General features: G+C 44.0%; 4 long non-coding RNA genes and 1 pseudogene across 6 annotated transcripts; 1 reads left to right on the top strand and 4 right to left on the bottom strand.

Annotated features, from left to right (window-relative positions):
* Positions 1–11,936: 11,936 nt before the first annotated feature.
* On the bottom strand, positions 11,937–15,634 carry LOC137769708 (vacuolar protein sorting-associated protein VTA1 homolog pseudogene; annotated as a pseudogene).
* A 34,656-nt stretch (positions 15,635–50,290) lies between these two features.
* Positions 50,291–58,851, bottom strand: LOC137769318 (uncharacterized). Its single transcript, XR_011074943.1, has 3 exons — positions 58,662–58,851; positions 50,740–50,900; positions 50,291–50,636 (listed from the first exon to the last, which is right to left on the bottom strand). It is a non-coding gene; the product is annotated as an uncharacterized lncRNA (long non-coding RNA).
* Positions 58,852–74,422: 15,571 nt separating this feature from the next.
* Positions 74,423–99,210, top strand: LOC137769315 (uncharacterized). 2 transcript variants are annotated; one of them, XR_011074939.1, is made up of 3 exons: positions 74,423–74,533; positions 74,838–74,967; positions 98,804–99,210. It is a non-coding gene; the product is annotated as an uncharacterized lncRNA (long non-coding RNA). The 2 variants fall into 2 exon arrangements; XR_011074938.1 differs by lacking the exon at positions 98,804–99,210 and adding an exon at positions 90,856–91,123.
* Positions 98,314–129,993, bottom strand: LOC137769317 (uncharacterized). The gene is made up of 3 exons (XR_011074942.1): positions 129,890–129,993; positions 105,162–105,249; positions 98,314–98,678 (listed from the first exon to the last, which is right to left on the bottom strand). It is a non-coding gene; the product is annotated as an uncharacterized lncRNA (long non-coding RNA).
* Positions 129,994–131,354: 1,361 nt separating this feature from the next.
* On the bottom strand, positions 131,355–143,019 carry LOC137769316 (uncharacterized). 2 transcript variants are annotated; one of them, XR_011074941.1, is made up of 5 exons: positions 142,949–143,019; positions 142,265–142,447; positions 139,159–139,443; positions 132,682–132,886; positions 131,355–131,460 (listed from the first exon to the last, which is right to left on the bottom strand). It is a non-coding gene; the product is annotated as an uncharacterized lncRNA (long non-coding RNA). The 2 variants fall into 2 exon arrangements; XR_011074940.1 differs by lacking the exon at positions 131,355–131,460 and adding an exon at positions 131,686–132,317.
* Positions 143,020–144,179: the final 1,160 nt, after the last annotated feature.

Below are 144,179 nucleotides of genomic sequence, written 5' to 3'. Positions count from 1 at the left end.
AAGCGCTCTGAGGTTTCATATACACTAATATGTATAAAATGGAAAACTAATAAGAATCTGCTGTATAAAAAAATAAATAAAATAAAACTCAAAAAAAATTGAATATTTCTTACTTAGCCTTTTTACATGTACAATGAGAAGGCCCTTGTTCAACACTCGACTTTTGAAAACCTAATCCTCCCATTAAAAACATCCAGCTTCCCGGCATCTCTGGACTCCAGTCCATGTGTTCATATGAACAGTTCACAGGACATACTCCCAACAATAACCCTGTGCAATCTTTAAAGATTCATTTAAAATTTCTTTCAAAGATACAGAATCTCAGAAGAATAGTATTCATTTTAAACATCTAAATAACTTCAATCCATTGAAAACTCAAATATCAAATCTGATTAGGAAACACTGATCCTCTTCAACCTGTTTCTGAAAGGTCTTATTGAGTTGGCTGTAGGGTTCCATTGACGTGGAAATGCCCTCCCCTGGGGGCTACATGACCTTCTGAGGGACAACAGTAGTCGTCCTTCAGCAAGGCAGCCGATGAAACCTGCTGAAACCGCTCTGATGCAAAGATTGGAGGTGGACATTCATTCCCAAGCTCAAGCCAGCCCACTGTGCAGTATTAAACATACTGGTTTTTCAAATAGCTATTCTCAATCACCGCTCTCTGCACTTCTAGATTTTGGCTGGAATGGGAACTGACATTGCCAAGATGCTGAGAAAAGGGAAAAAGATATGTCTTTTCCTGGCCTAGTTAAAGACAGGAAGGTACAAAACCAGGCTGCAAGAATCTGTTTTCACAAACATCTCAAGAGCTTTATTCAACATACAGTGATAAGCTGTACATAATTAAATGTTACTTTTATTGTCGATGCATTTCTCAAAGCCTTTCCATCGCACCAGCATCCAAGGGCCAGCTTTCATCTTCTTTCACTGTAGGCAAGAAGGACATGTGTTGGGTCACTGGCCGGACACCAGCATTGTAACCCCATCCCCACTGCTTCACAAAGAGAGAGTATTTGGAAACTAACTCATAAAATCAGTTGAAAGCTTTGTTCCATAAACAGAAGGAAAAATACGATTCAATGATCTTAGACTTTATGAATCTTACTATTGTTATGTTTTTAAGATGCTCAAGTGAAGGACAGTCAAATCACTGCATTTGCTTCCATAAAATATTGTGCTGAGAGCAACATTAGGATGTTTCAACATAGACCTCAATAGAAAACTCCTGTCTTCTATGAGTTAGAGAAAAGAAAATAAGAGGGAACATGAAAATAAAAAGCAATTACAAACATCAAAAAAAAAAAGAAAAAGAAATATTGATCTGCAGCTCCAAACTTTCAACCACTGTGGAAACTACAAAGATGGAGAGGGTCCACCTGGGTGAAGCCTGGCTCTTTTCTCCTTCTATTTTATCCTAAATGTGAAATGTACAGTCTGGGAGGGGCATTTGATTTAAAACGTGCTTATTCTTCAAATGTAAACCTTGAGAAACTTCTTAGTCAACCACACCTTTTTGTAAATTAATCTAATCAGATTTTCTTCCTATTTATCAATTTATGATACTGCTATGCTAAAAGTTTTAGAGGGCAAGAAACAGAGGCATACATCGATCCACAGGGCCCTTTGGAGGAGATTGGTAAGAAGGTGTGTTGTTAGAACGAGGATTTGTTCCTCATACCTGAGCCCTGGAGGTTTGCTGCCAGGCTTATCTCGTCTTGCTGACCCACCGTGTGCAGACTTCATTCCCAAATTCGTCTCATGGTCCCAGACAGCTGCTGGCATCCAGAGAACATGTCAGCATAGTTGGCAGGAAGAAGAACAGAGAAGTCAGACCCCGTCTTTAAGCCACACTTTCCAGAAGTTGGCACCATGCTTGCAGGTGTGTCTTATCCATCAGAACCCAGTACGATGGCCAAGAGCTACAAAAGGGGCTGAGAACCGTCACCTTTGCTCTTGGCAGACACTTGGCCCCTGTATGAACTTCCGGTGCTGCTGTAACAAGTGACCACGGACTAGGCAGCTTCAGACAACGCGTATTCATTCTTGTATCGTTCTGGAGGTTGGAAGTCTACAATCAGAGGTACTGGACCAAAACTATGCCCTCCCTCCTGGACTGTGGGAAACCCACCTCCTTCTTCTTCTAACTTCTCAGGCTGCTCGGCTCCAGCCCCTCCCCCTCCCCGCATCCGGCAGCCCAGTGGTCACCCCCCTTCTGCTTCCGTGCCGTCAAACATCCCTCTGCCTCCCTCCTAAGGACACTGCAGGGGCCTTTAGGGCCCATGTGGACGATCCAGGACAATCTCCATCTCAAGACCCTTAACTCAGTTACCTGCAAAGTCTCTTTGCCAAATCAGGAAACAGTCACAGGTTCTGAGGGATTTGAATCTGCACATCTTTGGGGCTGTACTTAGCCTATCACATCTGACAAAATTATCTGGAGACTATATTCCCAAGGAACAGAAGGCATGAACCCTACAGGACCAGGGGCGCTGGCCACAGAGAGGAAGGCGGGCCAGGCCAGGGTCCTTGAATTTCCTTCTAGAGGGAGAGACTTAAGTACGAAGGTCCTGGTGGGTGAGTGAGGGGAATGGAAATGGATCAACATAAACTTTGACTGATTCCCTGTATTTTCTTGAGGGCAAGGCTGTGTCCTACCATCTGCCACATCTTTTCCAAAAGGCCACTGATAAAGATTGATGTTTCATGCATGTGACTGAAGCAGCCGGAATCAGAACAACTCTGCCTGGGCCTCTGGTTCTTCAAAGTGCAGCGAGAGAGACATTTCAGGCCAATGGGAGGCGGCCGCTGGCCAGGCTCTGCTGTCCTTTCATCCGCGTCCATCCCAGCAGGTCCTGCTGAGTGAGCTTCTCTGCGGCCAGGCAGCCCCGAGCATGGCCCCCTCCTCGTGGGAGGTGGAGGCTCCAGAGAACGTGTCCAACAGCCAGAGGCAAGTTCAGTGGGAACAAACATTGGAACGCTTCACAGAGAGAACATGTTCTGACCACTTTCCTCCCGTGGGGCAGAGATGCTGGGCCTTTGGCATCAATCAGCCAGTCGTGCTCCGTTAGCATCTTTAAAGCCAGCTACAACTTCTAACTTCCTGAGGCAGAGACAGCTAAGGGTCTCCCTCTTCCTTCCTAGAAAAACGTAGGGAGCAATCAGCCCAGAGAGTGGAGAGTGAGAGGCAGCTACAGCCTTCATGGTCCTTCTCCTGGGAAAGGACGCGGAGATGACGTATGTCCACTGTGATTGCACCTGCTTTTCAAGAAGAGAAGCATGATCACCTGCTAAGTGTCTGGAGCCTCAGGCCTCATGTGGCGGATCTGATGGAAGCCTTGCTACAAAAAGAGAGTATTTTTTCCAGCTTTATTGAGGTATAAGTGAGAAATAAAACCATGAGATATTTAAAGTGTACAATGTGGTGATTTGATATATGCATACATGTCACAAAATAAGTTAATCCTACTTTGTAAAATGAACATTTCCATTGCACATCACCACTAAAACCCGGTGCCGTCAAAGACGTCACTGATGCCACTAGTACAGACGTGATCCGGGGTTTTCTAGACACTCATCCACTCGTGACTTCCTGGCCTCACGTCCCACCGCTGGTCTGCATGCCCAGCGCCGCGTGGGCCTGAGGGCACCCAGGGACAGACAGACAGACGCGACCCCCGCCGAGCAACGCATCACGGGGCAGAAGCCGCTGGGAAGGAGGACGCAGCAGGTGCTAAGGGGCGCGAATTCCGTTTGCAAAACTAGTCAGACGATGCCTGCGCATAACACTGTGACTCATCCGAGTTCTGACACGGCTGTGACTCAGGGCACCACCGAGATAAACACAGAACAGAGCTGCCGTTCATCAATAATCTGATTTCAGACCTTTAACACAGTTTCAACATGTTCAGCTTCCAAAGGAAGTGAATTCTTAGACTGGGAGCGGCCCCGTGGCTGAATCCCCTCGGGATCCCACGGGCGGCTGCACAGGCCACCACGCGGTCCCTCGGCCCCCTCCCTGCCCACCCTCCCCCCACACCAGCTCTTCTCGGCCTTTGGGTTTCTGAGCCTGCAAAGCAACCACGGCCCATGCAGACTAAAACCACCTCCAGCTCCCTGATCTCCGTGTAAGTGTCATTCCTTCAAAACGAGCAGCCCTCATGCTGCTGCCTGTCGGGCCAAGTCACCCCGATAGCAAACAACCCTTTAGAAACACCCCTGACTTACCTGCATGCCACAGAGCCTTTCACAACAAATGTGTTTACTCCCAATAACTTTCTTGTATAGCATGTGTGTTTCTATAATTTTCTTCTGACTAGAGGGTACAGAACAACATAAGAATAAAAATCCCATGATTGCAGCAAAGCATACCTTACCTACGCAAAAGGTATACAAATAAATTTTGTAAAAAAGAAACACTTTTTATTTGTTTTTCTGGTCTACAAACTCCAGACACATGAATGACAGAGGCTTATGTTCTTTGAAGGCCTAACATCCAGCCCAGCACAGAGCAGCTGCTTCTTGAGTGTGGGCTGCTTCTCGCTCTGGGAAGATGCGTCAAGGTCAGTGCCATCAGAGTCACACGGGGCTAGTTCCATTCTTCCTTCCAAAGTTCCAACTTAGGATCTGGGAGCCTCATTCTGAATCAGATAAACTTCCCTGATAGTTGATTATTTCCTGTGTTATTTGTTTAATCCAAGACACAGAAACAGCTACCCGAATTAAAGCATCCTTCACCACACTGCCTTTAAAAGCAAAAGCAACCTGGGATTGGGTATTTCCAGGATCGTGCAGGAGACGCACAGGACAGAGCTTGCTTCTGAGGGGGGGCGGGCGGGCACAGGTGCAGGAGAGACGCTCCCTTTACAGCCTGTGGAACATTGGAAACCATGTCCCATATCCGAGCATTAGCTGTTTGAAATGAGCACAGTTAAGTGTACCAATAGTAAGTCTATTGTAAGTAAATAATAGGTGTATTGTACATAAAATGGGAAAACGAAGTATAGACCATCCCACACACATCCTTTCTTACCTTTGTAATTGGCGAGTACACCTGTGTGCACCCCAGCCAGTTTCTGCGGACTGTCTCCCAAATCAAGCAGTTCGGCCCTGAAGGAAACAGAAATTGGGTGTCTCAGCCTCCAGGTCACCACAAACACCACGTGTCAGGCCAGCACCCAGCACTTGCGGGGGCACGATTCCTAGGGGGGGCGAAGAGGGGCCAGGCCCTGAGGGAAGGTTGAGCCCGCTGTGCACCCCGTGAGCAAAGCCACGGAGACAGGCCACGCCGAGCAGGACACGCGGGGCTGGGGCCGCCCCCCTCGGGGTGAGGGTGGGGAAGAGGGCCCGACAGTGGGAGCCGGGGTGGGAGCCGTGAGCTGTGTGTCATTTCCAGGTAGGGCTAGGAAAAGCTTTAGAGACCAGTTTACAATTATTGTAAAATTTAGGAGAATGAGATGCAGAAAGATGAGGTAATAGTTCTGTGAGTCAGGGCTACCGTTTTGACACCAGGCTTTGTGATGCCAGCGTGGTGCATGGGTACACATGTGTGTCTGTATGTTCGTACACACGTGTCTGCACCCACGTACCTGCATCATCACACCGCCATGCGTGATCTGTGACTGGACACACCCCCAGCTCCCACCCCGCCTCCGGTGCTGAGAGACATCCAGGTGACATCAAGTGGCAGATGAAGGGCTGCCTCCTGTGCTCCAGCTTGGAGGGAACCACCTCATGACCCAGATGTGGGCAGTGCACGTGGATACGTGGACTTCGGTAATAGGAATTCTCACAGAGAGCACCGTCTTTATGGGACAAGAAAGGACGGACTTCTGTTTCCTCCCAGCAACTTCACTGCGGCTCTTCACCTTGACAGCCCCAGAGGTGACTCGCCTTTTCTAGAAGCTGGATGAGATCCTTCTGTTTTCAAGGTGTTAGTTTCCCCCTCTGGACAGCACTGTTTATTTGATTCAAACAGTGCAAAAGCTGGGTGACGTTTAAACAGCTTCTTCTCACGATTCTCAGATTACTGGGCTGTGATAGAAAAAAGAAAAGAAAATGGGCAAGAGAAGAGCAAAACACACGGATTAAGTGACAATACGACAGAAAGACAGTGCTGCTCATTTTATCAAAGTGGAAGCTGGGGCACTTAATTCACACAATCACAGCTATTTCCTCCAATACCTAAAGTAGAAAACACATACAACTGAACTGGGAGATTGGGGTTGGCATATATACACTAATATGTATAAAATGGATAACTAATAAGAACCTGCTGTATAAAAAACAAATAAAATTCTAAAAACCCAAACAAACAAACAAAAAAAAACAAGTACAACTGAACGGCCAGTGGTGTGATGGGTTTGGATTTTGGAGGCCAAATGAGGATGTGCCTCTAACTACTGGCCTAATAGACTCTGCTGAGTTCCAAAACAATCACAAGAACAGCTAATTCACCACAATCGGCTGTATCCCATTGAATTCCGAGGAGCAGGTACCCGAGGCAGGCGGTGGACTCGGGTCTGAGGGCCATGTGCTGACGAGACAGCCCCTGGGGGCGTCCTTACCCTGGGGACCCATGTTCCCCCCACCCCCGGTTGCTGTCCAGCCCCCAGAGGCCATGCGCGCGGGTCCCCGGGGTCTATCCTCAGCCCCTTCCTCTCCCCACTCCCTGTTCCTCCTACAAAACCTGGTGGATTCCCACGACCTCAGCCTCATTTATGTTCTTCCAGATTCACAGGTCCAGACCCAGACTCTCTTCTGAGCCCCGTGTTTCCAGGCACAAACTAAATGTCCTTAACCAGAGTTTCCTGGTGCCTGGGATTCACCTCAGAAAGACGACACTGTTTCCATCACCCCCAAAGCCCCCTTGCATCTTCTGGGACAGGTTCGGCAGCAGGAGTCTCTCAGGGGGCAGCTCGGACCCCAGAGAGCCTCTGACCCCGACGACCTGTGACCTCGTCCTCCGAGCTCCCCCAAGAGGGTCCCTCGTCCCTCACGCAGATAACGCCTCAATGCTGTTAACGCTTTGCACGGACTGTACACCGAACCCTCACAGCAATCTAAGGACTGAGTGTTATTATTCAAATTTTATAGATAAGAAAACTGAAGTTTCAAGACATTAGCGCAATGACCGAGACCACACAGCTGGGCAGATATAAAACCATTGTCAGGGGCAGATCTGTCTCCCCACAAAGCTCAGACTCTTGAACCAAAGGATTTGCAACCTTGTGTGTGAACCACATGTCACAAACTAGCACTTCAAGGAGAGCCTTGGTCAGCGTCCCAGGTGCCAGGTGACCATGAGTCATGGAGAGCAACTACAGGTGAATGTGAGTAATAAGGATGTCTACAGGTAAAGAGCGGGGGTCAGGATCTGGTGATGGTATCATAATCCTGACTTTTCATGATCTCACATTTTCAAGTCTGCCCCACCCACACTAGAACCAGAATTTACTTATCAATCTAAAACAGATCTCATTCAAAGTAGATCTGCTGTCTTCTGATTCTTTACACCTGGAATGGCTGTTTGCTGGCCAGCAGGTGAACCCCGGCTTTCTTAGGAAGCATTTAGGGATCTGCCACCAGCCAGCATGTCCACCTTTGTCTTCAGTGTTTCAGTGGTACCACTCGGGGGGCACATCCACCAGGATCTCTCTCTCTGTCTGTGTCTTCCATGTGCTATCTATCTCTTCTCTCCAGAGTTCCTGTCCTGTCCCCCAGTCTTATTCACCTATTACCACTTTCTTATCCCTGGAAACTCAGTTCACAGCTAATTCCTCTGGGGTACATCTGCCTGGTCCCAGAGACTGGGGAGAGGGCCCTTCTCGCACTCACTGCCAGGAATGGTGTCCCGGGAATTCTTAGCCGTGTCATGTGTTGGGGTGACCGCTGAAGACTGAGTGCAGCAAGAATGGTGCTGAGAGTATTTGGACTTTGGGGGCAAATGTTTAGACGAGGTGGTGGAAGAACATGCAGAAGTAAGGAAGATGTCCCATCAGTAGGAAACCTGTGACCTGTGCCCCTCACTCACCCCTCGCCTTCCCACTGGTCCTGTGGGCGGCCTGATACTGGGGGTCCCGGGTCCCCATGTCCTGCGTCACCCTCTCACCAGCAGTTGGACCTCTCCTGGGACCAGGTCAGATTTTGAAAGCTCTAAGCCTGGCTCTGATACCATATGATATCACTTATATGTGGAATCTAAAGTATGACACAAATGAACTTATCTACGAAGCAGAAACAAAATCACGGACCTAGAGACCAGACTAGTGTTTGCCAAGAGGGAGGGGCCTGGGGAGGGATGGAGTGGGAGGTTGGGGTCAGCAGATGTAAGCTTCTATATATGGAATGGATAAATAACAAGGTCCTTCTATAGAGTACAGGGAACTATATTCAATATCCTATGGTAAACCATAATGAAAAAGAATATTTAAAAAAAGAATAACTGACTCACTTTGCTGTACAGCAGAAATTAGCACAACATTGTAAATCAACTATACTTCAATAAAAAATATATTGATTAAGAAAAAGAGCCCGACTCTGACTGCTTCCTTTGTTCCACTCGGTTTCATTATGTATTTTTTCTAAATCCTTGCTGTTCGGGCTGTGGGTGGAGATTGAAAGCATGAATTCATGGTGTCATCTTGATTAGGGCTCCTTGACCTTTCACAACCTTTCACTACCTTATTTAAGCCATTTACCCCCAGACGCCTTAATTAAAGTGGCGCTATCCTCAGTCTCCAGAGATCACCTGATGCTCGAAGGCGTCGTCTGCCAGGAGTAGGGCTGGTTGCAGCCCCCCGGCTGGAGTGTATACACAACCCTTCCAGATGTAGACAGCCTTCTCAGAAGCAAAAATAGCCACACCAGGGATTCCCCAGGAGGTGCGGGCTCCACGTGGCTGGGGAGATCTGTCCGTCCTGCCAGGACATCTGTGGCGCTTCCCTGCCCAGTGGTCTTGACCCAGCATGTGATCCAGGGCCTCTCAGGCCGGGGGTGAGAGGGCCGTCCCAGTTGTGCAATCAGCCTTGCAGACATGGCCTCCTCACTGAGGAAATGTGATCACACCTCCCCTTCCAGATGACTCATTCCCAGACTTTCTTCCTGACAGGCAGGGTTGTGCCTGTAGCTGCCTGAAAATATTCTTTCCATTTCATCATAGTTTAATATTCTATAGACTTGGGCTCTTCAACAGATAATTGAAACCATCCCGAGCCTCTCAGGGCAGGAGCCCACTGAGGAAAGTCTAATAAGATGTTTCCGAATATTACACATGGCTATTGTATATGTCAGACCTTTTACATTACTCATTTGACATCCATGTTTGACATTTAAACTTTAAAAGGGGGAGGGGGGTTATTACCAAATGATTAATCAAAACATTCAAAATAAGAGCATTTTACAAACATGACTAAATCATCTGGTTTTAATTTATTCATTGCAAGGTAATAATTAAAATTAGGTGGACTGAATCAGAATCTCAGAACAAAGTATATTATGTGCTCCCATGAATTTCTTACAGTTTAAATAGTTTCTGCATTCATGTCAACACCATTTCTAAGGTGGAGTTTCCTTACATGAAAACAAGAAGAGTTCCACAATTTCAAACATCCTATAAGCATTTGTTTAACACAGATATATTTCAGAGCCACACCGAAATACTCCACAGTATGAACCAATCTTTACTTGAAGAAATAGCATGGACTCAATACACTAATTGTTTACCCATTTCCTTAGATTCCCAATGGTCCTCTCCATGGTGGTTGTTTAAATCTCTCTCTCCTAAACATCACCCCATAGAACCCATACGCAGAAACTGGACTTGATTATTTTAATAAAATATGTTGAAGTACAATTTACATACATTCTTTAAGGGAGAAAGGAATTGATACAGGTCAGAAATTTGGATCTGTCTGAAAAAGGAAGGGCATTGGAGGAAGAATAAATTAAGGTAAAATGAAATCCTTTATTTTTCATATTTTAATTGATCTAAAAGAAGCAGTTTGTTTAAAATAACAGTAGTAACAATGTATTGGGAATCAATAGTATGTGGATAAAGGGAATAAATGACAGGAGGGAGATATTGGGAATAATTTATAATGAGGTGCATACACTATTTGTGAAGTAGGAAAGTGGTATTTGAATGTGGACTTATAGTCACTGAAAATTCATATTGCAAACTCTAAGACAACAACTAAAAATGTTCATTAAAAAAGTATAAATAATATGCTAAGAGAGGAGATAAAATAAAATCATAAAGTGCTCAATTAAAACCAGAGAAGGCAGAAAAGGTAGAAGAAAAAATAGAAACAAAAAACAAGCACAACGAGTAGAAAATAGTTACAAACATGGCAGATATTAATCCAACTATATCAGTTATCACTTTAGATGTGAATGATCTAAATATACCAGTTAAAATACAGAGAATTCAGGAGTGGATGATAAAACAAGACTCAACTGTTATGTTGTCTACAAGAAATCCACTTTAAAAACATAAACTTTCACAGATTAAAAATAAAGGGATGGAGAAAGATACACCCACGGTAACACTATCCAAAAGAAAGCTGGATTAGCTACACAAATTTAAAAGAAAAAAAAAAATTCACAAGAAAAATTGTTGAGGATAAAGAAGGACATTAAATCATGGTAAAAGAGTTAATTTCCAAGAAGACATAACAACGCTTAAAATGTATGCACATAACAATAGAGCAGCAAAATATGTGCAGCAAAAACTGATAGAATTGCGTGGAGAAATAGAGACACTCACTATCATAACTGGAGACTTCAATTCTCCACTTTCAGTAACTAATAGATCAAGAAGACAGAAAATCATAAAGGAGAGGTTTGACCTGACCAAAACTATTAATCAACTTGATCTAATTGGCATTTATAGAGTATTCTATCCAACAATAACAGTAGATACATTCTTCTCAACTCACCTGGAACATTCACCAAAATAAACCACATTTTGGCTCATAAAACACAATTGAATTTTTTTATATATATAAAAGAATCCTTGTTTTTATTTTTACGTTGCACAAATGCAGGTGACACAGTAAGCCCGTAATTCCCATCCTTACATGTAAATTAACAGCTAAAAATCTAAACTCATAATCATCTACACGATTCATAGTCATGCTCTGTGGAATCCACATGGCATAAGAGAAGGACCTAACATAAAAGGCCAAGGTTCCAGGTATTACTATAAATGTCCTCTGGTACATGCAGTCAAACCGCCTACGAAGTAATTCACTTCAAGCTTCAGTGGATAAAAGAAGCAGCTGAGAAACAACACCATTCTTAAGTCTAAACGTGATTCCACCCCTTTGTCTTGTTAAATTTCCTTCCATGAAAGTTTAAACTTTTAATACAATTATATTTTACATGAATATAAATCGAAGTTTGACATAATCTATGTCATATTCACCCTGTAATATGAATAGTCCAACGGCTGGTAAGCTAGAATAGTCCAACAATCTTTATTACAAATTAAATTTAGGATTTTATAGCAAAGTAATAATATGTTCATCCAAACATTATAAATTTGAAAAACTTCTCTTAATGTACGCAAATTAAGGTGCAAAGCTTATTCCCAACATATAATTTGTATGTGCTCTCATTTTTTGAAGTAGGGTGCAGCGGGCGGTTTTAAGACCCAGCTTACAGCAGCCCTACATCCCCAGAGATTATTGGGTCCCCTAATGTCAGTGGAAACTGATCGAAGTTGCATCAACAGAGTCTGCACGCAGATTTCATTGTCGGAGTCAGCAGAAATGACGTCTTCCTTAGAACTGTGCTCCGACCGGCTGAAGATTGAGTAACCGATCGTTGGCTCCGCAGGCCAAAGTTACACGGCTCTGCTGTACAAAGGCTTCACTCTCTGCCTGCAGACAGTAACTTGAGGGCCTCTGAAGGCTCTGCACAGCAGGGCTGAACGTTCACATTGCTGTACACCGCCAGCCAGCACGCCTGCAGTGCCTCTGAGCTCGAGCCACGTCCTCTGGTGTTAGAACAGCATCCCCCCTGTGGAAACTGTGGATAAATGGCCAGAAGAACCCGTGGCCTAGGTAGGACAGTACCCGATTCACCCGTGCTGTCAGGCACTGCTGCCGCTGTATCCGCCAGGGCGTGTGCACAGAGAGGGCTCCGTTCCAGAACAGCTGCCTGGGGGCGTGTTCTCTGAGTCCTCAGTTGAAGATGAAGATGATTCTGATTCAAATGGGTCAAGTGGGTAGAGGGCTGCTCCACCTTCTTGATTTTCTTCAACATCAGTATCTTTCCAATTCTAACAGGTCTTCCTTGAGTCGTCTCCCCATGCTTTAAAAAAGTATGGATATATGTCACCCCACCTTGTATATTTTCTATGTTTCACATTGTCATCAGTGAGTTCTCCAAAGACTGTCATGACAGCTATTAAGGATTTGCAGGATAGATGGACTTGATCTTGTGAAAACAACCGGCGCTATCTTCATTGTCTGCACACAAAAACATTCCAGAGCATAATTCTCCAAATGGACAGAACCAGCTATTTCTTGAGTAACAATTTTATTACCACCCAGCTGTTTCTTAAGAGCTTTGAACTGATCCATTCGTTTTGATAAAAATTCACATTTAGGAGTTTTACTAACAATCTTCATTCCAATGTGCATAACATGTAAATGGCAGTAGTCAGCCCCCCCAGCATCCTGTCTGTCATGCACCCGAGGCACCCTCAGATGACACTGCCTGCCTTACACTGTGGGGGGATGGGGCTCATCACTCCAGGAGCCACTGCTTTCTGCTCCACAGTTGAACAATTTTAAAATAATAAAAAGCATACAAAATATGCTCTCAGACCACAGTGGAATTAAACTAGAAATAAATAACCAAGATACCTGGAAAATCCTCAAATACTTGGGGATTGTACTGGGTTGAGCAGTGCACCACCCACCCCCCAAATTCACGTCTACCTGGAACCTGTGAAATTGACCATATTATTAATTATTCTGTTAGTTATATTGATAGAATATAAAAATGGAATAGAATAGAATAGAACATAATATTTTAAACTGGGTGATAATGAAATTGGTATAAGAAAATTTGTGGGATGTAGCTACTGCTGTGCTAGAAAGTAAATTTATAGTCTGAAAGTTTATTTTAGGAAAAACAACAGAACTCAATGATTTAACTATACAATTGAAGAATTTTATAGAAAAAGAGAACAAACTAAACTTTAAAAAAAACAGCAAAAGAAAGAAGATTTTTTAAATCAGAGCAAATAGTACGAAATGGAAAAGAAAACACACACAAGAGAGTAGCTACAAAATCAGAAACTGTTACTCTGAAAAGACTAAGCAGCACCAACAAAAAAGTAAAGCCCCAGAAACACAGAATGAGAGAAAAAGAAAGAAGGACAAAATTACCTCTACCAGGAAGGAAAAACAACAAATGCCTAAAACACTGTTACAGACAATTTATGGTTTAATAAATTTGAATATTTAGATGAAATGGATAAATTCCTAAAATAACACAGCTGATTAAAACGGACACTTTTCAATGTTTTTGGGTCCATGTGACTCTGTAAATCCCACCCTACATTTTTGGCCTCATAGTAGCTATAGTTTGCTCCATTACTAGTAATAGAATAGTTCTTACCTTACACAGTGTACCTGTAAGTCAGACAATAACAAGGGAGTGAGTGCACACTGTGTCTTATTATTGAGTTTCATCATCCCAGGTGACTGCTTTTATATGTCACTCATTCTCTATTCAACAAATGCTTACTGGGTCTCTGCTGAGTCAGGCCCTGGGGCAGAATCATGAATAAAGCAGACATAATCTTTCTCATTTTTATCATGGAGTTTGAAGTGAGCAATACTGTATTTTTAAAAGTTATATATTTGCTCTGCCTATATATTTATGCTAAACAAATTATAACTCTTAGGACTAAAAACACATGATTAGTTAAATATAGAAAATGTAATTTTGCTGTACACCTGAAACCAACACAACATTGTAAATTAACTGTATCCCAATATAAAATAAAAATTAATTGGGATATTGGGATTGACATATACACACTAATATGTGTAAAATAGACAAGTAATAAGAACCTGTTGTGTAAAAAATAAATAAATAAAATTCAAAAAAATTAAATTAAGAAAAAAGAAGATCTGTGAAAGTTGATGACATGTTTGCAACATGCTTAGTCAGTCTCACAATATGAAACATCCCGTAGATGAAGTCAAATACCTTAATTTCATAAAACATACCCAATCCCACATGAAGGTGACTTAGGAGCAGTCAGGTAGCGCATTGCACTTGAAAGAGAAACGCCCTCATGCTGTTTAAGATTCAGCCATGGGGGTAATGGTAAGTGGCTGTTAAAATGCAATGGATAAAATTGTCTTATCAAGAGAACCTAAGAATTTCTTAATCATACTTGATTAATGAGTTCAATATTGGCGTTCTGTTAAACCTCTGCAATTTGCCTGGGAGAGATTACAGACACACTGCCTTTTTTCATTCTGCAGCCTAGTTCATTCACACGGATAAATACGAGGGAGACTTATTTCTGTAACTTTAGAGCAGGATAAAAATAGTTAGGTTTAGACTGTTTTTGAACACTCTCTGCACGCTGACAGCGGTTTTGATAATGGCGACCCAACAGCAGAACGTCCACAAGAACACTGGTCACATAAATCTGGGCTGAAATGTACACAAGAGCGTGTTTCAGACAAAGTGAGCACTAGTTCTTAACCAAGGCCCTCACCCTCCTTCTACTTCTCTGCTCACTAAGCTGTGGTTTGACATCTGATGTATTTTAAAGAGTTGCTTTTAATAACTCGGATAATAAATTCCAGAACTTATTTTTAAAAAATAAACTTTCTCTACATCTGTGTCTCTATTTCTGCTTTGCAAATCAATTCATCTGCACCATTTTTCTAGATTCCGCATATATGCATTAATATACGATATTTGTTTTTCTCTTTCTGACTTACTTCACTCTGTGTGACAGACTCTAGGTCCATCCACGGCTCTTTGGTGACCTAAATGGGAAGGAAATCCTAAAAAGAGGGAATGTATGTATATGTATAGCTGATTCATTTTGCTGTACAGTAGAAAGTAACAAACACCACATTGTAAAGCAACTATACTCCAACAAAATCAATTTAAAAAAAAGAAAAAAAGAAACTTTCTAGTTTGAACAATTTTAGTTTACAGAAAGAATGGGAGGTGCATACAGGAAGTCCCCATGGACCCCCTCCTGCAGTCCTGTGACTGGTGCTTAGACCTCAACGGCCAGCTGTCTCCGGGGATGGTGACAGCACTGGTCTCAGGGCGGTCTGTGGGTTACGTGCCGTAATAAATTCTCAAATACTCTCTGTGCCTGTCTACAGCTGTTTATGTGTTCGGTCAGCTCAGCCAAGTTCCTTGGCGTCCCTCGCTTAAGGATGTAGGGTTGGGATGTTCATGGTCCCCATTAGAAGTTATTGTCATGCACTCAGACTCCCAGGTACCAGCAAGGCCCCTGTGGGAAGTTCCGGGGTGGGTTCAGGTGTCAGTGTGTCCTGTAATCACTGGATGTGATCACCGGATCGGCCATCTGTGACACTGGTGAGCCACTGAACAACAGACTCTCCAGGTTTGCTTCCATCCCACGTTTTCTTGGTCTCATCTTCAAATCTGAAACAAGGGTCTCAATATTTTATTCTATTCTATTCTATTCTATTCTATTCTATTCTATTCTATTCTATTCTATTCTATTTGAAACATTTGACAAATCAACAAACTGAATTCCAGAACATCAACATCAAAGACCCAAGTCTTCTCAGGCCATTGCTAATTTCACTTTCCGTGCTTAAAGATCAAGCTTTCAAATTATTCAGCTTTATTATAAATACTTTCTACCACATTTTGCCTCAGAGTAGAGCAGGAACATCAAGGAAAAGAGATTAGATTAAAATCTGAGTCTTATTTAAACATGTTTCCTAACGGAAACAGATAGGAGCTATTGAACCCTGTATCTCTCACTATCTGCTTATTTGTTCAACAGGAACAGTATATTTAGCAGTGATGCCAGAAATGGAAAAGGCATGTTCTCAGGTAAAAATCAAAGCAAAGACAGGATGCCTACACTTGCTAAAACCCTTATTAAGTCACATTGAGGATGACTTAATTTTCTGATGAATCATAGAGATATCAACACCAGTTGTGTGTGTGTGTGTGTGTGTGTGTGTATTTATGTATCTACTTTTCTATGTATTTTTAACCAATGCATTATATCTCTCATTTTTAATGTAAAATAATGGTATTATGTTTCAAAAGTCATATAGAAAAAAACAATGATTAAATTTTCATAAATAAGAGATGGCTGGTTTATTTCATTTTCTCTTCTTACAACTTCTAATGCCTAGTAATCAAAACACCTTTTCAATCAGAAATGTGCTGATTTATCAAATAAAAATAGTGCCAAGCACAGCCCTCTTAGAAGACTAGGTATTCTTTTAGAGCAAATAATAGAACATTTATATGAGTATATGTTTACACACACATTCTATTCATTGAAGCAATTGATCCAACAAAACCAAAGTTTGTCATTTTAGTAATTCCTGGAAAGGGGGAGGTATCTGCTGGTAGTATTTGAAATTCTTCTGTAAAAATGATTTGTCCTTTCTCCCTCATTTATTTATTTATAAAAGGTATCACTTTTAAATACCCATTTTTAAAATTTATTTGTATATAGAAATACAATTTATTTTTGAAAAATTATGTTTATATCCAATGTTTGAGTAAGTTCACTTATTAATTCTAGTAGTGTATTTATAGATTATAGACTATTTTGAGTTTTATGTGCACATGATTATGCCATGTGCAAAAATGACAATTTTATTTCCTCTATTCCAGCACCTTCCAGACTCGAGAAGTGGGATAAAATAAATTTCTGTTTTTTAAGGCACCCACTCGGTGGTATTTCATTGCAGAAGCCCTAGGAGGTTAGTACACCTCCCAACCTCTTTATCCTCTTCTTCTGGGATTCTAATTACCATTTGTTAGACTACCTGATATTGGTCCACAGGTCCCAGGCTCTGTTCATTTTTTTAAAATCTCTTCTTTCTCTTTCTTCAGATTGGTCCATTTCAGTTATCTCTAGTCAAGCTCACTCTTTCTTCTGTCACCTCCATTCTGCTAGTGAGATCATTCGGTAATTGTTTTTTCAGATTGTATTTTCAGTTCTAAAATTTCTGTCTGATACATATTTTAAAAGTTACTTCTGCTTATCAACTAATAATTCCTATATTTCCATTCATTTCAAGTGTTTTATTTTTTCTTTTAATTCAAAGAGCACAGTTATAACAGCTGGTTTGCCATCTTCCCTAATTCCAACATCTGAGTCATCTCAGGGTTGGCTTCTTTTAATTGTGTTTTCTCTTGAGACTGGGTCACATTTCTTGTTCTTTGTATATTCAGTAAATTTTGACTGGATGCTGGACATTGTCTCTTGTCACATTTTTTGGCATAGTCTCTTGGTTATACCTTAATCTTCTGGAGACTCTTGTGGGTTTTGTTCTAGCAGGTTGACCACCTGGTTAAATTCAGACTGTAAGTTCTTTCTCACCCATCATGAGCACTTTTTCAAATCAAATTTAATTCTCTAAACCTTTGCTATGCTGAACTGGGTCCGCCCCATACAAACATGCTTCGGAGGTCAGGCTGAGACTGGCATGGACCACACAGAGAATAAACGGCCCCTTTCACAAGTGTCTCCTCTCCTGGATTCCTATCCACAGCGCCACAGGCTCCATTTGTGGGTCCTCCACCAGGAAACCAGGGGCTTCCATTGGAGTTTTAGCGGCCGTGCAGCTTCAATTTTGAGTTTCTGTTGACATGTCTGTAAGTTTTACTGATCTTTTATTCTACAGGTTCAATCTTCTCTTAAGCTCTCTGCTAATTTCAGATACTGTACTTTTTTAGCTCTAGAGTTTCCGTTTGACTCTTTATCACTGTTTCCATTTCTCTACTCAGGTCCCTTCTGTTTACTCAACCTGTACATCTCTACTTTAAATCTATGAGTATGTTTGTAGTAGCTCTTTTAAAGTTTCTTTCCGTCAATCTAACATATGTGTCACTTGGGGGTATGTTTCTATTTACTTTTTTCTATCCTCTTTATAGACCACATTTTCTTGATTCTGTGCCTAACTAGTGATTTTTTAAAACTGTTTATCCATTTGATTCGATTAAGGACATGGTGAATGTTGGTTGTTAAAAGCCTGGGTCATTTTTTCTTCTTTTAAGAGTATTGAGTTCTTCAAAGCCACCACTGATGCACATGTGACATGAGGCACTCACTTTGGGTCGTGAGGTCAGAAGTTACGGATTTCTGAGTCCTGCACCCCCACTTTCTTTACTTCTCTCGGCCCCTGCCCTCCACAAAGCTGAAGCCAAAGCAAAGGCTTGAAAGCCAAGAAAGCAGTGTGGAAAGACATCACAGCCACAGAGAAAAGATTCACTGGTGGACTTCCCTGGTGGCGCAGTGGTTAAGAATCCGCCTGCCAGTGCAGGGGACACGGGTCCGAGCCCTGGTCCGGGAAGACTCCACATGCCATGGAGCAACTAAGCCCGTGCGCCACAACTACTGAGCCTGCGCTCTAGAGCCCGCAAGCCACAACTACTGAGCCTGCATGCCACAACTATTAAAGCCCGCCTGCCTAGAGCCTGTGCTCCACAACAAGAGAAGCCACCGCAATGAGAAGCCCCTGCACTACAATGAAGAGTAGCCCCCGCTCGCCGCAACTAGAGAAAGCCCGCGCACAGCAACAAAGACCCAACGCAGCTAAAAATAAATAAATAAATTAAAAAAAAAAAAAAAAAGATTCACTTGTCACGCACCTTCCAGTAGCCCAAGACACTATAGCCCTGAAAGTGGTCCAAATGCTCTTGGAAGAGGCCCCCAAGGACAAGCTTGGAGAAACGAGCTTGACCACAATGCCTTCCTCAAGGTCACCCTTGACTGTAGAGGTCACAGCCAACAGGCAGGACAAGCAGGATGTGGGAAGGTCTACGGCATTTGTGCGGCCAAGGTCAACAGCCGAGCAGGCCTGACGAGGAGAAGAAGCCGTGTGTGCGACGGGCTCCTGACGACAACGCTTTCATGCTGCCAACAAAAGTCGGATCATCTAAACAGAGCTGGGCTGGCTAGTTCTAAATATAAATTTCTTCACCATTAAAAAAAAGTGTTGAGTTACGTTTTAGCAAGTAGTTGATTAACCGGTTGATGAGTCTGAGGCTGTTGTGGCTCATGTGGGGCTATACTGGAGCCGGTCTACACTAGCTCTCCATCAGATGAGGCATTTCTAGGTCCTGCACTGCATCCCGAGGGCGTCAGTGAGGTCCACCCCTCCTACTATGTGCACCCATCTTTATCAAAATCCCAGAAAAAAGTTTTCAGATTTGGCTACACTACCTTCCAGGTGAGGTAATTTTTATAATTTTATGTATAGTGACTTCTGAAGATATCATTTATAGTTTTCCATCATTTACAATATTTGGGAAGTGAAACTAGATACTGTACAGAGTGTGATCTCAAGAAAAAGGCTTATTTCTAATCATGGCGTATTAACTATGTTTCATCTACTACCTACTCCGCCAACCTGACTCCATCCACATTATCTTGCAGGAAATCTCATCATAGAATTTCATCTGTAAATAGTATAGTATGTATTGCTAAAATACAAGGTCTATTTAAAAAATTAACCAAAATATCATCATACCTTAAAAATTAGCAATCGTTATTTTCAAATATTCTGTCAGTGTTCAAATTTTCAGGCCTCGTGTCACTTTTTAAAATAGTGGTTAAATTAGGATCTGAACAAGATTCACTTACTGTGATCAGCTGATACATCTCTTAAATCTCTTTTATTTCTATAGGCCCCATATCCACCTTTTTCATTTTTTCACCTGGTTGAAGAAACTGGATTGTTTGTCTTTGAGCATTTTTCACAGCCTGACTTTTGGTGATTGTTTACTCTGGTAGCCTTAACAGACTCCCTGGCCTCTTTCCTTCCTGTAAATTGACAGTTGAATATAGAGGCTTGATAAGGTCCTGTTTTGATTCTCTTTACTTTGGGAAAGTTTGCATTATACAAGGTGGATTATTTTTATCCAAAGGAGGCACAAAGTGTCGAGCTACCACTTTTTGTGATGTAAGCAGCCACTGATGGTTAATGTCTAGATTAATTCATTCATTAGTATTTACAAAACAATCATATTTTCCCAATCCTTCTTCATGCATTAGCTAACATACTTCCACAAAAGTAAATCTCCCTGGTCTGTGATGGGTTGACTTATTACAGGAAAGGAAAGATAAATGCCAAGTTCTTTATGTTTTTGTTTTATCATTTTTCAAAATAATGATTTAGTTCATTAGCATCCTCACTGGGCACCAATGCATGGGTCAGGTTGACCTCTGTGATCTTTTGATGCCATCCTAGCTGTCTGGGACAGCTTCTTTGCTACGTACAAGGTCCAATGGTCCAGGCTTATCTTATATGTTTCTTATCCAGGTCTAAATACAGCATTTCTTCAAGAAGCCTGACTCCTTCTGGTGGGAAATAATATATCAGGACCTGAATTTGGACACTAGAGGTGCTCATTACCACTGGTCATTATTTTTAGGCCATTTTAGTGGACAAAATTAGGGGCTCTTTTTTTGAAATATAAAATACATCATGAGTTCATTCTGAGGTAGCCAATTACATTCATAATTCTGGGTTTGTACTAAACCTTTTATATCTTACATCTGTGCTTTCTTTATCCTGTTCCAAGAAACTTGGTTCTAAATAATTCTGTAAATGACAGGATGAAATAATATATAATTACTAATTTTCCTTATCCCACAATACCACACTCAAAATTCTTAGAATAAAAATGTTAACATGCCTATCCTACAATATGATTACAACAAAGAAGTATTAGCTTTTTATGGTTTTTATCCTTAATATATACTTTACAAAGAATGTACAATATCCTGTGTTTCAGAGTCATTTTAATGTTTTTCTCTGTGTGGTTATTTCACCAACTGTATACACATTAAAATTAATTTTTTTCTTTGTGTTTGGATTTTTCAAAACTGAACTTTAAAATTTATTTGCATTCCATGCTTATATACACAATTTTTACGACTCCAGAGTCAAATGTACAAGCAAAGTTATAGTCAAAGAAGCCTGGCTCCTGTTTTAAGATCAAAAATATCATGTATCCAATACCCTATTACCACCTCTCCTATAGTTCAACACTTTTAAAGTTCTCTAGTTTATTATAAAGAGAGATATATGTATTTGTATCCTTTTTTAAAGAAAAAGTGGTATATCATACCCTGTTTTCCATAATGACATTTGACCTCAATGCAAAAAAGCTATGCAATATGCAATCATAATTCAAAGCATGTTATTTAGCTCCCATTTGTAGAAAACTACCTATGTGGAAGTGGAAGAAACTATTATTGAATGATTATTGAATTATTCAATGATGTTATTATATCATTGGCACATATATGTGCCAGATATTTTATACTCTTCATCTCATCTACTCCTCAAGATGATATCATCAAAGGAATGGTTGTCTCCAATATAAAGATGACACAACTGATCCTCAGCGGTAACGTCCTGAACACTGGACACCTAAGAAGCCACCTGTTAATACATAACCCAGATGTGTCTCACCCAACCCGGGCCCTTCTCGCTGTGCTACAGGGTGCATGGTGCCCGGGGTCTACATTCAACTTCTCAAGTTGCCAGTTTACAGTGAAAGACCCCTGGACATTCTTTCTAGCTCCGAGTTGGCCATTTGCTGCTATAATTATTAAAATAAAATTTTAACAATTTTCATTTTTTAACTAAAGGCGTTCCATTTTTGACCATTTAAAGGAATGACTCAACGTTAGACAGTTCTGCTCACTTGGCCAATTTCCGAGAAAGAAAATAAAAAGTTTGAAATAAATGTGTGTCTGTCCTGTGTGAAATGTTCAGGTGATGATCCCAGGATATGTTTCCAGGTGAAATTCTCACCAATGTGCCGTGTTCATCAAAGGGTTTCATCTTCCTATAGGCATCACATTTGAACACAAGCTGAGTAACCAGACTCCGGCAGTTTGAGCAAGGGTTTTGAAAACATTGACAGGAACATTCTGTACAAACTCACTCCCAGTAAAGGAACCCTAGCGTTAGTAACAGACCCTGAAGATTAGTGAATGGCTCCTCATCAAAGAAATCACACTGAGTGACCAGCCATAGATGTTTACTTTGTGTTGCCATAAACATCTTCATATGTTTTACAGATTCTTTATAAAAAAAAAAAAAACAAGGAAAACATTAAAAGTAGAACTAAGAAGATTTCTGTGACTTCTGTGCTGAGGAATTGCTGTTGAGCAGATTCACAAAGCAAAACACAGTAGCTTAGCTCAGGGCTGGGTGAGTAACCGCTGCTTGAGAAACAGAGCAGGGATGGCCATCCTCAGCTGTCTTATGGCCATTGGTTGACCTTTTGTCTTCCAATCACAAATCTTCATATGAAACCTTAATTTCCTATTGATTTATGCTCTTTCAAATCTGGGGGCGATTTCCTAGATTGTAAACTCTTAAAGAGCTTTATCACCTCGGGAAACACGAGAGATGTAGCAGGATGGCCATCCCCTTGATATTCTCAACATAGTGTAGATTCTTTACATTCATGCAAAAGATCTCCCAAGTAAGATATTTTTCAAAAGATAATATTTTAAATGCTAAAATTAAGGACTTGAATTGGTTCCATTCGGGGCTGGGCTAGTGCCAGGTGGTGAAACTGGGATGAAAAAGGCACAGTTTCTGCTCTTCAGAAGCTCATAGGTTAAGTGAAAGGCAGGGAATGATGGCGGCAGGGACCAGGTGCTAAGGAGGAACAAGGCAGGGATGCAGAAGACGTGGGGACCTCATCCTGAGGGCAGGAAGTGCTTCTGAGCGGGAAGACTTTCATTCTTGACACATGCTGAGCTGGGGATCAGTAGAGAATTTGTTTTTCTGAAAACATATATACCGTCCTGCAAAATACTTTGAAACACTAGATGAATTACAACCAAAAATTTTTAAATGCTTAGTTAAGCTCAACGATATTGCACAGGAGATCCCCAGAGGTCAAGAACTAATGCAGAAGAGGTGGAACTGAATTTTTGGCTTCTCTGGGTGCAATTTTCACCCAACCAGAAACCTAAAGCCTTGGGTTTCACTAACTAGTCAGTTGAAAGGAGACAAGCCTTCAGCCAAAGAAAGTGAGGATTTGGAATAAGTCCCCTGGCATATATATAAGTTACATGAAGGACTGAATAGTTCCCCTTCCATGGGGAAAACACACCCTTCGTTTAAGAAGTTGTCACAACAGTACTGCCTGTTGATTTGGGGGTCACATTTATATAAATCTCTGTGAACCAGTACACAACTTTCAAATACAACTTTCTGCAATGATGGAAATATATTTGCCATATGTGATTATTGAGCACTTGACATGTAGCTTGTACAAATGAGAAATTAATTTTATTTTATTAACTTTTAATTAATTTTGATTTAAGTGGCCACGTTTGGCTAGTGGCTACCACATTGGGCAACACAGATGCTATAAACCCCCAGCCAAGAAATTAACTTCAAGTGGCCCCTTGAAGACAGTAATTTTCTCTGGAGGGTCATATACACAATGTAGACCCTTGATTTCCACTAAGATCAGCTGATTAAGAACTTGAGGTCTATAATTACAAAAGACAGGGAAAAAAGCAAAAGTGTGCAGGAAAAAAAATAGCAAAATTAGACACCCAAGGACTGCAGACATTGAAATTATTATATGAAGAATATAAAACAAGTATGTGTAAACTGCTTAAAGAAAAAATGGTAAAATTAAAAATATAAGGAAGAAACTGAGGACAATGCAAAATTAACAGGCAGATTTAGGGAAGAATTAAATAGAACCTCTAAAATGCACACACACATACATATATACACACACATACACATATAAACACATATTTTAAATGAAAAATTCTGTGGGTTATTTTAAATAACATTGTAGACATAGTTCAAAAAAATGCAGTGGGCTAGAAGATACTTCTGTAAATATTACCCAGAAAGGAAACAGAATTATAGATAGAGTTAAAATATGAGAAATAAGTAAAAGGCATGGTAAGCAGGAGGAGAATATCTAACGTACACCTAATGAGAGTCAGAAGAAAATAAAAGTGAAAACAGGAGAGCAAATATATTTAAGGAATAAAGTTTGGAAAATCTGTGTATATTAAGTTCATAGGCAATATCACTACATACCCACCAGTAAGGCTGAAACTAGAGACTGATAGTACCAAGTGTTGAAAATACGTGAGCCACTGAAAGTCTCGAGAACTGCAAGCTGGTCAGTGCCGGTAAAGCTGGACCACCTGCTCCTAAGTACACACCCACGGAGCTACATGCACGTACATGCCAAAGACATGTGCAGGCACGTTCATTGCAGCGCCATTCAGAATCCTAAGTAGAAACAACCCTAGGTTTGGAGAAATAAATTTTAGTCTGTTTATTCAGTAGAATATTATACAGAAATGAAAAATGAACATGCTAAATATAACCTGGGTGAATCTCACTGCACAACAGAGAGAGAGGAAGCCAGACACAAAATACCCCATTTAATCTAAACTTTGTCAGCAGGCAATGCTCCCTGGCCCGCTGGAGGCTCTGGGGACCACCTCATGGGAGAATCCGCGTGGGCAGAGGCTGAGGCGCTGGTCCTCACACTGCCTCCAGTGCAAGCTCACCACACCCCAACCCCAAGGTCTTCACTGGGGTGGGCACCCTCGGCCTCGGCTCTCACCCACCGGCTTGTGTCCTCTGCCTTCTGTCTCAGAGCCCTTATGTTTGGGGTGGGGGGGCGATAAGAGAGAGTCAGTGGCAGGAAATTGTCCTGCTGACCAGTGTGATGGGCATGAGTTCCACAGCCAGCCCTTCTTCTTGCCTCTTTGTCCTGAATGGCCACCATCCCTCCAATTCCTGGTGACTGGTAACAAACACCGGGATGCAGTCAGTGCCAGTCACAGCCTGCGCATGAGGGCAGGTGTGGGGCGAGGACAGGCAGCTCAGCCCCCGAGTCCCTCCCTCCCTTCCAGGGAGACCCCAGGCTGGGGCCCTTCGGAGGAAGAGCCTGGGATTTCCACTGATACCACACAGGAGTTTCCAGGGCCGGGTCCCAGGTCCACAGAAGGGAGAGGATCCTGGGAGCAAGACCATGACTTTAGCGAGGGACCGACCTCCACCCTGTAGCGGGAGGAAGCGGCTCTGCCCAGAGGGGGCTTTCCTCGGGGCTCTGGGAGGGTCGATGCCAACGCTAGAGCCGAGACTCACCCAAGAGCCAGGCCTGGGCTGGTCTCTGGTGCCTCTGGGGCGTTACCCCTCTGGGAGCATCTGTTCCACCCAGAAAGGACTTCCTGCATCCTGCCGAGCTGCTGCCTTTCTGGGACCAGCAGGGGCTCTGCCCTCCTTCCAGCTTGTGGTAAGGCGCTCCCACCAGCCAAGAATTCCTAGGAGATTGACAATGGAGACCCTGCTTCTGTGAGTCTGGCCGGCGCAGGCCCTTCCCCAGGGCCTGGCCAGCTCTGGGTGAACTGATTGAAAGTCCAGGGACCACAAGCCACACGAGGACACTCCGTGCCCCCTCCACACCCAAGCTTCGCCCTGGAAACTCTCTGCTGTGTTAACACAGCAGGATGTAAATAAAGTGTCTCCTTTAGGAAAAGTGCTAGTTGTCAATGAAGTACCAATACTGCTGACTAGGAGAATGCATGGATGTGGGTTATCATACCGCAAAGTACTTCCTTTGTAAAAACATGACATCTGCCTGTCATCAAAGTTCCTAGGGAAATGGTGAAATTGTATTAAAGCTATTTAAAAAAATGAACTGGCTAAAGGTAAGTACCGTGAGCTCAGAAACGTGCAGGTGTGTGTTTGTGAGGGATATGGGAGGACTTACCATGTTCCCCTGATGTCACGGGCCTGACACGGCTCCTTACGTGGAACCACAGAAGAACAACCCGGGACACGCTGATAACCAACCAACAGGGCCGAGGCCGCCGGCTCGGAGATCAGTGGACATTTCTCCAATCAACTGCTATAAATCACGTATGTCATCATTAGTGCAGGAAGTCACTTGACTGTCATGTGGTCCACACACACTCAGACCCCGGAAGGTTCCTGCCCAGGGGAGCTGGTTAGAATTCCAATCGCAGAGCCAGTCCTGGGGAAGCGGGTGGGTTCACCAGCACCCTTTCTTTTTTTTTGTTTTTTTTGATTTTGTTGTTGCTGTTTTCCTAGTTATTTTATTTCTTTATTTTTTATTAATTTTTATTGGAGTGTAGTTGCTTTACAATGTTGTGTTAGCTTCTACTGCACAGCAAAGAGAATCAGCCATACACGTACAGATATCCCCTCCCTTTTGGGTTTCCCTCCCATTTAGGTCAGCACGGTGCATTAAGTAGAGCTCCCTGTGCCATACGGTATGTTCCCCTCAGTTGTCTATTTTATGCACAGTACCCTTTCTTTGCTGGATGCCAGGTTTCTGTTAAACGCATGGTGATGGACATAACCTTAACCCTAACAGTAACTGCAGGTGTGCTCCGTGCCCATTGCCACCTCCCACTGCCCTGACGGCATCCCACCCAAGGGTGCACCTGCGTCTCAACTCTGTCCCGCTTCAGGCCCAGAGGCACAGGGAACTCAAAGGTCCCAGGGAAGCCCTCACTAGTGGGTGACGAGGGCCCGAGGAGGCCTCCCGTCTCTTCTCCGAGCCCCCTGTGGGGCAGCCTCCAACTGGGAAAACACACCTACGTAGCCTCTCCTCCTTCCTTGTCTGACTCTCTCCTTCACTCCTGCCGCCTTTGCCCAAGTTAGACAACCGACTAGCTCAACCCAAGTGTGGGCCAGGCTGTGCTTTCAGAAGACAAGGGCCTCCCAGCCAAGGAGAGTGCAGGATGGAACCCCAGGGGGTCACACGGTGACCTATAGGCAGTGGCCAGGAGAAGTGGTAAATAGGTCTGAGTCGACCAGATGGCCGAGAAGGCTCAGCACTGGGCTTGCAGGCCTGGTTTTATTACAGAGACAAGAAGCCTTTAACTGAAAAGATTGGTCCAGCACCATGGTTCCCAAACTGTGTACCAAGACTCAATAGGCACCCCAGGGAACTCAGGAGGGGTCCCACTGGGTATTTTAAATTGAGTGTTTGTGGAACCTCCAGCTTGAGGTAGTTCACAGCTTCACTGAACCCCTGCATTCCTTCCAATTACGTCGTCTCTGCTGGGTTTGCCCCAGTTGCTGTGATTAAGAGCAAGAACCCTAAGAAAATCAGTGTGGACATGAGGACAGGAGGGTGGCAGTGTCCAGCCTGATTCCAAAGTTTAGGGAGCTGTGCTTCACTCACTGGGACACAGCATATATGACCGTCTTTGGACCTAACTACTTAATAAAAGGAACTGTTGGGTATTTCGTTTGGCCCAGGAGCATCATGAAAAAATTATTGAGACTCTAATGGACCAAGGAACTGGGGGCCTCTGGTCTAGCAGAGAAATCACCTGTTAGTGATTGTTAGAGAAAGGCTCCCAGGAATGAAAAGAAATTATAATGAACTGAGGTTATGCACGGCTGGGCAGGAGCTACTGTGGGAAATTCACAGAAAGTCTAGACAGGGGTGCATTCTTCTATAAGCTTCCACTTCAATAGGGAGAGAAATAAAATTGTAATAACCAGACAGTCTCCATGAATATCCCACACAGCTGTGCAGACTTCCTGGGCAGCCTTCCTCTGAACTTCAGAACCATCCACAGCCTTTTCAAGAGCCTCCACCACGGGTGAGGGAGGGGCCAAAGCCTGTTTCCCCTTCGAGTCTTAGAAAGTGAAGTCGCCCTAAGAAAGTCACAGTCAGGTCACCTGCATCAGAGGCAGAATGTCCTGCTCGACTCAGAGGAAACCCTAAGTCTAATTTTTTTCATTCACTGAGCTCATATTGACTAGAGAAGAACTCTCCAAAATTAAAATTAATAGGTAGATATAACCCTATTTTCCAGACTGCATCTGTTTGTTTCCTCTTTACTGTGTATCCACAGCCAGACATATTCTGCCTTTGTGTAGAAGGAGCATTATGCTCTAGGGTCTTTTAATTGAACCAAATCTATTTTTTTGAGTCAGTTTTGCTGTGATAAGGATGAGGTCCTGAAACTCTTCAGCTGGTGAGAGGGGAGTTGTTTTTGGTCCCTTGATGTGCTCTGGACTGAAGAAGGTAGAGGCTACCTTTTATTTGTCCAGCTGGCAGAAGATTAAGAAAGAGTAAACTGAACGGAAAGCAAGACAGCAACTTATCACCCGTGGGAATTCCCTCCTGAGCCCGCATCCTGCTTTTGGAGGCACAGCCGGGCTGGGGAGGTTGAGGCAAGCCCCCACCGGTGCCAACAGCTGGGAACGCGATTGCACTCACTGCCTGCAGCTTCTGATTTCAGCACGCTGTGAAATATGCTACGACCCATCCAAAAAGTGCTTTTCCCTCCAGCTGCACATATGTGAAGATATAAACTCTTCTTTGCTTCTCCCATTTTTATTAACACAAAGCAATGTGGAAACCAGATTACTGACAGTCAACTCCATTAAGGAGCAAAGAACCTAAAATGAAAGTGTATCGCAAGTTCCCAGGCCCAGCTGCCTTACATTATTGCCAGGATCAGAACCCTCTTTCCTGAAAACCAGGTTCCTTCCTGTCGGGGGTGAGAGGTTTGCTAGAAACGGCATCCATAAAGGTAAACATTCTTCCCAGAAGAAAGTCAACGCCTGGGGGCAGGAACTCACTGACCCGATGCCCAGAAGAGGACTGGCCTCTAACAGATGCCCCCGGAGAACAAGGCAGGAGTGGGTCTAAGTATTTTTCTAGTAACTTACAAAATTATGACTAAGGAAAATAAGAACAAACTTAAAAAGCAATCGAAATTTAGTTGCCAATTTGCAATCTCTTTTACATAAAGAAAGAAAGGGAGAGAGAAGAAGAAGAAGGAGAAGAAGGAGAAGAAGACGAGGAGGAGGAGGAAGAGGAGAAGATGGAGAAAAGGAAGGAAGGAAGGAAGGAAGGAAGGAAGGAAGGAAGGAAAATTCCAGAAGCTTAATCCGAGAATCTGAGATAGGCTGGCAGGGTTGCTGATGAATCCCTCAGCTCCTGGGTGGAAACACTTGCTAAAATGTATATTATTATTAAAATATTAAATAAATCCATTCTAGGCTAAAGTATTAGGTCGATATTACATCTCTGGCTGCTCCTGATGATGGCTCAGGCTAAAGCCGAGCTGAGGTGGTACAAAGGGAGCATCTTGCTGGCTTGGCAGTTTGAACTCTCACTGCAAAACATTGCCTGTTTATCACAAGCAGTAGATGAAAACTGTCTGTGTTTAAGACATATGTGATCTGGTTTATACACTCTTCTTTTATTGGTCTTATTTCCAGTGATTTATCCTTCCCTAGATATCTGAGAAGACAATATTTCCCCTTGTTCTGATGAAAGGAATGGGATCCCAGGTCAATGGTGATGTCTAGAAACCAGCCTGGAGGAAGGAGTCTAAACCCTTGCACGACCCTGGACTGGATCGAGTGGGTGTGTCCTGGTTCTTCAGTCTCAGGTTTGAAGACTAAAGGTCAGAGGTGCCAGGAGGGAGGATCTTCAGGATGGCGGAGGAGTAAGACCTGGAGATCACCTTCCTCCCCACAAATACATCAGAAATACATCTACGTGTGGAACAACTCCTACGGAACCCCTACTGAACGCTGGCAGAAGACGTCAGACCTCCCCAAAGGCAAGAAACTCCCCACGCACCTGGGTAGGGCAAAAGAAAAAAGAAACAACAGAGACAAAAGAATAGGGATGGGACCTGCACCAGTGGGAGGGAGCCGTGAAGGAGGAAAGGTGTCCACACACTAGGAGCCCCTTCGCGGGCGGAGACTGCGGGTGACGGAGGGGGGAGCTTCGGAGCCACGGAGGAGAGCGCAGCCACAGGGGTGCGGAGGGCAAAGCGGAGAGATTCCCGCACGGAGGCTCGGCGCTGAGCAGCACTCACCAGCCCGAGAGACTTGTCTGCTCCCCCGCCGGGGCGGGCGGGGCTGGGCGCTGAGGCTCGGGCTTCCGTCGGATCGCAGGGAGAGGACTGGGGTTGGCGGCGTGAACACAGCCTGAAGGGGCTAGTGCACCATGGCTAGCCGGGAGGGAGCCCGGGAAAAAGTCTGCAGCTGCCGAAGAGACAAGAGACTTTTTCTTGCCTCTTTGTTTCCTGGTGCGCAAGGAGAGGGGATTCAGAGCGCCGCCTAAACGAGCTCCAGAGACGGGCGCGAGCCGCGGCGATCAGCGCGGACCCCAGAGATGGGCATGAGACGCTAAGGCTGCTGCTGCCGCCACCAAGAAGCCTGTGTGCGAGCACAGGTCACTCTCCACACCGCCCCTCCCGGGAGCCTGCGCAGCCCGCCACGGCCAGGCTCCCGTGATCCGGGGACAACTTCCCCGGGAGAACGCACGGCGCGCCTCGGGCTGGTGCAACGTCACGACGCCTCTGACGCCGCAGGCTCGCCCCGCCTCCTCCGTACGCCTCCCTCCCCCCGGCCTGAGTGAGCCAGAGCCCCCGAAGCAGCTGCTCCTTTAACCCCGTCCTGTCTGGGCGGGGAACAGACGCCCTCAGGCGACCTACACGCAGAGGCGGGTCCAAATCCAAAGCTGAACCCCGGGAGCTGTGCGAACAAGGAAGAGAAAGGGAAATCTCTCCCAGCAGCCTCAGGAGCAGCGGGTTAAAGCTCCACAAACAACTTGATGTGCCTGCATCTGTGGAATACCTTAATAGACAACGAATTGTCCCAAAATTGAGGAGGTGGACTTTGGGAGCAACTGTAGACTTGGGGTTTACTGTATGCAACTGACTAGTTTCTGATTTATATGTTTATCTTAGTTTAGTATTTAGAGCTTATTATCATAGGTAGATTTGTTTATTGATTTGGTTGCACTCTCCCTTATAGATAGATAGATAGATAGATAGATAGATAGATAGATAGATAGATAGATACACACACATTTTTATCCCTTTTTTCTCTTTTTGTCTGTGTGTATGTGTATGCTTCTTTGTGTGATTTTGTCTCTAGGGGTTTGCTTTTACCATTTGTCCTAGGGTTCCATCTGTCTGATTTTCTTTTTAGTATAGTTTTTACCACTTCTTATCATTGGTGGATTTGTTTATTGGTTTCTTTTTTTTAATTACTTTTTATTTTTTTATTTTAATAACTTTATTTAATTTTATTTATTTATTTATTTATTTATTTATTTATTTATTTTCTCCCTTTTCTTCTGAGAAGTGTGGCTGACAGGGTATTGGTGCTCTGGCCAGTTGTCACACCTGAGCCTCGGAGGTGGGACAGCCAAGTTCAGGACATTGGTCCACCAGAGACCTCCTGGGCCCTCATAATATCAATTGTCAAGAGCTCTCCCAGAGATCTCCATCTCAACGCTAAGACCCAGCTCCACTCAGCAACCAGCAAGCTCCAGTGCTGGACACCCCATGCCAAACAACTAGCAAGACAGGAACACAAACCCACCCATTAGCAGAGAGGCTGCCTAAAATCATAAAAAGTTCACAGACATCCTAAAACACACCACCGGAAGCGGTCCTGCCCACTAGAAAGACAAAATCCAGCCTCATCCATCAGAACAGAGGAACCAGTCCCATACACCAGGAAGCCTACACAACCCACTGAACTAACCTTACCCACTGGGGGCAGACACCAAAAACAACGACAACTATAAACCTGCAGCCTGTGAAAAGGAGACCCCAAATACATTAAGTTAAGCAAAATGAGAAGACAGAGAAATACACAGCAGATGAAGGAGCAAAGTAAAAACCCACTAGACCAAACAAATGAAGAGGAAATAGGAAGTCTACCTGAAAAAGAATTCAGAGTAATGATAGTAAAGATGATCCAAAATCTTGGAAATAGAATGGAGAAGATACAAGAAACATTTAACAAGGACCTAGAAGAACTAAAGAGCAAACAAACAATGATGAACAGCACAATAAATGAAATTAAAAATTATCTAGAAGGAATAAATAGCAGAATAACTGAGGCAGAAGAAAGGATAAGTGACCTGGAAGATAAAATAGTGGAAATAACTACTGCAGAGTAGAATAAAGAAAAAAGAATGAAAAGAATTGAGGACAGTCTCAGAGACCTCTGGGACAACATTAAATGCGCTATCATTCGAATTATAGGAGTCCCAGAAAAAGAAGAGAAAAAGAAAGTGACTGAGAAAATATTTGAAGAGATTATAGTTGATAACTTCCCTGCTATGGGAAAGGAAATAGTCAGTCAAGCCCAGGAAGTGCAGAGAGTCCCATACAGGACAAATCCAAGGAGAAACATGCCAAGACATATTAATCAAACTATCAAAAATTAAATACAAAGAAAAACTATTAAAAGAAGCAAGGGAAAAGCAACAAATAACATACAAGGGAATCTCCATAAGGTTAACAGCTGATCTTTCAGCGGAAACTCTGCAAGCCAGAAGGGTGTGGCAGGACATATTTAAAGTGATGAAAGGGAAAAACCTACAACCAAGATTACTCTACCCAGCAAGGATCTCATTCAGATTCGACAGAGAAATTAAAAACTTTACAGACAAGCAAAAGCTAAGAGAATTCAGCACCACCAAGCCAGCTTTAAAACAAATGCTAGAGGAACTTCTCTAGGCAGAAAACACAAGAGAAGGAAAAGACCTACAATAACAAACCCAAAGCAAATAAGAAAATGGTGATAGGAACATACATATTGATAACTACCTTAAATGTAAATGGATTAAATGCTCCAACCAAAAGACATAGACTGGCTGAATGGATACAAAAACAAGGCCCATATATATGCTGCCTACAGGAGACCCACTTCAGACCTAGGGACACATACAGACTGAAAGTGAGGGGATGGAAAAAGATATTCCATACAAATGGAAATCAAAAGAAAGCTGGAGTAGCAATTTTCTTATCAGACAGAATAGACTTTAAAATAAAGACTATTACAAGAGACAAAGATGGACACTACATAATGATCAAGGAATCAATCCAAGAAGAAGATATAACAATTGTAAACATTTATGCACTCAACATAGGAGCACCTCAATACATAACACAAATGCTAACAGCCATAAAAGGGGAAATTGACAGTAACACAATCATAGTAGGGGACTTTAACACTACACTTTCACCAATGAACAGATCATCCAAAATGAAAATAAATAAGGAAACTCAAGGTTTAAATGACACATTAAATAAAATGGACTTAATTGATATTTATAGGACATTCCATCCAAAAACAACAGAATACACTTTCTTCTAAAGTGCTAATGGAACATTCTCCAGGATAGATCATACTCTGGGTCACAAATCAAGCCTTGGTAAATTTAAGAAAATTGAAATCATATCAAGTATCTTTTCTGACCACAACACTATAAGACTAGATATCAATTACAGGAAAAAAATTGTAAAAAATACAAACACATGGAGGCTAAACAGTGCGCTACTAAATAACCAGGAGATCACTGAAGAAATCAAAGAGGAAATGAAAAAATATCTAGAAACAAATGACAATGAAAACATGACTACCCAAAACCTATGGGATGCAGCAAAAGCAGTTCTAAGAGGGAAGTTTATAGCAATAAAATCCTACCTCAAGAAACAAGAAAAATCTCAAATAAACAACCTAACCTTACACCTAAAGCAATTAGAGGAAGAAGAACAAAAAAACCCCAAAGTTAGCAGAAGGAAAGAAATCATAAAGATCAGATCAGAAATAAATGAAAAAGAAATGAAGGAAACAATAGCAAAGATCAATAAAACTAAAAGCTGGTTCTTTGAGAAGATAAACAAAATTGATAAACCATTAGCCAGACTCATCAAGAAAAAAAGGTAAAAGTCTCCAATCAATAGAATTAGAAATGAAAAAGGAGAAGTAACAACTGACACTGCAGAAATACAAAGGATCATGAGAGATTACTACAAGCAACTATATGCCAATAGTATGGACAACCTGGAAGAAATGGACAAATTCTTAGAAAAGCACAACGTTCTTAGATTGAACCAGGAAGAAATAGAAAATATAAACAGACCAATCACAAGCACTGAAATTGAAACTGTGATTAAAAATCTTCCAACAAACAAAAGCCCAGGACCAGATGCCTTCACAGGCAAATTCTATCAAACATTTAGAGAAGAGCTAACACCTATCCTTCTCAATGCCTTCCAAAATATAGCAGAGGGAGAAACACTCCCAAACTCATTCTATGAGGCCACCATCACCCTGATACCAAAACCAGACAAAGATGTCACAAAGAAAGAAAACTACAGGCCAATATCACTGATGAACACAGATGCAAAAATCCTCAACAAAACACTAGGAAACAGAATCCAACAACACATTAAAAGGATCATACACCATGATCAAGTGGGATTTATCCCAGGAATGCAAGGATTCTTCAATATACACAAATCAATCATTGTGATACACCATATTAACAAATTGAAGGAGAAAAACCATATGATCATCTCAATAGATGCAGAAAAAGCTTTCGACAAAATTCAACACCAATATATGATAAAAAACCCTCCAGAAAGTAGGCATAGATGGAACTTATCTCAACATAGTTAAGGCCATATACATATATGACAAACCCACAGCCAACATCATTCTCAATGGTGAAAAAATGAAATCATTTCCACTAAGATGAGGAACAAGACAAGGTTACCCACTCTCACCACTATTATTCAACATAGTTTTGGGAGTTTTAGCCACAACAGTCAGAGAAGAAAAAGAAATAAACGGAATCCAAATCGGAAAAGAAGAAGTAAAACTGTCAGTGTTTGCAGATGACATGATACTATACATAGAGAATCCTAAAGAGACTACTAGAAAACTATGAGAGCTAATCTATGAATCTGGTAAAGTAACAGGATACAAAATTAAGGCACAGAAATCTCTTGCATTCCTATACACTAATGATGAAAAATCTGAAAGAGAAATTAAGGAAACACTCCCATTTACCACTGCAACAAAAAGAATAAAATACCTAGGAATAAACCTACCTAAGGAGACAGAAGACCTGTATGCAGAAAAATATAAGACACTGATGAAAGAAATTAAAGATGATACCAACAGATGGAGAGATATACCATGTTCTTGGATTAGAAGAATCAACATTGTGAAAATGACTATACTACCCAAAGCAATCTACAGATTCAAAGCAATCCTTAACAAACTACCAATGGCATTTTCCACAGAACTAGAACAAAAGATTTCATTATTTGTATTAAAACACAAAAGACCCCAAATAGCCAAAGCAATCTTGAGAAAGAAAAATTGAGCTAGAGGAATCAGGCTCCCTGACTTCAGACTATACTACAAAGTTACAGTAATCAACACAGTATGGTACTGGCACAAAAACAGAAATACAGATCAATGGAACAGGATAGAAAGCCCAGAGTTAAACTCATGCACATATGGTCACCTTATCTTTGATAAAGGAGGCAAGAATATACAATGGAGAAAAGACAGCCTCTTCAATAAGTGGTGCTGGGAAAACTGGACAGCTACATGTAAAAGAATGAAATTACAACACTCCCTAACACCATACACAAAAATAAACTCAAAATGGATTAAAGACCCAGATGTAAGGCCAGACACTATAAAGCTCTTAGAGGAAAACATAGGCAAAACACTCTATGACATAAATCACAGCAAGATCCTTTTTGACCCACCTCCTAGAGAAATGGAAATAAAAACAAAAATAAACAAATGGGATCTAATGAAACTTGAAAGCTTTTGCACAGCAAAGGAAACCATAAACTAGATGAAAAGACAGCCCTCAGAATGGGAGAAAATATTTGCAAATGAAGCTACTGACAAAGGATTAATCTCCAAAATATACAAGCAGCTCTTGCAGCTCAATATCAAAAAAACAAAAACCCAAACCAAAAATGGGCAGAAGACCTAAATAGACATTTCTCCAAAGAAGATATTGCCAAGAAACACATGAAAGGATGCTCAACATCACTAATCATTAGAGAAATGCAAATCAAAACTACAATGAGGTATCACCTTACACCGGTCAGAATGGCCATCATCAAAAAGTCTACAAACAGTAAATGCTGGAGAGGGTGTGGAGAAAAGGGAACCCTCTTGCACTGTTGGTGGGAATGTAAATTGATACAGCCACTATGGAGAACAGTATGGAGGTTCCTTAAAAAACTAAAAATAGAGCTACCATATGACCCAGCAATCCCACTACTGGGCATACACCCTGAGAAAACATAATTCAAAAAGATTCATGTACCACAATGTTCATTGCAGCACTATTTACAATAGCCAGGACATGGAAGCAACCTAAGTGTCCATCGACAGATAAATGGATAAAGATGTGGTACACATATACAATGGAATATTACTCAGCCATAAAAAGAAACAAAACTGAGTTATTTACAGTGATGTGGATGGACCTAGAGTCTGTCATACAGAGTGAAGTCAGAAAGAGCAAAACAAATATCATATGCTAACACATATATATGGAATCTAAAAAAACCAAAAAGTGGTTCTGAAGAACCTAGGGGCAGGACAGGAATAAAGATGCAGACGTAGAGAATGGACTTGAGGACACGGGGAGGGGGAAGGGTAAGCTGGGATGAAGTGAGAGAGTGTCATTGACATATATACACTACCAAATGTAAAATTGATAGCTAGTGGGAAGCAGCCGCATAGCACAGGGAGATCAGTTCGGTGCTTTGTGACCACCTAGAGGGGTGGGATAGGGAGGGTGGGAGGGAGACGCAAGAGGGAGGGGATATGGGGATATATGTATACATATAGCTGATTCACTTTGTGATCAGCAGAAACTAACACACCACTGTAAAGCAATTATACTCCAATAAAGATGTTAAAAAAAAAAAGAGGTGCCAAGAGGTCTAACCAGGTCAAAGGAGAGACCCCTTACATTTCATGCCACACGTAAGTACTTCCTCAATGAAACCACTTTTACAGTAATTTCCAGAAAACACACTGCTAACAATCAAGGTTGCTGCCACCATTGTGTAAAAGAAGAAAGTGGGGTTGGGGTCTGAAGTCGGGGCTCTGGGGGCTCTGTCCTTGGCTGTATCACTGGGGACACACAGACAGTCACAGCTGCTGACACCATGGCTTGTCCAGCAGAAGATGGGACGCCACCATCCACCACTTGGGTCCTGCGTCACAAGGACTTCTCGGTCTTAGAGATACCCATGGTGGGGAAAAGCACACGCAGAGTTTACAACAATCCCCAACAGGAAAATCACAAAGTGGCCCCGAAAATTCTAGGACGAGTCTATCCCAGCTAAGTAGAGCATGATCCACGTTCAGAAAAACAGGCCCTGGCCACTCCCTCTCTCCCTGGAGATGAAGGGCCTCAACTCGCAGCATCACAAACGTGCATCCACAGGTCCTCCAGGGGGTGGGCTGGAGACGGTTCCCGGAGGCCGGAGCGCGAGCTGCCCCCAGTGTCAGGTGCACAGGCAGGAGGCCACACCACCCACCACCACCCCAGCGCCCCTGCCTCGATTCACACCAAAGGCCACTCTTGGGTGCTGAGTGGTCCTCTGGCTGAGGAGGAAAAGGGCCCAACTGGTCACAGTGGGGACATCTTAACACGATAGTGAAGCTGAACAGAGAGAATTACTACTGAACGGCAGCCCCCTGGGGGTCCCTGGAAGGAAGCTGAGGGGCAGAACTTCAGGCCACACACCTGGTCACCATGGGCAACACGGCAAGTGAAAACAGGTCTGACTAAAAGAGAGAACTTATACAGACACGGGGCAAGGATGAGTAGCTTGACTGTTTGGACAGGGGCCTGGAGCAAGAAGGGTGACGAGAGTCAGGAGCTGGAGAAGTGGCTTGAGGTCACACCTGTAGGAGTGGACACCTGTCCTGGGGGTAAGGACACCTGACCTGTTAGGTGGGCTGCAGCCACCACAGAGCTGGCAGAGTGGGTGCATGGAAGCCCCGCAGGGCGCTGTGCTGGGGTCAAGGCGCGGGGCCTACTGATCGCGGCTGATGTCTGGACTGCCAGCGTTCAATGTCTAGTCCATCGATGCAGTATCTAGTGCTAAGCCCCCACTTGGCAGTGTCCTTTGAGAAAACCAACAGCCACCTGCTGGCAGGTGGATGCATTGGACACTTTCATCCAGGAAGAGCAGCAAAGCATCTGGATGGGTGCCGTCTCAGGATCCAGTCTCAGGCAGCCAGCAGGGTTTCCACTCAGATTGAATTCAAAGACCTACTTCAGCAGTTGTGATGGGAACCAGCTTATTTATAAGTGAGCATCTTGGCATTTTCCTCACCCCATCCCTGCTCGCTACAGAGAGCTTTGTATTTGCCTTCTCAGCTTCTCTGTGGTGTGAGCATGGTTTCAAAGACGGAAAATATCAGCCACCACCAGAAATGTCTGCTCTAACCCAAGCCACAGATCAGCTGGAACCCCTTTCCCCAGCTTCTCAAGTTCATGGTCGCAGGACCAAGAGCCCCAGGGCCCCCCAGATCCTTAATGCCGTCATGAGGTATGTTACCTCCTGCGTTAAGTACTGTCAGAAATTAAGGGACTATCCCCAGTTGTGTTTGTTCCCTGAGAAGTAGGAACAAACCTATAGGAAATGTGGTTTTTTAGAAGATCATACGTGATCCACCGTCTTGGCAGAAGCCATGTGACTAATACACGTGCACTACGCGTATCTTGAATACTTCCTTTCTTGAAGTTGCCTTCTCAGCTAATATTTTCCTATTTTTAGGGCAGTGGCTCAATCCTCTAAACATAGTCTCTCTAAACTGTAAATCAATAGAAAGACTTTCTGTGTCATTAAAGACATTTTTCCCCTTTTCCTGATCCTACAGGATGGTGTAAATTTCCTCACGAGATAACTATTTCACTCGACGCAATGTTGTGATATTTTTTAAAGTTCTTCCATACACGTCTCTAAGGAAGAGTAGAAACTAAATGCTAAAAAAGTACCCCCCGACATCCAGACAAGTCATGAGGTGATCCACTATCTTTTTTCTGCCAGAGAAACTGGCCAGTAATAGAAGATTAAGTAAAATTCATGTCTGTTAAGTACTTAATAAATTAAACTAATAAATTGTGATTACTGCCACTCCCTCCTAATTCATCCATATTGAATGAATAACCCATACTTCTGAACCCATAAGTTAAAAGAAAATAATTTAATAATTTCAAATTTCTACTTGAAGAGGTAAACCATAAACATGAGACAAGTAAAGAAAAGTGTAAGTCCCTATTATACATTATAAGACAGTATTTGCAAATGTGTATTGTCTCTGCTTAGGAATAGAACATAAGGAAAATATCCCTGATGTTTTCTCTAAATAGCAAAAAGGTCATTCCTCTGCCTTTTCAGTATGTTTATCCATCCTGTTATTTTCAGAAATCTTCTTTGGTAGCCTAAATAAAGTTGTTTAAATATTTGCTAAATCTGATCCTCTAGTCTTTCAACTTCAGGTTATGTCCATAAAAGTTGAGCATTTAAAAATTTGCTGGTTTCTAACTACTTTGAATCCTAACTCCCTGAGTTAGACACTGAGGACCCAGGGTAAATTTACTGGCATTAGATGAAGTATTCATAGTGAAGTGTTTACTTGTTCCATACTTGTAAAATGCTCATCCACAAATATCATTCCTCACGATAATCACAGAATGTAGGAAAGTAGGTGCAGTTTATAAGTCTTGGAGGAATGATAAACCACCATTTATGCTTAATAATGAACATAAAAGCCCAAAATATCATGATACAAATAATTATCCTTTGCTTCTCACACTGAATGTCTAATAATGTTGTCTTGAATCCAAAGATAAAATTTCCTTTTGGAAAGTCTTCAAAAATGTTAAACATCAAACATATGTGTGCATGCATGTTCTCTGCAGCATTTTTTCAGCCAAGAGATTGAAATCACAATTTAGGTTATTTTCTACCAGCTGGTGAGTGGATAAACAAATACAGTCCATCCACCTTCCGGGATTTGATTCTGCCACAGGAAGGATTGATGCACTGACACAGGCTACAATGTGGATGAGCTTTGAAACCATGATGCTCAGTGAGAGAAGCCAGACACAAAAGGCCACATAGAGCTTTATTCCATTTATATGAAATGTCCAGAATAGGCAAATCCATGGAGACAGAAAGCAGATTGGTGGTTGTCAGGGGCTGGGAAGGGGGAGTGACTGCTTAAAGGGCATGGGGTTTCCTTTTGGGAGATCGGAGTGTTTGGGGGCCAGATAATGGCGGTGGCAGCACAACATTGTGAATGTACTAAAAGCCACCACTTTATTCACTCTAAAATGGTTAACGGTATATCTTCTGAATTTCATCTCAATAAAAAAATATCTCAGAGGCCTTGAGTCAGAAAGGTCACAAAGAGTTATAAAAAATTCCAAGGGCAGAGGCAGCGCAGCAAGATGGAGAGTCTGCCAGCCCAAGAGCGAGGACGCCTTGGTCCAAGTTCAGGCCCCGCCACTGACCAGCAGCACCTCGCCGGCTATATCCCGACCGTCATGAGATGAACCACATCGGCCCTCACACCTTAGGCACAGCTGTGAGTGTGAATGATGTAAGTACACACAGACGCTCGCACTTTTAAACTACATAAACATGCAAACTGAGGTACACAGACACGCAAACACACATACATCCAAACACGGTACTATAAGGGCCATCGTTTTTCAAGGAAAGAATATATACACCACTCAGAATACTTGCCTCTCACGGGTGTGCTGGGTAATATTTCCAGCAAGGAAAGTAGGTATTTGGTGGGATGGTAATTTATAGAAAACATTGCAATAATCTCTTTACCCAAAGCTCTTCTAAGAAGACAAAATACCTTTGATGTGTTTGGATGGCCAATGAGTCACTATGATCATTGGGGGATAACTATTGTCCCATAATTGTGTCATCTTCCAGTATTTTATGAATTGCTCCAAATCCAAAGCAAAAATCTTAGTATTTAAAAACATTTGAAACATTCGTTTTTTGCTCCTAATACCTTTACATTATGTGCGGGAATAGGGCACTGAGAGACCAGGTCGGGGCAGGGAGCTGCTCTGGAGGCCCCGTGAAGGTGCACCTGGGGGCAGGTGACGTGAATGATGTGAAACCATCGTGTGTTTGAAGGATCAGTGTCCACACAAGCAGGACAAGGACGAAATTTAAGAAAAACACTCCACCTCTCATTATTCGCAAGAAGGTGCCTATATTCAATACTTAATAGACAAAATGATGAGAATGAGGAAAATATGCATGGGCTTAGCTTTAAAGCTTCCAGAAAAACAATGCAAACAGGAAAGCAATAAATGCAGGTCTTTCCATGACGATGCTGATGATGGTTTAGAAATCTCTACACGTAAATGGAGAAAAACATCTGAGGTCGTCCTCCTTCCTTCACAAAATGCCTCAGTTTAAATAAACCAGAAAGAGCTCAGGGTTGAGAGAATAAAACTGTGTGGTTTTCAGCCAGTCCCTTAACTTCCCAGAGTCCAGAGTTTTTGTTTTCTGTAAAAGGGGAAAATCACACCAGCCCCCAGGGCCAGAAAGTAAATTATGAGAGCCAGCGGGAGTGAGTTAGCAAACATTTCTAAATGTGTCACAAACAGTAAGTCATTTAAATCTCCTACCAACATGAGGGGCAGGTCCTATCATTATCCTTATTTACAGATGAGGTAATCGAGGAAGGAAGGGAACTGAGTTGCCCAAGTTCACAAAGAAGTAAGAATGGAGCTGGGATTTGAACCCAGAACCCAGACAGTTAAGCTCTAGATTCTGTGCTATCAACCACCATGCTATGTGCATAGAAAAATAATTATATGTCTATATATCCATATAATATGTTATAAATACATACCAAATACATATGTGTGTATATAAAATTCAGTTTAAAATTAAATTATTCACAAATTATCGCTTTTATTATAATTAATCCCAAATCTACTTGGAACAAGAGCAGAAGAATGCCAAATTTGGGTGGTCTCCTTAATTTTTGTTATTGGCAGAGACACAGACACACACACACAGAGCCATCTAGGCATAAAGCTAAAATATTAACAACAGATTTGATTAGATTCTCTAATGCACATGGTTACTGTAGTTTGTTTTTCTAAATGCACATAAATACTGTATTTATTGGTGTCTGTCTAAGGCTATACATGAATATCTGGAATTCCTGTCTTTATATCTGGTTTTATTCCTACATAAATGAGAGATGTAGCTTTGACCGCCTCATTGGATTGCAAAATCAAGGTGCTTGAGGCCAAACCAAAGTACAATTTCTTTCAAGAGACATAGAACGCGGTGGCCAGTACCTCGAGCCCACAGACAGTCTCACGATATGAAATGAAGTCATGTGAATGGAGCAGGGACAGTAGGTGGCAGTCGTCACCTCCCCTGGTATTTTCCTTCTTCCTTTTTTCCAGCATCGTTGATGACAGGGCAGAGCTCTCAGGAGTGAAGTCAGCAGAGAACTTTGATAGCAATTTCCACGGGGCCCCAGATAGAGCCATGCAGACGACCCTCGGCAGGCGTCGGGCCCTTTCAGCAGTGGCCTCAGTAGAACATACAGAAATAAGATGATAAAAGGTGAGTGAAAACAGAACAATGAAAGGTATTTAAATTCTTTTCTAAATAATCTGGGTATAGAGTGAGATGGGAACACACGCTTCTGCCTTTCTGACTTGGGTAGACCAGAACTCCCTGTATCTGAGGCCTGATGGTCCTGGGGCTGCATTTCTCTGTTCACTGGGATGAACACGTCTCCAAGCTCAGCCACGGCAGAACGTGGACTCCTGACTCCAAGTTCATCCCAACGGTCCCTGGACGGATCTGGTGAGAGTGAAGATAACCAGCATGCTATGATGACACTGGGGGATAATTTCGTGTCTGAACTGAACTCATGGTTTGTAGCACAATCTTTTAAATATAAATTTATTTTATGATACTAAAAGAGTTGTAAACAAGATAATTGGCTTTAATCAAGGAATTCCTGCAATATCCAGTTCCTTTGAGTATGATAAAAGGATTTTTTCCTCATAGAAACACATGGATTGTATGCACCCAAAATTCTTCAATGACACAATAGGGTTACTCTAAATTTACCAGTAGAATAATAGAATTCTACTGAATGTTCTCTAAATCTCCAAATTTTTTTTTTTAAAAACATGTGTTGCATAAATCATGATAAAAGAAAAACAAGCATGTGCTCCCAATATTACTTGAATATTTCTTCGACTGGAGCACATGATATTGGTTGAGAAGATACACATCATGTGGAATCAATCTCACAATTTATTTGGAATCTTCTCAGAAATGTGATATGCCAATCATGGAATAGTTCAATATCGAGCAATGTAAGTAGAATGCTATCAAATATAAAATATTTAATTGGGAGGGGACCATCTAGAAATTCATCAAGGAGGAATCAAAGAGTATTTCTACGGTGTCCCAACCAGCCCCTGCCCTTTGGAACCACCTCAATCCACCCATTTTCTGCACTACCACCAGCTCATAGTGAGGACACGACAATTTGCAGGAATGTCCCGGGGTCTCTGCTTGTCTTTCTTCAACCAGATCATCTTCCAATTCTATCAAAATCAGCCTCTGAGTAGTTGGTTTTGGGAGAAACTTGAGTTTGCTTTTGGACCCAGGGATCTTGTGTCCATACTTGTTTTTCTCTTGTTTTGCCCCTTTTGCTCCTAGAGTTTCTCATGACCTCCTGAAGAAGCTGAGCTGTGGCCTGGAGGAACCATGCCCATCACTGCCCACCATGTCTTGCTAATGTGAGGTCCAGCCACTGTGAAGCAGAGGGCAGGACTCAGATATTTGACCAGAACCCACAGTCCCAGAGTCTTCCCTTCCCCGTGTCAGCCCCTCACCCAGGCTCCCCCTTTGCCTTGAACTGGGAGCATGTGGCCATGCAAAGAGAGCACAGCACACCTTTCCCCCTTTCTGCTCATATTCCAGAGATGAGGGTGGGTTACGTAGCCTGAACTTGATGCAGGTGTTGCAAGATCGTTGTCAGTTCTGCTGTCCTGTCTCTCGTTTCTTCCCAGGAAATGGGAGGGGGGAGGAAAACGTCTCAGTTTCAGCACAGCTGGGTGACTTGCAGGAACTCAGCGCCTGATGTTTGCTGGTCGGGGAGCAGTGCCGTGGGGTGTCTAGCTCTGTATCCCCTTCGGAGAGGAATTCTGTTTCAGACCAGCTCTGTCAGAAGTGGGATCCACGTCCCACAGAGTTTCCCAAGGTTTAGATTAGTCCAAATCTAATTCACTTCACCTCTGCTGCAGTCACTTTCCGTGGGTGAGCCAAGGACAAAAGCCATTAGCTGATGTCAGCCTCTCCCAGCGGACACCAAGTCCTGCACGGGACAGAAAAAATTCTGCTCAGTAATCCATCTGCCAACTGCAAGACAATCTCCACTTAGCAGCCAATGTCTTCAACCCAGGCTGTGCAGCACCAGTGACTCATGGGGCAAGAGTGAAAATCAGGGCCACAGTCACGGGGTGAAAATATCACAAGCCAGGCACACCCTGGTGTTCAAGAGCTCATACATCCCTCATCCTTCCATAGCAGTAAATTACCCTGAAACAGGAGGAAGGTGTGTTATTAATTATTTCTTTTCTACTGACTTTTTTGTAAATGCACTCTGATTTCTAAGACTTACAGCCCACAAAATAAACACTCTCCGAGTGCTTGATCTGTGCCTAAGTCAGAAACTCAGGTTGATCCTATGTGCCTTACTGGCCATACCCAGTAGGTAACTACATCCCAAAGGTACTTTCTTTCTAACGATCCCGTTAATTTTCTTTATTGCCACTGCCTGATTGTGATCCTCTTGCCCAGATGCAGAGGTGGACTTGCCACGAAGCTCAAAGAGTTTAAGTTTTAAGATTTCTCAGCTGGTGTGTGTGCTTGTGCATGCGCACATTTCACCTACAAAGGTGAGATATTTTCATAGCAAGTCCTTAAGACCACTCTGTCTTCTCTGCTCAGTGTCAGGTGGCATTGGAGTGACCCTGGGCATTCTTGGGCATCAGTTAGAAGGGTCTGGACGGGGAGCATCTGGTTCTGGCTTAGTGGGATGGATGGTGTCGTCTCCGGGTATTTCCGTGTGTGGTAAGCCATTGCCAAATGTCCTAGAGCAGGAGAGGCCTCCAAGAATAGACCTGCATCCTGCTGTATTGACACTTACATACTCACTTTTATACCTCATTTTGTACACATGGTATTAATTCTTTATTTCTTTTTGAGAGGGCCCTTTAAACTACATAAATTTTAGGTTCCCCAAACCAGGGCCTGCATGACCAGGACCCCTGCCAGGCTGGAGGCTCCCCCTCCCTCTACAGTCAGGGTCATCCTTCTAAGGTGCAGATCTGGTGTTGCCGTCTTTCACAGCCTCTTAAAATCCTTCACTTGTTCCCCATCCAGACTCCCTCCGCCGGCACACAAATCCCTTCAGGACCTTGTTTCTGCCTTTATTCTGTCTTGCTTCCTCTTCCTCGGCTATACTCCCCACCCACGTGAACCCCCCCGAGTGAACAGCGTCCTCATCTTAGCCCCCAGTAACACAGAAATGCTGGGCTCTGGGGGGTCTTCACCAGCCCAGACCCCCTGAGTCCACAAAGTACCTCAGGCCTTTCTTAGGACCCAGCTCAGCACCTGTTTCTTTCTCCACTCCTGTGCCTCTGTGTCCACTGTTCCCAGGCGTCTGAGAGCTGGGCTGGCTGAGATTTTCAGGCAGAGGAACTAACTAGCTGGTGAGGGAATCTGAATAGTGTTTAAGGAAGGAGACCAAAGGTAAATCGTATTTCTATTTGGGCTTATTCACAGGGTGACCACCGTATCTCCGTTTCCAGGCCTGTCCCCGTTCACGCTTGTGGGGCAGTGGGATTATTAACAGCAGCTTCAGCCGCTTTCAGAAGTGTCCCCAACCCGGATGATAAATATACGGGCACCATACTTACACACCACAATTACACACACACACACACACACACACACACACACACTCACCATGGAAATAAAGATACTTCTATTGTGTTGTCATCAACATTATTATTGTCATTGTCATTGGTATTCTCAGTGTGGACATTATTTAAAATAACTTAATTAATAACTTAATTTTACATAAGAAACAGTTCAATAAACTGCAGCAGTAGAAGAATGTTAAGAAATAAAGTGTGATGGAATTTAGAAATGTAGCAATTTTGGTTCCCTGGGAGGAAGCATTAAATCCCATGAGCATGGGACAAGTTTGGATCAGCCCATGAGAGACCGTAATTATAATCCTTTAAGTTATAAGACAAAGAGCCAAAGCTTTAACTGTGACACAAAAGAAAACCATGTCTTTTTCCCTGTATTTGCCCTTCAACCAAGAAGTAAAAACTTCCTCTGGGCATTTAGGGAAATCAGGGATAGCCACATAAAATCATAATCACAGAATCAGAGAGTGTATGTAGGTTGTGCTTTGCTATGTGGACACATAGTACATTTTCCTGTTATTAAACAGGATTCTTGTATTGACAGAAACTATAGATTTTAAGGCAAAGTCAATCCTCTTGTTTTTCCCAGTACTTGTCATCCAGCCCAACCACAGTCTACATGAGCTCACCCTAATGGCAACTAGTTCTTTCTCCTATTCCATGTATTTATATAATTTTCCCCATATTAACTTCTCCAAAGATAACAAGAAAGTTACTGCCACGCACAAAAAAATCGCATTCTCATCAAATGTTTGAATATCTTTACCAAAAATAAATGTACTTCTTTTTCCTAAGTATTCCAGTCCTGCCATTAAAGTAGATAACCACTAAGAAATTACAGTGAGGACTAGCAATACACATAGGTCCCCATGCAGAGGGAGGACCCCCGAAAGGGACCAGGGCTCGTCTTTCCGACTAGGGAACAACGAATACTGTGATAGCCATAAGGTGCTGGCATCTTCCCCAAATGCAGAAGAGGTAACCATTCCACTGAAGCACCCACAGCATGTGCTGTGATTCCTGAAACAAGTATAGGGTAACAAAGACAGAATCTCGATCAAGACATAATTGAGTGTCTGTGCCGGTTGCCAGGAGGAATAAAAAATGAAAAACACATGATCCCGACCCTCCAAGAGTTTAGTATCTATTTGGGTAGATTTAAACAAGTATATAAATTATTATACAGCAAACCACAATATAAATACCTTAAAGAAAACTAAAACATTCTTCAAAGTAGCACTTTTAGACAAATATATGTTCCTCAAGTTATTAGGGAAGAAAAAAGTACATGGATATGCTTCCTGCTAAGAAAAGCAGAGATGTAAGATTCAAAAGTAAAATAACAAAAAGGCCACCAGAATAACCCAGGTGGTGCGGTCAGCGCCACAACCATCAGGATGAACTCGTGTCTCACTTACTCCAGAGACTGATGGATACGCAGAGAATAAGTGCAAATATGTCACATGTGTGATGGATCTAACATAGGAGCTAGTGTGCACGTACCGTCACTACACACTCGCCCGTCTCCTGTCAGCCAAGACGACTGAGAGGCAGTGGCACCTCACCAGCCACAACACCCACCCAGTGCCCAGACCTTGGTGTCTAAACTCCATTCTCCACGAAAAGCCACCAGGGCTCCTTGGAGAAATGACTGATTCTAAGACTGACTGCAGCAGGAATTGTACAGGATGAGTCTGGAGCTTCTTATAATGTCAGAAGGTAAAGAGGGAGCAGGTCAAAGGGACCCAGGAGCCAACTGAAGGAGCCCCCAGTGGTCAAAGCTGGGACAGTTTGAACAACAAAATAAAGTCGTGTTGGATCATAATCCAGAGCATAAAACAAATACCCACCAGTCCACACTGATATAAACACACGATGGAATAAACAAAGGGGGGAGAGTAGACCAACCCATGCACAAGAATTCCAAGTAACTTATGAAGATGTTCCCAAGTGTGGGCTGTGCACAGTGACCCCCTTCCAAAGAGGACAGTGTGGGAAGGGGACAGGAGACGCCTGGCAAACACAAGAGGGTGAGACCTGCTCATCGTATGGCTTCACGAGCGAATGCGTGTTGACTGTGAGTCTCCTGCTCCCAAGCACCTCCTCCCACTTCTTGGCGATTCAACAGTGAAGCAAACCTGACTCATTCCAGCTTTGGGGGAGAAAGAAGGAGGTAGACACCGTTCAGGAAATGACGTGTTTATGAAAAGATACACAAATGCACGTATTTTATTATCGATGTGGGTGTTAGATTTCATTACTACATAGAGAATTTTCTTATATCAGCTTCCACTAAAATCAGTTCCGGAATCATGTTCTGGCCTAAATAATTTTGAAAAAAGAGCCTGGAATGATCTTCCAGCCTGTTCCCATGGAAAGGAATCAGCGTCACCGAGCTGGACAGTTGGCTTTGCTGAGCTCACAAATGACTGGGTTCTGAGGACTGGGAACAACTTCTTCTTGCTCACGTGGTCATGTAGCTTGAGGCGAGTGGCAGGGGACCCACAGGACCGGCTGGAGGACCAGCCTTGGGACAGGAGCACGTCCTTCTGCTTCTACGAGCCCATGCCTTGTCGGACCTCCCCTGGGGCTGACACTCTTCCACACGCAGGGCAAGGACCCCAGAAGGTCACAGGATGTGGCCCAACCATGAAGCCCCTTAGAGGGAGGCCCCACGAGTCACATGGCAGTGGGTAGAGATGAACCTGCTACGGACTCTGAACATCAAGAAGGTTTGGTTTTATCTTATGATAAACAGCTAGTTATCCAAAGGTTTAGAACAAGGATATAGTAAAAGCAGAGATTAAAGAGAGTTTAATCTAGAAGCTGTTTGCAAGGAAAGGATGAAACCATGCATGGAAAGCACCCGTGTCTTACGCATCAAAAGAGGCACAGACGCTTCTCAAAATATTTTAAGGGACATCTGACTAGCTAAACCTGATACCTTTGACTACTCAAAAATTTATGAATTCACGTGACTGTTTTCACCGAGGCTAAGGAAACAGTCGGTGAGACTCAGGGTGGCTCCATGGCCAGAGCAGGATGAAGAAAACCCGGTGGGACCCTCTTCCTCCTCAATTCCCCCTCCTCAAAATTGGAAGAAGACGGACAACTCTATCCTGAGAAAACTTTCATGCTAATTTAAAAGTATATAATTAACAAAATATATTTATTTAGAACTCCAAATAAGAGTCTACTGTTACTGCATTAAAACATGGAAATTACATACATTAGCTCACTGGGGGGAAGATAATTATTATTCTAGCTCTCAGGGTCTCATTCATGTCTTATTCTCAGGCTGGGGGGAGACACTGCCCTATATATCACGGGTCAAAAACGTTACCCAGGGAGCTGTTCTAAAGATCTAACACAGACTGAAAAATGTTTACATATGGAACTCAACCCACTAAAACTTTTCATGTACATTGCGAAATGTTCTCTTGAATCAATCCTGCCATCCTCTCTCTCCCTCTCCCTCTCACTTGCTTGTTGAAGGAATATGTAGTATTTATTGTGCACACATGTTTAGAGATAGATCCACCTTCATGAGGAAACTAGGTGTCAATCCGCAGCCAGGAGCTGGCTTCTGTCCCGCGTCCGGGCGCCCTGTGTGGGGAGCAGAGGTAGAAGGTGCTCAGGGAGACGCTGACACACCCCCGCCCAGGTCCACGTGGCTGCCGGGGCCAGTGCGCCGTGCGTCCGCCAACGGGACTGGACTTCATCCAAGGCCCATCACCCATGGAAATACTCACCTGGTGGGGGAGGCTGGCTTTGGTCCGTATTCATTTGGATTTTCTTTGTTGTTATTTTTGGGGTGGAATTTCTCCCTGAGCTGAGGGATTATGGCAGTTCGGAGAATATTGGCTAAGTTGTTTTGTTTTCCACTCATATTCTTACTAAGAAATACATTGGCTTTAAAGTATTAAACTTGGACTGACTTTGTTCTTCTGCTACTTTGGTCCTTTGAGACAATAACAGGGCAAACTATACTCCAGACTTCACTTCTGAATCCTTTATTGTCTCCATCTCAGACATACCTTCGCAAACTAGTGGAAGGGTGATCTGGCACGTCTGAGTCAGGGAGCAGAGCGGCCTCTGACACAGCTGTGCCAGGACCCCGGACCCCAGACCCCACCCCTCCCACCAGGGCTCCTGTAACAAGTATTGCCGAGTAGCAAGACCTCACCAAGGGGTGGCTCTGCTTGTTTTCCAAGTCTGGGCTTCATTCTTCACTCAGCTGGTTGTTATTACTGCCTTTGCAGTAGCAGTGAGAGATTAACCGTCGCCAAATGTCTGAATTTTGACACAGACTCAGCCAAAATTCAATCTGCCACGTCCAAAAGGAGGTGAGAGGAGTGGAAAGAGATGTGGTTTCCACGCTGCTCGTGTCTCTACCGTTCTGAGATGGAACATTTAAAAAATCCCCAAGGTAATGTGCATTTAATTAAAGTAGCAGCAGTGAATCTTAGAGGTGATATTTGCTTTTCCAATTCATTTTTATGCTGCAAGAGAAAGAAAAGGAAGTCAGCTCAGAGTAAGCTAATGAAGAATCCGGGAAAGGAGAGCCCCTGGGGTGGAGTCTCCAACAGCCGTGAAAAAGCAAACCTGGGTCCAGCGTGGGAGTCATGGCTGGGTCACTCGTCCACCAGGTTTCAGATGCACAAAGCAATGAAAATGAAGGCTGTGCTTTGTACCCACGGCAAGTCAGGAAGGCAGTTCTTCCAGGGGGACGCTGTTGGCTGTGGTCCCTGGGAACCCAGTGACTCCTGCAAAGGCAAACACGCAAGTGGTTGCTGGAAACCAGGGGAGATGCAGGGTCCCTCCGCAGAAGCTGCTGGTCACAGGGACTGTTAATCCAGGCCCCTCCACATTCAATATGAACACACCACATTCAACTGAACTGCTCCACTTTATTAGTGTAGCTTTGACACTTTCTGTTGTTACAAACAACACTGTAATGATCAGTAGTGTACAAATATGCACCAATCTACTGTATGTTTCAAAAGGCTTCTGCCCTTCATGACAAAGTTCCCTGAACTGCTTTCTTCCTGAAAGCAAGTAAAATGTTGAATGCAATTTAAAAATTATCTTCTTTAACGGCATTGCTGAGCTCACAAGGAAGTAAGGAGCCCTCCATGGCCCAAGATTACACACAGGTGAGTCCATGGGCCGAGGCCGGCCATGGCTCTGGCCACCTGACAAGCCTGGTGGCCTGTCCAGCTCCTGTAACCACTGCTCCCACAGGCACCTGGAGCCAGACACCTCCTCACGGTGGGAAGGGGGCTTCAGAGGGCCACAAACGACTGCAGAGGAGGGAAGTCACCTCCCACAAGGACTGAGCCAGGGGCCAGGCTCTCACTACCTCCAGACACTTCAGTCAGGAGCTCCTTCAGGGTGACCCCAGGCTGTGGGTCACACTTTGTCCTCACTGACCCATTTTCCATTTTTTAAATCTCGTTGTTCTATCAGTTGCCAAGAGAGGAGTGTTAAAATCTTACCCTGGTTATGGAATCATCTATTTCAGTTTTTCACTGGGTCAGTTTTGCTTCATGTATTGGAGTATTTCTCAACAGGCACCTTTATAATTATTGACTTTCTGATGAAGAGAAGCTTGTTCTACCACAACACAAACTCCCTTTATCTCTGGCAATACTCGCCATGTAGAAGTTTATTTTCTCAGATATGAATACACTTTACTCCAATGACTTATTCTTAACATTTGCATGATTTACCTTTTCCCACCATTTCCTTTCAGACTCTCCTTGTCTTCTTATTAAAAGTTTGTCTCTTGTAGGCAGCATATAGCTTGGACTTGCTTTTAAGCCATCCTGACAATCTCTGCCTCTTATCTGCAGTGTGTAGACCATTAACATTTAATGTAATTACTGATAAGATTTAGCTCAGTCTACCATTTACTATCTGTTTCTGTTTTTCCCCTCTGGTTTTTGTTTTTTATTTTACACGCGCACACACACATCTTTCATAAATATGTCTTTCACAATTCTTCTGGATCCATGGAATGCAGAGGAAGAGAAATAAGTATTAAGTTTCTCACAACTAATGTGTTTTGGGCCATCTCTTCTTGTAATCTCTTCAGTTTTTGTTCCATAGAAATTTATTCCATGTTATTTGGTGCAGGAAAATCTAGAGATGTTAAAAGTGCTCTTAATTTTTGTGATTTTAATCAGCATGGGATCCCAGGTTTTGAGAGGCTTGAAAGTTATATAATCTGGGGAACCTCTTTAAGAAAATTATGCACATAAAAGAATAACATAAATTAACATTTTAAATATGACAGCTACCACAAGCATCACACAATCTGGAAAAAAGCATTTTTTTTTTCAATTTAAGGGCACAGTACACCTCTACACAACTCTAACTACATTTTCTGGCTGATTACGGTCTTATCTTTTCTTCCTAAGTCTTCATATCATGACACTGGGTAAGTCAGCAGAGTGCATGGTTAGAGCATTTTTTGAAGTCACCCCAGCATTGGGACAGAAGTGACTGTGACTCCACTAACCCTAATCAAATGCACCCCTGACCCCACTTCCCCAGAGCCTGACTCACTGCAGCAACCCCTGCATCCTGCCACGGTGGGAAACACAGGTGAGGGAAGTGGGGCTGGAAAGAGGCATGGTCTTTGCTGATTGCAGGTAATACCTTTTGAAAATTTCACAACATGTGATGATATGGGCACGCCACTGAGGACCCACCAGGTCCAGGGAAGAACCTTAAGGCCTCAGCATCGTTTGCTTCTCAGTAAATTCACTTCTGATAATGAATGAAATAAAACAACTAGCATGTCCCATGCTTCTTCCCCAGGACTCCCCCGAGGCAAAAGCATCTCCAAGTCTCCCCATAGGTTGCATTTCCCGGCAACATCAGGTGCCGGCAGACACTGGGAGGAACATGTACAGTTTTAAAGAGATTGTTTAAATAAAAAACTCTCCCATCATTTACTTGAACATTCATGCAACACTGTTCTCCGGTCTCTACTCCAGTTGCCAGAGACACGGCTGCGAATAAAACAGACAGGGTCCTTGCCCTGGTGGGTTTACGGTGTTGGGGAGTGAAGCAATTATTTTAAATAATCACTTACACAGCTTTTCACACTATTAGAAATTATTTTAGATACTGTCATTATTAAAACATCAGTCTCATATTGGCTGAAAAAGCAAAGCTCAATTAATGTTCCATTTCTAAGAGGTGTACCTAAAACAAAGCAACTCATAAAGGTTAAGATTTTTAAAAAGCACCAAATGATACAAGCAAAAAGAGAAGGGGCTGCCCACATTAATACTGTATGAAGTGTCAACCTAGGTATGATTAGTAAATACACCAGATAAAATTGTTTCTAATACAAATGAGTTAGACGCTGGCAAACTCAAGTCTACACCAACAGGATATGAATGTCTCCTTTCTGTTCAAGTCGGTTCTGAAATAATCTCCCTCTTGCATCAACAACTAGAGAAATTGTCCAATTTCCAGGGTCTAGCACATGTTGAGTATTCTGCCAGACTGAGGCAGGGCCTTTACCATTTCCTACTTCCAATTTTCAAACTTAGAGCAGAAAAAAATAATGCTTCAAGTACAGGAGGCCATAGATAATAATTGTGTTAAAATATATAAGTGCAGCAGCCTCCAGGCCTCCTGGGGCCCGTTGGTCTCATCCCCCGTCTCCCCACCACATACAGGCCCAGCAGTGCCCACAGGTACTGTGTCCTCCGAGCTGGGTCCTCCAGTGGGTGGAAAGATGGTGGTTCCTGGTGGGCTGGCATCTCAGGACAAGGACACAGGCTTCCTGCTGCTTCTGAGAAGAGCTGGCCTCTGCGGGTGGACCTCACATGTAGGTGGGTAACAGAGAGGACCCGACCCCAGCCCACCCCTTCCTGGACGTGCTGTCCTTTGTTTTAGAGGGTGAAGAAGAGGTTTAAGATTTTTAAGAATTTGAATCCAAACACATCTGCCCCATTATTACTGGAACTTGCTCCAAGGATCTTATAAAATGTTGACGGCTATTTTGTTTTACAGCACATTTTTTAGTTTTTGGTGTTTTCTTTTCTGTTGCTTGAATCTTTAAACAGGAATTTGGAAGAGAACCTATAAGAAAACAGCCAGATGCAATCTTAAGCTAAAAGTTCTAATTAGAATTTTAAGAGCACTTAAGGATTTTACTCATTAGCGTGATTCCATGGTAAATCATTTAGAAAAGCAAAGTAACCTTTCATAAAGCAAATAACAACCCTTCACGCACCCATTCCGTAAATGTTTCTTTTTACATTTTTAAGAGGCACTGTCCATCCTCGATTCCTGATTCAGATTCCATGTGATTTAAAATAATTGGGGTTTATTTTGTCACCCCACGCTGGCTGTGTGATGACCTCATTTATAACCGGCTCCATTTGAAAAATACAAGTAGCGCTGGTTAATGGTGTGGGAGCGACCGCTCCAGGGAGTGGGGCAGGGCAGGTTAAGACGCAGGCCTGAGGCGTCTCCTTAATGGTGTATTTCACGAACAGAAACATCCGCCAAGACGACAGCTGCCCTTAGGCAAGACCCTCCTGGGGAGTGGGGGCCGAGCCGTCCGGCGAAGGGAGTCGCAGACCACATGAGCTGGCAGAGTGCGGGCTGCGGGTCCCAGCCCTGGCCATGCAGCTGTCACAGCGCAGGAGGGAGGAGAGGGCCACAGAGAGCCCTGAGGGGTGGCCCAGCCCCGTGAAGAGCCTGCAGGCGAGAGGCCAAGGGGGAGGGTCCCAGAGGAGACCCTGCGGACAGGAGGAGGTGGGAGACCCCGACAGCACACCCAGGGCTGCAGGCGCCCTCAGTCCCTTGGCCGCCTTCACAGCAAACACGGAAAGCCAGGGTTGGAAACTAGCTCTAGTGCAGACAAAGGCTGGGCCAGGGAGCGTCTGAATTACAGTAACACAGCGATTCCCTGCAGGAGCTGGGCCACCGTCATGTCCCCCACCCAGCCCAGCCCCCGGGGCCAGGACTCACTGTGCTTACACGGCCACCAGCAATACTGTTCGCCCACCGGGTCCTGTACATTCTAATCACTTTACCATTTTTTGGCACGATAAACAAGACACACAACTACTCAGAACAAACAGCCGTTTCCTGTCCCTCCAGGCCTGGGGTCACCCCGGGCTGGGGCCTCTACCTGAGACCTGGGCTTCCAGCCGGCCTCCAGGTCTCGGCTTGGACGTAAACGTCCCCCCAGAGGCCTTCGCCGACCCCAACAGTGGTCAGGGTCCTTTGTGGCCAGAACTTCTGGCGGTTTAGACCTCACGCCTTCCTTGCTTCCTCCCTCATGAGACCTTGAGCTGCTGAGGGCAGGACGGCCACACCCCCATTATAACCCAGAGGGTGTTCAAGACCCTGATGCGAGGTGGGTCTGCAGGTGTGTGTGGAGAAATGAGGGCTGGGGGGAGAAGGCCCAGCGTGTTACTCGGGAGATGAAAGGTGGAGAGACACAGGTGCTCCAGGGGGACAGAAGGACAGATGCCCGGTTGGTACCCTTTGAAGGGAGGTGCAAGGAACAGCAGAGAAAAGCATCCTCTGGGCAGGAGCCAGCACAGAGCTGCCCTGGTCTGTGAGGCACTTGATAAAGGGCAGATAGAGCTTCATATTCAGAAAAAATATGACTAGCTTGACAGAAAACTGCTTTCAGCCATTTTTTGTAAAATAACTCAACATGCTCTAAAGCACAGGAACCAATCCAGTAACCTAACTAATGATACTGTCATGTCAGAGCTTCTGGCGAAGGAAGGAAAGGAGTTTCTCTGAGCCCCTCCCTTCACATCTCATTTGGAAGGAAGCCCACAGAACAGCCCCCTCGCTGGCCCTCCAGGGACGAGCTGGGATCCCCGCAGCCATGCACGCGGGAGGCTTGGCAAAATCGGAAACTCCTGGGAAACATTAGTGATGTTTGTGGAAGGAGCCACTGTATTTCCAGCAGTGGAAACTGGGCTTTTAATTTAATACATATCTGGGTCCCTAAAGTGCCCAGGAAGATCACTGGGGCTTAATAAATCTGTTTTTAGTGACCTTAAAGTTTTATAATATCACTACCTTGTTTGTTCATAAACCCGTGAAAGAAGGCAGAAACACCATTTTTCACCCACCAGTGTATCCCTGCACCTGGCACAGGGCCTAAAAAATCGTAGGCACTTAAATATTGTTGAAAAATAAAATGAGCATATGAATAAATATCATCGAGAACTCTGCATTACCCCATCTAGTTGATAGAAATAAGCATTCAGTGAACAAATATTACCTCCTAAGAGAAGCAGAGTAGGTCAGTGCCCAGGGTGCAGGCACACCTGGAGGGTCTGCCTGCCCATCCCCCACCCCCAGCCCTGCGGAGGGTGGGACACAGCTCCCCACCTGCTGCACCGCCTGCCACAGCAGACTCGCCTGGGGCTGTGCCACTGGCCCAGGCTGTCACAATTGACAGCTATGGCCGTGGGTGGCTACATCGGGCTGGGAGGACGTGAAGACTCAGGTAATTCTTTGAGGCTCACGTGCAGGAGAAATGAGAGACACTGCAGGGCAGGACAGAGGGAACAGAGGGCCCGCCTTGTTCAGACAGCTTCCCAGCTCCTAGAGCTCATCCTTCACCACACGCAGCGAGAGCCATTCTGAGGTTCTGCAGGGCTCCTGTTCTGAGTATCCGTGATAGACTTCTGGATCTTTATGCAAAATCTTATTTTTCTTAAAATAGCTAAGAGAGTGTGTTGTTTTTTCTTGTAATGAAATAACCCCGAGCAAAATGCAAGGAATAGCATCTAATCCAGTTACCTAACTACTCCCCAAATCAGTTCCTTTGGTTTTCTTCTTCAATATAATGGAAAGAGATATCAAACTAAATAACAATTGACTATTGGCCTTTTGAATTTTATTTTGTAGCCACATTGCATTAATAGATCAAAATTTATAGGAAAATATAACCCCTAATCTAAATTCTAAAAACTAACTATAAACTGTCAACAAGATTACATGTTTCTTCCATTTTCTTTCTATAAAATATGCACAAACTTCTCCCATTTTGTTGACTGCTGTGTTCCCAGCCCCTCCAGTGATGTCTCGATCCAGCCACAGTGCTGGATCCGGGGCAACAGTGCTCTGATGGTTTTTAGGTATGTGAACCAATTTAGTCCCTATTTTGCTTAAGACATTTTGCAATAGATTTTTGGAATATGTGACCAAAATATACCAATTATACGAATAATTGGCTTTTTCTTTAAGTGTATTAGTCCCTTAAACCATGTAGAAAACAAAAAGTACAGTTATAAGCTGTTGTTACAATAATACAAGCCTTTATAGCTGCCTGTGTATTTACCTTTATTTCTCCACACAATTTTGAATTACTGTCTAGTTTCCTTTCATTTCATCTTGCAGGGGACTCACATGAACACTTCTTGCAGGGCAAATAGTGGTCACAAACTCCCTAGCTTTTGTTTATCTGGGGATGTCTTAATTTCTCCCTCACTTTTGAAGGAAAGTTTTGCTGGATACAGGATTCTTGGTTGACAGTTTTTTCTTTTAGCACTTTGAACAGATCAGCCCAGTCTTCTGGCCTCAAAGTTTCTGATGAGAAATCTGTCGATAGTCTTATTGAGGGTTCCTCGTGACAGATTTCATCTACCAGGTACTTTCTGCTTTCTACTTTCTGCTCTGCCAATTTCCCCGAATCCTCTGTCTTAAGTAATCAAATACAAACAGTTTTGGTGCTAGAGCCAGGACTCCAGCTGGTCTCATGGTGAAGAGGCTCTCAGACATTATTTCCACTCTCGTGTGCCCGGGGTTGTGGATCTCATGAAAAGCCTTACTCTGCTTCTGTGTAGAAAGAGGCATTTGGTCCCTAGTATCACTCATCTTGAGAAAAGGTAAAGGCAGAAACCATTGAGGAATTCTGAGCTATTGTGTGTCCTGACAGCAAGTAAGTTAATTACAGCTGACTAATAGAGCCAAGATTTAATTCTGGAGATTTATGTTGCCAGAGATCACAAAAATAGGAAAACAATTTTAAATACAAAAGGACAAACACTCCATCCATGCCATTCTAAGCAGGAAAGTATGAACAAGAGAAGAAGATAAGCCAGTATGGAAGGCTTAGAATCCACATCAAGTATAATTTTTTAGACCAGGCACCTGCCATATACCATCTGTGTTCACCAATAACCCACTGAAGACAAAGATTCCGTTTTGCCATACATCAGAAAAAAATGGTAGAGTCACTGCTCTGTCTCAAATATAAGACCTCCTTGTAATATCTTTTCAACACCATGGCATCTTCTACTTTTGATCACCCAAGCCTCAGGCACGGGGTGTTACAAGACTAGGGTGCTGATGTGTAGGTCAGAACAGCAGGAAGAGTTGACACATTCTTAGTTTAGAGACAAGAACTTAGGTCATTAAAAATGAATGTGGTTAAAAAAATAAATGCAAATTTTCAGAACTAACAAAACTACATAAAATCCTCACAAAACTACCAAAGCAGCAACTGACAGACAACATCATACCTTGGAGAGTTAGAGTGATTTGTACCAGATGCAATGTTAGCAGTAAATACTGAACTGATTTTGCTGTTTGCTGTACTGTCAGTAGCAGACTTGAGGGCTTAATTCAAACGCACACTGTCCAGAGACCACACGTGGGTTCTCTGCTGAGCGTCTGCTTCTTGACACCACGTCATTTCGTAAAGCCACAAAGTGAGCCAAAGGAAGGACTGAAACTAAGAAAAGTGGGAAAATAAATAAATAAAGGATCCTAGAAATAAAACATAATCAAAACTGAGAGGAAAGGGCTGGAATCCAGACAGAGTAAAATACAAAATTGATACAAACATTATATTTAAAAGAAATGTCAAAAGTATCTTTATGAAATCATCCATTACCTACATTCATAGTGGAAAAATACAATAATGATCAATCTTTGAGCACTTAGTATATGTAGGGTTCTGTGATAGGCACACAATGAAGCAAGTTTGGGTCAAAAATCAAGGGAGCAATTATTAAGTAAATAATCATTTTTAAAACGGCAAAGGAAATAAATGTTCAGTAAAAACTGTTAAAGCCAATATCTCTATGTGTTTTAATAATTCTCTTCAGCAGCATAGTGACCAACAACATTTAAATTAATTCAACATGTTTAGTAAAATAAACTCTCTACTTGAAAATAATTTGGAAATTTTACTATGTGAATTACTGTCTCTGATCTTAGTGAAATAATATCTTTCCTTTTTTTTCTTCCATCCTCTTTGATACCTTCTCCCATGTCCCCCCTACTTGAAAACCCACCCCAATTATGTTTTCTATACGTCTGTAAGTAGTTATCCATTAAAAGCATCATCGAAACCATTCCCCTAAGGATGAATTCTAGGCACTTCCACAAACATGCCTCTGTGAGTGCCCTTGTACATGTCCCCTGTAGACCTGCTCTGGGATGTGGATCAGGGTCATGAAGGCTGAGTCACAGAGTAGGAGCTGGCATGTTCTGTGCACTTTCCAGAAAGCTGAACCACGGTTGCTCTCACTAATGGTGATGAAACTTACCATAATTTAATAGCTTCATCAGCCCACATTTCTAGTCTCTTAATTTGTAAAACAAGAGGAGTAGACAAAATGACCTCAAATTCCACAAAAGTGATAAAGTTACACATATTTTAAAAATAAAATTGATATCTCAGAATTTGCATTACTACGTACTGTGTTTACCTCTCAACTATATCACATTAATGAGATATAGTTGAATAAGCATTCATATATGGAGAATATATATACATAAATATATTTATATACACACACACAGTTGACCCTTGAACAACACAGGAGCCTTGGGGCGCCTCTGTGCGGTCTAAAACCTGCATATAACAGTATAACGTATAGTCGGCCCTCTGTATACATGGTTCCTCCCTATCCATGGTTCTGCATCCACAAATCCAACCAAACATATCATGTATTTGTACTTACCATTGAAAAACCCCATGTATAAATGGACCTGCGCAGTTCAAACCGTGTTGTGCAAGGGTCAACTGTATATATATATATAGCTCTGTATATATACAGTTTCTCATATATATATATATATATGAGAAAACTCTGAGCACTGAGAGTGGTATAAGCCAGGGTAATTAATGGTAGGCGGGATAAGGTGCGACTATATCTTATAGTTATCTATGTTATATCTTAGTGGTTTAGTAACTTAAAGGTTTGTTTCTCCCTTGCATCACAGTTGACTAGGTGGGGGTTGGGAAACTTTACTCACAGGTCACACTTCGCTGACCCTGGATTGGGTGACTGGTAACTCACCTGAGTTCTACACCAAGTGGCGACTCTGGAATGTTGACCCTTCTATCATATGGTTCCACCATCTCTGAATTCTTTTCTTTCTTCTGTGCATGGGGCAGAGAGAAGTAGAAAGATTGTGTGGGGCATTTACTGCCAGGCCTGGAATTGGCAAATATTGCTCCCACCCACATACCATTGGACAAATATTTCTCATCGTCCTAATTTCACTGCAGGGAGGCTGAGAAATATAGTTCTTCTGTGTGCTCAGAAATTGGAAATAGCTTGGTAAGCACCTTGCCAATTTCTACCATAGCAGTTCTCCATGGTGTCAAAACGTGCTATGCTCTTTTTTCCAACTATTTGGAGATGCTCACAATGTTAGAATTCAGTTAATAGTCTCCTTGATCATTACTTTCTTGTTTCCATCATAAATTTCCCAAGAGTCTTCATACTACACCAAGCTCACGGAAGCCCATAGAGTTCCAAACCTCACACCAGTCAGAATAGCCATCATCAAAAAGTCTACAAATAATAAATTCTGGAGAGGGTGTGGAGAAAAGGGAGCCCTCCTACACTGCTGGTGGGAATGTAAATTGGTGCGGCCACTACAGAGAACAGTATGGAGGTTCCTCAAAAAACTGAAAATAGAGTTACCATATGATCCTGCAATCCCACTCCTGGGCATATATCCAGAGAAAAACATGGTTTGAAAGGATACATGCTCCCCTAATGTTCATGCAGCACTATGCACAATAGCCAAGACATGGAAGCAACCTAAATGTCCATCAGCAGATGAATGGATAAAGAAGATGTGGTACATATATACAATGGAATATTACTCAGCCATAAAAAAGAATGAAACATGCTATTTGCAGCAACATGGATGAACCTGGAGATCACCATACTAAGTGAAGTAAGTCAGACAGAGAAAGACAAATATCATATGATATCGTTTATATGCAGAATCTTAAAAATATGATACAAATGAACTTATTTACAAAACAGAAACAGACTAACAGATTTAGAGAATGAACTTATGGTTACCAGGGGGGAAGGGTGGAGGGGAGGAATAGATTGGGAGTTTGAGATTGACAGGTACACACTGCTATATTTAAAATAGATAACCAACAAGGACCTACTGTAAAAAAAAATTCATTCATTCATTCATTAAATAAACATATATGTATAAAAAAAGATGTGGTCCATATATACAATGGAATATTACTCAGCCATAAAAAGGAACAAAAACAATGCCATTTGCAGCAACATGGATGGACCTAGAGATTGTCATACTGAGTGAAGTAAGTCAGACAGAGAAAGACAAATATCACTTACATGTGGGACCTAAAAAATGATACAAATGAACTTATTTATAAAACAGAAATACAGTCACAGATGTAGAAAACAAACTTATAGTTACCAGGGGGAAAGAAGGGGGGAAGGATAAAGTGGGAGATTGGGATTGACATGTACACACTACTGTGTATAAAATAGATAACTAACGAGAACTTACTGTATAGCACAGGGAACTCTCCTGTAATGACCTATATGGGAAAAGAATCTAAAAAAGGCGTGGATATATGTATATGTATAACTGATTCACTTTGCTGTACACCTGAAACTAACACAACATTGTAAATCAACTATACTCCAATAAAAGTTTTTTAAAAAAATAAGATGAACCCAAAGAGACCCACACCAAGACAAATTATATTAAAATGTCAAGTTAAAGACAATGAGACAATCTTAAAAACAGCAAGAGAAAAACAACTTGTTATGTACAAGGAAAACCCCATAAGACTATCGGCATATTTTTTAGCTGAAGCTCTGCAGTCCAAAATGGAGTGCCACAATATAGCCAAATTGCTGGGGGTGGAGGGGACTTCCACCCAAGAATACTCTTCCCAGAAAAGTTATCACTCAGAATTAAAGGAAAGGTAAAGAGTTTTCCAAAGGAGCAAAAGTTATGAAGTTCATATCCACCGAACCATTCTTACAAGAAATGGTAAAGGGACTTCTTTAAGCTGAAAAGAAAGGGTACTAACTAATAAAAAGAAAACACATGAAGCTAGTATAAAGGTTGAGATTAAAAAGTAGTAAAAATACCTATCATTACAGCAATAAGTTAAAGGATACAAAAGATTAAAATGTGTAAAACGTGACATCAAAAAACACATAAAACATGGGGAAGGGAGAGTAAATATCTTGAGCTTTATAATGTGATCAAACTTAAGTAGCTATCAACCTAAAATAGACTGTTATAGATATAAGTTGTTATATATGTAAGCCTCATGGTAACCAAAAACAAGAACCTATAGTAAATACACAAAAGATAAAGGGATATAAGCATACTGCTAAAGAAAGTCATCAAACCACAAAGAAAGAGAGCAAGAGAAGAAGAAAGAAATAGAAGAAACAGAAACAAGAAACTACAAAAACAGCCAGAAAACAATGAACAAAATGGCAATAAGCATGTATCTATCATTAACTACTTTAAATGTAAATTGACTAAATTTTCCAATGAAAAGACATAGAGTGGCTAAATGGATAAAAGCACAAGACCCATCTATATGCTGCCTATAGGAAATTCACTTTAGATATAAAGATATACACAGACTGAAAGTGAGGGGAGAGAAAAAATGTTTCATGTAAATGGAAATGAAAAGAGAGTATAAGTAGCTATACTTATATCAGATAAAATATAGTTTAAAATAAAGACTATAATAAGAGACTAAGAAGGGTGTTTCTTAATGATAAAAGTTGTCATGATAGCCTGTAAGTTTCCTTCCACTTGTAATCATCCAGTTCCTGTGATTCTGGTCATATTTTTCTTCAGCAGGAATAAGATCACGTGCAGAGAGCCTTCAGTGGCTGCGTGCTCTTGTGCGACTGCTGCATTAAGAATCTCACTCTGCATCTACTGAGACGATCCCATAAGGGGTGAATAACCAAAATGTATAAAGAACTCATACAACTCAACAACAGAAAAAACAAACAACCCAATTAAAAAATGGGCAGAGGAGCTGAACAGACATTTTTCCAATGAGGATGCATAGACGGCCAACAGGCACATGAACAGATGGTCAACATCACTGATCAATATCACTAAATCAAAACCACAATGAGAGATCACCTTACACCTGTCAGAATGGCTGTTATCAAAAAGAAAATAGACAGTAAGTGTTGGTGAGGGTGTGGGAAAAGGGAAGACTCGTGCACTGTTGGTGGGAATGTAAATCGGTGCAGCCACTATGGAGACCAGTAATGGAGGTTCCTCAACGATTAACACTAGAGCTACCGTCTGACCCAGCAATCCCACTTCTGGGTATTTAACCAAAGAAAACAAAAACACATATATCGTAAAGATATTTGCACCCCCATGTTTATTGCAGCATTATTTACAATAGCCAAGTAATGGAAACAACTTATGTGTCCGTTGATGGACACATGGATAAATGTTTGTATACATATATATACAAAGGAATATTACTCAGCCATAAAAAAGAAGAAAATCTTGCCATTCGTAACAACATGGATGGACCTGGAGATGATCATACCAAGTGAAGTACGTCAGACAGAGAAAGACAAATACTATAGGATTTCACTTACATGTGGAATCTAAAAAAAAAGGCTCACAGATACAGATGCAGAGAATAGACTGGTGGTTATCAGAGGCAGGTGGTGCAGATGGGAGAGATGGGTGAAAAGGGGTCAGAAGAACTAGCTTGTACCTGGCCACTGTTTGGTTCTGAAAGAGTTAGGGGACGGGATGAAGAGGTTAGCACAGCACTTGCATTTCAGATGATTTCCTCAACCAAATACAAGGCAAAATTATAGCAAAAACAAAAAGTAAAAGAAAATTCTAAGTTGTTAGAATGTTATACGTGATGATCAATTTTTTTCATTTTATGTTGGAGTAGAGCCGATTAACAGTGTTGTGATAGTCTCAGGTGCACAGCAAAGTGACTCAGCCATACATATACATGTATCCATTCTCCCCCAGACTCCCCTCCCATATATGTGATGATTACTGAAAAATTATTTCTCATCATTAATACACTTGAAAATGTAAAATGCCATGATTACAAATGACGGGTTTTAAAATATTAAATGAAATCTCAATAATTGGTTATAAAGTAATAAGGCAAATTTATTCATATTGCCATTACTGCCAGAGCAATTGGCAGTATTATATACCTACCACATGTTACCCAGTCCCTCCGTGGAGGAGCAGTGAGTCCCCAGACCTGATTTATTAAAAGTAAACCACAGACCAGATTATTCAGTTCTTTGAGGGGGAATCTGAAGACTGACCTTATACTCCCCAAAGTGAAATAAAATGGCTGTCGGTTGGGTAAGCAAATGTTAACTCTTGAGCCATTGCAGTCTGTAAAAACTAAATTTTTGGACAAATACATAGTTTTGTGCACCCAGTGGAAGGAAATAAGAGGGCTGATTAGGCTGTAGAAGTTGAAGGCAGTTTTTCAAGGACTGGCTAAGAAAGGCAAAGTTTAGTGATGCATGATGTAAGAAATACAGTCTTTCACAACGATAAACGTAATCAAGGTTACATGTTATTGGCAACTAATAAGAACTATGACAGCACAAAGAATGGAATCAGTTAGGCCCATTGTGGAAATCTGAGCATCTTACAGCCAAATCACCCTAGATTCAAAATCACAAAACGATATTTTCCTTCAGGAGATCTCGGCTATGTGGGCACATTTCAAACTGCTTAAATAAACACAACGTGGTCAAACGTTCCCAGGTTCCACATCTATAAGGAGCAAAACTTAAACGCCAGTAAATGCTAGCTTCAGTGGAAATGGATCCTTTTAAAATGAAAATCCCTTTGCTGTAGGAAAATAGTCTTTGATGGATGCCACATTATTAATCTTTCCATGGAGCTTGGGCAAAGTTCTGACCTGGAATTCAAACAAAGAGGGCAACACGAACGCCCACTCTGTGTCTTGGGCATCTTGCCCTCTCGCCTCTGGGGTGGTTTCTTTATAGGGTTTTGAAAGTGCTAAGTTCTTTTCACTATTTTTACCTACTAGGTAACCTAGTAATCACTAGGAAGGGGGCCAAGGAGGAATTGCAGGTGGGGTGTGGGACAGGGCACAAGTCAAGTCAGAATGGATTTTCCACAGAGCAGATGCCTTTCCCTTGTGCACCACAAATTCTGTACCTAACACATAGTTATGAGGATGCAAAAAATGGCTTCTGGAAATCCAACCTTCTGAAGGGCAGAAACGAACGTTGAATCCAGTGGTCTGAAGTAGCAGGTACTATAAGTGTCACAGCACGTGACAGCACACCGGGCCACGTGGCAGCCAGGCCGTGTCACACCCTGTCTCTCCTCATCACAGTCTCTCACGCCCCACAGGACAGCACCGATGTCCTCACCCCGTCTATCTGCCTGCGTGGACTTCCGTAGTTAGTAAGACAGAGTTTCCTCACTCCAGAGATGGAGATCGTTTGTTGGTTTGCTTTGAGGAAATAGACCCCCGGGGAAATCTTTTCTGCAAAAGCCACACAATTGCCCAGCATCGTCACAGCCTGCGTCCTGAGACAGGTCCCCCTATTGTAAACTGTGCTCATCCACGTAGCGGCAGACACACCCCACTCGCTCCAGCCCGGTGGAGGGCTGACTTCCCACGGATCTAGAGGAATAAAGAGACGTGAACGTAGACGGGCTCCAGGTCCCCCGTTCTCTCAGGTGTGAAGGGTGCTCTGGCTAGGGGAGGCCGCAGTGACTCGCAGAAGTTACAGCCCGAGCCCGTCCCCGGGGCCACGGGCAGAGGGCGCCTCCAGGGAGGGCCGGCCCCTGCGGCTGTGCCACTTCACCCTTCTGGTCCTCGATTCTGGAGATGCGGCTGCCCGACCCAGGTGAGCTTAGTGCAGGCGGGCAGGACCTCACAGAGCCTGAGGGGCGTGTGTGTGTGTGTGTGTGTGTGTGTGTGTGTGTGTGTGTGTGTGTGTGTGTGTGTGTGTGTGAGAGAGAGAGAGAGGGATGAGAGACGGACGGGGTGGAGGGGAGATTGGGAGAGGCTTGCTTCACTCAGCAGGCGTCCGTCCGGGGCCCCAGCGCTGGGGAGAAGAGCGCTAGGGCCGCACGGCGCAGAATGTAACCTGGTCACCGTATAAACCACAAGACCCTCATGACCTCCCTCTGACCCGTGAACCCCTGGGACTGGGAGCCGCTGTGCGGCTCGGCATTGAGGCCAGTCCTGGCCCCACAGAAGCACAGTAAGTGCTCAGTCGAAGGCTGACGAGAAAGCCCCCACGGGGGCATCCTGGTGCGGGGAAGAGCTCTGGGAACCCCGCCGAATGGGGTCGGGAGGCCTGCTTGGTGCCGGGTCATGTGGCCCTCAAGCTCATAAGTCCACGCCCCGAGCCCAGCGCCCAGGTCGACCGTGTTTGGAGAGCAGACTTTAAAGATTCGGCTGAAATGAGGCCATCAGGGTGGCTCTAATCCAATCCTCCTGGCATCCTTGTAAGAAGAGGCAGTTGGACACCGAGAGGCACCAGGGTAGCCTGCGCACACAGACTGCACGAGGATGCAGGAGAGGGTGGCCGTCTGCGAGCCCAGGAGAGTCCTCCGGAGACGCCAGCCCTGCCCCCGCCCGGGTCTGGCACTTCCACCTCCAGAACCCTGAGGAATAAGTGTCTGTGGTTCGAGGGCCCCAGTTTGCAGCCCCTGACAGGCCACCACGAAGTCCACTTCTGCCCCAAGACCGTCAGCGACCAGCCACATGACCACAGACAGCATCCACACTTCTCCCCCGGGTGTCCTCATCCATCACGGGGAGGCCTCCGCGTGCCTGTCCTTGTATTTGAGAGTAAAATCTGACAGCTAACATGAACTACGTTGAAAATTCAGAGGTGCTGTTGAAACACAAGGTGGTGCTCCTCGCACCACGACGGTCTGCGGAAACTGCAGCTAAACCTAGACACCCTCTCCTCTCGACTTCTTGCTTGTCGCTTACCCATCCTCCCCGCTTTAAACCTCACTCCGCATCGTCTGGTTTTGTTGTTGTTGTTTGTTCTAACAAGGTCAACACTGCCAGTTCCTTCTCGTTTCCAAGGGGAATCTGATGCTTCTCATCGTCAGGATGCCGTCCCAACGCCTGGTTTTCTCTTCCAAGAATGAGAAACATCTAACGGGAGACGCAGGCCAGCAGAGCGCGTGAATGGTGCCAGGGTGCAGGCACAAGCCACAGAGGACGAGTGAATGGGTCCAGGGAAGAGTGCTCACTCCCGCCCAAAGCCACGAGGAAAACACTGGCTTTGAGCTGGGCCTTGAAAACGGAAAAACAAACAAGCAAACACAAGGCGCAAACCAGGAAAAGGGGACAGAAAGATCAAGGGCACGGTAAGGGGATGATCCTGAAAGGCTTCCAGAGATGGAGAACAGTCTCGCGTCCCCTGAGCAAACGGCTGGTGTGGAGACAGAATAAGGAAGCCGGGGTCAGAGCAGACAGAGCGCCAGCCTCCAGGCCAGAGAATGACCAGGCCTGAATTTGGGAGAAGTATCCTGCTTTTGAACAATTAAGGTAAAAGCTCTTTAAAATTACGCTGACACAATGTACAGTTTTCTGAGATTTCACAGTGCTAAGCGTTAGACGCAACATCTTAGAATCTATCCAAGGTACCAAGGGGTCAAACATGCCCATGGATTATTTATAATGAGATCAACCCCTTACTCACCAGTCACCTTCATCTTTGAGAAATCCCATCGCTTTAGTAGAATTTAGGGAGCTTTTGTTATATGCTTGATGAAGTTAGAAGCCAGGGACGTGCAGAGGGAAAAACTGGGCTCTGAAGGTTCCCACAACCCAGCCCAGGAGACAACCACCTTCCCACCCAGAGAACTAGAAAACAAACCAGCCTCAGGTGCTAAAATGAGGATCTCAGAAACGAGCCAGGGAAGCCGAGGGTAGGAGGGACGGAGGGGCTCATGCCAGGAAGAGGGGAAGGGCTTGGAGAAGGCATGGCCTTGGACTTGAACCTGACAGGTGGAGGGAACCCCATCTCCACCCCATTCACTGTCACCCCCCAAGCCCGTGACAGATCTGTGTGCAGGATGTTACCCTGTGTCAAGATCTTTCAGCAGGAAGCACCCCAGACACTCCCATACTCTGTTATCACCAGAAAGTACTGTCCTCAGTCTCTCCCTAAAGAGGCAGGACATCTCACAATGACTTCTCCAACAGAGAACATTCCAGACGCACCCAAATCCAGTCAACACTGGTGCAGAGCAGTGACACTCGACCCTGCTTCCTGTTCTCCCAAAACTGTATCCAAATCCCACCTCTGCTCTGAATAAATTACGATGTCGGTGGGAAACACTATCAGTCTTACAGAATGGTAAATGCCACAAAGGCTAACAAAACACTTAAGTTTTTTAATTAATTACTCTTTAGCATCCTTAAGGGAAGTGTTCCGGATAGTACATCTCCCTAGACAGAATTTGAAACTACCGTTACCAAGAAATTCGAGTTATTTAGAAATAGACTATGGAAGCTGAAACAGTAGGACTCAAGTTCACAGTGTGAGGGAACCGGTAAGCCCACACGCAGAGGCGGGGGAGGCACGGCGGGAGCTGAGGTGTGCAGAGCCCGGGCCCTCGGGGGTCGCCTCACATGCTCCCCCGGACGCAGGGCGGCAGGACACGTGATGCTGCGATTCAGGCTTGAGTCGTTCCGGCTCCTCCTGCTTCTTGAGTGACCACACGTAACTTACCAGGAATTACGTTATCGGCTCACGACTTCAAGTCTCAAGTCCCGGGGAGGACACTCTTCCCCTCTGGTCACTTCTCGGCAGAAAAGGGACCTGCAGGTTCCTCTCGACCCCGAAACCTGGGAGAGTCGCCTCCCCCGGTGGTTCTCAGCCTTGAGCAGATGCGAGGCCTCAGGGTCTCCTTGAGCAGACCAAGGCCCCCACCTTCTAACGCAGTGCGGGGCCCGTGTCTCTGACCAGCCCCGGAGATGCTGATGCCGCCAGCCCGGGGACCACGCTCTGGGGACAACCGGCCCCACTCAGCTAACCGGATGACATGCTGCAGCCGGGACGGGACGCCACGCCAGGCCCTCCCAGAGCCCCTGCCGCCCGCAGCCCGGGCTTCTCTGCCCCGCGGCTGGGACACCGCTTTCCGTTCCGCCGCAGACACAGGCAGCCTGGCTGCGGGCTTGCGGAAGAGCAGTGGGTGGCAGCCCTGGCCCATCCCAGCCGGACGTCACGTGAGGGCGTTTCAGGACACTGGCTGCAGCGCCAGCCCGCGACCCCCAAGGCCCTGACCGCTGGCCTCCTGTCTCCACGCTCTCACTCACTCGCGTTTTCTCTGCCGACGGCAAACCAGACATGGAATGTTTTGGAAAGCTATGAGGCAGTTCACAGCATCCAAAAAAAAGGCAGGCCGATCAGACCCCGGGAGCCCTGGGGATGCTGGAGCCAAGGTAACGGCAGTGTCCCCAGGAGCACCGCAGGGGCCGGAATACTCACTAGGAGCTGCTGTCGCGGCTGAGAGGCGCTGGTAGGCCTGTGGAGGTCGCTGTCCCAGCGGAGCCGGCAGGCGGCCTTCGTGCAGGTCGCGTCCCCACCAGGTCCTGCCCCGGCGTCTCCCAGCCGGGCCCTCTGTGGGGTGGACGCCTGCCGGGGCCCCTCACACCCATCCCCCGGACGTTGGGCCTGCGGAAACCTCTACTTACAGTTTAGTGACCACAAAGTCGTCCACCCAAGTGGATGGTCGCTTCCTGGAGCACAGAGGACAGGATCCGCAATCTGAGCGCCCACCACCCATCCAGCCTCACGCAGCTGGAGGTTCCAACGACACCTGCTGACAACGGCGGACGCACAGAACAGGAAGACGATCAAACGGGGCCCGTTAGACGCTGTCCTGTGAAATGAGGTCTGACAAGTGAACTGGCTTCTGGTTTTCTGTGGTTGAAGATTTCTAGAAGGAGACAGACGGGGAGGGGGAGATTCTCCTGGAAATCGCCTACTTCTCTCTCCCTCCCTCTCTCTCTCTCTGTCTCTGTCTCTCTGTGTCTCTGTCTCTCTCTGTCTCCATTTCTCTCTCTGTCTCTCTCTCTCTCTCTTTCTCTCTCTGCCTCTGCTCCCACACACACACACACACGTTTACCATGTGAAGCGTTAGGCGTGACTCCACACCCCACAAGCTGCTCCCCGAGGGTGGGACCCCCTAGCCAGGACTGACCCCAAGGCACATCCGTCCCACCTCCTCTCGGGGGAAGTGTTTGGGGCACACCTAGCCTGTGACAGGTTTCGGCCGAGTGTCTCCTGGGAGTCTCTCGCTCTGAGAGCTGGGGTCTAAGCCTGCAGCCCGGCGTTGGGGAACGGTCCACAGTCAACAGGGACAAACCAGTGAGAAACCAGGATTTAGGACTCACAGCCCCACAGCTAAACAATCTGCTGCAAACTGAATTAATGTTGTTGAGGAAGCTGAGACCTAACCCATCAAGTCCCTGTCTAGCACCCTGCTAATTAATGCAATACAAGAGGGAAAACTGTATTCTTTGGTTACTAAGTAAAGGTCAATGTAGGAAAAAATGTGAATTTAGTCAAATCAGATAGCATCTATGATAATGTTCCTTCCTTGTCTCCTGTAACTGTTCACAAAGACCTGCTGTGATATCTCAGGGCTGCAGCCCGTGGGACCCTGACTGTCCACACTCGCAGCTAAGTGGCCTGTCCTTCATAAGCTCTCTCTGTAGACAATCCTCTGTCCTTTCAAGTGAATTTTACCAGGATCCCTCTCAGCCTCCAGTTCCATTTAGTCCATGCCTTGAATCAACCAGGGATCATTTAACCAGTGCAGACACGTGGGCCCTGCTCACACATGAATGCAGGGTAGTGGGGTGGGAGCCGATACTGGTGATTTAACACCCCCCCACCCCCCGCCGCCCCATCTCACCTGGATGCCCATCTCTGTCTCTGCTGTCGGCCCTGCCCAGCCATTCACATCCTGTCCTGGGCTCAGGAAGGAGCAGAGGTCCTGGGTCCCCAGGCCGAGGTGATCACCTTTCCACCTCTGTGAACTGGGCCTCCTCTGACCTCAAGGGCCTGGACTGGACAGCAGGTAAGTCCAGGCGCTGGGATGGAGGGGCCGGCCCCCCGCAGCCCGGGTTCCTAGGGTTGGGATCCCTTTGTAACCTGTGGTCCTTTCTCTCCCGCACATGGATCTGAGGAGCTGAGCTGTTGGTGCCTGACCCTGAGTCTGTCCAGGTGCCTTTGGGGCAAGAGGAGGCCACGGAGGAAGCAGGGTCTCACCTAAGGCTCAGCTCAGGCCCCACCGCTGACAAAAAGGAGACTCCTCTCTGTAAAGACTAAGAAGGAAAACGTTGATTGAATGAAGCATGGGCTGGTCAGTGCCCTTCCTCAGCTCCACCGCCTGCGCCAGCCCCCAGGCTTGGACCAGCCGGCGCCCCCGGCCCTGAGCCCCAGTCTGAGAACCAGCCCTGCTGCCTCCTGCTGGACACGTGGGCTTTCCGTGTCTATGAGCTTTACCTGGGCCTCAGCAGACGCTTTCCTCCTATGCCTTCCTGGTCTCTCTCCACTCGAAAAAGACAGTGGAAAGGTCCTCACAGCCCTCTAAAGTGATCAAGGCTATTTCTAGCCACCCCTTTAAACTGGGGGGAAAAGGTGTCCCCACACGGAAGAGTCACCAGCCTGCTGCTCCCTTAGACCCTCCCCCTCTCTGGGACCCTCCCCCCTCTCTGAGACCCTCCCCCCCTCTGGGACGCTCCCCCCCTCTGGGACCCTCCCCCCTCCCTGGGACCCTCCCCCTTCTCTGGGACCCTCCCCCCTCCCTGGGACCCTCCCCTTTCTCTGGGACCCTCCCCCCTCCCTGGGACCCTCCCCCTTCTCTGGGACCCTCCCCCTCTCTGGGACCCTCCCCCTCCCTGGGACCCTCCCCTTTCTCTGGGACCCTCCCCCCTCCCTGGGACCCTCCCCCTTCTCTGGGACCCTCCCCCCTCCCTGGGACCCTCCCCCTTCTCTGGGACCCTCCCCCTCTCTGGGACCCTCCCCCTTCTCTGGGACCCTCCCCCTCTCTGGGACCCTTCCCCCTCTCTATTTCTGCTCTAGTGGGTGGCCTGGGTTCAGGACTAGGGCAGGCGCGCCATTTGCTTGCTTGGCTGGGGGTCCAGTAGCAAAGCAGGGAAGACCCATGCCGAACACCTGCTGAGACAGGAGAGAGATTGGGACACAGACGGTTCAACCAGTTCTCGTGGGTCAACAGGAGGCACAAAGAGGGAGCCGGGTTCCTGGGGAAGGTCTCGGGCAGGAGACCAGATGGGTCAGGAGGAGAGGTTGGTGTCTCCCAGCAGACAGGATGCATCAAGTGCACCAGGCAGAGCAAGGGCCAGGGTCACTGCACTGGAGGCAATGGAGCCCCGGGGGAGATGAGGCCATGGCCGAGACCAGCCCTGTGACCCAGCTGCCCAGAGAAGGCAGGTGTGGGGATGGGCCTGTGCCCATCATGGGGGAGCAGACACAGGGACAGATGCCCTGGAGAGCCCTTGATTCCCAGGAGCCCCCGGACCGTTGATGCTCCCTCCTTTCCTGGACACTGCCTCTGTCTCCCTCAGATGTCCAGGCCACCATCCCTGGGATCTGTGACTTGTGTCCTCCATGCCCTTGCACCGTGGAATGTCATTCTTGGGAATTTTGAAAAACCTAGAAAGGATGCTCGATTTGAGGAAAAGGAGTCCGTAAAAGAGAGTGAGAAACAGGAAGGCAGCAGGGATACTGAGAGTCCTGTACTGTCAGACAAGGCAGGAAGATATTTAAAGGCAGACGGAGAAGTAACGGGGCCAAAGTTACAGGGAGTAAGTTAGAGTCTGAAGGATCCACTGGATTCGGCAATTAGGAGACCTGGTGAGCTTTGCCAAAGCAGTTTCAGAGACACTGCAAAGCATCGTCCAGGCTCACACGTGTTAAAGAATGGACACAAAACACATACAAGACAGAGGACCAGCACCCGTCATATGCAAAGGGCTTTTACAAATAAAAAAGAAAAGTGAACACTCCAATAGAAAAATGGAGGGAAAATAAAAACATGAGCAGGATATTTACAAAAGAGAAAACATGAAAGACCACAATAGTAGCCCCATGGCAGATACGCCATGACCCCTCTAACAGGTGAGGAAACAGGCACGGAGCAGTGTAATGACTAACCATGGTTTTTGTGTGGATTAAATGAAGCAACCCCTCGGAAGCGCTTAGAGCAGGGGCCCAACCCCCCGGGCCGCACGGCAGGAGGTGAGCAGCAGACAAGCGAGCTAAGCGTCATCTGCCGCTCCCCATCGCTCCCCATGGCTCGCGTTACCGCCTGAACCAAACCTCCCATTGCTCGCGTTACAGCCTGAACCATCCCCCTCGCCCCGACCCCGTCCGTGGAAAAATTGTCTCCCATGAAACTGGTCCCTGGTGCCAAAAAGGTTGGGGACCGCTGGCTTAGAGTTTCATCATCTGACGTGTTGTATGCACACAAAAACCCTTTGTTTATTTATTCACTCAGCTTCTATCACTGAGTCCCAGGACGCCTGTGTGCCCTTGGTCGCACTTGGCCACACATACTGCACATGGGTCTTCCCTCTGGGGCTCGGCGCCGTCTGGCTCCTGGCCTCTGACGTGGGCCTCCCGGAGTGGGGATCACACGCTCTGTCCGTGAATGAACCTGCTTCTTCCACACAACATGGTATCGGCCGGTGGGGGTCACCCCCTGGCTGTGGCTACAGCCACACTGCACTTTTCTCTGCCTGACTACGCACCACATATCCATCCATCCCCTCAGTTACGGGCATCGGGTTGTCACCAGTCTGAGTCTGTTATGAAGAAAGCCGCTGTGAACATTCTCATGCATGTCTTTTGTGGACCCGTTTACTCATTTCTCATAGTCATACTTAGGAATGCAATTGTGGGATCATAGGATGGGCATATTGTAAATTTAGTAATTATGGCTGAAGAATGTTCCCAGTGAAGGTTGAACCACTTTCTATTGCCACAGTGAAGGGTGGGAGGTGCAGCCACATTCCTGCCAGGAAGCAGAATTTTCAGTCTCCTCGGTCTCAGACACTCTGGTGAGTGTGAGTTCTCCTTCGTTGTGGGCTTAATTCACATCTTCTCAATAACTAGTGATCTTGACCACCTCCTCATGCTCAGAGGCTTTGGGGATCCTCTTCTGTGAAATCCCTCTGCAATCAACTCTCAGATTTTAAATTGGCTTGTTTTTTGCTGATTGAGTTGTAGGGGTTCTTTACTGTGGATACAAATGAAGGGCTCCCATGTTTTCACTTTCTTAATGCTGTCACCTGATGAATAGACGTCCTTAATTTTGATGATGTCCAGTTTTAAAATTATTTTTATATTTTTAATTCTTTTTAGTATTTTTGTGGGCTCCTAAGAGATATTTGCCTCCTGAAGACCATGAAGATATTTACAAGAAGAATTTCTAGAAGAAGGTGGTTAAATTTGACTTGACAAAGATGGGAGGAATCAGCGGGAGACAAAATGAGTAAGACGTCTTCTTTTCACTTTACTTATTTACTTTCTCACTCTTCCAATTAATTAATCACAGGAGGAAATATTGGTCTAAAAGATAACCACACTCCTAAACACTCTTAAAAACCAGAGTGTTTAGGAGAACACAGATTTTGCACAGGGGAAGGGGGCCAAGGGAATTAAAAGCAGAATCTCTCTCATCTAAGAAAGAGAAGTACCCTGCACATAAAAATTCCCAGGAAAACAGACTGTCTCCATGCCCAGGATGCCAATTTTAAGGAAATGATTTATGCAGGTCTTATAAAAAAATGCTCAATCAAAGGACATGAGTTCAAGTGACTTCTCCAGCCTGGCATAAACAACCACGCCTCCCGCCAAGGAAGCTCGGCCAGCCCAGGCCGTGACATTCCGATGTGGACGAGTCATGGTGATCAGCCCAGCTTCAGGATTTATACCAAATTCTGCCTCTGGACTTTCTTTTCTCTCCAAATCCCGGAGAATGCATTCTACTATGATTGTTTTGTTGTAAAAGGAATGACTTGGATTTCTGGTGAGGAAAATCTGAACAGGCAGTTAATGTTACTAAAAAGTTTCTGCTCTGATCACAGCCCACATTCCAGCGCAGAGAGAGCGAGTGATTGTTCTTTTCATTAAATCAACATCAAACTGTCCCTGTTGTCAGATCCTTCCTCACCAAAAACCAAAGATAAATGTATGAAGAGATCTTAGGGCATTTTAATATTGTCTTTGGGGAGATGCAAGGCACTTCGAATCAAAACTGCTTTTTTTCTTTTTCCTTATTTTTCACTAATAGCATTTATTAGAAAAACACTTCAGAAAAGGAAGTCTCACTATGACATTAAAACATCTTTTTATATATTCAAAACGCATACTATCAATGCATCCCCACCTTTTAAATTAAAAAAAAAAAGATTATTTTTTTCATATCATGTTAGATAACAACAAAGATATAATTGTAAGATGTTCTTACCCTCCCTCTTTCCTGCTGTCACTTCTCACCGATGTCCCCACTTTTTACAATTAGGACTTTCTTCTCACTCTTTTTTCCGTTAAACAAACCTGGTTTTAATTCTGCTGACTCTGTCACTCATTCTCGCGGCAGTAACTTGAGCGAATCCCATGATGTGGCACGTTCCCGAGTCTGTGTCTGTAGGTGAGTCACAGGCTTCCTGACGGTGCTTCACTAACCTTCACACGTCACTGGCCTGATCGTGAGCCCCTGCGCTGCTCTTCTGTCAAACATGCCTCGCTTCCCTCTTCCCATCTGGCCCCCTGTGTGCCAACAAGAAGACGGTCCCCATGGGAGCCTTGGCCGCTGCACCCAGAGCCTCCCGGCTGCCCTCACCTGCTCATCAGAGCCACTGCTGTCTGCTCACCGCCGCCCTCTCGGCCACAACCTCTGCCCCCTTCCTGGATAAATCAGTGTCCACAGGGACAGGCAGCCCAAGACCGCTCGCCTCAGCTGAGCTGGCCTGCCAGCCCCCAGCAGCCCTCAGCCTCTCCTCTTCCAGACACGCGTGGTCCTTGGGGTCACCCAAAGTTTCACCTGTGTGGTCACGAGCTGAAGAGTTGGCTAACTGGTCACAACTTCCCTCCTTCCTCCCGAACTGTCTGACGGCTCCAGTTTCATTGGCTCCTAAGAATGCTCACCATGGACGAGCTGTATAGTGAAGGCTCTCCAGAGAAGCAGAACCAATAGGAGATTGATCTAGCCATCTATCATCTATCTATCTGTCTATCTATGTATCTATCTATCTACCTACCTGTCTATCCATCTATCATCTACCTGTCTATCCACCTATCATCTGTCTATCCATCTATCATCTATCTATTATCAATCTATCTATCATCTATTTATCTATCATCTATCTATTATCAATCTATCTATCATCTATCTATCTATCTATCTATCTATCTATCTATCTATCTATCTATCTATCTATCTATCTATCAGTCTATCCAGAGAGATTTATTTTAAGGAATTGGTTCACAAGACTGTGAGGGTTGGCAGGTCTGAAATCTCCGGGGAAGACCTATGGACTAAAGATCCAGAGACGTATTGTGCTCAAGTCTTGAGTCCTGGAAACTCAGGCAAGGTTTCCCTTCACCATCTGGAGGCAGGATCCCTCCTTCTTTGGCGGATCTCAGACTTTTCGTTTAGCGTCTTCAGCTTCTTGGAGAGGCCCACCCACATTGTGCAGGGTCATCTGCTTGACTCAAAGTGGGCTGATTTAAATGTCAATCTCATATAACAGTATCTTCACAGCTACCCCTAGATGTGGGCTTGGCCGCACGCTGGACACCATGGCCCAGCCAAGTGGCCCCTAAAATTCACCATCACACCCATGCCGGGTTCTCGCCAGTTACCATCCAGCTTAAAATCGAGGTCCTACCCCTCCTTCCAATGCCCTAAATAAGGTTTCCCCTGCCTTTCCTCTCACCCACTTGGAGAAAATCCACCCCTAGGTGAACCCAACTATTCACTTTCTTTTTTGCCTGCATCTGAGCAAACCGGCACTTCTGGGGAAAATGCACAGCACGGCGGAGACCATGAGCACCAGGCCCCAGCGTGCTCACTGAGTCTCCATGACCTCATTCGCACCTTCCAGGCCCGTCCCCACCCTCACAGCAGCAGGCTGCTCTCTGCCCTGCAGGTCTACGGTTTTCACCCCCCTCTGCTCTGCGTGCTGCGACCCTCCTCACCTCCTCTGGAGCCAAGTGCAATCACAGAGGCCCCTTCTCAGCATCCAGCTCCCACGTCGCCATCTGACCCCCAACCGAATTCCCGTCTGCGACGTGGGCACCTGCTCACCCAGCTGTGCCCCTTGCCCCCTGATGACGCCTCAGGCCTCAACCCCACTTCTCCCCGCAACTACCCGGAGGTAGCTCCTGTCAACATCCATTTTTCTCCGTATTTCTAAATCCCCGGTGCCCATGTCAGTGGGATGCATCCCACTGCTGGCCTCTTTGTTTTTCGGGACCCCCTGCCCCTTGGCATTTGGCGCCCCACCTTCTACTTTCCTTCTTTCCTTCTGCTTATCTGTGTGGCTCTCCTTCTACTTATCTGGTTGGCGTTTTGTTCATTTGTTTCCCCAGTTTTTCTAAAGGCTCATTTTCCTTTTTCAAGGACTTTTAGCTCCGTCATTACCTGCGCCCTTGTCCCTCTGAACCCGCCCAGGGGTCTCATCCAGCCTGCAATTTAAACACCATCTACTTGGTGATGAGTAAAATACGTTCTCCCAAATCTTTCTTGAGAATCAAAATGGACTGGATTTTCTTCTAAAATAGAAGAAAGCTTCTAGCAAAACAAAACAAAAACAAAAGATAACCACAACTGTCCTACATAGATTCGCTTCAGGACCACAGTGGAAAAGAGACATCACAGAAAACAGAAAACAGAAAACAAGAGAGACTATCACTCAGGACAAAACAGAGCTTTCAGCGCACTTTCCCTTGCTGTGCTGTGGTCCATCTCCCCACTTTCACCATCTGCAATCTTAGATTTTTTTAGGGGAGTGATGACAGGCTGCCTGGAAAATGCCTGTGTTTCATCCCCTCTGTCAGTGAGACCAGGAAATGCCTTCCTCATCTGAGGGAAAAGGACAACACAAACAGTATTCACACAACAGCTGCCTATGTTGCAAAAAGTAGAGATGAGCACTTTTATGAGGACCACTGGATAAACCACAATAATGAAAATGCAAGTGTGTCCAGAAGGACCTCACACTGCTGCTGTTGTGGCAGGCTGGTAGGACCCAGTAGAAATGAGCAGGGACCCCCAAGGCTGCTGGGCGTGGAGCTGAGGCCCAGAAGTGGGGTCACAGCCTTGGTGCCCCATGTGGGTTGAGGCCGGCCTCACACACCCAATTCTTCTGAGCTGCGATGCAGGGGAAGGACAGCAGTCTGAACTGTCTCCTTTCCTGGGGAAAATCAGGTGATGTTGGCCCCTGTTCACGGGCAAGATCACAGCCCAGAACACTTTGCAAGCAGCACCCAGAGGCCGACTGCCAGGTGAGAGGCCTCAGCACGAAGATGTAGGACATCTGCTGACGGTGAGAACCAGAGGGTGAGTGAGCAGCCAGAGCAAAGAGGGGCCTGGTGCCATGGAGCTGCACGGTGGAGGGGCTGGCAGGGCCCACCCCACAGGGAGCCGCCACCTCTCAGCCGGGCCCGGTGAGAGGCCTGGACGCTGGCCCAAGAAGCAGGACTGTCCTGGAGAGGGTTACAGCCACTCCCCAGCACCTAAGTGAGGCCGGGCCATCCCTCTCCTCCCAGCCAAGTGCTCACACCCAGGCTCTACCAGCCGGCTCTGGCCCAACAGCGGGGCCCCTTGAGCCCGGCTGGAGAAGAGTGATATCAGAATAGCTTTGAACCTGGACCTTCAATCTGAACTCTTTTATTGACCAAAGGTGACACGCAAGCAAGGTGACACGCGGGCTGGAAAGGAGCTCCAGCCAAGCAGAGGGAGGATGGCCTTGGAAACACCATGGCCACCTCACCTTAAACCCACCGGGCAGGGACCCCTGTCCATGCAGGGCTCGCTGTGTAGATGCAACGTAAGGAGCCAACCAGGCTGGAAGTTGTTCTCCCTCCGCAGCCACGTTGAAAGCCTCCTAAAGCCAACGAAAACCGGAATCTGGGAAATTCAGATTCATTTGGCAGATGTGTGGATGGAACAGTGTGGCTTCTCGGTTTAGGGAATAAAGCCTCTTACACATTAAATAATGTTTAAGATAGTCATCCAATGCCACAAATTTAAGTTATCCAAACATATGGATCAAATTTTCCTTAGAATTACCATGCTTCTAAAACTAAGCAGAAAAATGCCTGGCAAGACTACTGAAATTACTGAAATTACTTTTCAAATGGTTTGTGTTTAATTAGAAATGTTTTCTGAATCCAAAAAATTCTCTCAGCCCACCCATCTCAACCAGACTAATCAGAGCTATTCTCACACAAACCTGAACAGCATTGCTGTCATCCTGTAGTGATCAAAATTCCATGGACGTTAAGAATTTCCAACAATACTTTTGTCAAACCTTATCCTTTTCTTTCACATTTTCTTTTACAATTAAGTAACTTCAGAGATAACACATTCAATAGTCAACAAGGATTTTCTATTTTTGTATTAGTTTATTACATACTTATGATGATCAGAAAGATGATAAGGTTACATTCTAGGTATAACTATTAAAACAATAACACCATTGTTAAGTTTTAATCACAATACAGAATTTTAACTATAGTACAGAATATTCTGGTGAGAATTGGCTGTCACTGCACTCAGTGTGGGAGTCTATCCCTGTCTGAGAAATAAATTATTATGTTGGATTTTGAGTGAAATTTGTTGTAAAACAAGTCAGTGTCTTACTTCATAGTCACATTTTACAGTCAGTCCCCAACATACGAACCTTCAAGTTGGGAATTTTCAAAGATGCGCATATGCATCTGGTTCCAGCAAGGAACCAGAACCTGTGCCATCAACGTCAGGCGTGAGTGAAATTGCAGCTTGCCCTCCATCTCCTATTGCTGACGATCCTTCAGCTCTACCATCTCCCACCTCCTCTCCCTCCTCCAGTCAGTAACTCTTCTTGCCTGTTCACTTGATGCCAGCCCCTGTTTGCCAGCTGGTGTACTGTACTACTGTACTTTTCGAGGTACTGTACTGTAAGTTTAAAAATGTTTTCTTATTTTTTGTGTTTGTTTTATTATGTTTTGTGTGAAAAGTATTGTAAACCTATTACATTACAGTACTATGTAGACAATCGTGCTAGTTGGGTACCTAGGCTAACGTTGTTGGATTTACAAGTGAACTGGACTTATGAACATGCTCTCAGAATGGAACTCGTTCGTATGGAGGGGACTTGCTGTATTTTGGATCAAAAACAGTAAGACCCAGATAGATAGACAGACAGACAGACAGATAAATAGATAGATAGATAGATAGATAGATAGATAGATAGATAGATAGATAGATAGATAGATAGATGATAGATAGATAGATAGATAGATAGATAGGTAGATAGAGACAGAGAGAGATGATCTATCTATTTATGCTTTGAAACAAACTGAAAAAAACACCAGATTTGATGGGAGGGAGTGAAGGAAAATCTGTTATTGGAACTTATATTTAAGGTTCTAATTTTTAAAGGAGGATTTTCAAGTATTATTTTGTAATCAATTATAAATTTAAATTTACTGAAATTGATAGGAAAAAACTCCTTCTGCAGACAAATCTTCCACCTTGTACCCAGGTGTGGTCAGTATCTGGGTCCATGTCTAAATGGTAACTCTTCCATATAAACTTACCAGTTACATATGTAAGTATGATGGCTGGATGGTGGTATCCATCTATTTGCACACACGTAGATGGATACATACACAGTGTGTGTATATGCATGTGTTTGTGGAGGTATCCTAAAATGTATGTGGGTGTGTGCCTGTATGCATATCCTCTACACACATACACGTACGTGTGAGCATGTCCAGCTTAGCCACAGGAAGCTCAGCAGCCAGTACCCACTGGTGTGTGCAGAGGGGTGACAGCACCTCCCCCCTACCCCACTGAAAGCTCCCAGGAAAGATCAAGTCTCTGGGTTATGGTGACCTCAGCTTTCCTGAGATACACAAGGGCCCCATGAGGAGAGCAGTAAGCAAGGCCTCTGGGCTCTGCAGTGTTTGCTAGGCTGTTTTACTTTTTTCTTTTTTCTTAATTGAAGTATAGTTAATTTACAATATTGTATTAGTTTAAGGTGTACAACACAGTGATTCAACACTTTTATAGATTATACTCCACTTAAAGTTATTACTAAATAATGGCTATATTTCCTTGTGCTGTACAATATATCCTTGTTGCTTATCTATTTTATATCTAGTAGTTTGCACCTCTTAATCCTATCCTCCCAGCTTGCCCCTCTCCCTCTCCCTCTCCCCACTGGTAACCACTAGTTTGTTCTCTACATCTGTGAGTCTATTTCTGTTTTGTTATATACATTTTTTGCTTTGTTTTTTAGATTCCACATATAAGTGATATTATACAGTATTTGTCTTTCTCAGATTTATTTCGCTAAGTGAAATATCCTCTAAGTCTATCCATGTTGCAAATGGAAGAATTTTTTTCTTTTTTATGGCTGAGTAATATTCCATTGCATATATGTACCACATCTTCTTTATCTATTCATCTGTCGATGGACATTTAGGTTGCTTCCATGTCTTGGCAATTGCAAATAATGCTGCTATGAACATTGGGGTGCATATATCTTTTCGAATTAGTGTTTTTGTTTCTTTTGGATACATAACCAGGAGTGGAATTGCTGGATCATATGGTGGTTCTATTTTTCGTTTTTTGAGAAAACGCCATACTATTTTCCACAGTGGCTGCACAAATTTACATTCCCACTAACAGTTTATGAGGGTTCCCTTTTCTCCACACCCTCACCAACATTCGTTATTTGTGGTCTTTTTGATGATGGCCATTCTGACAGGTGTGAGGTGGTATCTCATTGTGGTTTTGATCTGCATTTCTCTGATGATTAGTGATGTTGAGCATCTTTTCATTTGCCTGTTGGCCATCTGTGTGTCTTCTTTGGAACAATGTCTGTTCAGGTCTTCTGCCCAATTTAAATCAGATTGTTTCTTTTTTTTGATGTTGAGTTATATGAGGTGTTTATATATTTTGGATATTAACCTCTTATCAGTCATATCATTTGCAAATATTTTCTCCCATTCAGTAGGTTGTCTTTGCTTTTTGTCAATAGTTCCCTTTGCTGTGCAAAAACTCTTAAGTTTAATTAGGTCCCATTTGTATATTTTTGCTTTTGTTTCCTTTGCCTTAGGAGACATATCCAAAAAAAATTGCTACAATTTATTCAGCGAGTGTTCTGCCTATGTTTTCTTCTAGGATTTTTATGGTTTCAGGTCTTACATTTAGGTCTTTAATCCATTTTGAGCTTACTTCTGTATATGGTGTTAGAGAATGTTCTAATTTCATTCTTTTACACATAGCTGTCAAGTTTTCCCAAAACCACTTATTGAAGAGACTGTCTTTCCTCCATTGTATATTCTTGCCTGCTTCATTGTAGATTAACTGACCATAAATGCATGGATTTATTTCTGGGCTCTCTCTTCTGGACTCTCTACATTGATCTATGTGTCTATTTTAGGGCCAGTACCTTAGTGTTTTGATTACTGTAGCTTTGTAGTATAGTCTGAAGTCAGGGAGGATGATGCTTCCAGCTTTGTTCTTTTTTTTTTTCAAGACTGCTTTCATAATTCAGGGCCTTTTGTGGTTGCATATAAGTTTTAGGATTATTTGTTACAGTTCTGTGAAAAATGCCAAGGATATTTTGATAGGGATTGCATTAAATCTGTAGATTGCTTTGGGTAGTATGGACAGTTTAACAATATTATTTCTTTCAATCCAAGAACATGGGATATCTTTCCATTTTGTTATATTATTTTCAAATCCCTTCATCAGTGATTTACAGTTTTCAGAATATAGGTATTTCATGCCCTTGGTTAAGGTTATTCTTTGGTGTTTTATTCTGTGTGATGCAATTCTTTTTTGAATTTTATTTATTTTTTTATACAGCAGGTTCTTATTAGTCATCAATTTTATACACATAAGTGTATACATGTCAATCCCAATGGCCGAATCCATCACACCATCATCCTCACCGCCCCCCCCCCGTGGATTTCCCCACTTGGTGTCCATATGTTTGTTCTTTACATCTGTGTCTCAACTTCTGCCCTGCAAACCCGTTCATCTGTACCATTTTTCTAGGTTCCACATACATGCGTTAATATACGATATTTGTTGTTCTCTTTCTGACTTACTTCACTCTGTATGACAGTCTCTAGATCCATCCACGTCTCAACAAATGACCCAATTTCGTTCTTTTTATGGCTGAGTAATATTCCATTGTATATATGTATCACTTCTTCTTTATCCATTCATCTGTCGATGGGCATTTAGGTTGCTTCCATGACCTGGCTATTGTAAATAGTGCTGTAATGAACATTCAGGTGCATGTGTCTTTTTGAATTATGGTTTTCTCTGGGTATATGTCCAATAGTGGGATTGCTGGATCATATGGTAATTCTATTTTTAGTTTTTTGAGGAATCTCCATACTGTTCTCCATAGTGGCTGTATCAATTTACATTCCCACCAACAGTGCAAGAGTGTTCCCTTTTCTCCACACCCTCTCCATCATTTGTTGTTTGTAGATTCTCTGATGATGCCCATTCTAACTGGTGTGAGGTGATACCTCACTGTAGTTTTGATTTGCATTTCTCTAATAATTAGTGATCTTGAACAGCTTTTCATGTGCTTCTTGGCCATCTGTATGTCTTCTTTGGAGAAATGTCTATTTAGGTCTTCTGCCCATTTTTGGATTGGGTTGTTTGTTTTTTTAATATTGAGCTGCATGAGCTGTTTATATATTTTGGAGATGAATCCTTTGTCCGTTGATTCGTTTGCAAATATTTTCTCCCATTCTGAGGGTTCTCTTTTCGTCTTGTTTATGGTTTCCTTTGCTGTGCAAAAGCTTTTAAGTTTCATTAGGTCCCATTTGTTTATTTTTGTTTTTATTCCCATCACTCTAGGAGGTGGATCAAAAAATATCTTGCTGTAATTCATGTCAAAGAGTGTTCTTCCTATGTTTTCCTCTAAGAGTTTTATAGTGTCTGGTCTTACATTTAGGTCTGTAATCCATTTTGAGTTTATTTTTGAGTATGGTGTTAGGGAGTGTTCTAATTTCATTCTTTTACATGTAGCTGTCCAGTTTTCCCAGCACCACTTATTGAAGAGACTGTCTTTTCTCCATTGTATATCCTTGCCTCCTTTGTCATAGATTAGTTGACCATAGGTGCGTGGGTTTATCTCTGGGCTTTCTATCTTGTTCCACTGATCTATGTTTCTGTTTCTGTGCCAGTACCATATTGTCTTGATTACTGTGGCTTTGTAGTATAGTCTGAAGTCAGGGAGTCTGATTCCTCCAGCTCTGTTTTTTCCCCTCAAGACTGCTTTGGCTATTCGGGGTCTTTTGTGTCTCCATACAAATTTTGAGATTTTTTGTTCTAGTTCAGCAAAAGAAGCCATTGGTAATTAGATAGGGATTGCATTGAATCTGTAGATTGCTTTGGGTAGTATAGTCATTTTCACAATGTTGATTCTTCCAATCCAAGACCATGGTATATCCCTCCATCTGTTGGTATCATCTTTAATTTCTTTCATCAGTGTCTTATAGTTTTCTGCATACAGGTCTTTTGTCTCCCTAGGTAGGTTTATTCCTAGGTATTTTATTCTTTTTATTGCAATGGTAAATGGGAGTGTTTCCTTAATTTCTCTTTCAGATTTTTCATCATTATTGTATAGGAATGCCAGAGATTTCTGTGCATTAATTTTGTATCCTGCAACTTTACCAAATTCATTGATTAGCTCTACTAGTTTTCTGGTGGCATCTTTAGGATTCTCTATGTATAGTACCATGTCATCTGCAAACAGTGAGAGTTTTACTTCTTTTCCGATTTGTATTCCTTTTATTTCTTTTTCTTCTCTGATTGCCATGGCTAGGACTTCCAAGACTATGTTGAATAATAGTGGTGAGAGTGGACGTCCTTGTCTTGTTCCTGATCTTAGTGGAAATGCTTTCAGTTTTTCACCATTGAGAATGATGTTTGCTGTGGGTTTGTCATATATGGCCTTTATTATGTTGAGGTAGGTTCCCTCTATGCCCACTTTCTGGGGAGTTTTTATCATAAATGGGTGTTGAATTTTGTCAAAAGCTTTTTCTGCATCTATTGAGATGATCATATGGTTTTTATTCTTCAATTTGTTAATACGGTGTATCACATTGATTGATTTGTGTATACTGAAGAATTCTTGCATCCCTGGGATAAATCCCACTTGATCATGGTGTATGTTCCTTTTAATGTGCTGTTGGATTCTGTTTGCTAGTATTTTGTTGAGGATTTTTGCATCTATATTCATCAGAGATATTGGTCTGTAATTTTCTTTTTTTGTAGTATCTTTGTCTGGTATTGGTATCAGGGTGATGGTGGCCTCATAGAATGAGTTTGGGAGTGTTCCTTCCTCTGCGATTTTTTGGAAGAGTTTGAGAAGGATGGGTGTTAGCTCTTCTCTAAATGTTTGATAGCATTCACCTGTGAAGCCATCTGGTCCTGGACTTTTGTTTGTTGGAATATTTTTCATCACAGTTTCAATTTCATTACTTGTGACTGGTCTGTTCATATTTTCTATTTCTTCCTGGTTCAGTCTTGGAAGGTTATAACTTTCTAATAATTTCTTCCAGGTTGTCCATTTTATTGGCATAGCATTGCTTGTAGTAGTCTCTTAGGATGCCTTGTATTTCCACGGTGTCTGTTGTAACTTCTCCTTTTTCATTTCTAATTTCATTGATTTGAGTCCTTTCCCTCTTTTTCTTGATGAGTCTGGCTAATGGTTTATCAATTTGTTTATCTTCTCAAAGAACCAGCTTTTAGTTTTATTGATCTTTGCTATTGTTTTCTTTGTTTCTATTTCATTTATTTCTGCTCTGATCTTTCTTTCCTTCTGCTAACTTTGGGTTTTGTTTGTTCTTCTTTCTCTAGTTCCTTTAGGTGTAAGGTTAGATTGTTTATTTGAGATTTTTCTTGTTTCTTGAGGTAGGCTTGTATAGCTATAAACTTCCCTCTTAGAACTGCTTTTGCTGCATCCCATAGGTTTTGGATCATCGTGTTTTCATTGTCATTTGTCTCTAGGTATTTTTTGATTTCCTCTTTGATTTCTTCAGTGATCTCCTGGTTATTTAGTAACGTATTGTTTAGCCTCCATGTGTTTGTGTTTTTTACGTTTTTTTCCTGTAATTGATTTCTAATCTCATAGCGTTGTGGTCAGAAAAGATGCTTGATATGATTTCAATTTTCTTCAATTTACTGAGGCTTGATTTGTGACCCAAGATGTGATCTATCCTGGAGAATGCTCCGTGCGCACTTGAGAAGAAAGTGTAATCTGCTGATTTTGGATGGAATGTCCTATAAATATCAATTAAATCTATCTGGTCTATTGTGTATTTAAAGCTTGTGTTTCCTTATTAATTTTCTGTTTGGGTGATGTGTCCATTGGTGTAAGTGAGGTGTTAAAGTCCCCCACTATTACTGTGTTACTGTCAATTTCCTCTTTTATAGCTCTTAGCAGTTGCCTTATGTATTGAGGTGCCCCTATGTTGGGTGCATATGTATTTCTAATTGTCATGTCTTCTTCTTGGATTGATCCCTTGATCATTTTTTAGTGTCCTTCCTTGTCTCTTGTAACATTCTTTATTTTAAAGTCTATTTTATCTGATATGAGTATTGTTACTCCAGCTTTCTTTTGATTTCTATTTTCATGGAATATCTTTTTCCATCCCCTCACTTACAGTCTGTATGTGTCCCTAGGTCTGAAGTGGGTCTCTTGTAGACAGCATATATACGGGTCTTGCTTTTGTATCCATCTAGCAAGCCTCTGTCTTTTGGTTGGAGCATTTAATCCATTCACGTTTAAGGTAATTATCGATATGTATGTTCCTATGACCATTTTCTTAATTGTTTAGGGTTTGTTTTTGTAGGTCCTTTTCTTCTCTTGTGTTTCCCACTTAGAGAAGCTCCTTTAGCATTTGTTGTAGAGCTGGTTTGGTGGTGCTGAATTCTCTTAGCTTTTGCTTGTCTGGAAAGCTTTTGATTTCTCCATCAAATCTGAATGAGATCCTTGCCAGGTAGAGTAATCTTGGATGTAGGTTCTTCCCTCTCATCACTTTAAGTATATCATGCCACTCCCTTCTGGCTGGTAGACTTTTGCTGAGAAATCAGCTGTTAACCTTATGGGAGTTCCCTTGTATGTTATTTGTCTTTATCCCTTGCTGCTTTCAATAATTTTTCTTTGTCTTTAATTTTTGCCAATTTGATTACTATGTGTCTCAGCATGTTTCTCCTTGTGTTTATCCTGTATGGGACTCACTGCGCTTCCTGGACTTGGGTGGCTATTTCCTTTCCCATATTAGGGGAGTTTTTGACTATAATCTCTTCAAATATTTTCTCTGGTCCTTTCTCTCTCTCTTCTCCTTCTGGGGCCCCTATAATGCGAATGTTGTTGCGTTTAATGTTGTCCCAGAGGTCTCTTAGGCTGTCTTCATTTCTTTTCATTCTTTTTTCTTTGTTCTGTTCTGCAGCAGTGAATTCCACCATTCTGTCTTCCAGGTCACTTATCCGTTCTTCTGCTTCAGTTATTCTGCTATTGATTCCTTCTAGAGTAGTTTTCATTTCAGTTAGTGTATTGTTCATCTCTGTTTGTTTGTTCTTTAATTCTTCTGGGTCTTTGTTAAACATTTCTTGCATCTTCTTGATCTTTGCCTCCATTCTTTTTCCAAGGTCCTGGATCATCTTCACTATCATCATTCTGAATTCTTTTTCTGGAAGGTTGCCTATCCCCACTTCATTTAGTTGTTTTTCTGAGGTTTTATCTTGTTCCTTCATCTAATACATAGCCCTCTGCTTTTTCATCTTGTCTATCTTTCTGTGAATGTGGTTTTTGTTCCACAGGCTGCAGGACTGTAGTTCTTCTTGCTTCTGCTGTCTGCCCTCTGGTGGATGAGGCTATCTAAGAGGCTTGTGCAAGTTTCCTGATGGGAGAGACTGGTCCAAAGATATAATCATCACTTCCAACGAGGAGGAACTCACATCTTCACAATCCTAGGTTCTGCATGGTTAGGGGTCCTGGTCCCTCAAACTTCACTGACACCTCCGGATCACTGAGGTATTATCCAGTAGAACATCACACGGAGGGCGCCTTGGTTTCCTGCTAGTGTTGGAGGGTCTCCTGCAGAGGCGGGGGTGGCTGTGGCCCACCGTGAGGACAAGGACACTGGCAGCAGAAGTTCTGGGAAGTACTCCTTTGCGTGAGCCCTCCCAGAGCCTGGCATTAGTCCCACCAAAGAGCCGAGTGGGCTCCAGTTTTGGATTGCCTCCTGTGTGATGCAATTTTAGATGGGATTGTTTTCTTGATTTCTCTTTCTGATAGTTTACTATTAGTACATAGGAAAGCAACAGATTACTATGTATTAATCTTTACTTTACTGAACTTTACTGAATTCTTTTATTAGTTCTAATAGTTTTCTGAATTCTTTTATTAGTTCTTTTCTGAATTCTTTTATTAGTTCTAATAGTTTTCTGGTGAAGACTTTAGGGTTTTCTGTATATAGTATCATGTCATCTGAAAATAGTGACAGTTTTATTTCTTTCCTTCCAATCTGGATGCCTTCTACTTCCTTTTCTTGTCTGATTACTGTGGCTAGGACTTCCAAGAAAAAGAAGAGCAAACAAACCCCAAAATCAGCAGAAGGAAGGAAATAATAAAGATCAGAGAGGAAATAGATAAAATAGAGACAAAAAAATAGAAGGGTCGATGAAACCAAGAGCTGTTTTTTTGAAAAGATAAATAAAATTGATAAACCTGTAGCCAGGCTCATGAAGAAGAAAAGAGAGGACCCGAATAAACAAAATAAGAAATAAAAGAGGTGAAATAAAAACCAATATCACAAAGGTAGAAAAATCATAAGAGAATTCTACAAACAGTTATCTGCCAACAAATTGAACAGCCTGGAAGAAATGGACAAATTTCTAGAATCATATAACCTTCCAAAACTAAATCAGGAAGAAACTGACCATCTGAACAGATGAATCACTAGTAGTGAAATGAATTTGTTATAATAGAAAAAAAAAAAACCCTGCAAACAAAAGTCCAGAACCAAACAGCTTCACAGAGGAACTCTACCAAATGTATAAAGAAGAGCTAATACCTATCCTCAAACTATTCCAAAAAATTGAAGAGGATGGAACACTCCCAAATTCATTCTATGAGTCCACAATTACCCTGATACCAAAACAAAACAAAGACACTCCAAAAAAAATTAAATTACAGGCCAATATCTCTGAGGACTATAGATGCAAAAATCTTCAACAAAATATTAGCAAACTGAATTCAACAATATATAAAAAGAATCATGCAACCTGATCAAGTGGCATTTATTCCAGGGATTCAAAGATGGTTCAATATTCACAAATCAATCAATATGATACACCACATTAACAAAAGGAAAGGTAAATCAATCACATGATCATCTCAATAGTCTCAGAAAATCATCTGACAAAAATTCAACATCCATTCATGATTTAAAACTCTCATCAAAGTGGATACAGAGGGAACATATCTCAACATCAACAAACCCACAGACAACATCATACTCAATGGTGAAAAGCTGAAAGATTTTCTGCTAAATTCAGGAACAAGACAAGGATGCCTACCCTTGCTAGGCTGTTTTATGACCAGGCAGAATGTGGGCCGAGCTGTGTCCTCTGCTCAAGCTGACCTTCCTCAAGCTGCAGGTCGAAGCAGATCACCTTTTAGGGTGAGCAAGTGTCATCTGCCAATTCAGAGTGTGGTATGTGGGGAAGGGCAGAGCCCTCATCTCCCAGTCAAGCAAACCAGACAAAGTTCTAGCCCAGTGCTCTGTCAGAGGGGTGGAAAGGGTAGAATCAGGGCTGCAGGGATCCAGAGTGGGTGCTCAGCTGTCATCTGGGGTCCCCTGCACACCTCCCCCATGCAGTGTACCCCATTTTCTTTCCCTTGCATATTTTTTATCCATTCATTTTACTGGAGCATAATATCCACTAGCTTCTTGAGAAATGGTGCCTGGGCAACAAAGTTTTTGAGACTTGCATGTCTTAAAATGTTTTTCTTCTATCCTGACATTTGATGGATAATTTTATTGGGTGTGGAATTTCATGTTAGAAATTAATTTCCTTCAGAATCATGAAGCCGTTTCCTCATTTTCTTCTTACTTCCAGGTGTTTCTTCTGCGAAGCCCAAAACCTTTGTGCCTGCCTGTTTTTTCTTCGTGATCCAGTGTCTTCCTCTTGTTCCCAGGTGTTCTGAAGTTTCACTGTACATGCATCAGTGTGGTTCTGTTTCAATCCATTGTGCTGGGCCCTTGGTGAAATCTTTACATCTGGCAACTCACATCTCACTGGCCTGGAAAATTATTTTGTTGTTATTTTTTGTTTGTTTGTTTTCCTTATTTTCCCTTTCTATAAGTCCTTTGGTTTGGATGTTGAATCTTCCGGGCTGATCTTGTAATATTCTAATATTTTCTTTTATATACTCTATCTTTTGTGATTTTTTTAATCTTTCAAATCTTCTAGTGAGTTTTTAATTTCTGCTAGCAATAAAGAGTTTTTCCTGAGTTGTTCTTTTTTCTGAATGTTCCTTTTCTATAATACCTTGTTCTTGGTTCAATGTTTTCTTTTCTCTCTGAGGATGTTAATGACAAGTTTCCTTTTCTTCTATCAGCATAATTCCTGCTCCTTCCAGGTTGTGTTTCTCTACCTGTGCTTTTAGGTCTTGTCTCTCATGCTAAGGCTTCCCCTCAGTGCCATTCCATCCTTGTTGTCTGTTCATGATGAGGACCAGGGGATGGAAAATCTGGTTGGAAGCTCAGAGGGGATGACTGGCAGTTGTTATGTCTGAATTTATTTTGGGTTATCTGGTTGAGCCAGTTGTCAAGAAGCACCTGATTATCTATAATTCCAGTTCTGTCGAGGCTGGTGGGTAGGAATTCTTCTAATTTCCTGCTTGTACATACTGGCTGCCAACCTGGGGAGCTAAATGGTGAAGGGCTGGGGGAGGAGAAATCCCTGCCTGCAACCCTCAATATGCAAGTGAGAACTGAGTTATGTTTACAGAACAGCAATCGTGCCCTCAGTAGAACCTGGAATCCCTTAAACATCACAGGTTTCTGCAAAGGGAAGGTTGGGGCAGATGCCCAAATACACAGACTGGAGAGAGGGATGTAGAGCACCCTTTGAATTTCTTTTCAAACAATCTTCGCCATCTTGCTTTGTTCTAGCTCCACCCTTAGTCCCCGATTCCAGAGGTGTCTGATGCTGCCCTGCCTGAGGGTTTTGAGGATTCCGTCCCATAACTCAGGTCGGTCTCAGCTTCTCCCACTGCTGCCTTGGGATTCTTTTGTATCTGCTAAATCAGTTAGCAATAGTCCAACTTCTCTCCATCTTCCAAAACTTTATTGCTATTTTATTCCACTCCTCTATATCTCATCCTTGTGGCTTTTTAAACAGAATTCCCGTGTCTTAGTTTGGTGTATTTTCACAAGAGAATGAGATGTGAGATGATGTGCATTTACAACTAATCACCTCTAAGCTATAAATTGCTAAGTTCCTTCCAAATTCAAACTTTTACATACAACTCAACACATCTGGAGATTATTTTGGTATATAATAGAGATAATATTCCAACCTGATACAAACAAAACTTGACTTTCCCAAACCCCAGCTTTTGCAACATTCACGCTGTCCCACACTAGAGCATGATGCTGCCATTATTATAAATTAAGTTCTTAAATCTGTTTAGGGCAATTTTAAGATTATGTATCCTTTCCTATTGATCTATAAGTCAATTATCACACCAGAGCATCCAAAACACTCAAACACATATGCAGGCTCACGCGGGCACACACATGTTCACACATGCACGCACACAGGTGCACACATGTGCACACATGTTCACGTGCTCACACACTCACACTCTTACACACATGCACACGTTCACAGATGCACACACACGTGCACACACACTCGATGACTTGGTGTTTCCTGGGGTAACTGTCTCCAGGAAGGAAGGGAGGAAGGCGAGGGGAGGTGGCAGGAAGAGCCCCGTCACCCAGAAGGTGGTGCCGACACGCAGCATCACGCGACCTGCTCCCAGGAGTCATCCTGGTTTCTGATGGTGAGCAGACATCTTCTCTCAAGTACGGAAGAAACACAGTGTGGATGGACTACCAACTAGTTGTTCTCACGTTAGCCTACGGCTGCAGCTGAGCAGTTCGTGGAAACTCGCCCAAGAATATTTGGGTACTGAAAGCATTTGCAACACGTGGCATATTTGGGCAAACACTCCAAGCCCAAACTCAGCACTTTATCAATGTTGTTCAAGCACAGGCTTTGCCAAACAAACAATAGATAAATACATACATAAAAGGTAAATATTAAGACAATTTCTTCTGATTAGACAAACCCGAAGATTCATGTTGCTAATGTAGAAATGCTTCTAGTCATGATTAGTTGTAATATCTTTTATGGTTTTCTTTGGATCAGAGAGGAGAAAAGAAAACACAAAAGGAACAGGAAATTTAAAATTATTTCCTACGGTCTAGGAGGAAGAAATTGCCTATGGCTGAGTTGGAGAGAAACTTCTGAAAACCGGATTTATTCTGCCAGAAAGGGCTTTTGACTCTAAGCTGTCCTAAAGATACAGACAACTCAGTTAAGCATGCAACTCAAAGCAATGATTCAGGATGAGTTGGAAAGAGGCCTTCTGGTGAAGGCTAAGATATATGATTAAAAAGTAATTTAAAATAGTTAAGACCATGAAGAGTTTGGACTGGAAGTCGGGAAATTTGAGTTTTAGCCCCAGAATCTGCTTTTAATGAGTTCTGTAACTTAGGGAATTAACTTCTCTTTCAAAGCCTTGGCTTCCTCACCTAAAATGCAGAGGCCAATGCATACAGTCCCCAAGGTCTCTTACAGCCCTAAATCTCCCTGAGGGAAATTTCAGCCAGGACGCCACTGACACACTGGCAACTGAGAACAGGGTGGTCCCTGGGGGTGAATCACGGCTGTGGGACACGGGACACGAGGTGAGCGCATTCTTCTCAACCAAAGCCTCATGGAGTCTTTCCTTCATGCGTCTTAAGAGCTTCCAAAACGCAAAGAGACAGATGATACCATTTTACATTTTTTAATTTTTGAGAGAAAGACAGAGAGGCAGAGTGATGACCACCCCACCTCTCCCCCAAGTGCAATGGAAGCCTGGGCCCTCCTGGGGTCCCACATGAGGCTCGGAGACCCTCCCACCATGCATCACCTCATCCCACCCCCCAGAATGAAAGGGGGTGCTCGGAGTGTGAGGAGAGTGCTGCAGGGGGTCCAGATTTTATCAGCTGTGAGCCCAAACCCAGTCCACAGGAACGTGCCTGTGAATTTCTAACATCCCGTATTTACCAAAAAGTGGTAAAGGTCACAGCAGGTAGGGGCATTGGTTGTAAGAAGTAGCAACCCACTTGTCCTGGCATAAAAAAAGGGGGCCTTTATTATAAGGATATGAGGTGATGCCTGACATCAAAGGAGGAGTGGAGCTGGGCCATGTGCACACACCACTCTGCTCCATGCACACACAGCTCCGTTCCCTGCACGAACCACTCTGTTCCCTGCACACACTGCTCTGTTCCCTGCACGGACCACTCTGTTCCCTGCACGGACCACTCTGTTCCACGCACACACCGCTCTGTTCCCTGCACGGACCACTCTGTTCCCTTCCCCGCACGGACCACTCTGTTCCCCGCACAAGCAGACTCCATCATTTGCTTCTCTTGCCCATGTGGGAGTTGCCAGCTGCCACCGCTCCAAGGTTCCTCGTCAGCCCTGAGCGTCCGTTCCCGGTTTCCAGGACGTGTGATCTGATGGGCCCACTTAGGTCAGAAGGTCATGGTTCATCCAACCAGCTGTAGCCCAGGGGAGGGGGACCAACCCTGTGCCTGAGGTGGGAAGTTCCCAGAACCGTGGAGCTCACAGGCCCAAGAAATCCTCCTGTAGAGGCTGCCACACGGAGTGAGGAGCACACAGCATTTTACTCTTGAGGGGAAAATTGAGAGTTGCTCTTTTTAAAATATTTTCCCTGTTTAGAGGTATTTTTCTTTCCAGCAGGGAATCAGTATGACGAGCAGGAGAAACAATTCACCTAAAAGTCCTGTGTGTAAACCTTTATCCCAAATGTGTGGCCACTCCGATTGTGTCATCTGTTCATAAAACTATCTTGCATGTTTGCTTTGGGGACCAGCCTGTGCTGAATCGATGTCAAACGACTGGGACAGGCTGTGTGGTGACCGACGGCCGGGAGCAGGCCAAACCCAGCCTTCCATCAGGCCACGGGCCAAGTTCGCAGCGCTGGACGGTGGCTGTCCCATCCCACGGGAACCTGGATTCTGGCTCCCACAGGGCAGGCCCACTGGGGTCGTGACCTGAAGGCGGACAAGAACGGAACCCAGCCCCATTCTCGGGCTCCCACCTCCCGGTCAGCGGGGTAACAAGATGCAGTTCCATTCTGTGTCCTCTCACTCCTGGAGGCGGGGCTGCTCAGCCAGAGGTTTCAGGTCAAATGTGTGGGGGCTCAGGCCGAGGGCGCTCTGTCCCCGGGGCCGTGTCTGTGACCAGCCACCAGCCACGGGCCCTTCTGTCCACGGCACAAGGCCTGCTGAGGGGTTGTTATGAAGCTTGAGGGCCCGTCACTCTGAAAGCACGCTGCACCAGGCTACGCCCCACGTGCGTGTTCAGCCCCCGCATCCTACTCAGCCCTCGTGACTGGGGAAGGAAGAGGCACCCACCACGTGCTGCGTGCGGTTCATCCTGAGTTAAACGTGTTGCCACGTGTTCCTTCGTGTTCTTTCTCTCGTGTGTCTTCTCTAGCGATGACCTCGTCCAGGGTCAAGTTTGATCTTTTTATCGAGATGTCAGTTGTTTTCTGCCTTCTTTGTTAAACTTCTCCCTATAAAATACTCTTACCAGCCTGTCCTTGGTGTTTCACTGTTTCACGTGAAAACTTGGGATTTGTACATATTCAAGCCTAAATCTTTCCCTTGATCACATGACTGACCGTGTCAGACATAGCACAGCCTTTCCCACCCACAGTTGGATGAACGTTAACCTGTACTTTCTTCTCTACTTCATGATTTATGTGCTAACATTTACATTTCTGATCCCCATGGAATTTAGTCTAGATATAAGGTTTAAAGCAGAATTCTAGTTTGATTTTACCACCAACTATTCGGCCATTTCCTGCTGTGCTATGTGTGAAAATAAACGCTTCTTCATTCACTGAGCTGAGGTGTCACTTTAATTCTACACCAAATCCCCACATATTCTGGAGCGTCCTTCTAGACTTGTATTCTATTCCTTCAGTCTCTGTTGCTTCGGTGGGACCTTACAGCTTTAATTAGGCCCTGCTTAAAGTGTGTGACAGTGTAGCACGGCCCTCACACCCTTCCATTTCAGGTTACTTTTGAGAAGGTTAGCACGTTTATTCTTCCCAATGAGCTGTAGATTAATTTTGTCACCGTCTCCTAAAATTGCATTAGGGATTTTCTTTGAACTGTATAAAAATGTTACAGGTTCCTTTTAAAAATGTAAGTCTTCAAAATATTTTATGTCTTCTCCATTTATCCAGATCTTCTTGATGACAATTTTTTATATTTTCTTCATAAAGGAACTTCACCCTAGCACTGTTATCCCTAGGGATTTTTCACTGTTACTGTGAATATGATCGTTTTTATTATATCTTATGGTCACACAAGTCTCTTCAGTTTTCAAGCAGCTAGTATTGTTTTCAATGTTGACAGCCCTGTTTCTCTCCTTCCCTGTACACACACACCACCTGCTTCCTTCTCTTGCCTCTCGCTTTCTCTAAACCAGTCCTGCCATTATTCCGAGTTCACTGCTTCCAGGGCCAAAACGGCGACTATGACATCATCTGTGGGGTTCAGACTAACGTTCCCTATCAAGATGGAAAGCTGTCTTCATAATTTTAATGAATTATGAGTTTCAATTTTATTAAATGTTCCTTTGGTTGCTGTCAAGATAATCATAGGTTGTGAATTCTATAAATACATTTTTAAATAACAAACACCTTTTTTCCTGGAATAAGACCAGCTTTGTCTTAATGTATAATGTTTATTAATATAGATAAACTGGATTTATGTATTAGTATCTCTGCTGTCTTCCCACCAAAGAGCAGCTGGGTGGGCAGGCCCACAGTCAGAACACGCTTCTGTCGTTAGCTGACCACGTCATTCCTTTACCTCCCAGAATTTACTGTTGCAGAGAGGTCTGCCAGATTTCTGTAATCTGTTTTTAATTAGCTTGCTTTCTGTCAGAATGCTGAAAACATTTTTTTTTTCTTGTTTTAAAAATCTTTTGCCATGTATGTTTACTGTAAAGTGTTCTTTTATCAATTTTGGAGAAGCTTCTTCTCCATCCAGGAACGGGCACCTGAGCTCTCCCTCTGTCACCATGTCCCGTGCTGGGCTCAGCATCCCTCACCTCTGGGTCTCCCGTCCCCTCTGGCGTTTGTCCTCCGGTTCAGCCTGAAGGAGATACTCCAGTGCATCTCCCACATCACTGGTTCTCGACATCATTAATTATGCTTGTACTGCCTCCCATTTGAATTATAAATCAGGCCAATATTAGTTGTATTCCAAACCTCCCTTTTATTATTTAGCTCCATTTACATCTCAGTGCGTTTCTTTGTTTTTAGCTGACGTATCTTTTTATATTTTATTAATAATTTGAAATACTCCTTTGAAATAATTTTCTGCATTTTGGAGAACATCAAAATCATACTTTCCCTTTATGCCTTAAATATTTTAGCTGTAAAAATATTTTCTATTTTTATTTAGAGTTTTTAATAATAGGCTCCACATTCTACTGGGTTTTTTTTTTTTTCCTCTTTATACCTTTATAAACAAGATAACTGTTTGCAACTCATGCTGTCACAGAAAGAATAAGTAAATCTCTCTTGGTCTCTCTGTCCATTGATATAATGACTAAAATCATTTTTCAAAAATAACAAGAGAAGGTAAGGTATCCAGCCACTAGTCTTTGCAATTCTTTATGATCCTTTACAGTTCTTAGCTTACTTTGTACATTGAAAACATTACCCAGGATGTACACCCAGATGCCTTCCACCAATTCACGCCTATACCTTTACCTCCCAGAATATAGTGGGTCACCGTTGGTTTTCCTGTAGTTTACCTCAACTTATTTCCTAATATCTGTAGTAGTGTGTCGTTTTAAGAAAATTATAAAAGAAAGGGAAGAGAAAAAAGTCATATGCACTTCAGAATTCTGCCTCACAAGCAGTTTTAAAGGCATTAAGGGGCTTCCCTGGTGGTGCAGTGGTTGAGAGTCTGCCTGCCAATGCAGGGGACACGGGTTCGAGCCCTGGTCTGGGAAGATCCCACATGCCGTGGAGCAACTAGGCCCGTGAGCCACAACTACTGAGCCTGCGCGTCTGGAGCGTGTGCTCCGCAACAAGAGAGGCCGCGACAGTGAGAGGCCCGCGCACCACAATGAAGAGTGGCCCCCGCTCGCCACAACTAGAGAAAGCCCTCGCACAGAAACGAAGACCCAACACAGCCAAAAATAAATAAATTAATTAATTAAAATGTCCTTGTTAAAAAAAAAAAAAAAGGCATTAAGTGTGTGAATTACTATCTAGTGCTACACAACAAATTACCCTAAAGCTTAGTGACCTAAACAGCAGACATTAGTTACCTCACAGTTTCTGTGTGTCAGGAATCTGTGCAGAGTTTATCTGGAGGCCTCTGGTTCAAGGTCTTTCATGAGGTTGTAGTCAAACAGCCAGCCAGGGCTGTGGTCTCATCTGAAAGCTGGACGGGGAGGGGTCCACTTGCACTCACGTGGCCTTAGCAGGCTCCAGTTCCTCATGGACGGTGGGGATGAGGGCTTCCGTGCTTGCTGAGCCACATGGGCCTCTCCATAAGACTGCTTCCAGCGTGGAAATCTGCTTCCCCAGCACAAGCGATCTGAGAGAGCAAAAGTGAGAGAGAGCAAGGGAAGCCCCCAGGATGGGAGTCAGGGTCTTTTTAAAACTGAATATTGAGAGTGATATCTCATGATGTCTTCTCTTCTGCCTTGTCCCCCCCTTTAGAAGTGAGTCACTGGCGCCACTCACAGTCGGGGGAGAAGACTGCCCAGAGGCAGGGATCACCAGGGTCCATCCCGGAGGATGGCTGCAGGTGGTCACCTGCCTTCATGGTTGGTCACAGGCAGTGAACACATGGAGAAAGAGACAGGAGAGTACTTTCTACCATTTTTCAGATACTACTGCCAAGAAATAAAACTGGGGTCTCTCACGAAGAAGCCCAAGCCTTGGTCGACTTCTTGATCCATCTTCATTACTCCTAGTATCTATCACTGAAAGGTTCTGGTATTAGATGGTCTATTGGTTGAAATTTTTAATTTTGAAAATTTCTCTGTCTTCACTTGTATTTGTTGTGATGTTGGATATAAAGTTTTGCACTGAAACTTGTTAAACAGACCAAACTTCAAGACACTTGCACTTCTTCTATCTTGAATGTGCTTTTGAACTAAATGTCCTTTCTAAGGAATAAACAGAATTGGAATTACGTATATAAATCATGTGTGTGTTTATTCTAGAAAGCAATGGTTAAAAGTATCCACATAATCGAGGGGTGAGTTTTGCTTTTATTTATTCATATGTAATCCCATAGGTAGAAAAATCCCAAATATGATAAAGGCATATTTGACTTAGGTATGATGGCAAACACAGCAAGTATCCTCAAACGTTCTGCTGAATTAAAAAAGGTTAGCCTGTTTAACGTTTTTATTTAGCTAAGATAGATATTACAGTTGATATAAATACAATAAAATTACAATAAGATCATGAAACAGAGAAAAAGATGTTTGAAATGGTGGTGACTCCCCCGGATTAGGGACTTCACTGTGTACATTCTTTAACAAAGCCAGGAATTTTAGCAACAAGAGGAGCTGTTAGTGAAGAGAATCACTTATCCTTGTGTCTTCCACCTGATAGTGTAGGCAACAACAAATCCACAACATGCCTCCCATCAATATGCTTACCACACCAATGAAGGCAGATACTTGGAGAAGCTAAGCGATGGCCCCAGTGTGGCCCTTACTCGCTGGTGGTACTCAGATTTGAACCCAGGAAGTCATACTGCAGAATGCATGCTCCTAACTTGCTATGAGTTTTTGCCTCAGTCAGGAACATGGGAACAGGTACATGATCAGTATTTGTTCACTTAATTAACGAATTCATGAATGCTTTAATGAATGGATGGACCTAGATTTTCTTTAACAAAATCTGATTCAAATTATGGAGTACTTATCTTTTTCCTTTGGAAGGTTCTTATCCTAATAAGTGGTGCCTACAGAGCAAAGCTGCTTTGTTTATTTTTCGTAGTCAACACAAGTATCATGTTAGTGCCATTTTAAGACGGGGGAAAAAAACAAAAGGAAAATGCATAATCACTACTGTAAACGAGTTTTATGTGTACAGAGGTAGCCATCTTTACCTTCATCCTTTATCCAATTTCAAAAACTTGGCAGTGTGTGAAGTTACCAGTCACCTCCTAAGACTTCCGGTGTTGGAAGTAAGACCCTAACTCTCACTGAATTATGGACTGGAAAAATCTGGTCTCCTTATGTGTTTTCCATGTGGTTAGCTGAAGCTTTCTCTGCTCCAACACTGAGAAGGCCAGCATATCTCCCCTGGCAGCTTTAAAGATTTTACAAAGTGGAAAATATTTTGCTTCCTTGGACTATCAAACTAGAGAGAATGAAAGACACTGCTATCATGTTTGGTGTTCATTTATTTTTCTGAATGTGGTAACCTCTTAAATCGGTGTGAGCTTAGGGGGTTTAAGGTTTGCAATTTGGCCACATAAAAACAGAAATGTGTATGTATTTCTTTGTTAATATTTTGAGGAAAATATCTCCCCATCTTTATTATAGTGATACCTATTGCTCTGCATTCCATTATCTTCCCCAAAATGTTGTGTCTTTTAGTAGAAATAAGAAGTAGAAAAAATGTAAATTAATGTTTCTCCCTACTGAGAAACAGGAGGAGGATGGAAAGTCATTCAGGAACTGAAACCAAGCATGATAATTGCCACTTCAGGGCTCTCAGACACAGGGCTTGCTTCTGTAGACTTCTTTACCAGCACCGAGAAAAAAAATCAAAAACTCTTACAGCCAAAGCTCTGTGAATATTTTTCCCTTTTATCTCAAGTAGCTCAATAACACTTCTAAGAATTGTTAATAAAATGGTGGATTAGATGATCTTGACTAATGATCTATTAAAACTCAGGGTCTGAATGCAATTTTCATCATTTCCAACTGCTTTCCAACTGAATTAAAACTTGGCAGGATTACTAAAACTGCCCTTAAATTCTTTACTTCATCATGCTAAGTTTTAATTTGTTTAATTTACTTTTTGGCCATTAAAAGTATAATTTTATTTTTCCAGAGGTCGCTCACATGTTTGTTTAGCCCATCTGACTTGACAGTTTGCAACAAAGAAAATAGAAATTGAAGATAATGGTATGTTAATTCAGGTTTTGATACAGTCTTTATTAATATTATTTTACTTTGAGGAGGGAATACTGTTTCAAAAGGTCTGATTTGAGAAATGGTTCTTTACAACTGCTTTGCCAGATGACAGCAAACTGATGTAGAAAGTGGTGGATCAAGGTAGGTGGGGAGGAAAATTCTACTAAATATGATTTTGCAAAAGACAGGCTTCAAAACTGAAATTTATTTGCTAGGAAACTTTTGAGCAAGGTTAAATAATGAGTAGTAAAGAACTTGAAAATTTATATTTCCAGCCACCCAGTCTTATGACATTTTGTTCAAGTAATATTTATTTTTATATATTCCGGTAAGGGGAACTTAGGTCTAAGTCCATACATCCAATGTAAGTGAACACATGAAGAATTTGCTAGGAAAGGTGAGCACACAACACTGAAGATCACTTAGCCCATAACGTCAGTCTTCGGAATCAATCTATGACAAAGGAGGCAAGAACATACAATGGGGAAAAGACAGTCTCTTCAACAAGTGGTGCTGGGAAAGCTGGACAGCTACATGTAAAAGAAAGAAATTAGAACACTTCCTAACACCATACACAAAAATAAACTCAAAACGGATTAAAGACCTAAATGTAAGACTGGAAACCTTAAAATGCCTTAGAAGAAAACAAGGTAGAACACTTTTTGACATAAATTGTAGTAATATTTCTTTTTGGATCTCTCCTAAGGCAAAGGAAACAAGATCAAAAATAAACAAATGAGACCTAATTAAACTTTAAAAAATTTGCACAGCAAAGGAAACCACTGACAAAATGAAAAGACAACATACCGAGTGGGTGAAAATACTTGCAAGTAATATGACAGATAAGGGGTTAATATCCAAAATATACAAATGGTTCATACAACTCAATCAACTCAATATCAAAAAAATAAACAACCTGATTAAAAAATGAGCAGAAGCTTGAATAGACATTTTTCCGAAGAAGACATACAGGTGGCCAACAGGCACATGAAAAGATGCTCAACATCTCTATTCGTCAGGAAAATACAAATAAAAAACACAGTAAGATATAACCTCACACCTGTCAGAATGGCTGTCATCAAAAGACCACAAATAACAAATGTTGGTAAGGATGTGGAGAAAAGGGAACCCTTGTATGCTGTTGGTGAGAACGTAAATTGGTGCAGCCACTATGAAAAACAGTATGTAGGTTCCTCAAAAAACTAAAAATAGAACTACCATATGATTGAGCAATTCCACTCCTGGGTATATATCCAAAGAAAATGAAACACTAATTCGAAAAGATATGTGCACCCCGATATTCATAGCAGCACTATTTGCAATAGCCAAGATATGGAAGCAACCTAAGTGTCCATCAACAGATGAATAAAGAAGATGTGGTACATATATACAATGGAATACTACTCAGCCATAAAAAAGAATGAAATAATGCCATTTGCAACCACACGGATGGACCTGGAGGATACTGTGCTAAATGAAATGTCAGACAAAGAAAGACAAATACTGTATGATATCACCTATATGTGAAATCTCAAAAATAAAACAAATGAATATAACAAAACAGAAACAGACACACAGATATAGAGAACAAACTAGTGGTTACCGGTGCAGGGGGGGCAGAGAGGAGGGGCAAGCTGGGGAGATGGGATTAAGACATACAAAAACTACTATGTATAAAATAGATAAGCAACAAGGATATGTTGTATAGCACAGAGAATAGAGCCATTATTTTATAATAACTTTAAATGGAGTACAATATTGAATCATTATATTGTACATCTAAAACTACTATTGTAAATCAACTATACTTCAAATAAATAAATAAATAAATAAATAAATAAATAAATAAATAAATAAATAAAATATATGTTAGTATTTTGACCTGAATTAACTGGGTCCAAGGGACTCTGGCTTTTGCAAAGAGTTGACATTTTGTTCAGGGACAGTGGGAAAGGCTTGTCATTATCTCAGAGGAGGAAATGGGCTTTCTATAATTCACCTCTAAGTACCAGATTTGGTATATATTTTTAAAAAGATATTCTTTAGGAACTTCCTACAGTATTTCTATTCTTCTATCCTTACTTCACTAAGTGTATTTATTGTTATACAATATACAATATTTATTGTATGTTTATTGTATATCAATAAATATACTTAGTGCAGTTTATTGTATATCAATTTTACCTAAATAAGGCTATTGAAAACATAGTCAAACTCATTTGTTGCAGCTAAAGAGTGGTAGGAGAGAAATTTATATCTATAATACTTACACTGGGGGGAAAGCTGAGAAATAATTGTCTAAGCCTCCATGCCAAGAACTAGAAAAGGAACACCAAATGAAACTGAGGAAAAGATAAAGGAAATCATAAAAAGCAGAAGTCAATGCATTATAAAAATATCTTTTTGTTTGTGTTTGCAAGTACCTGTTGTCTATTAATCACCTGAGATTCTACCTGACACACAGGCTCCTATGCATGACTGTTCCTTCATGTTCTCAAGGAAGGAGGTTGGCATTGCTTTCTCCTCTCAGACAGCTGATGCACTAGTGACCCAACTTGCAGACTCTGTAGCCAATTCCAGGATGTTTGAGCTAAAGTCTGATAAGGAAAAAAATGTAGGAGTCTAGATACTGGGAAAACTTGTAACTAAATTAAATGCTTTAGTGACATTATAAATCATGGTACATCAAAGTTAGTAAAGAAAAAGTGGCAACTCAAGAATAATAGAGAGGGGAAATTGGATTAACAAACTGTCATTAGAACAAGGTAAAAGTGGGGTAGGAGAAGGATGGAGTGGGAGTTTGTGGTTAGCAGATGCAAACTACTATATACGGAATGGATAAACAACAAGGTCCTAGTGCATAGCACGGGGAACTATATTCAATATTCTGTGATAAACCATAAGGAAAAAGAATATTTTTTCAAAAAGAATGTATAGTTATGTATAACTCAGTCACTTCGCTGTATAACACAACACTGTAAATCAACTATACCCTAATTTTAAAAAAAGTAAAAGTATCTGGGTAAAGACAGAAGCAAAATCAGAAATGTTGACCGAAAGTATGACCTTTCTTAAGAAGGAAGGTTTTCTGCTCTGCTAAGCAAGTGGCTATTAACTTCTCTCTTGCTCCTTTCACTCCCCTTACATACCATGTGCTCCTAGTATGCAGATTTGGTGTCTCACATGATTCTTAAATTACCCAATAGGGCCTCTTAAGGAGTGGCTGGTTCCTAACGTTGAGCAGGACAATGCAAGATGACCCTAAACAACCTTTTGTTACTTTTGCTTTTGTTGGTGGTGGTGGTGTTGAGGGGACACTTTCAATAAGTCTGGAGATGCTAATGAAGGCATCATCTTGTCGAGGCCCCCTCAAATGATTTGAGGGAAACAAATGGCTACACTCAATTAAACATTTGTGAAAAACCATAAATTTTTGGATTTAAAATGGGCAGGTAATAGAAAATGTGCTAGAAAAATATCCCTTGGTCAAAAAACCCACAGGATTAATCATGAAAACATACAATAAATGACTATGGTACCTGGATATGACTGCCACCAAGCCTCGGGATGTGGATTACAGAGAAACAGACATGTGATTATGATCCTTGGACCAAACAGAACCACCCAGGTGGAAGAGGAACATACTGCCAGGGGTGATGTAGGAAAATGGGATCATTTCTGAGCCCCCAGAAGCCTGGATGTAGACACACCACTCAGTCGCCCCAGTGCACTGGCTCCAAGCCCTTCCTCCAGATGAAGGGCCACCTTTGCCATCACTGATGGGGTTCAAGAACCAGGGGGACCTCATGCTGGCAAATATTCCCCAAGCTGCAGCTCATCCAGGGTCATGGGGAGGTCATTCGGAATGGTGGGGGGTCAGCCGTGAGTGTAAATGTACAAACTTGTTTTCTGACCTTTTAATCTTAGTCGATTCCAGTGGCGATGGTGCAGCTGGAAACAGTGGGGGCCATGGAGACATGCTACTCTCGGTTCAGCCAGCTTCTGAGATGAACAAGAACAGACTAAGTTGTCAAAGGTTTAGGGTTTGGTTCACAAGCAAGTTACTAGGTTAGGGTAGTGACTGTCAAAATGTGTTCCATGGAGACTAATTCTGGGTGACATTAACACATTACCCGAAAATAATTGGTCCAATGGCCAAATGTGTATGGGAAATGCTGGTTCAACAACAACAACAAAAATGTATTAATTCATTTCCGGGAAGATTTTTCAGAGCTTTACCATGATAATTTCACTAGAAGACCCAGAAGAGGTGAGAGTGTGCAGCCTGGAATGCCTTGTCTCTTGGTGCATCTTCAGGGAATGCACAGAGCCCTGGTTATCTGCACATTTGGTGACTGTCCTTAACCCCCAACTAGTTCATGAGGGCTTCTATGGGACTGGCCCAAAGTCTCTTTCTCTGGTAATTACTCAGTTACTCTTCATCACATGCAGAGGAAAGGAATCATCCACGAGAGGGTTAGCTGTGAGGAGTGCTCACAAGAAATAATCACTTATAATGGGATTCCCTGAGCCATAACCAAAGGTTCCACTTATTTCACTCACTGTCAGACCTGCAATTGCCAAAGACTAGATGATAATCTAGTACTACTTTTATGGTGAGTCCAGCAAAGAACGTTATATTAATACATTGACCTAAATTTAAATGGCAAAGTGTAAAATCCTACCTGCACCAACTCTCCTGTTAAACAGCTGAGCAACTGGCAGCCCCTGTGGGGCAATGTCCTAGAGGTGCATGCAGGACAAGACATAGGACTAACTAATGCTTATCCAGAAAAGCCAGGCATGGAGCCTTTTGGCAAAGGTCAGATGTCAATGTTCTGAAGGACAACAAAGTCAGAGTGGGGCAGAAACACACTGTGTTGTCCATTCAGGGGCCTGATGGAGAGCAGAAGCCATGGTGATGAAGCTAAATGGGCAAGGATCAGATGAACCGATGAGTGAAGTGGGATGAGGGTGCAGAGTGGATTCCAGACATGGAATGCAGGCACCTGCGATGGTTCTTTGCATGGCCCCTCACCAGCTCGCATGGGAGTGCCGTGTGCCTGAGAGGTTCTGACACTGAGCAGATACACTGGCCAAGCTTCCAGAAAGCAATGCTGCAATTATGTTTCCAGAAAAGAGGGGAAAAAACACTGCTAGCTCTGTTCCCAATCATAAGAAACCTTCCTTTTCTTTTAGGGATATTGAATTCTCCAAGTGCGTACTAGGCTGATGTAAATTTTAGCTTTAAAAAAAATACGAATGGTACTGCACAAGATTAAATCATTAATTAAAAGTGGGCCAAATGACATTACCCATTTGAGTTCTATATTTTTAAAGGGCTTTAGCTTTTGATGATATTCAGTGATTTCCAAACCTGACTTGTTTATTTGAATATATAGCATATCATGGTTTACAAAGCACTTTCATATAATGATCCATTCAGAGCTATACAACAACCATGCAAAGAAAGAAAAGAAAGGATTCTGGTGTCATAGAGGAGATCATTAAGCTCAAAGAGTCTAGTTTGCACCACAGTCAATATTAAAACCCAAGACCACTCATTGATCTTTTTTTCTAACCCATAGAGCTCTGCTTAAAGGATACCAAAATAAATAAATCTCCTAAATTTCTAAAATTTGATTTTACTATTCTTTAATTAAATACATATCACTCAGAAATTTTAGATAGTATTGTAACTCAAGCTGTTTATCAGTGGTATATGAGGAAGAGCAGATTCACATATAAGTAAATATAGTCTGTTAATTATTAACAAAGGTGTAAAATACATTCTTGGTGTTAATTTATTTATTTTCTTAGCTTTATCTACAACCTTCTCTTAACCTTAACCTTTCTATATAAATTGAGTGGGTTTTTTCCTCTTTAGTTTTATCTTATGAACTATATCTGGAAAATAAAATATAATTTATGGAATTAGGGTATCAGTACTTGAACTGTCCCATACCACCAGGGCAATTTTCTGCATAAAGTATTTCAGCTCATGTTGTTCATGATAGGAAATGCTCTGAGATTTAATGGCTTTCTAAAAGAAAGTGTTCTATTGCATGCCTAAAATTCATACAATATGGGTTGAAACAGCCAGGAAGTTGTACTGACACTTCATCAGTCCTACTCCCACTGAAACAGCAGAAATAAAAAGCTATAGACCAAACTGACCTAACAGACATAGACAACTTTTCACCCAACAGCAGAAGAATATACATTCTTCTCAAATGCACATGGAACTTTCTCTAGGATAGATCACATGCTAGATCACTAAACAAGTCTTAACAAATCTACAAAGATTAAATCATTCCAAGTATCTTTTTCAAACACAGGAATAAAACTAAAGAAAATGGGAAAACTCACAAATACATGGAAATTAAATAACACATTACTGAAAAACTACTGAATCAAAGAACAAATAAAAAGGAAAATTAGAAAATATCTTGAAACAAACAAAAATAAACACATAACATACCACAACTTATGGGATACAGCAAAAGCAGTACCAAGAGGGAGTGTGTAAGATAGATGACTACATTTAAAAAGAAGAAAGATCTCAAATAAATAACCTCACTTTACATATCAAAGAACTAGAAATAGAAGAACAAAGCCCAAAGCTAGTAGAAGGAAGGAAATACAATGACTACAGCAGAAATAAATAAAATAGAGAGTAGAAAAACGATAGAAGAAATTGATGAAATGAGTTGTCTTTTGAAAAACTAAATAAAATCAGCCAACTCTTAGTGAGGCTAACCAAGGATAAAAGAGAGAAAACTCAAATAATAAAATCCAAAAATGGAAGAGGAGACATTACAACTGATGCCACAGAAATAAAAAAGATCATAAGGGACTATTATGAACAATTATATGCCAATGAATTAGACAAGTTAGAAGAAATAGATAAATTTATATAAACATACAGCCACCAAAGCTGAATCAAAAAGAAACAGAAAGGGACTTCCCTGGTGGTCCAGTGGTAAAGAATCCACCTTCCAATGCAAGGGACGCAGGTTCGATCCCTGGTCGGGGAATTAAGATCCCACATGCTGCGGGGCAATTAAGCCTGCATGCCACAACTACTGAGCTCACATGCCTCAACTAGAGAGCTCGCATGCCACAAACTACAGAGCCCACCCGCTCTGGCGCCCATGCGCCACAACTAGAGAATAGAAAAACTGTGCGCCACAACTAGAGAAGCCCGCACACCACAACAAAGAGCCCATGCGCCACAATGAAAGTTCCCGCATGCCTCAACGAAGATCCCACATGCCACAAATAAGACCCGGTGCAGCCATAAAAATAAATAAATAAATAAATAAATATTTTTTAAAAAAAGAAATAGAAATCCTGAAAAGACTGATAACAAATAAGAAGATTGAATCAGCAATCAAAAACCTCCAAACAAAGAAAAACCCAGAACTAGATGTCTTCACAGATGAACTCTACAAGCCTTTAAAGAAAAATTAATAGCAATCCTTAGACTTTCTCAAAAAACAGAAAGAACACTTACAAACTAATTTTATAAGACCAGCATCACACTGACACCAAAGCCAGACAATGACACCACAAGAAAAGAAAGCTACAGGCCAACATCCATGACGAACATCAATGCAAAAATCCTCAACAAAATGTTAGCAAACCAAATCCAACAGCAGATTAAAAGGATCAAGTGAAATTTATTCCTGGGATGCAAGGATGGTTCAACATCCACAAATCAATAAACATGATACACCACATTAACAGAATAAAAATCACATGATCATCTCAATAGATGTAGAAAAAGCATTTAAAAAAATTCAAAACGCTTTCATGATTAACAACTCTCAACAAATTAAATATAGAAGAAACTTACCTTAACATAATAAAGGACATATGTGAAAATCCCACAGCTAACATCATACTCAATGGTAAAAAAACTGAAAGCTTTTCCTTTAAGATCAAGGCAAGGATGCCCACCTTCACCACTTATATTAAACACAGTACTGGAAGCCCTGGCCAGAGCAATTAGGTAAGAAAAAGAAATAAAAGGCATCCAAATCAGAAAAGAAGAAGTAAAATCATCTGCATTTGTATATGACATCTCTTATATGTAGAAAACTACAAATACTACACACACACACACACAAACTGTTATAACTAATAAATGAATTCTACATAGTTGCAGGATACAAAATTAACGTGCAAAAATCAGTTGCATTTCTATACACCAACAATGAACTAGCTAAAGAGGAAATTAAGAAAACAATTCCATTAATAATAGCTTCAAAAAGAATAAAATACCCGAAATCAACTGAAGCAAGGAGACAAAAGACTTACACGCTGAAAATTATCAAACATTGATGGAAGAAATTAAAGCAGACAAAAATAAATGGAAATACATCCCATTTACATGGATTGGAAGAATTCGTAGTTTTAAATGTCCACACAACCGAAAATGATCTACGAATTCAATGAAATCCCTATCACAATCCCAACGGCATTTTAACAGAAATAGAAAAAATAATCTTATAATTCACTTGGGCGACCATCACTGCCTAACGACTACTAATAAGATCACGTTCAGGAGAATGAATTCTGAACAGGCAGTGCCATTCTAAGTCTCTAGGCTGAAAGAGCCCTTAGAAGATAAATATTTCAAGTTGAGTTTATGTCTCAAGATTATAAAATGCACTCTGGAAATTAAGAAATAATAAAAATAGATACAGAAAAATCTGACTGAAAATCTATGTTCTTAGATATTCAGTATTTCTGATATAAAGGAAAAACTTACAAATTAAACTTTGGTATTTCTTTCTGTGTATATATTATTAAAATAAAAAAGTTTAGAAACTCAGGGAAAGAGAATTTTCTATTCAGGAAAGAGAAAGTAACAGGATGCATTGAGTTGGAAGTAAATAAAGTCCATAGAGCACAAAATAAACAAACCCTGTAGGCAGGAACACACCACTGAGTAACTTGAATTAGTGGTTTGTTGGCACCAATTTTAGAATCTCCTTTTCTCTCTTAGTTTTGTGCCAGAAAGTATAATGTTATAAAAATTAATCAGGCCACTTACGGACATCAGGATGCCCTTTGTCCCGATTATATGTGATCTTCCCTGTTACTTCTAAAACTTCTTTCTCCCAGGGAACCCATGGTCCCCAGGGTGGTGTCCATGCCAGGCACAGGCATCTGCCTGCTGATTTACATCTCAGTGAACCCCTGCTGGCACTGTTAATAAATGTGTGGGAATGTAAATTGATACAGCCGCTATGGAGAACAGAACGGAGGTTCCTTAAAAAAAACTAGAACTACCAAACGACCCAGCAATCCCACTACTGGGCATATACCCTGAGAAAACCGTAATTCAAAAAGAGTCGTGTACCAAAATGTTCACTGCAGCACTATTTACAATAGCCAGAACATGGAAGCAACTTAAGTGTCGACAGATGAATGGATAAGGAAGATGCGGCACATATATACAATGGAATATTACTCAGCCATAAAAAGAAACAAAATTGAGTTATTTGTAGTGAGGTGGATGGACCTAGAGTCTGTAACACAGAGTGAAGTAAGTGAGAAAGAGAAAAACAAGTATCGTATGCTAACACATATATACAGAATCTAAAAAAAAAAAAAAAAAGGTTCTGAAGAACTTAGGGGCAGGACAGGAATAAAGACATTGATGTAGAGAATGGACTTGAGGACACGGGGAGGGGGAAGGGTAAGCTGGGATGAAGTGAGAGAGTGGCATGGACATATATACACTACCAAATGTAAAACAGATTGCTAGTGGGAAGCAGCTGCATAGCACAGGGAGATGAGCTCGGTGCTTTGTGACCACCTAGAGGGGTGGGATAGCGAGGGTGGGAGGAGACACAAGAGGGAGGCGATATGGGGATATATGTATACATATAGCTGATTCACTTCGTTATACAGCAGAAACTAACACAACACTGTAAAGCAATTATACTCCAATAAAGATGTTAAAAAAAACAGAAAAATGTGTGCTTAGGATTCCTCCCTAAGGAATCCACAGCCGATGCCTAATCCACATGTCAACAAAGACTAACCTTGGGTGCCCCTCTTCCACTCCAGTCATTTTGCCATCTAGGGCTCTGTCGATATGTTAAGAGAAATAACTCTCCGTTTATGTTAAGGAGGCTTGGGGACAAGGCATGCTTGGCCCAAGATGCACACACACAAACATTTAGACACAGTGAAAGGATCAACAGGCATCAGTTTTCTCTACTCATGAGAGTTTTTGAGGAAAGGCAGCAGGACAGACCCGCAAAACACTGGACTTGGCCCTGAGAGTGTCACAAAGTGAAGGAACCATAAGTAGTAACAGTTCTTCATAAAGTGCTTTTGGTTTTGCCATTGACCTTCGTGCAGATTTGGAAGCAGCGTAACTAGGTAGTTCTGCATTTACTGCCTAGTCCCTCCTTTAGTAGGAGTAATTACCTACCACCATCTTTGGCTGTTTCCTGTGTTTTAGGTGCTATGCTAGATCATTACCTGTTTATTTTATTTAATCCTTATAATCTACCAGATAAGCCTTATTGTTCCCACTTAGTAAATGAAGAATTCGGGGCTAGTCATAAACTTTGAAACGTTCTTAAGAACGTTTTCAAGGTTGCACATCAGGCAAACAACAGAAGCAGACATTCAACACAAGTCCATCTGGTCCCCAAGTTTAAGTTCGTAAGTGTTACATTCACCCCACAGGGCAGACAATGAGCTGGTGCAAACTGAAAGCACCTCAGCCCGTTCTCTTTCCTAATTGCACCCAGGCCATTGCTTAATTTAGCAAGTAACCCCTTTCACCATTCTTGTTGAAACCTCCCCTTCCTCTCTTCTTTCAAATAATGCAAAACGAGAATCACGTACCTAAGTGTTTGGAGTTGAAGGATCAAGGCACAAAGAGAAATTCTGAGTAAAATTCCTCCCTGGACCACATCCTAGCTCTGCAACCTTGGGTGACTCTCTCTCCCCTTCTCAGGAGACTCTCTCATCTATGCAATGAGCGGAATAGAACCCACCCAGCTCACTTAGGAGGGTGTGTGACAACCAAATGTAAGAGGTCGTCTTTAAATGTTCGGTGACTATAAATGGCAGTTCAGATGCCATGAGGAGCAAAGTCACCCCATCAGTGCAGGACGCTCTCAATTTGGGACGTGCAGTGGGCAGCGGAGCCAGGAGAGGAAACGTCTTCCCAACCTGGGTCAAAGGAGGTACTTCCAGCATACTGGGTCTGCCATGCACACAGAAAAATTTCACTTTCCCAACATCTGGTACCCACACACCCCAACCTAATTATAAATGCAACAAGCACCTGCCTGCAATATCCCTTGACCTAGAATGAAAGGACTAAGAGCCAAAAAGACACAAACTTAATATTTTAAAATACACAGGATGACTATTAAACAGTTACAAAAGCCCATGGAAAGTAAATAAATGGAATTATAAGCCTTGTGCCTTTCATTTCTGATTTCATGAGTTCGAATGTTCTAAGTCCCCCAGAGGACATGCTTACATATGGGCTCCACGTTCAGGCAGGGCCATGTGTGCCTTGAGTCATTGGGAGGAAGGGTGGACAGAGGTCTTAACTCTGGAGGCCCGCAGCCGCCTGCCTTCTGCCCTGTGCGGAGCCAGCACAGCAAAGGTGGGAAGTGCTGCTGGCAGCCTGCCAAGACCCTCCCCACCCCCGGTTCTTCCGGACCACAGAGAGGTCATCAGGTTTATGTCTTCCCTTCTCCCTTCTGCCCACACTGCAGAGGTGGCAGCCTCACGCCCCAGCCTCAGGGGCACACGGTGAGGCTCTGCCAGCCAGAATCTCTCTCCCCTGGAAATCGCTGTTGTGGGCAGGAGCCTGTGGCCCAAGTTCAGCCAATGAGTCATGAGGGAGAAGTCCCGCTGGGGGGCTTCAGGGGAGAAACACAAACAGAAAGAAACACTTTTTTCTCCTCTGCTCAGTATTCTCAGGCCTGTATCTTGTTGTGGCTGCAAGCCCCCATGCTGCGTGCTCTCACACCTTCCTGTTCTCATGCTGGCATGTGATGCCAGAAACTGCAATTTGTGGCCGTGGGAGATGAAGGACACGAAGGCAGGCTGGTAACGGCCGAGCAGGAAGCTGGGAAGACCGCGGGCATTAATCAGGTGGCTGGCAGCTCTGTCAACTCAACTTAAAGCCACTCTATCACTGGGCTTCTGGTCATGTGAAATAGTGACTTTGCTATTTTCTTTAAGTCATTTTCAGTTGGGTTTTCTGTATCCAAAAACATGCTAACTGCTCAGAGTAAAGCCAAGATTATATTTATAGTTGATTATGAACAGATTAGAAAGTATAGAAAATTTCTGCCTCTACAAACATGCATAAGCCAGAAGCCATCCTGGAAATAATCTAAACATAAATTTAATAAGGATAAATATAACAAAAACCTATGTACCCACCATTCCACCCACCTCCACTGAATGTCATTTTATAGTATTGCTTTGGGGTTTTATTATTGAAAAATAAAATATTATAGATATAACTCAAGCCCCAAGTTTCCTCTTCCCTGGAAAAGATTATAAAAATTGTATGAACAAGTATAAATAAATCATTCGATACAGATGTAACTTTGACAAAAGAACAACCTAAATGATTTTTGCATGAGAAATTGTGACTGACATTGTGTTTAGGGAATGATTTCCTTGTTTCCTCCGTTGCTAACTCTAATAAAATCACACTGACTCTAAGCTCTGCTTCCAAAGAGCTAATACACTCCTTTGCCACCATCTGTAAAATATCTAGAATGCTTGAGGAAAATAAAAGTACATATATGGCATTTTTCTTGTCTTGATGCCATGGATTAATAGGATTAAACCTTGTGTTGTTTTAGCAAAGAACAGGCCTGGGGTCCAGGCTGTTGGAAGAAAATATGGCATATTATCACACGTAAAAGTACCTATAAATACTTTACAAGAGAAAAAAAAAACTGTTTAGCTGTTTAGAAAATACAAAATAATTTAAAACTGAACAAATCAACCGAACTGCTAACATCAGACATAATTAGTGGGTACCGAGAAACACTTATTGGAAACCATTTTATCCTCAGACGTACACAGGAACGTGATAACAAGAAATCAGGGAAGAAAACCATGGATGTGCTCAACTTTCAAGTCTTATGGGAATAACACCTAGAAATGTTCACCGAACTGACCCTTGGTTTCCAAAGTTTATGCAAATATTTGAATTCCACTATCCCCCCACAATCAGTAGTTAGAAACAAATGTGCAAGTACATTCCACCACTTCACAAGCATACTTGCAATCTGTAAATCTTGGAAGTCCAGGAAACAAACCAGCTGTAAAAGTACAGGACAAATTAGAACCAACCAAGTCGGTGCCCCTGAGGACTGTTTCGTACGACAAGCCACGTAATTCATGGCCCACAGAGGAATCCCTTCTAGCAATATGGTTTTGCTCTAAAGATCCCTAACAGGGATTTGAGTGCGGTCCCAAAGGCTGCAGCTTTCCGAGGCATGACTGAGCGCTACTGTCACACGTGAGTCACGGCCGGACTCTCCTCCTGACCATCCGTCCCCACACAGGGGAGGTGGGAAGGCCCGGCTGGGGTCCGTGAGCCAGGAACCATTTGTGCTCAGGTTATGGGATTTAGAGATTGTGGGCTTGCTTTCCCAGGAAAGTGAGGGATCATTCCCAATTCTTCCATCTGGTGTGGAACCCCCACCATAAATATTTCATCCTCTCCAGCACTGCACGTGGATTGCACTCTGCTTTCATCAACAGCAGCTCGTCCGAGGACACCTGGGAGTGGCTGAGTCAGCCGTCCCACCTGCAGGAGGACAGAGGACAACCTCAGCCAGCTTGGTTGGTCGTCTTATTGTTCAACAGTTTTTGAAGATTCAGTGTGAAATACAATAAACTAGGAAATTGGGCAAGAAAGAGCAACCACGGGAGGGAAAAGGAAGAGAGGAGGGGAGTTCTTACTGCTCAGCTTCTAAGGGAAAGGAAGATTGCTCTTAACGCACTGTTCCAAATCATCCACGTGTTCCTCTCAGGAAAACCGATTCGTGAACTACCTCAGCAGAAGTCACCACAACTTTTATAGTACCTATGACTTTTGTTTCATTTCAGGATGAACCCAGCAAACTCTTATCCTCTGGACTCTACCAGGCAAGAGTCCCCTTTTCACCATCTGAGGTCCCCACTCAGTGTACACCGCGGCCTATGGCCAATTCTGAGTCCTCAGTATGTGCATGCTTAACCTCTTCTTCATGGGGGTCCCTCCAATGACTAGTACACAGGGCCCTAGTACACAGGGCCCCCCTGTGCTTCTCTCCCTCACAATTACCCTCTGTGTCCTGCGACAGGAGACTTCTCCAGAAACACCCATCACTCACAGCTGATGCTCAACAACAATGAAAAACGCTTCTTCCAGCTTTTGTTCTTAGAAGTCCTCCCTGGTCTGTGAGCTCCTGGACATCAGCAATGTTTGAAGGTCTTTTGGAGGCTTCGGTGCCCCAGCAACTCCAATAGTTTGCAAATATCTGTTATTTATAACCCAAGTGTTTGGAAGACACACAATGCGGTGAGTGCAGGCGGGTGTCCACTCACTGAATGATCAATCACACAAACGGTCCTCTGTATCTTCCCCGGAACCAAAGAAGTGAGGGGGCATCAAGAGAATTAATATTTTTCCTAAATGATAATACTGTCAAAGCCTGAGTTAAAATTAACTCATTAGGAACTGCCTAAACCTTCAATGCTTTGCTTAGTGTTTCTCCAATCAGAGTACACAGTCATATTATTGATGTATAAGAATCCATTCTTCTTCAAGAGGTTGAAATATTAATTATGTTTACAGTTCTTGCTCTGGTTGAGAAGATATATTTGGGTCAAAACTGACAGCACTCCCTGAGACTCAGTGGTCACTAATTAACACAGTAGACAGATGAACAGTAAAGAATCTAACTTTGTCCCCAAAGAGGTCTGGTCTTGGTCCTCAGCTCCTGGGAGGGATCTGTGTTTGTCTGGAGCCTTGGGCCGGTCGGGCAGCAACAATGTGATGTAGGGTGTGGGCCCTGGAGCCTTCAGGGGCAGGGAACTTACGGACAGATAAGCCACGAGGGCAGTTACTCATGCCTACGTAATAGAGCCCCAGTAACAATTCCGCACACCGAGGCTGGGGTGACTTCTGGTTGACTGGCCATCACACACATGCCGGCAGAGTCCTGACTCCACAGGGAGAGGGCCATCAGAGGCCCCACTTGTGGTGCATCTCCCGGACCCTGTGCTACACACATCTACCCTTGACTGACTTTAGTCTGTGCCTTTTCCTTGAATTAAACCACAACCGTGAGTATACAATTCTCAGTGAGTCCTTCTGGGACTCACTGCCAAACGTGATGGAGGTTTGCAGGCCCCTGAAGCTGCAGAAGTGAGGGGACTGTGCCCTCTGACCTCCTGGTTGTCTAAGCCCTTAGCATCAGGGTAAGGTTTTGGAAAACTAAGTCAAATTGCATCACTTCTCTGCTCTAAACCCTCAAGGGTCTCCCATGTCACCCAATGTCCTCTCAGAGGCCTCATCATAAGTCTGTGCCACTCCCTTGCCGACAGGTCTTCTCTGAGGCCATCACCACCCCTCCCCCCTCTCCGCTCCAGCCCCGGGGCCTTCCGGCTGCTCACTGACCACACTGAGCGAGGTCCTGCCTCAGGACCTCTGCACCCAATTCCTCTGCTCTCCCCCCAGACACCCAACGGCCCACCCTCAGCTCTTCAGATGCCCCTGTCTGTGAAGCCTGCTAGTAACCCTGAGCAGACCCCTTCTCCTGTCTTTTCTCCGAAGACTCCTGACTTCACATTTACTTGTCTTGTTTAATGTTCTCTCTCCATGAGTTCTGTTCACTGTTGTACTCGCAGCACTTAGAACAGAGCACACAGGAAGCGCTCAGGAAATACTTGCGGATGGTGAGCCAATGAATGAATGGTGCCTGCCCCTCCCCCCTCGCAAAGCACTGACAGGGAGAGAGATCACACCTGAAGACAGGTCGTTGCCTTTGATCCCCCTGAAACCAGGCAGGTCAGCAGACATGAACACACTCAGCTGGGAGGCAAGAACAAGGCACAATGAGAGTGACAGGTTCTAGACCCCAGGGCTTGGGAGGGAGACAGCATTTGACGTGATATGGATGGGCTCAAAGTTCTCATAAACTCCGAGAGCCTGCCTTATGAAACTTGGGAAAGGAAAATCGGGTGAATACCTGGAACTGAAAGTTATTGTGGGAAACGTAACTCAGGGTCAACAAGGGAGAAGAGCAGAACTGACGGAAGTCAGGGGATGCACAGGGATGCGACCGTGGGAACCTGCTTCTACAGACAGACAGGCTTCACCCAAAGCAAAGCAAAAGGGCCTCTGAGCTCAACAGGTGATAAACTAGATGTTCTGCTGGATGGACCTAGAGTCTGTCATAGAGATTGAAGTAAGTCAGAAAGAGAAAAACAAATACCGTATGCTAACACATATATATGTATATATGGAATCTAAAAAAAAAAAAAGTTCTGAAGAACTTAGGGGCAGGACAGGAATAAAGACACTGATGTAGAGAATGGACTTGAGGACATGGGGAGCGGGAAGGATACGCTGGGATGAAGTGAGAAAGTGGCATTGACACATATACACTACCAAATGTAAAACAGCTAGCTAGTGGGAAGCAGCCGCATAGCACAGGGAGATCAGCTCGGTGCTTTGTGACCACCTAGAGGGGTGGGATAGGGAGGGTGGGAGGGAGGGAGATGCAAGAGGGAAAAGATATGGGGACATATGTATATGTATAGCTGATTCACTTTGTTATAAAGCAGAAACTAACACACCATTGTAAAGCAATTATACTCCAATAAAGTTTTTTTTTTTTAACAAATTGTCAAGACTTTACTGAGAATTGCTTTATCAGCAACTAGGCACAGTGATAAATCATCATTACCCATCACTAATACTGCTCAAGAACACTAGTAAGCTTCCTGAGAACTCTGTGAAATGTTTGCTCTATAATTAACCCTCATTAAAAGGTTGCAGGGTTGTTTTTTTTTCCTCAGAACGATCAGCGATGACACAAAAGCAGCTGAGAACAGCTGTGATACAGGTGTTTTATGTTCAGTTTCTTGGGTGTAGTTCATCACTCATGAAGTGATTCAACAATTTTTTTCACTCTATTCATTCTATTGCAAAAAATGGAGAAATAGGCTTAAAATGATCATTTCTAAGTTATTAGAGGAAATATCAAAGGAACAGACAAGTTTTTGTCACTAGTATAATAAAATGTATATTTTAGTGTTTTAAAACAAATAAAGTTTTACATTAAAATTTTAAACACTCCATTATGTCACACCAAAAGGGACAAGAGATGCCTTGACAGGGCTCCTACTGGTCAACTTGGGATCTGAACATCAAAACAAAGATACAAGAAAGGAGAAGATGGCAGAAGAGTAAGACGCAGAGGTCACCTTCCTCCCCACAGCTACATCAGAAATACATCTACACGTGTAACTGCTCCTATAGAACACCCACTTAACGCTGGCAGAAGACGTCAGACCTCGCAAAAGGCAAGAAACTCCCCACGTACCTGGGTAGGGCAAAAGAAAAAAGAAATAACAGAGACAAAAGAATAGGGATGGGACCTGCACCAGTGGGAGGGAGCCGTGAAGGAGGAAAGGTGTCCACACCCTAGGAGCCCCTTCACGGGCGGAGACTGCGGGTGGCAGAGGGGGGGAGCTTTGGAGCCACGGAGGAGAGCGCAGCCACAGGGGTGCGGAGGGCAAAGCGGAGAGATTCCCGCACGGAGGCTCGGCGCCGAGCAGCACTCACCAGCCCGAGAGGCGTGTCTGCTCCCCCGCCGGGGCGGGCGGGGCTGGGCGCTGAGGCTCGGGCTTCCGTCGGATCGCAGGGAGAGGACTGGGGTTGGCGGCGTGAACACAGCCTGAAGGGGCTAGTGCGCCACAGCTAGCCGGGAGGGAGTCCGGGAAAAGTCTGGAGCTGCCGAAGAGGCAAGAGACTCTTTCCTGCCTCTTTGTTTCCTGGTGCGCGAGGAGAGGGGATTCAGAGCGCCGCCTAAACGAGCTCCAGAGACGGGCGCGAGCCGCGGCGATCAGCGCGGACCCCAGAGATGGGCATGAGACGCTAAGGCTGCTGCTGCCGCCACCAAGAAGCCTGTGTGCGAGCACAGGTCACTCTCCACACCGCCCCTCCCGGGAGCCTGTGCAGCCCGCCACGGCCAGGCTCCCGTGATCCGGGGACAACTTCCCCGGGAGAACGCACGGCGCGCCTCGGGCTGGTGCAACGTCACGACGCCTCTGACGCCGCAGGCTCGCCCCGCCTCCTCCGTACGCCTCCCTCCCCCCGGCCTGAGTGAGCCAGAGCCCCCCGAAGCAGCTGCTCCTTTAACCCCGTCCTGTCTGGGCGGGGAACAGACGCCCTCAGGCGACCTACACGCAGAGGCGGGTCCAAATCCAAAGCTGAACCCCGGGAGCTGTGCGAACAAGGAAGAGAAAGGGAAATCTCTCCCAGCAGCCTCAGGAGCAGCGGATTAAAGCTCCACAAACAACCTGATGTACCTGCATCTGTGGAATACCTGAATAGACAACGAATCATCCCAAATTGAGGAGGTGGACTTTGGGAGCAAGATATATTATTTTTTCCCCTTTTCCTCTTTTTGTGAGTGTGTATGTGTATGCTTCTGTGTGAGATTTTGTCTGTATAGCTTTGCTTTCACCAGCTGTCTTAGGGTTCTGTCCGTCCTTTTTTTTTTTTTTTTTTTAACTTGGAAAAATTTTTTCTTTTTTTCTTAATAATTATTTTTTATTTTAATAACTTTATTTTATTTGATCTTACTTTATTTTATTTTATCCTCTTTCTTTCTTTCATTCTATTTTTTCTCCCTTTTATTCTGAGACGTGTGGGTGAAAGGCTCTTGGTGCTCCAGCCAGGCGTCAGGGCTGTGCCTCTGAGGTGGGAGAGCCAACTTCAGGACACTGGTCCACAAGAGACCTCCCAGCTCCACGTAATACCAAACGACGAAAATCTCCCAGAGATCTCCATCTCAACACCAAGACCCAGCTTCACTCAACGACCAGCAAGTTACAGTGCTGGACACCCTATGCCAAACAACTAGCAAGACAGGAACACAGCCCCATCCATTAGCACAGAGGCTGCCTAAAATCATAATAAGGCCACAGACACCCCAAAACACACCACCACACGTGGACCTGCACCAGAAAGACAAGATCCAGCCTCATCCACCAGAACACAGGCACTAGTCCCCTCCACCAGGAAGCCTACACAACCCACTGAACCAACCTTAGCCACTGGGACAGATACCAAAAACAACAGGAATTACAAACCTGCAGCCTCCGAAAAGGAAACCCCAAACACAGTAAGATAAGCAAAACGAGAAGACAGAAAAACACACAGCAGATGAAGGAGCAAGGTAAAAACACATCAGACCTAACAAATGAAGAGGAAATAGGCAGTCTACCTGAAAAAGAATTCAGAATAATGATAGTAAAGATGATCCAAAATCTTGGAAATAGAATAGGCAAAATGCAAGAAACATTTAACAAGGACCTAGAAGAACTAAAGAGGAACCAAGGAACGATGAAAAACACAATAAATGAAATTAAAAATACTCTAGATAGGATCAATAGCAGAATAACTGAGGTAGAAGAATGGATAAGTGTTCTGGAAGATAAAATAGTGGAAATAACTACTGCACAGCAGAATAAAGAAAAAAGAATTAAAAGAACTGAGGACAGTCTCAGAGACCTCTGGGACAACATTAAACACACCAACACTCGAATTATAGGGGTCCCAGAAGAAGAAGAGAAAAAGAAAGAGACTGAGAAAATATTTGAAGAGATTATAGTTGAAAACTTGCCTAATATGGGAAAGGAAATAGTTAATCAAGTCCTGGAAGCACAGAGAGTCCCATACAGGATAAATCCAAGGAGGAACACACCAAGACACATATTAATCAAACTATCAAAAATTAAATATAAAGAAAACATATTAAAAGCAGCAAGGGAAAAAAAACAAATAACACACAAGGGAATCCCCATAAGGGTAACAGCTGATCTTTCAGCAGAAACTCTACAAGCCAGAAGGGAGTGGCAGGACATATTTAAATGATGAAGGAGAAAAACCTACAACCAAGATTACTCTACCAAGCAAGGATCTCATTCAGATTTGATGGAGAAATTAAAAACTTTACAGACAAGCAAAAGCTGAGAGAGTTCAGCACCACCAAACCAGCTTTACAACAAACGCTAAAGGAACTTCTCTAGGCAAGAAACACAAGAGAAGGAAAACACCTACAATAACAAACCCAAAACATTTAAGAAAATGGGACTAGGAACATACATATCGATAATTACCTTAAATGTAAATGGATTAAATGCTCCCACCAAGAGACACAGACTGGCTGAATGGATACAAAAACAAGACCCATATATATGCTGTCTACAAGAAACCCACTTCAGACCTAGGGACACATACAGACTGAAAGTGAGGGGATGGAAAAAGATATTCCATGCAAATGGAAGTCAAAAGAAAGCTGGAGTAGCAATTCTCATATCAGACAAAATAGACTTTAAAATAAAGACTATTACAAGAGACAAAGAAGGACACTACATAATGATCAAGGGATCGATTCAAGAAGAAGATATAACAATTGTAAATATCTATGCACCCAACATAGGAGCACCTCAATACATAAGGCAAACATTAACAGCCATAAAAGGGGAAATCGACAGTAACACAATCATAGTAGGGGACTTGAACACCCCACTTTCACCAATGGCCAGATCATCCAAAATGAAAATAAATAAGGAAACACAAGCTTTAAATGATACATTAAACAAGATGGACTTAATTGATATTTGTAGGACATTTCACCCAAAAACAACAGAATACACATTTTTCTCAAGTGCTCATGGAACATTCTCCAGGATAGAGCATATCTTGGGTCACAAATCAAGCCTTGGTAAATTTAAGAAAATTGAAATCGCATCAAGTATCTTTTCCTACCAAAACGCTATGAGACTAGATATCAATTACAGGAAAAGATCTGTAAAAAATACAAACGCATGGAGGCTACACAATACACTACCTAATAACGAAGTGATCACTGAAGAAATCAAAGGGGAAATCAAAAAATACCTAGAAACAAATGACAATGGAGACACGACGACCCCAAACCTATGGGATGCAGCAAAAGCAGTTCTAAGAGGGAAGTGTATAGCAATACAAGCCTACCTCAAGAAACAGGAAACATCTCGAATAAACAACCTAACCTTGCACCTAAAGCAATTAGAGAAAGAAGAACAAAAAAACCCCAAAGCCAGCAGAAGGAAAGAAATCATAAAGATCAGATCAGAAATAAATGAAAAAGAAATGAAGAAAACAATAGCAAAGATCAATAAAGCTAAAAGCTGGTTCTTTGAGAAGATAAACAAAATTGATAAACCATTAGCCAGACTCATCAAGAAAAACAGGGAGAAGACTCAAATCAATAGAATTAGAAATGAAAAAGGAGAAGTAACAACTGACACTGCAGAAATACAAACGATCATGAGAGATTACTACAAGCAACTCTATGCCAATAAAATGGACAACCTGGAAGCAATGGACAAATTCTTAGAAATGCACAGCCTGCCAAGACTGAACCAGGAAGAAACAGAAAATATGAACAGACCAATCACAAGCACTGAAATTGAAACTGTGATTAAAAATCTTCCAAGAAACGAAAGCCCAGGACCAGATGGCTTCACAGGAGAATTCTATCAAATATTTAGAGAAGAGCTAACACCTATCCTTCTCAAACTCTTCCAAAATATTGCAGAAGGAGGAACACTCCCCAACTCATTCTACAAGGCCACCATCACCCTGATACCAAAACCAGACAAAGATGTCACAAAGAAAGAAAACTACAGGCCAATATCACTGATGAACATAGTTGCAAAAATCCTCAACAAAATACTAGCAAACAAAATCCAACAGCACATTAAAAGGATCATACACCATGATCAAGTGGGGTTTATTCCAGGAATGCAAGGATTCTTCAATATACGCAAATCAATCAACGTGATATACTGTATTAACAAATTGAAGGAGAAAAACCATATGATCATCTCAACAGATGCAGAGAAAGCTTTCGGCAAAATTCAACACCCATTTATGATAAAAGCCCTGCAGAAAGTAGGCATAGAGGGAACTTTCCTCAACATAATAAAGGCCATATATGACAAACCCACAGCCAACATCGTTCTCAATGGTGAAAAACTGAAACCATTTCCACTAACATCAGGAGCAAGACAAGGTTGCCCACTCTCACCACTATTATTCAACATAGTTTTGGAAGTTTTAGCCACAGCAATCAGAGAAGAAAAAGAAATAAAAGGAATCCAAATCGGAAAAGAAGAAGTAAAACTGTCACTGTTTGCAGATGACATGATACTATACATAGAGAATCCTAAAGATGCTACCAGAAAACTACTAGAGCTAATTAATGAATTTGGTAAAGTAGCAGGATACAAAATTAATGCACAGAAATCTCTTGCATTCCTATACAAAAATGACGAAAAATCTGAAAGTGAAATTAAGGAAACACTCCCATTTACCATTGCAACAAAAAGAATAAAATATCTAGGAATAAACCTACCTAAGGAGACAAAAGACCTGCATGCAGAAAATTATAAGACACTGATGAAGGAAATTAAAGATGATACAAATAGATGGAGAGATATACCATGTTCTTGGATTGGAAGAATCAACATTGTGAAAATGACTCTACTACCCAAAGCAATCTACAGATTCAATGCAATCCCTATCAAACTACCACTGGCATTTTTCACAGAACTAGAACAAAAAATTTCACAATTTGTATGGAAACACAAAAGACCCCGAATAGCCAAAGCAATCTTGAGAACGAAAAATGGAGCTGGAGGAATCAGGCTCCCTGACTTCAGACTATACTACAAAGCTACAGTAATCAAGACAGTACGGTACTGGCACAAAAACAGAAACATAGATCAATGGAACAGGATAGAAAGCCCAGAGATAAACCCACGCACACATGGTCACCTTATCTTTGATAAAGGAGGCAAGCATATACAGTGGAGAAAAGACAGCCTCTTCAATAAGTGGTGCTGGGAAAACTGGACAGGTACATGTAAAAGTATGAAACTAGAACACTCCCTAACACCATACACAAAAATAAACTCAAAATGGATTAAAGACCTGAATGTAAGGCCAGACACTATCAAACTCTTAGAGGAAAACATAGGCAGAACACTCTATGACATAAATCACAGCAAGATCCTTTGTGACCCACCTCCTAGAGAAATGGAAATAAAAACAAAAATAAACAAATGGGACCTAATGAAACTTCAAAGCTTTTGCACAGCAAAGGAAACCATAAACAAGACCAAAAGACAACCCTCAGAATGGGAGAAAATATTTGCAAATGAAGCAACTGACAAAGGATTAATCTCCAAAATATACAAGCAGCTCATGCAGCTCAATAACAAAAAAACGAACAACCCAATCCAAAAATGGGCAGAAGACCTAAATAGACATTTCTCCAAAGAAGATATACAGACGGCCAACAGACACATGAAAGAATGCTCAACATCATTAATCATTAGAGAAATGCAAATCAAAACTACAACGAGATATCACTTCACACCAGTCAGAATGGCCATCATCAAAAAATCTAGAAACAATAAATGCTGGAGAGGGTGTGGAGGAAAGGGAACACTCTTGCACTGTTGGTGGGAATGTAAATTGATACAGCCACTATGGAGAACAGTATGGAGGTTCCTTAAAAAACTCAAAATAAAACTACCATACGACCCAGCAGTCCCACTACTGGGCATATACCCTGAGAAAACCATAATTCAAAAAGAGTCATGTACCAAAATGTTCACTGCAGCTCTATTTACAATAGCCAGTACATGGAAGCAACCTAAATGTCCATCATCGGATGAATGGATAAAGAAGATGTGGCACATATATACAATAGATATTACTCAGCCATAAAAAGAAATGAAATGGAGTTATTTGTAGTGAGGTGGATAGACTTAGAGTCTGTCATATAGAGTGAAGTAAGTCAGAAAGAGAAAAACAAATACAGTATGCTAACACATATATATGGAATCTAAGGGAAAAAAAAGAAAAAAGGTCACGAAGAACCTAGTGGCAAGATGGGAATAAAGACACAGACCTACTAGAGAATGGAGTTGAGGATATGGGGAGGGGGAAGGGTAAGATGTGACAAAGTGAGAGAGTGGCATGGACATATATACTCTACCAAACGTAAAATAGCTAGCTAGTGGGAAGCAACCGCATAGCACAGGGAGATCAGCTCTGTGCTTTGTGACCACCTAGAGGGGTGGGATAGGGAGGGTGGGAGGGAGGGAGATGCAAGAGGGAAGAGATATGGGAACATATGTATAACTGATTCACTTTGTTATAAAGCAGAAACTAACACACCATTGTAAAGCAATTATACTCCAATAAAGATGTTTAAAAAAAAAAAGAAGAAAAGGAAACTGGATACTAAAAAAAAAAATACACATTAATGATAATGGTTTATATTATATTGAATAAAAAAAAAATCACTGAGTCCACAGTAATACTCAAAAACAAAAAGGACATAAGGGAAAGCTGTTTCTTGTAGAAAAACACTAGCTAATACATTTGTATGTAACAATATAATTAGAAATCTACCAATGACCTTTGCAACCACCAATACAACTATTGATTAGGTGAGAATCATCCACAGATGCTAAAACCATTAGGCGAAATGTTTTAGGAGGACAGGACATTAATATGGTCTCACAGTATGAAGCCACAGTTGCTATTACTTACAATGGATAAAAATATTTCTACGACAAAGAGAGCTAGAAAACACCATCTTAATTCAGTCTTCAAACTAGGATACCCATCATGGGACAAACTGACATTACGTGTTTTCTGAAACACTCTAAGAAGTGCACATTTATAGAATTCTTATAAAACAATATTTAACATGCATTTAATCATTAGGAAACATTTGGATAAATCAAAATGTGGGGCATTCTACAAGACAATTGACCTGGTCTCTTCAAAATATCACTGTCATAAAAGACAAAAAGTGTTGGTGGGAATTTTCTAGATTAAAAGAAGTTAAAGACTCATGACAATCAAATGTAGTAAATGATCCTTGATTGGATCCTGGGCCAGAAACAAAAATCTGTAAAAGAGTATTTGGGGAAGTTTTGGGAAATTTGAATAGGAACTCTATGCTGACTAAATTACTCTATCATTGTTAAACTGCTTGGGAGGGATACTAGTTTGGGCATTATGTAGGAGAATGTCCATATTCTTTTTTTTTTTTTTTTGAACATTTTATTTATTTATTTTTCACACACACACACACACACACACACACACACACTTTTATTTTTACAAGAGATAAATAGACTGACCAATATAGATGTTAAAAAAAAAGTCAATTCATGCAAAAAAAACAGATGTGATAGAGAGTGGTAGAACTTTTTAATAATAAAGCTTTCTATAATCACAAGAAAGAAGCATTGGATTCCTTTTAAGTGAAGTTTTTTTTGAAGTTGCTAAAGTGAACCACCCAATGAAAAATTCTTGACTCAATTTTTATTCCCTGAAAATATGCAAATTAGCCAGTTTCATCATCACTAACTTCATCTTGAAAAAAATCCATTAGAGCAAGAAAAAGGTGGTTCCTCACATGTAATTGAGATTTTTCTGGCAAAATACAAGGTCATTTTCTTGACCTCAAAATCCATTCTGTTCTGCTAAACAAGTCTGAAAGGCTCCCAGCTCCATTTCAGGACACCAGAAGTCTCCATGTACTTCCCTACTTGCCTTCCACCTCGAGAGACAGAGAATGCCTTTCAGTGTCTCAAAACGTCTTGACTCTGTTCCCACAGCACAGGAATGTGCACAGCTGCAGTTAAAGGCAGGGGTATTACCTCATGGAACGTCTCAAAGCTTGGGAGTGGCAAAAAGCAGGTTGTGAGATACACACGTTCCTTCCCCGGTCCCATGACCCCTTACAGCTGTATCACGCCAAGTTGGAGGGTTCACCCTGCCCGCTTCTCTGTCAGAAGAAAAGGAATATTTCTCTGGGTACGTGGATGTCCTCTGACAGGTAGAGAACGATGCCACGTCCGGGCCTCCTGCGTGTTTGGCACAGAGATGACCTTCTGGGATGAAAGGGGTATTGTCGATGCTGAGCGGCTGGAGGGGCTGAGAGCAGGGAGACACTGAAAGGGCCAGTGTTTGCCAACCCACCAATGACCCAAGGGCAGATGAAGCAGGAAAACCAGTGACAACACATCAGTATGTGAGGGGTGACTCCCAGGAAGGAGATTTGGGTCAAAAAGCTACAGGGTGACATCATCACACAGCAACGCTTGACACAGAGCATTTACTAATGCTGAATCCAACTGAATGCCCATCATTCAAAAAACACTTGCTGAGGGTGTAAACTGTAGAAAGCAATCCATGGGGTAAGGGGACAATCTTCCAAGGGGCTGAGTGCGGACTCGAGTCGAGTTGGGACAAAAGAAAGAGGAAGGACAGGCTTGCTCTGACCTGCACACACCGAGTACGACTTGTCTTGAATCCTCCTTCTCGAGCCACTCTGCGGCTTCATGTGTGCTGGGTGTGCTGTGTGAATGTGCTGAGATGCGCTCCCGTCTCATTTTCTGTTCTCGCGTTGCCATTTCCACCAGAGCAAGGAGATGCTGGCACCCAGCATCCTGCTCTGGAAGCGGAGCAGGAGGACGGGAGCTTCTCCAGGCTTTGTTTCCGTGTTACTTGACACTGCCCTACACGTTACACTGTCATGAGTCATGTCTTCACCTGGCGCCCTGGTGGTGCACTGGCCCCCGGGTGGCCTCCTGTGTGTCTCCCTGCCACCAACCATGCGCATTATGGGGTGACAAGGCCAAGCTCTGAGGGGTTCTCTCTGTGCCACCTTCACCTGCAGGAAGATGACCTCATCAACCCAGGCAGGGCCATGTCTCTCTTCTCTGAGTTTCACACTCACAGGTCACTCACAAGGGACATTTGGGTGTGGGGACCGACTTCTGAGAGTCTGGGCCGTGGAATGCTGTCCATCCCACACACCTCGGCCTCCCTGCCCCAAAGAGCCTGGTCTCCCTGCTGCCTCTGGGGACCCGTCAGTCGTGCTGGAAGCTGTGTCTCATAAGAAAAGGCTGATGGGCTCCTCTCGTAAACCAGAGGCACACGCTTGTGCACCCCCGGCCCAACCGCACTCACTAGCGGATGGACCTGTTGGGTTGGCTAAAACGGGCGTTCAGGTTTTTCCGTACCATTTTACAGAAAAACCTAGACGAACTTTTTTGGGCAACCCAATATTAGAGGAATAAGGATGCCAGGCTTCCCCTTCACCACCGATTCCTCCAAGGGGGGTAGAAAAACTCCTTCCTCTCCTTTAAAAAGCCACAATAGCTATAGTCAGTTTGGGCTAAAACAACTTACTTTTATTGCATAACCACACTGTATAATCATTACATTTTTGAGCAAATTTCAGCTTCAGAATTTGACCAGCCCTTTGTTAACTAATTAAGTGCTAATTAAGATCTGTCTTATTAATTATGTTCATTTGAGCTATAAAACTGAGGCCTGAGTTATCAAAAGGAAAATTAAGGAAGCTGGCGTGGCCCTGAGTGTACCAACTGACTTACACGTGAGATGCCCCTGGAAGCAACAGAGCTGGAACGCAAGTCAGCTTGGAGCACAAGGTCCCTCGGGAACGCACGACCCGAGGGGGCTGCGCAAACAGCTGCGGCGGCGGAGCCCACGCGCCCCTGGCCACGCCGACTGCCCGTCCCAAAGCGCCTGACACCCTCTGCCGTACTGAGCTTCCCAGTGTGGGATCTACTGGTTCACTTCTGCATCACGGACCACCCGGGTGAGACGCCAAGCCTCATGGTTTTTCGTTACCAGATGAAGGTCCAAGTGTCACCAAACAACAGGAGGAAATGGGAAGGCACACGGAGGGCTGGCCGCCAGGCACGGGCCACGCCAGCCTCAGTCCCGGGACTCGCACAGACCGGCCGACGCGGACGCTGCCGGGACACTCGGCCCAAACCCCGGAGCCGTGCCTCTGGCTCCCTCCGGGCCACCGAGGGGCTCCGTCCACAGAATCCACGCCTCGTCACTCTCACTCCCAACCCTCGTCAACCGGAGGCGGACTTCAGACAGCCACGAACCCAGGGCCGGAGAACCCTGGGTGGGAAGAGCGGGCGCTCAACCCGAGGCAGCAGAACGCGGAGGAAGCAGCCGGGCGGCCGCTGGGGGCCCTCTGCCCCGGGGGTCCCGGCACGCCCCTCGTCCAGCCCCAGGTGACAGGGACAGAGCCGACCAGGCCGTCCTCCCCAGGGCCCCCGCCTCCGAGCCCCCCACTTCTGTTCCCTCCCCAGCAGCACCCTTCCCAGACCTCCGGGCCCGCCACCCTCTGCCTGAGGCACTGCCTCCCGGGTGCCCCCGGAGCACAGCCAGACTCCCCACAGAGCACCGCCCCCGACAGGAAGTGCCCGCCGCGCGCCTCACCCTCTTCCAGGCTGGATGAAGGACGAAAGGCAAGGCCGCCACTCCTGCAGCACCCGCAGCCGGCGCGTGCGCACCAGGCCCGGACTGACTGAGTCCAAGCGGGGCTGCGGCGCGGCCTCCCGTCTCCACCCCGGCGCCGGCCCAGGGCCGCCTGCCTCGCCGCTGAGGCCCCTCCTTCCGCCCGCCTCCCCGCCAACCCCGCGCCGCGCTCCCTGCCGCACCCGACTCCGCCTCTACCGCGTCTCGCGGGACTGGCCCCCCTGGCGCCCTTTCCGGGCCCATTTGTGGTCTCAGCCGCTTCCGGACGGCGTGGGTGCTGCTTCTCCGGGCGGAGCAGGTGGCCGCGTGCGCTGCTCCGGCGGCCGTGGCTCAGCCGTGACGCCTGGCTGGCACCGGCCGCGCTCACAGCCGCCTGGCCCGCCCGGCCGAGCGGCCCTCGGCGGGATTTGCCCGCTGACCTGTGGACACTGTATGGGCGGCGTCTGTCCCGTGTCCTCTGCCCAGCGCTGTGCGCGGCCCAGGCAAGCCGTCTGCGGACACTGAGGTGCGGTGACGCCGGCCCAGCGAGAGGACGGCCGGGCGCCGTGTGCCTGACCAGGCGGGCATCCAGCGTGGGCGGGGCACCGGAGGCCCGGTCACCCGGCCTGGGCGCTCTGGCCGTCTACGTGGTGCCAGGGACGGTACATGGCTGTGGTCCTGCGAGAGTCTGGACTCTTCCTTAGAAGCCACCGAGTTCTAGTCTTCAAACAAGGAGCTGCGCCGAGCCGCTGTCTTCCGGGTTTGAAGGCATTTGCCCGATGCCAGTGGAGGCAAAGGGGGGTTCCGGCTTGCTGACGGCGGCCCGGGCCTGGAACAGAGGACGGGGGCTGCAGTTTGGAGGGCAGTGACGGTGGCCCCTCGTCGCAAGCCTCCACGCTGCGGTGAATCTACAAGGGCCCTGGCTCCGGGGAAGGCGGCTGCGCCGTGACCGGGAGAAGCGCGGCTCTCCCGCGGCTGGAGGAGCGTGTGTCCCTAAGCGCAGTCACCGGACGTCTGGTGGCGGAGTCGGGGGCGGGAGGCGGCGCCCACGGAGGACGCAGGTTGGTGCTCCCAGGGCCTCCGGCCAGGGAGCGGAGACCAGCGCGGCTGGACGGGAGCTTATTAGACGTTTTCCAAAATACCTAAGGTCTAATCCCCGCTTAAAATCTCTGCAGATACAAAATAGAAGACTGAATCATGGTCTCGGTGAAGTCTTAGGCGAAAAAATATAAAGTGGCTCAGAAAGCATAGCAATTTTATTTTATTTTTTTTTATTTTATTTTACTAAATATTTAGAGTAGAAGCTCCACCCTTTCCAGCATGGATTTTCTCCAGGGGATTGCAGGACCAGCAGGCCTCTCTCTTGCTCTGTGTTCTCTCTCGTCTGATGTCTTTTGCACTTTCCCCTGCATGGCCTCAGAAGTGAAGAACCGAACACAACAAGCCAAGAAAAGAAAGTTCAGCCGTTTCAGAAGACTTCGAGAAACATCTAGATTATGGAGCCGTAACAGTTCTGGACACTTCCTGTGCATCACCACCACGGTCTTGAAGCTCTAAGAAAGAAATGGGCAGCATTTCCCACACATATATGACCACAGGATCTCTTTCCCAAAGCACCTCCTATGGCTTTTGTGCCGTGGACGCACGTCGGGAAATCTGAGCTGTATGGCTGATGCTCAGTCCTTCCCAGTCCATAGCACGAGCCGGCGTCAGATGAAGCCCGGGGCGGGGGGGGGGGGGGGGGGGAGTGAACGCATGTACTGAAAACATTCATAATGTCACTGTTCTGCTCAGTCCTCCCATAGGTAGCGAAGTGGGTTTGTGCCTGGCTGTGGGGTGCAGGGAGACAGGGAGGCTGGAGAAAGTCTGCTCTGCTGGTCTGAGAGAGAAGGAGAAGAGCTTCCAGAAGTGCTTGGGCAAACTATCCGAGCTGGTACAGGAGGTGAGCGACAGCGTAGGGCCAACTGTGTACTTGTAGGTCAAAGCCAGTTTCTCAGACTAGTGGCGTTCCTCCAAGCCATGTTTCAGGACCAAGGTCCCTTGTGTCACCTGGGTCCCCTGACCTGAGCTGCAGAAGGGCAGGACAGGAGTTGTGCCCCTGGGGCTGTAGAATTCAGCCTAGGAGTGCAGTCACCCCACCCCATTCCGGCCCAAACGCAGCTGTGGGCCACTCGCACCTGCAGGAGAGCCTGGGCTCAGAGAGGAGCGTGTGCCCAGGAGGGCAGGAGGGATGGTGAGCGTCAGCCCGTCCGCTGTGGGGCAGGAGCCACCAGAGAGGCCTCAGGGGCGGCTAAGTAACGTGACGTCCCAGCCAGAGTGTCGGCGTTTGGATGGCTCACGGCAGTGGAGGGGTCAAGCGCAGCCGAGCCCAGGACACCCTTGGAGGCCATCAGCAGGATCTCTGGAGAATCTGATGTGTGGTGTGAGAGGAAGAGGGAGTCAAACGTGGACCAGCGTTTTGGAGACCCGACAACTGGAAGAATACAGCCCTGCAAGAGTGGTTCTGTGGCTTTCGTGTTCCTTCCTGCATCCCCATCCTCTGGGGCCTGATAGGGGTTTACTGAAGATCCACGGCAAGAACGGACGCCTGGAGGACAGTGCCTACGGATGCGTGCAGCTGCCACAGGCACGGGGATAGGAAATAGCTCCACACAGCACGGGAGACACTTGACTGATAACTTTCAAACTAGCCCCCAGCTGACTTCCGCCATGAAGCTGTCCCTGTCTACAATAATTATTATAAAATCACTCAAAGAAGTAGACATGAGACTTACTGGTAGAACTGTGGGCTCCGTGATCAGCTGGGATGGTGTTGCTGGGTCAGGGAGAGGCTGTTTGTTGTCACATCCTAGGTGGCCCCCCTGAAACGCACATTCAAACACCAACTCGGAAGCAGAATGTCTTTGAAGGAGTTGGCTGCACACAACCACCAGGTGGGCCTTCCATTTATGTGTTTTTCCACATATGGTTGGGACATTTCTGCTAAAACAAAACAAAGACACAGTATTCCACCTGAGCCTTTGCCACCCCTCAACAGTGTCAGTCACGTCTGTAGTCATAGGTTTCACAGGACGCCTTTTTGTGTCCTCACAATATGCTCTTCTGAGGCTAATGACTTAGACTCAAGTAACTGCCATCATCACTGGAATAAAAAACCATATCCACACGTGTCTGTTAAGTGTTCTCCTCCCACCTGGCACTGCCCAGTTCACAGGCCATTTAAGGATGGGTTCCTCTGGACGAACGCTCTGCAGTGAGATTTCATAACCTGCCGCCCTCCAGGAGCCCATGTTTGTGGCTGAGGGCATGCACAGCACAGGCGTCGCTGGTGGACAGCATCAGGGGCCCCCAGATGTGAATGGGCTTCCTGTGAACCTGGAGAAGCGTTTCTGGGCATCACGTCGGCCGCCCAGCGCAGTGATGCTTCCTGAGCCTGCAGGGCTGCCCGTGTTCCAGCCGCATCTCGGAATCCCGGGTCCGAGGTCAGCGCCCTCCCAGTGGAGCAGCTTGTCCTCGGGGGAGGGCAGGCCCTTGGTTTGTGGTGGTTTCGACTTGAAGCTTTGAGGCAACCAGACCTTGTGGGAGGTGAAATCTAGGAAAAGGACCTGCATGGCTGCGGACGGCCGTGGAGGGCGGACGCTTTCCGGGTGAGACTCCAGCACTGCTCTTGGTCTTGGATCGGGGCCACCAGCCAGCAGCGCAGGCCGATCCTGCACCCCTCTCCTCTGGGAGAGTTGGTGACCAACGGGAGCCAGAGGCCCCTTGCATCCAGCAGAGGCTGTTACCCGCCCAGGGCTCCCCTAGTTCTCTGCTTCCCCCGTAGGCTCAGGCAAGGATTAAGTCAGGGCCTAGGAGAGGGCTGAGCGCACAGGGAGGCATGGGCTTGGAATCATTAGCATCTTCAGATGCAGACAACCCAAGCCTACCATGATGGGCTGGAGCTGGGGTGATTAAAAGATACCACATCACCATCAGAAAAGCAGGAGTCACATGCAGACTACAGCTTTGGGGCCTAGTTCTCAAGTTTTCTAATGTTTCCGGTTTTGCCTCAATCCTGAGTAAATGGAAAACCTCAAACGTGACTGTAGTGAGCCCACGGCTCCCTTCTGCTGCCGTGAAAGCCCTCATAAATGCTCGTTGGAGACTTTTCTGGGCTCTCCACGCTGCGTCGTGACTACAAGCCTAAACCCTAGATCCGGGCTGCCCTGGTTCCACTTCCAGCTCTCAGGCCACAAGCACCTTCCCCGGGCTCAGCGTCCATGGCTATAAAGTGGGGGTGATAATAGGTGGGAGGCCTGGATGAGGTAATATGTGGGCAGAGGCATGTTTTAGATGGTGCCCGTCACCCAGCAGCGCTATGTAGGGTTAGGCACTGTTGTTGTTATTACAAATGGAAATTTAAAGACGAGATTAGTCGTCGCCGTGGAACTTTCCCTCTGCCCCAACTGAAACTGCAGGGGTGAGGCGGGTGGTGCGGAGCGCGGCTCCCACGCCAGCGCCAGCACCCGCCTTGGTGCGCCGTCCCCCCCCCCCCCCCCCGGGCCCAGCGGAGCTCTGGCCCGGCGCCTCCCCGCTGCGGCCGGCGGTGGGGCTGCGGACACTCACGGCCCCCGGGCCCCGCGCGGTCCAGCGGTAGCAGGCGACGGCTGAACCCCCGACCTGGGCCGGGCAAATGGGAAGCTTAATTCCCCTGAACTCATGAGTCCCCGAGTCCTCGCATGTTGGGTCAGGTGGGAGGGAGAATGTGGCAGTGTTGGGGTCCCCACTCCCTCTGCTACCTGAAATGCCCCCCAAATCTGTTTTCATATATGGGGCCTCCCAGTGAGGTGTGCTTTATTTAAAAACAGGCTCTGTCACTTAGAGAAAAAACATGGAGCCTGAAGACCAGAGAGCTGGCCTGTCCCACGTGCGTGGATGGGGCTGCGTGGATCACCGGGTTCCGGCCCCCTCTGCTCAGCAAACAGAACCGAACCGCAGGCAGCCGCCCTGTGTAGGAGCTGGAGATGCAGAGTCGTGACCTCCAGCCTTTGCTTCAGGGAGCTCGCGGGCTGCGGGAGGACAGGGCTGAGGGGGGCCGCTGGGGTCCCAGGACGGGGAGGGCAAGCGGAGCGTACACTTGGGCTGAGCTCTGGAGCTGGGGGCTCTCACGTGCGGGGGGCGCTCTGGGAACAGGGGCGACTGTTCAGGGATGGGGGTTGCGATCCCGGCCAGGAGGGACGGATGTGCTGCGAAGGCGGCAGGGAGGCCACAAGGCGGGTCTGCTTTTGCGAGTGCCCTGGGCCTCGCAAGTTTCCACATGGCCGCAACACAGAAACGCCTGCTGGCTGGCGCTCAGGGTGAACCGGGGGATGCAGGAGCCTCTGCGTGGGCGAGGCGAGCAAAACCTCACTCCTTTCTTTATATTATGTGACCTTGAGAGAAAAGTTAAACATCAAACATTAGGGAGATTCTTAAATGCTGAGTCTGAACACTTCCAACAACAATATTTTCAAACTTTAAATGAAAACTTTAGCATGTGCTTGCAAATATCACTCTTTTATATCAGGCTTTGTAAACAAATTGGCTACAGGAATCTGACTCCGAATTTTTACTGAATCATTCTGATAATCACCATTGCTTAAAAAACAAGTCTTTGTACTCATGAGCAGACAAGTTATCACTTCGTCCTCTAATTGACTGAATGGCCTGTCTTGCCATTAAACAAAATTGGAAAAATTGATCTCATTAAAATAGACTTCAAATGTGTGATCATTTATGAATCTAACTTGCTTTTCTCTCATTGACAGACGTAGTTGAGATTTGTTTTGATGATGCAAAAGGATTTCTAATTCAGCGGAACTTTTAAATTCAACTATTTCAAAATAAACTCTTCCACAAGAATATACAGATGTTTCTCTACTAATTTTGTTCTTTTGGCTTCAAATTATAACACCAACCACACATGACAGCAAAGCCGTCTTTAACATTACTTTTCCAAAGCTGGACTTTTGCTTTACATTTGTGAACTTTTTCACTACATGTTAATATATTTCAATTGTTTACACTTTGGACCTCACATACATCAATTAAGTGAACAATTTTTGCAAGACACTACTATCAATTTTTGTAAGACACTACTAGCATAAACAAATCTGCAAAGTAAGAATCTCTCACAAAATGTCATGGGTTTTTTTTTTTCCTAATTCGTTCTTTTTCTTAAAAACATTTGATTAAACTTCCTTAAGCAGTCAAGCAGCTTAGAAATTCCAGAGTGGTCTTCAGATTACATTTCCTCTCATAAAGATAAAACTGGATGGACAGCAATGGCTTGGATTTTACTAATTCATCATTTAGATAACACTTGTAGTGTGGAAATTAGAGCTACGGAATATTTTTAACATAAAGAGCTTCTCTCTGTGATTAAAACTGTGCACTCCTTGAACCTTGGGTTTCCAGAATGAACTCCTGGTTCAGAGCCTCCCATTTCCTCTTACTGCACCCACAGGAATGGTAGACAGACAGACGCAGGTGGGGTTTCCATCGACCTCATTTATTTCAAACACAGCTTTTGATATTCATCCAGATGCTTGTTACGGTACCGCCTTCAGGACAAATTATTTTCTTCCAAGAATTTCTCTTCAGGGATTCTACAGGGGTTATTAACAATTACTAATGTCTATACACAGAATTATCCATCTGCAATAAGAGCTTTTTGACTTAACGATCTTCTGGATTGGTCTTGTCTCTGTGTCATCAGATATATGCCTCTGAATAGCACAAAAGAGGCATCTCTTCTATTCCCTTTGCCTTGCTGGACCCAAACATGGTAACTTCTGCAATTGTGGGAGGTGTTGTGCTGTGGCCACTCAATGGATGAGCTCGTTTCTAGCCTCTTAAATTCATTTTGATCATCTTGTAACTAATCTCTTAAAATAAGTTTGTTTACTGAGAAGTGGACGGGGTGGAGGTGAGGCCCAGCACAGAGGTGCCCAAGGGGGTTCTGAGGTCTCTAGCTTGGTGAATGGATGGCTGATGGGGCTACTGACAGAATGGAACCCAGACAGAGGCTGGCTGGGGATGACAGATAATGAGTCCAGATTAGGATGTCAGTTTGAATTGCTTGTGGGGTTGACAGATGGGAATATCCAGCAGGCATTAAGGAAATGAAAATAAGAATTGATTTCTACACCACCAGGACATATATGATCTTTGAACACATCAGTTGGATGCCATATATATATATATATAGATAGATAGATAGATAGATAGATAGATAGATAGATAGATATAGATATATAGATATATAGATATACATATATATAGATATATAGATATACACACACATATATATGTATATACATAAAATGTGCTGCACATTTGTTAAAATGACAAGGCAGATTTTGTCTGAGCTACTGCAGTAGGGGAGAGAAACCTCAGCATGGAACTGAGCTCAACTCCAGGTACAGCAAGGACAGCTGGGGATCCATAACTGAGCAGAGTGAGGGTCATCAGGCAATCAGCGGAATCATTCCTTCCTCTAATACTAGTAGCAGTAGTTGGACAAATATTTCTCCTTTTCCTTATCACTACCATGTGGGAAGGGAACAGGGTCGCTTTGCTGCGGCTGCCTTGTTGCTGTGGCACTTTACTGTCACACGGACACACGTGAGGATCACAAAGAAAAGCGGTTTGTGCACAAATACTGTCTCATCTAAGCCACATGCCTTCACATCCAGCTGAGCGTAGGCCTCAGACAGCTCTAGCTTGCGCTGGGTGGCACCTCCTGTGCCCTGGAGAACTGTGCCCCCAGCCGCCAGTCCTGGAGTCTCACTGAGCCTCCACAGGGAGAGGTGAATTGGCCATGGTCCTGTGATATACCTCGGAATATGGAGAGACGTGATGTTGGCCAAGGCCACAAAGGGCAGAGTTTGCTGGGCACCTTGCACTTTTGCCCTCTGGCCCAGGAAGAGCCATTCCAGGCGGCTGTGCATCCCAGGTGAGGGGACCTCCGCCTGACTCTCACCTGCCCAGGAGCACGGAGCCAGCGGGTATGCGGATCGTTCTGCAGTGTTATCACAGCAAACTCTTGTGCCAGCACTAACTCCCTTTCCAATATTTCTTCCACCTTTCTATGCCCTTAAGATTCACAACCAATACAAAAATTATCACTCTCTTGAAATGATAAGAAGTTTTAAATGAGCCACCTGTTCTACGATTAGTTAGTAATTTGCCTACAGCTCGTATTGTTTCAAAGGCTGACATAGTTTCCCCAAGTCCTGGTTTCTTGGCAGTCTGTGCGGTGCTTGTCTGGAACTGGGGCTCTGCCACGTGGAACGTGGGCTCCGTACCACGTACTTGATTCTATGCAGATTAACTATTCAGCTTCATCGCGTCCTGCACAGATTATTATTTTCTGAGATTTACTAACTCTCCATGAAGTAAAAGCCATCCATTCAGACCTCTCCTCTGTTTGCAGTCCTTGAAATAGATCATGTCAAACATGTTTGTCTAATATGAAGGAAAAGAGATACAAAGATTTGGTACAAACTCAAGGGAATTCCTGAAAAACCTCGTAACATTTGAATCTGTTGAGGCGAAAGAAAAATATGCATTAAGTGGTGGTTTTCTCTGATACAGCACAGCAGACACACCGTCACATGTGGGGAGAAGATGAACATTTAGGCAGTGTGGAAACAAAAGGCCTTTGGGCCATGCTGACCCCTGTGCCAGCAACGCCATGCAGGCCTGTGGCTCTGAAGGGCCTGTGTGAGCGGCGTGCTGCGGGGACCCAGCCCCACTGACTTTTGCCTGAATGTTGTTCGGTCGGCCCTTTAGCATCAAGGACTGAAGACGTTAGAAAGGACAGGACAGGGACGCAAGCAAGTTTTCATGTAAGGACAAGACAGCAAGGGCTCAGAGAACATGAACAGAAATGTGGGCCTTCCAACCTAGAAGGGCGTTCCTGGGATGCAGGAGAAAGAGGTGCACACACGCGTCCGTCCAGAACAATTTTGTAAACAAACTAAACTGAAGGACAGGAGATGTAGCAGGAAGGCCCGTGTGCACACAACCAACTGCAGTGATATTTGAGCAACAGAGGAAGGCAATACTAGCACCAGAGTTAAGAAGCTGAAAATGGTGTCTGAATATTTGGGGTAGAAAACTACTCAACATTTTGAATCTCCCCTTGGCATAATTTTTACCTATTACATTTACTTCTCTTACCTCTTTTCCGGAATACTCACTCATCAAAATCTAGTTTTTGCACTTACCCGTGATGGAATTAGAGCTCTGGTTTTTGAATGGTGGGCTGCAGGGGAGTTAAAGCATCATCATGAAGACCCCTAGGCCAGAGTCATGGTCGTTGCTCTGCTGTCCCCGGTGAGCAGCCCGGATGCCATCAAAGTCTCCCAGTGAGATGGAGGCGGGGAGCCCAGCCCCCTGAAGGAAGCCCGTCCTCAGGCTGGCTGCCAGCTCCAGGACTGTACGTCCCCACTGCACTGTGGTCTCCCAAGTCCCGGAACAGGGTCTGGAGCACAGCGGGTGCAGGACGAGAGCTGTTGAATAAGCAAATGGATGAAATATTGCAGAAGTTAGATCCAGTTTTACCACTAAAATTGTTGTTTGGTCACATTCCCCAACCATTACTGGAAATATGCACACACGTCTGTGTCTGTTTTTCTTTTAGGAAACATTTTATTGAGACGTCATTACATATAGCAGCACGTTCTCTTTTGACAAATGCATTCACTCAAGGAACCCACATGGGTGACAGAAGGTGTCCACGACCCCAGAAGGTGCCTCTGTCCCTACCCAGACAGGCCCCTGATGCGGTCTGATTTCTCTTGTCATAGTTTTGTTTGAATTCTTCTGGAACGTCATGTAATTTGAGTCATAGACTGTGTACTCTTTTCCGTCTGGCTTCTTTCACTCAGCATAATAGGTGAGATCCATTAATGTTACTACGCGTATCAGAAGTGTACACCTGTATCGGTGAGAAGTATCCCCTGTATACACACACCACAGTGCCTCCACTTTCCTGGTGACGGACCTCAGGGCTTGTTCTTGTTCTTGATACTACGAACAAAGCTTCAGTGAACATGCTCACATGAGGCATTTTGTGGACCTGTATGTTCTTCCTCTTAGATGAATATCTGAGAGTGGAATTTCTGGGACACAGGGAAGATGCATGTTTAACTTTTTGAAAAAGTGCCAAACATTTTCCCAGACTATTCCATTTTACACTCTATTGGCCATATTTGAGAGTTATGATCAAATCCTTGACAACACTTGTAATGTCAATCCTTTTAAGTTATTGACATTCTAATGTGTATAGCAGTATCTCATTGCGGTTTTAATTTGCATTTCCCTAATGATTAATGATATTGAGCAATATTCCCTTTCATATTGCCATTCACGTATCTTCTTTTGTGAGGTGCCTATTCGACTATTCTGCCCATTTTTGGTTGTTTGTCTTTTATGATAAATTATAGTAGTTCTTTATATTATTGAGACACAAGCTTTTTGTCTGATACATGTACTGTAAATATTCTCTCCCATTCTATGGCTTGCTTATTGATTTTCCTAATTAATTTTCCTCTTTTGAAGAGCAAAATATTTGTTATCCATTCAGAAAGAAAAATGGTCAACTTACTTATCCCTCCCGCAAAATTTTTAAAATAGTTTAAAATAGTTTCCTTTAAAACAACTATAGCAAGCTGCATGGATTCATTCCATACCTTTGAAAGAAACATCCTACTTTATTTATTTCACAGAAGGTAAATCAGTATGGTTTCACTTAGGAAGGTTTTTTTGTTTTCGTATTTTCTCATCCATCTGCGATGTATTTCAGTCACCCAGGGCTTATTCATTGAGGATGGAATGTGATTTGACGTGCCCGGGTACTTCTGTCACACCATCATGTGTGTGGCTCTCCAGGTCCAAAAGCAAAGTTTCAGTTCTTTAGTGGAAAGTTGAGCGTTCTCTTGGTGGCTAGTAAATATTTGTAAATTACAAAAGCAGGGTCCCTTCTGGATAATAAGAGACTGTTGGACGTCGGGAGATCATTATATAAAGAAAAGGCTGCAGCAGGAGAGCAGACAAAGGGCAGCGGCAGCTTGAGAGTCTTGGTCAAAAAGGAGACATTCCAGGAAGATGTTACAGCATGACGGGAAGTTGACGGAGCCGCCCAGAGAGAAACCCTGAGAAGTCGGAGACTGGGGGGGCAGAGCGCCACCAACAAGAACTGCGTCAGAGGCGGGGATGCTAAGCCCACCGGAGGCCAGGCTCCCGACGTGGAAATCGTCTTTACTGAATCCTCATTGCACAGCGAAAAGTATACGCAGCATGCGTACTTTGCCCTGTTAAATTTTTGTAATTTTCCTTTTCTTCCTGCCAATAGCTTGTTTTGTTATCCAGATGGGTAACTACAAATTTAGTACATAGTGATTCAACTTGGAGCTTCTCTCTATAAACAGCTGCTACTGCAATTCAAATGCCATGTGACAGCCGTTAATAGCCCCAGGGTTGCAGCCCGAGTTCACATCCCAGTCTTGCCCACAGTGGCCCACAGCCTGCAGGCATCCAGGTCACGTGGCTGGTCAGCGTGGGCGCCCCTGACCAACGTACTTCCTTAAAACGTTAGCAGAAGTAGAGAAGAGCTGGTCACTCTGATGATGAGAGTAGTAATCTAGCGACAACGGTGCAGTGAAACACCTGCCTCCAGACGCTGCCGAGTGGAGCCATGCTGCCGGGACAGAAATGCCAGGAGGTTGTGTCCACGTGCCCTGGACCCCGCACGTGGAGAGTTAGGATGCCCCGTTTTCTAACACTCGGGGGGTGAAAGTGTTTACATGGAGAATATAAATCTGCTATTGATGCAACTTCAGAAAATCAACGTCCCAGTCACGTGCTGGCAAAAAAAGGAGGAGGCAGGGGAGGTGTAGGATGGTCTCCCCTCCTCGGGCGAGCGGCCCCAGGGTCACATCTGAGCGCCCAACACCCGCGCCTGGATACCCGTCTCTGCTCCATCAGCAACTCCCCCACTGTCCCTCCTCATCTGTCCCCATCTTCCTTGAAGCCTTCACGTAAGTGCCCATCTTTTCCACGCAACCTCACTTTTCTTGCCTTTAATTTCAAAATTACAGACAAGCACACTTGTTCCGAGTCAAACTGTACATTTCTCTTCAATATCGATAGCTTTGTTTCCGTTCAGTTCTTCTCCTGGGATCTTTATCTTCTTATCTTTGCCAGGGAAACATAGGAATTAAATTGCTTCCATTCATTTTTTTAGTCCTCTGTTGCAAAACTCAAATAAAGGACTGCACGGGAAAGAGCAGATTTAACAAAGTGTGGGGTCAGTAAACGTGACATACATACTTTCGTAGCTCGAGGTCTCACACCGCAAGTGACTCAAAGCCTGAATGGCAAAGCAGGAGCCCCATCACCGGAGAAGTGTCCCAGACCAAAACCAGAATCTTCGTTAGCTCTCCCAGTACCCTGTACCTTCATGAGCCAGCTCTTGTGTCGGCAGTGGCAGTGTGCTCAGAGAGTACCATGAAGCTGTCAATAGCGGTAAAATTAAAATTAAGTTGGGAACATACAGAAGAAACAAATCAAATAAATTATTCCTAAAATTAAAGCCTGAAACAAAGCTGGCACTAAATAAATTTTTTATCAGAAAGTGGAAAGAAGGAAGTCAGAGAGGAAAGAAAGGGTGGCAGAAAGGCAGGTTTTGGATCTGGATCTGGATCTATACCTGTATATTACTGCTCCCTCTTTTGAAAAACATATTTGGTTGAGCCATATGAAGCTGCCATTTTGTAGGTTAAAAACCGTCAAATATTGGTAATTTAATATGGTTCAGTCTAATAGTATCAGCAAGAAGATTCCTGCTAGACATGTGAAAAAGCTATCTTTTCAAATGCTGAGTTGCCCGCACCCCACTTCAACCCTTCCTTCCAGACCGATGCATCTGTAGGTGCCAGCATATCCCACAAATTTCATCCCTTTCTCCGTTTATCAGTCAACCATTTGCAAAACAGTAATAATAGTAACCTTTACCATGAAGACACCCAGACACCTTCCTCCCGAAGTCTGAAATACGAAGTCAGTTCTGCTAATGAAACAGAATGCACTCCCACATCTGCAAAGAATGCCCTTAAACAGAATGTCAAAAAGAGCAGAAACTGTTTATTCCAGAATTTGTTTAGACCACCCGCTCTGCAGCAGGGCTGGGGTGGACCACGGTCACATTCTTGCTTTGCTGTTCAGAAAACACGGTGTGCCAACAGTTGTGCAAACCCATGACATATGCCACATAACATTAGTCATTTTGTCATTCAAATACCAAAAAGGAATCTTAATAGCTGTTGTGTGCTGGTCCCAGCCTGTCAATAACCAGCACTGTGGCTGAACCGGCCCTTGTGGTTCTCGTTATGATTGCAAGACACCCCTCAGCACTAACTATTGGGAAACTGGAAAAAATAAAGGTTTATTACTTACAGGACCTGGAAATTACACAGCACACCTGGTGCCACACTGCGAGGTCAGGGGGAGAGAGAGAGACAGAGAGATGGAGAGAGGGAGGGAGGGAGGGAGAGAAGGATACAGTGAGCACGGGCCTGGGGTCCTACTTTTACTGGGGCTTGGGGTGGGGGCCTGGGGTTTTCCTAGGCTCACTCTTTACTGGTGAATTTAAAACATGAAAGCGGGAATTTAAAGTGCAGGAAGAGAAAATACAACAAGTGCCCCAACGGTCAGTCACTGAAATCAAATAAGATCTTCCAAACAAAGCCACGTCAGTGGGGAAGGTGGCCTGGCTCTGTATCTGGTGTGGCTAGCGATGTGCTTGTCCCAGAGAGCCTTCCTTGAAGCTGATGCCCTCTTTGAAGTGGGAGCCTGGGCAATCACAGCTTAAGTTAGGCATTTGCACTACAAAAAGGAAAAACCCCACCTGTTAGGGCTCACCCTACCACCCACCCTGTGATGCCAAGCCATCAGAGTCAAAGGTGAGGATGGTGAGAACGTAACTGCTTCTGTAGCTGATGTGCTAAGTCAGGGGTAGGGTGCGCTGTAACCCAGAAAGCACATATCTAAATAGGATTCTAGTCACAAATCCTATAATAAATACACAGACAGTAGTCTGAAATCTAGTCCGTATCCACTGTCCCAAACTTGAAGTGTCCTGCAATAAAACTAAGTCAGTGACCTTGGGGGCCCGAGGAATCTGGTCAAAGATTTGGGTGACATTGTGAACTACTTTATTGTCTTGGCCACCTGGTGTAAGAAGGTT

This window comes from Eschrichtius robustus, chromosome 9 (genome assembly GCF_028021215.1).
Source record: "Eschrichtius robustus isolate mEscRob2 chromosome 9, mEscRob2.pri, whole genome shotgun sequence".
Classification (NCBI taxonomy): domain Eukaryota; kingdom Metazoa; phylum Chordata; class Mammalia; order Artiodactyla; family Eschrichtiidae; genus Eschrichtius; species Eschrichtius robustus.
Note: the sequence above shows the minus strand (reverse complement) of the source record. Positions and strands in the feature narration are given on the sequence as shown.